The 144,179-nt window shown below is 42.2% G+C and overlaps 1 protein-coding gene across 1 annotated transcript; it reads left to right on the top strand.

Annotated features, from left to right (window-relative positions):
- Positions 1-37,771: 37,771 nt before the first annotated feature.
- On the top strand, positions 37,772-119,107 carry LOC135052577 (vomeronasal type-2 receptor 26-like). The gene is made up of 7 exons (XM_063957440.1): positions 37,772-37,997; positions 60,173-60,314; positions 85,834-86,125; positions 96,182-96,970; positions 98,505-98,720; positions 102,045-102,168; positions 118,203-119,107. Exons 1-7 carry the CDS (start codon positions 37,772-37,774, stop codon positions 119,105-119,107), a joined length of 2,694 nt encoding a protein of 897 aa, XP_063813510.1.
- The last annotated feature ends 25,072 nt before the right edge of the window (positions 119,108-144,179 follow it).

The following is a 144,179-nucleotide window of genomic DNA, read 5'->3' as shown; positions in this document are numbered from 1 at the left end:
TCATTCATGATGTGTTATTGGACAGTTCTTATGCAAGCAACGTCCAGCCTTGAAGATGACATCATAGGGATTAGGCATGCTGTCTTCCAGGAAGTTCTTTGTTCACTTTAGAATTGTGGCTTCATATTTCTACATTTAATCATAACTAATCGTTGCAATGTGCTACAATCTACCCATTGCTATCAAATTAACACACTCATTCCCATGATAATTTTGACACCAAGCATGACATGTTTAACTTGTTCCGTTACAATAATACACATATATGAGATGGTATTACTCTCCTATATAAATACGTTATAATGTCTGGTGCTTGACATGTTTAATTTATGGGTTGTATGAAATATGTGTTGAATATATCTTTCTGGCTTGTCTGTGTGAATGCGTTTGCTACCATATATCGCTGTGCAAGCTGCGTGTATGCGCACGCACAGGGACCCATCTGTTTGGAGTTTGTATTTGCTGTATATGTAATATTTTTGACTTCGACATTTCTCTACTAAAAAAATTAGATTATACACATGTAGAGGGCACAGTGTTTGAGTAGTACTAGTTAAGTGTCCAGAGGAATCAGACACCCATGTAATCAAGGAATAGTCAGAAAGCAAAGTCAGAATCAAGCTGGAAAAGAACATGGAGTAGCATTGAGCAGTTTCAGAGGCGGAACTACCGGCAGTGCAGGCAGTGCACTGCACTGGGGCCCGCCTCTGTCCAGGGGCCCAAGCATGTAATGAGTCAAACTGACTCATTACATGCCGCTGTGCGCTGCAGGCAACCGCTGCCCGCAGCGCACAGCCGCCCGGAGATAGGAGCTGAGCAGCGGTACAGACGGGGGAAGGAGGAGGGAGCCGGAGGACGGAGCCGCAGCAGCGCTTTGTTACTGGTGGAGGCGCTGCTGCTGCTGCTCCTCTGCTTCCCTATAGGCTGTCTTCCGAGAACAGCCTATAGGGAAGCAGAGGGGCAGCAGCAGCAGCGCCTCCACCAGTAACAAAGCGCTGCTGCGGCTCCGTCCTCCGGCTCCCTCCTCCTCATTCTCTACTGCCCGGGAATCGTCGTCTGACGCAGCTGCACCGAGGAGCCTGAGGGTAAGTATAATTCTTCTTTCTTTCTTTCTTTCTTTCTTTCTTTCTTTCTTTCTTTCTTTCTTTCTTTCTTTCTTTCTTTCTTTCTTTCTTTCTTTTTCTTTCCTTCTTTCTTTCTTGTGCCTGCCTGCCGCAATGTGTAAAAAGGGGGGACTACCTGCCGCACTGTGTAAAAAGGGGGGACTGCCTGCCGCAATGTGTAAAAAGGGGGGACTGCCTGCCGCAATGTGTAAAAAGGGGGGACTACCTGCCGCAATGTGTAAAAAGGGGGGACTGCCTGCCGCAATGTGTAAAAAGGGGGGACTGCCTGCCGCACTGTGTAAAAAGGGGGGACTGCCTGCCGCAATGTGTAAAAAGGGGGGACTGCCTGCCACTATGTGTAAAAAGGGGAATCTGCCTGCCGTAATGTGTAAAAATGGGGACGCTGTCTGCCGTAATGTGTAACAAGGGCACGCTGTCTGCCGTAATGTGTAAAAAGGGCACGCTGTCTGCCGTAATGTGTAACAAGGGCACGCGGTCTGCCGTTATGTGTAAAAAGGGGTAATCTGCCCGACGCTATGTGTAAAAATGGGGAATCTGCCTGCCGTAATGTGTAAAAAAGGGGGGCTGCCTGACGCTATGTGTAAAAATGGGGAATCTGCCTGCTGCTATGTGTAAAAAGGAGGAATCTGCCTGCCGTAATGTGTAAAAATGGGGACGCTGTCTGCCGTAATGTGTAACAAGGGCACGCTGTCTGCTGTAATGTGTAACAAGGGCACGCTGTCTACCGTAATGTGTAAAAAGGGCACGCTGTCTGCCGTAATGTGTAACAAGGGCACGCGGTCTGCCGTTATGTGTAAAAAGGGCACGCTGTCTGCCGTTATGTGTAAAAAGGGCACGCTGTCTGCTGTAATGTGTAAAAAGAGGAATCTGTTCGCTGTAAGGTGTAAAAGGGTCTCTACCTGGTGTAGTGGTGCTACTGTGCGGCGTAATTTGAATAATGGAGACTACTGTGTTGGTATTATTTTGTGGCCACACCCCTTCCCCACGAAGCCACGCCACTATGTATTTTTGCGCGCGCCTACGGCGCGCACTGCCCCCGGGGTGGACTTGGATGGGGGGGGGGCCCAAAGCATTTTGTCGCACCTGGGCCCACCGCTTGCTTGTTCCGCCACTGAGCAGTTTGTATTAGTAACACTGGAGCACAGGTAAAACAGCCTGACATTCTGGCAGTACTCTATTAGCAAAGTGGGGAATGATAGTGCCAAATTCAAATCTAAGTGCCACAACACATGACTGCACACATAAATCCAGTAGGGGTTTTAGTTGGCATCCCGATGATAGGATGCCAATGGTTAGAAGACTGTTATCGGAATCCCGACACCACTGAAAATCCTGATGCCGGAATTTCAGCAGTCATAATCCCAAATGTACAGTAAGTATGCCAGGGAAGGTTACAGTTAGGCTGTGGGGACAGTTGTGTTAATTTTAATCACTAGGGGGAGAATGTGGAGAGTTAGGCTATGTGAGGGGAGAGTTAGGTTTAGGCTGTGAGATGGGAGGGTTAGGACTGGGCTACGAGGGTGATGGCTGTGGTTGGGGGAAAAGTGAGGGGTAATGTTAGCATACTAACTAAAAAGTGTTGGGATTCTGATATTTGGGATGCCCTTATCAGGCTTCTGACCATCTGCATCCAAACTGCCAGGAACCTTTACTTGACTCTCTGTTAGAGAGCTGTGTACCCACTCCAGCCCAGAGCATGCTGCTAATACAGACACAAGGGTGTGGTCACCAACTTCTCCGGGCACAATATGTAAACCCCGATTTCTGGCACTATTTTGTATGGTGTATTTATGCAAATGCAGCTTATGCAGACCATCAAGAAAGCATATATAAAACTAATATAAGGCAGATACAAGTACTCAGGAATGATGACTTGAAGTAAACCAGATGCAAATGCTGGTGATGTAGAGGCATAGGCATCCATGATGGGGACTACTTTCTCTATGTATGAATATATGGTGTGGGATCTAAACGTGGACCCTCAGTTGGGTAACGGCTAGGTGAGCTCTTATGTGTGTCAGGACACCTGGTCTGAGCTTAGTACCAGCTAGTGAGAATGAACATAGGATAAACATAGGATAACTCTGTGGTTTCAAGATTTTCTGATTTACTTGTAAAGTGGTTCCATATTTGTAGCACATTGCATGGGTGAGTTCCTCTTACAGCTTCTTACTAAAGAGTTCCTCTTACTGTTTCTTGCCAAAATGTTCCTCTTAGAGTTTCATGGTAAAGCTGCTAGGCTACTTGTAAGTTTCTGCTACTGAATAAGCTTAAGCTAGTAACAAAATGGTGACTGAAGAACAACATGGCTGCTGACTATAAAATCACATTTCTCATCTTTTTATTAATTACATAGCCTATTACCTTTTATCTGCCTGAGATCACAGTCTTGCGTTGTATCAAAAGGTGCTCATACATACTGTATACAAACTGCTGCGTATTATATACATATGGGGACCCTCAGCTCTTAATAGTCCACCCATTCCCTGTTGAAACACAAGTCTGTACTCTCCAAACTAATTATCGTACTAATTAATGTTCAGGTAAACAAGAATTGCTTTGCAATTCTTGCACATTCTTTGTTCACCAGGATTCAGTTCTTCACTGCAAATGGAAAATATGTCTGGCTCAAGCTGTGGGTACATAGGCCCTCATTCCGAGTTGTTCGCTCGCTAGCTACTTTTAGCAGCATTGCACACGCTAGGCCGCCGCCCTCTGGGAGTGTATCTTAGCATAGCAGAATTGCGTACGAAAGATTAGCAAAACTGATACTAAATAATTCTTTGCAGTTTCTGAGTAGCTCCAGAACTACTCACAAATTGCGATCAGCTCAGTCCGTTTAGTTCCTGGTTTTATGTAACAAACACACCCTGCGTTCGGCCAGCCACTCCTCCGTTTCCCCAGCCACTCCTGCATTTTTTCCTGACACGCCTGCGTTTTTTTGCAAACGCCGGGAAAACGCTGAGTTGCCACCCAGAAATGCCCCTTTCCTGTCAATCACACACCGATCATCAGGGCGACTGAAAAGCGCTGCTGAAGCCACAGCAAAACTGCTAAGTTTTTAGTAAAATAACTAAGCGCATGCACTCTGCGTACCATGCGCATGCGCAGTTAGCAACAAATCGCAGCATAGCGGAAATCTGCAACGAGCGATCAACTCGGAATGACCCCCATAGTCTGGTAGTAGGTGGGGTTATTGCCAAGCTGATCATATGTTCCAGCAATCGTAATAGTGGTTGGGCCTAAGCAACCTTTTTACCAACCATATTAACACATTTACAACTTTGTAAGTTATTATTAAAATAACTAATCCTTTTGCTATAATCAATATGATGTTCTGTGACAAATGTTTATTTAAGATTTTTTATTTCATTCATACAGTATGTTGTGTTATCACTTAATCTTGGTTGACTGTCTCATTAGTGAAATAAGTGCAACATTGGACACCTGAGTAGACAAAAAGGGTTAGTCAATACACTCCTGACAGCATTTAAGAGGTCTAAGATTACTCTATGTTGCATGATTTCTTTTCACTGCATTTTTAATTCATGTCCCACATATCTAAAGGTGTCATCATATATGCCAGTAATATTGTCTAACAGACACTTCCTATCATTGAAGGCTGTACCTGCTATCCCCAAAGTAATTACATTGCTAGTGGCTGCTCCCACCATTGTCCCAAAATCAGTACCAAATAGTTGTTTTGTAGGAGGAGCCAGTATATACACTTTCTATTATTATTTTGTGTTTACGGGGTTGGTATGGATGTGTCAGGAATCAGCATTCAGTAGTATCTCACTTACCAGTGCGCTGGTGTGCAGGTCTCCAGAGGTCATGGCACCAGCTTGTTACTGCATGAATACCCTGTCCATGGAGCATAGTACCCATTGTCACTGTGTACCCCTGAAGTCCATCCGGCGTGTGCACGTGGTGTGCCCGCCATCTGTACAGCATGAGCACCACCATGACACTTGCGGTCAGCTGACCTGTAACACCCAATCCTGTGCTGTGTCTGCACACATGATTCAAGCATCCAATGCCTGCTGACCAGGGGATATAAATCCAGAACATCGGCTCAGTCTCATCGCCTTGAACAATGCATCACATCCAGTGCACAGCGTCTGCTGGCTCCAATCTCCTGTCTCTGGTGATTTCCTAACTCCAATTTCTCAGTGGAACTACAGCCACTAGCCATCCTGCTCTACTACAACTCCTTCCACAGTCTGCTACCAATTCTACATGCAGTAAAAGACTCTCTCCAGGTGCTGCCTTACCATTCTCACCTGTGTGTTGTTAATCTGCATTCAGTATTGTGCTGTTGCATCCAGCACTTAAAACAACCAGCTTGTATTTACCAACTGTCTCCTGCAATAGCCTTGCTTGGCTTTGTGGACTCGTGCATATCTACTGACTGTGTGAATCTAGTTTCCAAACCATTTACCGGAGTTTCTCATTGCCTGTATTTACTGACATCGAATGCATTACTTGCCTACTGCATATTGTTCCTGTTTAACATCAGCTTCCAAGCTGACCATCGGTGTTCACCATCAGCTTCCAGGCCGATTATTGCTGTTTGCTAATCACACTGGTTTCCATACCAGCCCATTACCTGTGACTCTTATAATACCTCTGTCAGTTTCCTTGCAAAATACCATCTGTATTGCCATTTGCTCCAGTTGCTGTTCATACCTCTGTGTGATAAATATAACCTCATTGCGCATATGTACATGAAATTACTGCAGCCTCCTTGTTTCCTCCACTGCACCACCAGTGACCCACTAGTGCCCCCTCCGGGAACAGACACAGATACAAACCTGACAGGATGATTTGAGGAAACAAGCGCTTTAAGTCCATCATGGGAATATACATCGGTATCAGTGGTTATCTGTGCTTAAGTGCAGTTACTAAATGAGCCAAAGGGTAACCATTTATAGGCCTGGGATCCTTACATTATATATACATTAGGCAGGCGGAAATTAAATGGTTCCCATAGTTAGTTTAATCATAACTTGGGAGGCTCTGTGCTGTAAAGATGGGTGACAGTGGTTGATTTGCCTGTACTTGCAATATTGGGCAGTGATATTTAGTTTCTGACAATATTCAATACACATCCTGGTTTTATTTCCTTGCCTCTTGATATTAAAGGCGCTTAATCTAGTGGTGTTGTAGGGAATAAAGAAAGTTGCCTTGGCATGCTTATCCTCCACTTTTCCAGCATCAAAGGCCATCGAGGTATAATTAAATTTTTGTACAATATTGGATTATAGATTATAGTCCACCTGGACCTTAAAACATACCTCTGGGTAGTGATGGAGAAGAGCTATTTCCACAAAGTGTGGTGAACCCAGCATGGATTACTTACTATAGTTTGGATTATTATATTATGTAACTGCATTAACAAATTTTCTGCATTTTTATGTCTTATTACGCACTTGACATTACACTCCTCAGTATTACTTTTACCATGTTTACAAAATAAAATGCTGCTCTCCCCTCAATCCGATACACTTACTATGCAGTTCCCTATTACTAATCAAAGAGGTGTGGTTTAGGGGCATCCATCGTAATTTTGAAATGTCTACACGATTTGTATTGTTATTTGCGCATGGGTCTTCATTGTCTGGAGACCACCCTACTGAAGCATGTATTGCAAATATGATTTCTGCAGCAGTAAATGCTGAGACCAAAGTTACTACCCATAGGTATCTATCAGGTCTGGGTCCTGTAAGAGAAAACATTATGTGAATAGCAGTTAGGTTTCAGAAGCTGACTCACCTTTTCTAAAACAATTGCAGTGTGAAGCGTGGATCCATGTGTCACGTTCTTCCAATTTTGCAGAGGTGGGTTTTGTCAGCAGGACCTGGTATGGACCTTTCAAATCTGGGTTCAAGAGCTTTCATAAAATGTATTTTCATGGTTGTAGATGATGAGTACAGTACCTGGATCAAGATTGGGATTTGCAATGGAAGAAAACACTTGAACATGTATTTTAGTAAGTTGCTTTTGTAAAATGGACACATAAGTTTTTTCATTTTTTATTAACAGGTAATAGTAAAAAGGTCAACAGTACATGCCCAAGACACTAGAACACAGTGCTACAAAAGTAAAAAATAAAGAAAAATACACAGTCACAAAGATCACAATGATTACAAGAATTTGCATAGCATTTCAGAATGGGGCGCCTGAAGTAAGTATTTTCAGGTTATACCACTTGGTGGACTGAAAGCATTTCCTCAAAGCCTCCTTAACTGTTATTGATAAAGTGTGTTCATAAGCAAGCCGTATATCAAATAAAACTGTGTAAATTTGTCTTTATGAAGTGTTGTATAAGTCCCGTCCATAGAGAATAAACATTGGATTTGTGGAAGTAACAAAGTGATAGGTATAGGGTTTGAGGTTATCCATTGTGATAGTATTGTCTTTTTTGTGGCTCCAGCCAATTTGTTAAGCAATATTCTATTACTTTTGGATAATGAGCAATACGGTGGTTTGGGATATATGCCCCAGAATGCCCAGGCCATATCAATTGTGAATCTTAGATGTAAAGTGTTATTAATACTGTATATGATTAGAGTGAGATCCATAATTTCTGCTCCTTCGTGTAATATCACAAACAATGAATTATGTCTGCATCAGGAGTTCCACATTTATAGCAGTTTGAAAAAGGGGCATCATTAATAAGGAATTTCAATTTAGATGTGAGATAGGATCTATGCAATATTTTTTGGTGCATTTCTGTGTAAGAGACAGATAAAAGTTATTTGTCTAGTTTATCAGTACCTTCTAGTAAACTCTCCATCATCAAGGTGGATAAGTCAATTTTACAATGTAAGAGGCATAATAGACCCAGTAACAGGTTGAGTATTGGACGGGAATGGTCATGAATCAAAGAGGTGGGGAAAGGACTCCCCGAATTACGCCTGATCTGAGTGAGTCAAAGAGGAGAGAACTGATTGAATATAGCTACATGCTTGCAAAAAGGGAAACAGGGGGATTACCAATGATGGATATTTTTCTATCTCTTGAGAGTGTGTGAGAAGGGTCAATGTGTTTGGTTGTAAGAAGTGGTGAACATACCATAATCCACCATCATACCATGTATGGAATATCGGGGATGTCATGTGAGGTGGAAAGGATTGGTTACCCCTTAAGGAAAGAAAAATGGAAACAAATTTTGAAACCTTTAATTTTAAGCATATCGCTCTCCAAGCCATACAGGTGGATGCAGAGAGGATATTGTCCTTAGCATCTTCAGGCAGGGAATGTGGTGGTGTGTGTACTTAGGAAACTAAAACCCAGTGCAGTAGAGAAGATTGTTCCAACCATCTATCAGCATTAGTGTGTAGACCACCAATCCAGTCTATGGCAATTTTGTAGTTTGGTGTTAGAGCATATGATTGGAGGCACAGTATGTTCAGACCTCCCAGAGACCGGGGTTGCTGTCATTTAAATGAGACTCTTGGATGTTTACCAGCTCAAATACACATTTTTTAAGCCTTATTGAGTTGTGCCAATGCACTTTTAGGTAGTAACACAGGGAGCATTTGCAATATATAGATAAACTGAGGGAAACAGATTATCTTGTATAGTTGACACTGACGTGTAGATTAATGGAAGGAGAGATCATTTGTTAAAGTCAGCATATGTTCTAGTGAGGAGGGGGATAATTGGAAGTGTACAATTTAGAAGGATGGTTGTGGTTTCTAATACCCAGTTATGTAAGGCAATCACCAGTGGCCCAGCGAAACAGGAGTGACGTACCCCAATCAGATTTAGCAGAGGGGAAGAAGGCCAAGGCTTCCGTTTTGTAGTAACTAATTTTGAACCCTGATACCAATTCCAATGAATCTAGTATGGAGTGTAGGTGAGGAAAAGTGGCAATACAGAGGACATTAACATACTCCGGCAGACCCGATAGTTGCCAAGTGACATCATCTTCCAACTTCCACGCTTCCCCGCTCCCCTGGATGCAGTGGTGCTGAGGTGCTACAACATCTGAAGATGTGGACAGGCATTTACCACACTCAGGCTGAGGAATCCCGCAGCAACTGGAAGGTAGGAACAGCTAGGTTTACAACCTCCGGAGAAGCTCATATGTCATACCACCAAATTGGTCCAAAAAAGCGCTGTAAACACATTGTTGTTTTCTTTTATAACTAATCTTTTTATAGGTGCCATGGCCACAATAGCACTAATTTTTTCTTACCATATATATTGATATAACCTGAGGTGCTTTCTCATATACATAAGTGCATAATACTTATATACAAATTTAGGTGAGGGAGTGCTGTCAGGGGATTACTTAAATATATCAGGATGTTGTCAGCAAATGAAGAGAATTACATTTTTGGATTAGATGATTTAATACCCCGCCATCTATATTCTGCAATAAAATTCCAGAATAGAATGTCTAGAGCCAGGTTAAACGAGAGTGGACAACCTTGGTGCGTGCCCCAAAATAGGTGAAAGGTACGTATGTTATTGGCATTAACTGTCAAAAATACAATTGGGTCTTGATATAAGGTGTGGAAAATATGTAAAAACTCAGGGACAAATTCTTGATGTTTGAGAATTCTGGTTAAGTGCACCCAAGAGACCATGTCAAATCCCTTATCGGCATCACTGCTAACAATTATGTTTTAAAGATACAGGATGCTATGTGATTTAATCATAGCTGATAATAGAGTAGGAACATTATGTACCGAATACCGGTGTTGAAGAAAGCCAGTTAGAGCCAGTCGCAACAATTTAGGTAAAATTAGTTGGAGATGGGAAGCCATAATTTTGATTAAAATTTTGAAGTCTTGGTTAAGGAGAGAGATTGGCCAATATGAGGAGAACAAGATGGGTCCTTGTTTGGTTTAGCTAAAACAATCGCTCGTGCAGTGTAAAAGTCAGGGGGGCAGAGTTACCTGTCAAAATAGAAATAAATCATTTAGAGCTATGTGGCTGCACTTGTTGAAATAGGATTTTTAGTAGGCAACAGGTAAGCAATAAGGCCCTGGAATTTTACCTTTAGGTAAAGATTTAATAGCCGGTTCAATTTCCCTTTCAGAGATAAGGGAAATGAGAGTTTTGCTATCTTTCAAAGTAAGGGGTGTAAGGCCTGCTTTGGAGAAAAAGTCCAGTCGCTGTGTTGGGTAGTCAAGAGGGGCACAATATACAGTAATTCCTCAAAGACTTTTAGAAATATAGCATTCATTTAATTCTGGGCATTCACTACATGACCCTGGTCAGTTTTAATGAAGGGGATGTACTAAGATGTGGAAGAAAATTTTGTCAAATTTGCCAGTAGCTTCCTGCCCCATCTAAAATATTTGTTAGATTGAAACAATAAATGCAATTTGGCGTGTTCCGTGCAAAATGTATCATACACCCATTTAGCATCTTTGTATATCAATCTATTGACTTTGCAGAGGTCTATTAGTAGATTACAATAGGCTGTCATAATGGTGTGAGGGGCATGTGATAGGCATTCTTGACACTGTTTCCTTTTGCTAACTGTGTAGTATAAACTGTGGCCCCAGAGGACCTGTGTAGAGGCCTCCCAAAAGAGTTTGATGTCCTCTGTATGTAAAATGTTATCCTGTCTGTAGTTATAAAAATATTGTAACAGGTGCTGCTTAAGGTCCTCTGAAGAGACTATGGAAAATGCCAATTATAGGAGCATTGGTATGGGGTCATTAAGGTGAGTTGTAGGGTGATAGGGGCATGATCAGAGATCAAAATGTCAGCAATGATGCATTTCTCAACTCTATGGAGCAAGGAACCTGCAACCAGTAATCTAGACATGAGAAGGAATTGTGAGGGTGGAAGAAAAATGAGTAATCCCTGTCCACAGAATGTAAAAATCTCCAGGAGTATAATAGCTGTAAAGAGTCAATGAATAATGAAAGAGTAGTCATGGCCCTATGGCTTGGGTTAATGTGTCTGGGGTCATTAGAAACATCCAACGAAGGATCAAGCGCAACATTTAAATCTAAACCCACTATCAAAGAGCCCTCCATCCACCCATATAGGTCAACAAAAATGTATTAAAAAGAGCATTCTGGCCATTGGGACCATATATACAGGCCAGAGTAAACAATTCACTTTCAACAGCAACTTTTAAAAATAAAAATCTTCCTTCAGGGTCTATCCATTCATCCTTAATGTCATAATGTAAAGATTTATTAAATAACAACATGACCCCATGAGATTTAGTGGAAAAGGAGGCACATTTGAAGTCACCAACCCAGGTGTCACGTAAAGTATTAAAGTCATGCAACCTCCAGTGGGTTTCTTGTAAAAACACTACTGTATGTCAGGATAAAACTTTTTTAAATGTTGCAGAACCAACTTCCATTTACTGTAATTGGAGTATTCAACCACTCCATATTCCAAGAGACTAGCTTGAAAGCAGCTTTTGTACTGGTGGCAACATTATTATCACTCAGTGTTCCCATCACTAACCAATGCCCAGTCTATAGAAAACATGTATGGCAAATCTGTAAAACAAATGTCCAACTCTCATCCCAGTGAGCAGGAGGTGGTCAGAAATAGAAAATACCTTCATCAGACCTAGAAAAGTCAAAGTAAAATAAATCTGTGTCTCGGTGCATGAAAAAATCCTAGAAATATATAACATATTTAACCTGTCTAAAGTTTAAAACAATTTGTAAACCCAGGCTGATAGTCCATAGAACCATCGTAATGTAAAAAAACACAATGAAAGCTTAGAAAAAAATCAATTTTTGAGCCAGAAGAAGAGGGCGTGAGCTAACATGTCCCACTCTATTGGACACCCAAAATGGGTGATATAGATCTAAATATATTAACAGCAGCATCAAAAATAAGAAAAAAATATTGTATAAAGTGTAGTTAGCATTAAGACAACAAATAAAGATGTGTAGTAAGGAGATTCTCATCCATCCGTATGAAGCTCAGTCATTATCCTCCACTTGGGAATGAGGGGAGACTGCGAGTAAAGCGCTGATAAAGCTCCATGTGGCTTCTGGTGTGTCAAAGTAGTACGGCTTGCTGGCATGGATAATTCTCACATTAGCAGGATACAAAATAGCAAAGCATATGTCCCTGGAGAAGAGTTCCATACACACTGGAGAGAACTCCCGCCACTTTGATTAGACCTGGAAATAGAATTCCTGAAAGAGAAGTCATTTGGAGCCTTCATTGCATAGATCATTTGATTTCCTATATGCCTCCAAGATTGTTACTTTATCTACATTATTTACCAATTTAAAGATGACTGGCCTGTGGCAATGTTGTGAGGACTGTTTCTCAGGGCCAATACGATGAGCCCTCTCCAACAAATAAGAGGAGGGCAAGGAAGTTTCTGGGAGACATTTAGAAATGAGGGACAGAAGATCTTTCGGAAGTATGGATTCCGGGAGCCCAATAAGCAAAGTTTTTTTTATTCTGCTGCTCTTCTCTAAATCTTCCATTTTGTCCACCAGGGCTGCCAGGGTTGAGCTTTGAGAAGTTAACTGAGAGGTAGCCTCATGGAGCTCATATTGCAACGTGGACATATGGTATTCCACTTCAGTGAGGCATTTGGTATGTCGTGACAACTGTGCTGCAGCAGTAGGCCTCAGTCATCTTGGCCAATTTTGCATCCAAGAGAGTTTATATTATGTTTGAAATTGCTTTAGTTCTTTGCACAGATAAAGGGCTATATTTGTCAAAAAGGGAGTCCACGAAATCACTGCCTTTAGGTGAGGTAGGGGACAATGAGTTGTCAGAGTGCACCACTTTATCCTTATATCCAGCTTTAAGTTTGGGCTGGGTACCAATAAGATTCCTGGAGATCTTTGCCACATTTTTTCTCCATGAACATATGTAAAGTATGCGTCATCAAATATAATAAATAACAATGATAACAATAAACCATAAAAGTCACTCAGCCCAGATGTGGAAAGGAAAAACTAACAATGTAGAAGCTGCTGAAGTTGATTATCTGTATGAAAAGTAGAGAGAGGGGAACAGGGAGTAGCTATTTTTGGGAGCAGTTGACAATGTTTGGGAGCAGTTGACAATGGTAAAGAGCAGAAGGGTGAATGGTGTGAGCTTCCAGATGGAAAGCAGGGTAGGCAGGCAAACACTTGACCGGATGGCCGGCAGAAGCCTGCACAGACCCATAGATTTGGGGGCAGCCATAGTTCCTTCTGGTCAGCACCAAAAAAACTACTTGTGTCCAGCAATATGCCCGAGTTGTGGTGTAGTGATCCTGGTCTGGCACAGGTGGTAATCATTTTTTTCCCTTTATAGTCTTTAGCTGAATCACAATGCAAAGGAGTGGAAAGATACAAGGGAGCAGTGGATCCTAAGTGATAAGATGGCAGCCACAGACCAGAGAGTCACCCTGAGAGACAGAGCAGTGATATCGGTGGTGAGCCCAGGGACCCACCAATGCAGTTAAAGCTGCCACAGATAGCATTCAGCATGCTGTAAGTGCAGGGTGGAGTATGGAAGTACGAGACTGTAGGGTGCGCCATACAATGAATCCCACAATACGGAGCTGGATTATAGTGCAGGTAGGGGTCCGCGGAATCGGTCCATGCAGGGGACATTTGCAGAATCTTATCCCAGGTGGTCTAGGGTGGCAGAGGCGCAGGGTCAGGCAGTGAAAAGAGGGAATACCTAAGAAGTGGCCACTCTCTGAGGTCCACCTACTGGAATTATGGACACATAGTATAACATATCCCCATGTGAATGCTGTAGCTGCTGTGCAAAATAACAACCTAGTCTGTGTGCAGCACCAAAAAGTTTTTCATAAGATGTTAAAACTGGTGTTTTTCTGGGTGTGTTCCTGACTGAGTGTAATGCCATTGGGAGACATGCAACCCATGTCAGCCTTGTCTCTGCCATAAGTTTTTGCAACTTAAGTTTGAGGGAACTGTTAAGGCGTTACATGCAACTTTGGGGTCTGTATGGGATATTCAGGGCAGATATTGGGGGTTATTGAAGATTCTTAGCAAATCAAAATGTTAGCAATAGGGAAAACCATGTTGCACTGCAGGTGGGGCAGATGTAACATGTGCAGAGAGATGTAGATTTGGGTGGGCTATATTGCTTCTGGTCATGGTAAATACTGGCAGCTTCATTTGTACACTGCAATTTAAATTTCAATTTGAACACACCTCCCCCATATCTAAATCTCTCTGCACATGTTACATCTTCCCCATCTGCAGTGCAACATGGTTTTGCCCAATTGCTAACTTTTTTGGTTTGCTAACAAACCTGAATAAGGCCTATTATTAATAAATCCTTCATTAAATTCTGAAACACCTGTCCGGTAAAATGTGTCCCTCTGTCACTTTCTATTGCTTCTATAACCCCATATCTACAAATATTTTATGTCATTATTTTCTATGCCACTGTTTTTGCATCTGCTTTTCTTCGATCTGGCCAGTTGCAAAAGAGTTCCATACAAATGAGGATGTACTAAAAGCCCGTGCTTTTGGGAATTTGGATAAAGTCTATTTGTGTCCTCTGAAATGGACACTGAGGGGTATATTTACTAAAAATCGTATTATTCCCGATTTGGTGGGAGATTAAACATGAATGACATCGAATGTGTGAATTGGCAACTTTTTTAATTTATTACGCCTCATTTACTATGCTGTCGTCTTTTGATTATTTCCATTTTTCGATGTCAAAGTCATTCATGGTTTTCCAAGGTAGAATGCGGCCGATTTTGTGGATTTGCAGCCGTGTTGTAAGTTTTTTTTTCGACTGCGTCATTTTTCGATTACGGCAGTGTTTTCCCGTTCCCGGATGCGTATTTTTCTAAGTTTCGTTTTTGTCACTCGTCCGTGATTGGTTTGCTTCGTGATGGAGGAGTGTCTGTGCTCATTACTATAAAACTGCCCCAAACCGTCCGCACCTCGTGGGTTTAGCTAGTGGAAAGGTGAGAGGAAGTTGTGTTTTTGGAGGATTTGAGGAGGTTCTTTGCGATTGTTGAGTGCTGTACTGTGTGTGTAAGTAGTCTTGTCATACTTGTTGTGTAGTTATTTAAAAGTCTGTCTAGATTTTTGTCTTTGTTTTTTTTTAACGTCTATTGTCATTGTTTGTGAGTGTGTGTGTGTGTGTGTTTGGTGTGTGGTGTGTAGTGGTAGTGGAGGAGTGTGTTTAGTGTTTTTTTTCTCAGTGTTATTTGTTGTATGTCCTGAATATGTCCCAGTCAGAGGTGAGTGTGGTGGAGGAGGTAAGTGAGAGGGAGGAGGTGAGTGAGAGGGAGGAGGTGAGTGAGGTGGAAGAGGTGAGTGTGGTGGAGGGGGAGGCTGCTGCTGCAGCCTCGAGTGATAGTGACAGTGATGGTGCTGTGGCTCCGCAGCCACGCACCACTACAAAGACGGCCCGCAATGTCAAATTCAGCTATGCAGAGAATATGGCATTGGTGCGGGAGCTGATGAGGCATCATCGTCAGCTGTTTGGCCATGATGCTGCCAAGGTTTCTTTATGCAGGAAGAGTGTTCTGTGGGGGAAGGTCGTTGCGGCAGTTGATAGTGAGGGTGTGGTGAGGAGGACCGAGGACATGTGTCGTAAGCGATTCTATGACATCAAGCGCCTTGTCAAGGCTAGATGTCTAAGGAGGCTAAATCAGCCTGCAAAACAGGGGGTGGACACCACTTCCGAGCATCATATCGGGATTGGGAGGAGCCTGTGCGTATTCTTATTCCGACAGAAGTGGTTGGTACGACTCATGTCCGTGATTCGGATCGCCCAAGGCAGGATGGTAAGTTTTACATTTTTATTTATTTATAATTAAAACATCTGTGCTTTGTCCTTAGTTGTCTGAAATGTCTTCTAGCTAATTGTGATTGTAAGTTGGTTAATTCTTCTAATGTGTTGGTGATGTAGTTTTAATCACAAATAGTTATGTTTTTCTCCTTTGTATTGTCAATTTAGCAGGTGACCTTGGGTTTTTTCTTTTTCTTTTTTGTTAAAGTAAATTGTTGTGAGTGTCTTTAAATGAAGTGTGAGTCATGTGTTTTGCGTAAGGTTTTTATTTTTTTATTTTTAATGGACTTATGGTTATTGTGTGTTGTTCTGGGTTGTCCTTTGTGTGGTTGATGTGATTTTTCATGCATATTTTAATTTGATGCTTACAATTTTGCGCATATATTTGGTGGTAGTGTTTGGTTGTTAGCAGCAAACAAATGTTAAATACAGAACAATATTCTGGTTGTGTTAAGCTACCACGGTTGTGTTTTTAGTAGTATAATATTGTGATTTCTGCACCTTTGGATATGGATTGGTTGGTGTAATTGTTTCATAATTTAAGCTTACACACCTTATGAAGTCAGGCAGAAAAGCATAAGCAAAGTTTTGTTTACTTCTCATCAGGTTCTTCATATGTTTTCATCACAAGAAGGTTTTTGCATAAACATATAAACATAATATAATGTTCATAAGGACAATCTTCATATTTCTACAGAACGAAAGAGACGCAGCACAGCCAGGCCACAACCCACACTGCCAAGAGATGCAGATGCTGGCGAAGCAGGTAACAATTTAGTGTATTCACATATTCTGAAAACACATAGAAAAGCAGAATGTTAATGTTTATCTTATCACATAGGACCTTCTTCATCAAACACCCCTCCACTAAGATGACCATCACAGGGCTCGGATAGTCTCCATAAGATGGGTACCAAGAGACGCCGGCTTGAGGCGGAATCTCCAGCCGCATCCTCACCACCACAATGGCGCATCTCTACAGTGTCGTCCCAGCCACCACAAGCCATTTTGGCCAGTCCACAAAGCGAGGAACCACAATCCCCTCAGCTGTCTGGTGAGTAAACATAACAATTAATTGTAAAAACTTTAAAAAACAGTGGGGTAGATGTATTAACATGGAGAAGGCATAAGGAAGTGATAAACCAGTGATATGTGCAAGGTGATAAAGGCAAGAGCCAAACAGATCCTAAATGTAATTTACATATTGGAGCTGATTGGCTGGTGCCTTTATCACCTTGCACATATCACTGGTTTATCACTTCCTTATGCCTTCTCCAGGTTAATACATCTGCCCCACTGTTTGTGCACAGCCAACAAAAATGTGTAACAAAAAAACACTCATCCTTGTAATAATCACCAACAGCAAGCACATGGGGGTAACGTTAGTTAGCTTTTTTTTTCAGATGTGATGTTGCCCATAGCAACCCATTTTTGTTTTTTGTTTTTTTTTGCTAGAAACAGCTACATAAATGTTAAGTCTAATCCAATTGTTTTGCATCCCCAACATCACCAGTTCTAAACATAGGCCACCTTAAGACATTTTCAACCAAATTATTAAATTACATTTATTTGCACTATATTGATTCAAGTTTTGGCCAGACCACTGACTGCCTTGAACAATGTATGAGTGTATTGCTGAACACATTTATTGTATTGTGTGTGTTTTACAAAAGTAAGCTTCATACACAATATGTAAATGTAGTTATTTGTATTTGTTAGAGTTCTTCGTGTTAGCACATTAATTATGGCTCAGAGTCCAACAATTTCCTGAAACATTTTTGAACTGAGTAGGGAATGTTAGAAGCCACATATTTCTACAAAAAGGTGAGCTAAATTGTTAAGTTTATTTTACAATCTATTTATCATTTCCAACATGAATATTAAGAAGTAATGCATGTTGACATAAAGCTATAAAAAGACCAATGCTAAATATTGACTAAATAGTGGCTGTCTTCAACCCCATTCAGAACCACCCATCATGACCGAGGATACCCAGCAGGAAACTGACTTGCAGGATTCGTACACACTACACCTGCAAGCGATTGATCCAAACCAGCCAACCACTCCGCAGGACATAACCCAACCACCCCAAACATCCCACAGCCCCCAATTGAGCCCAACACCACCCCAGCCACAAATGAGCCCAGAGTTTTGGTCCAGTTGGGCCACACAACAGGTGCAACACTATGCCTGTCTGAACACCCACAGCCAATACCTTGCCAGTCTGCCCCATCATCTGCCTAGACTCAGTCAGAACTCAGGCAGTCTGATAGTTCAAGTTGGCAGAGTTGCAAATTCAATGGAGCAGATGAGGACAGACAACAGCCAAATGCACGCAAAAAAAAGAATCATGGATGACCAACAGCGGCAGCGACAAGCCCTCATACAAATTATATAACACAACCAATTAATAAACGAAAACCTCTCCCGAATCATTGCCAACAACACTGCCGCAACTACACAACTCACAGCAAGCCTCAACAACCTAAACCAAAGCCTAAATGCGTTGGCATCCCACCAACATAGCTTAAGCTCAGGAACAACCACACCAAGCCAGACCTCAGTTACCTCCCCAGTTAGACGATCCAGCAGAACCAGGACCAATGAACCATCCCAATCCTCTGCACCCAGAAAACAAAAAAACAAAGAAATAATCAAGGCTGCAGCAACAACTACAGTATGTTAATTGAAAAATACAAATTTTCTATTTGATTCACACAAAATGCCTGTGTTTAAGGTAATAAATTAATCATACGCAATATGTGTAATGTTTCATTTGCTAATGAGTGACAGTGTAAGTTATACATTTTATTGCCTAACTGTAAACAACATGAGAAATAACAAACAATAACGCAACACAAACATAATTTAGACCGATTTAGACCTATAAAACATTTGATAATAGGGGTTAAGCAAGGTTATTTATGAATAAATACTACTTACCGTTAAAATAACGCAGAATCACTTCTTGCCTTACCTGCCTCCCTACATCTGTACTCACACTGTTGCCAGATGTTTCTAACTCACCTTCTTGCTGACTGTTTTCTTCATCAACAACATGTGGCAGATGTTGCCGCAAACACATGTTATGAAGAAAACAGCAGCAGAACACAATCCTAGTCACATTTGAGGGACTATACAACAAAAGCCCTGCAGATTTATCCAGACACCTAAACCTAGATTTCAGCACCCCAAAACATCTTTCTATCACATTCTGCGTGGACTTATGTGCATTTTTATAATTGTGTTCAGCAGGAGAATCAGGTAGGGACAATGGAGTAAGCAGCCAAGAGTAGCAGCCATAACCACCATCACCTGAGAGACAGATATATGCAACATTAGGACATGTGGTTTATGGAAAAAAAAAATGACGAGGTTGAAGTTACCACACATACACACAACACACTTGAAACAAACCCAGCAGCCAGCTATCAGGCATTTGTCTGGCATCAAACTTATCAAAGAGGGATGACTGACTGAGGATGAAGGAGTCATGGCAGCTGCCAGGGTTACCCGCAACAACACTCATAATTTTTAGATTTACATCACAAACCACCTGGACATTAGTGGATTGGCCCAGATGTCTATTGGTATAAATATATTGCCTGCCCCTAGGTGGTCTCAGCTCAACGTGTGTGCAATCTATGGCACCCAGCACATTGGGCATGCCAGCAAGCTCATAGAAAGCTACCCTGACTGCATGCCACTGCGATCCTGGGTAGGGAAGCAGATAGAGGCATCTATGTGGGGATCCAAGACATACAAAACCTGAGTGGACATTACAAAATATAAGGTGAGTGTCATGAACTATTATAAATACTATACTGTGTTATATTACATAACAGAAGCACCACTTAGACATAGACGTGTATGTATGTTTTAACTCACATGAATTAAATATTTTGAAATGGTGGGCTGGGAGATACCAATTACATCGCCTGTCACAGCCTGGAAGCTGCCAGTAGCCATAAAGTGCAACACAGCCAGGAGTTTGTGCAGGCCTGAGACAGAGCGAGAGCGTGCTGTCTCAGGGTCTAGGTCCAGTTTGACAAGGTCATACACACGGAAAATGTTGTTTCTATTTAGCCGGAACATCTGTATAACCTGGTCATCGGCCAATGCGTTCAAGTTTAAATGCCCCCTAAAAAAATGAGGCTTGCGCCGCCTCCGCGGCACCTTTACAACCTGCTGACCATGTTCAGTTTCCTGGCCCTGGTTTATTGTAGCCTCATGGAGCAGTCTCAGGTATCCCCCAGCAAACAAGAAATCATTACTACACCAGCAGCAGCCATTTCAGAGTGAGAGATTAGAAAAATGTGCTTGGGTCCTTTTAAAGGTCAAACAATTCAGGTGTGATTAATGTAGAATTGGAAACACATGTAAACACGCTTCTCAAAAGCAGGTCTATATTTTTTCCGCATTTTTTTACGAATTGTATTTTTTCACGCCCGCAAATGCATTTTCACGGTAGAGATTTCAAATCCGAATGCATAGTAAATGACCGAGTTCTATACCTAAACAGCCATTTTTGACCGATGGTGTATTCATTCGTATTTTAACTACACAGCCGTAAAAAAAATACGAATGCCCTCATCACTGACGAGATTTGCGTTTAGTAAATTCCCAAGATGACACTTTGAACAAAAAACACCAAATCGGTCAAAATCGGTAGCTTTGTAAATATACCCCTGAGTGTGAGGAATTCTTTTCTGTGGGGTGGGGACAGACTTACCAGAGTTGTTTAATGCACAGAATAAGCACATGGTTACAAATTCTTGTGAAGTTTGTGCATACCCTGGAGCTATCCAGTATCTGTTGGTAATAGCTGCCATGGTATCTTCCTTGATGCACTTTCCCATGCACAAAAATGGCCATAATAGAGTAAAGTGCTTTTGGTAGACACAAACATTGACCTTCACACCAATCTCCATTAATTTCTTTAGCTCCTGATTTCTGCCACGCCATTCTTTCAGCATCTTAGGCGTGGGCCTGGAGCTTTTAGAGTATGTTTTGGTCAAACTTGGGGCTACGATCTACCACATAATTGTATTAGAGTGGAATATCCACCCATGTCCACCCAAACTCCTGGCACAAATAAAAGGAATATATAGCCAAGTCAGATAAACATCAGCTGCATATAATTAAAGTTTTTGCAAAACCCCAGAAATTAACAACACGAACAGAAATGAATTACTGCGCTTCATAAACTGACAATATATGTATTAAATATATATTACATAACTGTATTTGGCTTCACTCAATAAATAAATGGGAAACTTGCTTGAAATTTTTTTAAATTTTTACTATATTATATAGTAAATATAAAATAACAATATAGTACATTTTTTTTCAAGCAAGTTTCCATATTGTTTATTGAGTGAAGCCAAAAACAGTTATATAATATATATTTAATACATATATCGTCAGTATATCAAGTCTAGTAATTCATTTCTACCACATAAGTGGGCACACCTTGGGGCAGCATCATGTGCAGCATGGACTACCAATCTATTGCCATTTGCTTCAGGTATAGACCCTCATTCCGAGTTGTTCGCTCACTAGCTGCTTTAAGCAGCAGTGTAAACACTATGCCGCCGCCCTCTGGGAGTGTATCCTAGCTTAGCAGAAGTGCAAACGAAAGGATCGCAGTGCTGCTACAAACAAAAGATTGTGCAGTTTCTGAGTAGCTCGAGACCTACTCCTAGCTAGAGATCACTTCAGACTATTTAGTTCCTGTTTTGACGACACAAACACGCCCTGCGTTCAGCCAGCCACTCCCCCGTTTCCCCAGCCACTCCTGCGTTTTTATTTGGCACGCTTGCATTTTTTCACACACTCCCAGAAAACGGTCAGTTACCTCCCAGAAACACCTACTTCCTGTCAATAACTCTGCGGTCAGCAGTGCGACAGAAAAGCATCGCTTGACCTTGTGTGAAACTGCAATGGCTTTTGTGAAAGTACAACCCGCGTGCGCAGTGCGCCCCATACGCATGCGCAGAATTGCAGTTTTTTTACCTGATCGCTGCGCTGCGAACGAAAGCAGCTAGCAATCAACTCGGAATGAGGGCCATAGTCTCTTGTGTGTGTGTGCCTTTATCTACAACACTGCAAGCCTGGATGGGAGTTTGAATGCAGTAAATAGTGCTCTAATGTGGTTTACATGTTTAACAGGTTTTCCTGATGACCCCATACAGGCCCTGCTTTATAATATGGGGCCGTAATCATGGGCAATTCCATAGGTATATCTGGTATCAGTGTAAATGTAAACCCTTTTTCCATCCGCATAAATGCAGGCTAACGTTAAAGCTTTCAGTTTTGCATCTTGTGCTGACATGTGGCTGGGAATTGGCTGCTGTATGATTACTACTGTGCGTGGGGGGTAACAGCACATCCTGTGTAGGGAACTCCATTTCGATATTATCTGGAGCCATCTACAAAGAGTGTAAGGTTTGCGTCTGGTAGTGGGGAATCAGAAATGTCAGATAAAGAAAGTTATTCCTGTCTCATCAGTTCAATACAATCATGTTCATGTGATTCTGGAAAAAAAAAAGTGTGTGTATTTTGATCTTCCTGTGATACTTCTGTGATACTTCTGAATCAGGCATAGAATTATCCTCTGCTCCCATCTTTTTATTCCTGCAGGAGCAATGACTCAGGATTCAACATTGTCCATCTTTTGAGTGTAATGTTGCTTAGTGTGAGAAGGGCTACTTCATACTTAGTAAGTCTAGCAGCAGACAAATGCTTTGTTTGAGCCTGGTTGAAGATTTCTGTGACACTGTGTGGTACCATTAGAGTTAATGGATGGCAAGTACAATATCACATGGTTTTTGTTTGCCTTCATGTGTCTGAGTAAGAATGTCTTGAGCATGTGAATGTGACTCATGACAAAACAATGTAAATGGCTTACTATAATCATATAGTGCTAATGGGGATTTAAGATTTCATTTTTTTTAGGATCTAGAACATATTAGTCTGTTCTTGTGCAAGTATTAATGGTCCTTGTTGTACTGTCCCTTTAAGGGCTTCATACAATATATGTAACTTTCTAGTTACACAAGGTATCCACTTTCTGCAAAATGATAGGAGTCCCAAAAATGCTCTGAGTTCTTTAAATGTGTTGGGAACACTTGCTGGTTGTATAAAATGTTTTCTATCCTCAGTGAGGTGTTTAGCTTTGGGGGGAGATGCAGTGCCCTAAAAATTCAACCTTTGGCTGCACAATCTTGTTGTTTTTCCTTTGATATATTGCAATTTTTGTCACACAAAAAGCGAAGCAAAGAGATTGTATATTCCAAACACTTTGTCTCTGTATCTGTGCAAAGTTGGATATAATCTACATATTATATTATTACTCTGACTGGGTTGTTAGGCATCCAGTCTTTTAACACAAGTGCCAGTATTCACCCAGGCTACTAGCTCCTCCCTCGGCCAATCTTGTCCAAGTATATTTTACCTCTTGGTGTGTAAATGCCAATAATTGCCGGCTTTCTTTAATTATAGGAACAGAGAAAAATGCATTTGCAATATCTATTACGGTGAACCAGCAAGAAGTCGGTGGTATGCCATTTAGCAGTGTGTGTGGATTTGGTACTATGGGGGCACTTGTATTATTTTGTTTATTTCCCTTACATCATGCACCATTCTAAATTAAGGGGATTCAACTAGAGATGAGCGGGTTCGGTTTCTCTGAATCCGAACCCGCCAGAACTTCATGTTTTTTTTCACGGGTCCGAGCGACTCGGATCTTCCCGCCTTGCTCGGTTAACCCGAGCGCGCCCGAACGTCATCATGACGCTGTCGGATTTTCGCGAGGCTCGGATTCTATCGCGAGACTCGGATTCTATATAAGGAGCCGCGCGTCGCCGCCATTTTCACACGTGCATTGAGATTGATAGGGAGAGGACGTGGCTGGCGTCCTCTCCGTTTAGAATAGATTAGAGAGACACTTGATTTACTAATTTTGGGGAGCATTAGGAGTACTCAGTACAGTGCAGAGTTTTGCTGATAGTGACCACCAGTTTTATTTATAATCCGTTCTCTGCCTGAAAAAAGCGATACACAGCACACAGTGACTCAGTCACATACCATATCTGTGTGCACTGCTCAGGCTCAGGCCAGTGTGCTGCATCATCTATTATCTATATATAATATTATATATATCTGTCTGACTGCTCAGCTCACACAGCTTATAATTGTGGGGGAGACTGGGGAGCACTACTGCAGTGCCAGTTATAGGTTATAGCAGGAGCCAGGAGTATATAATATATTATATAGTGAGTGACCACCAGACACACAGTGCAGTTTATTTAATATATCCGTTCTCTGCCTGAAAAAAGCGATACACACAGTGACTCAGTCAGTCACATACCATATCTGTGTGCACTGCTCAGGCTCAGGCCAGTGTGCTGCATCATCTATATATATTATATATCTGTCTGACTGCTCAGCTCACACAGCTTATAATTGTGGGGGAGACTGGGGAGCACTACTGCAGTGCCAGTTATAGGTTATAGCAGGAGCCAGGAGTACATAATATTATATTAAAATTAAACAGTGCACACTTTTGCTGCAGGAGTGCCACTGCCAGTGTGACTAGTGACCAGTGACCTGACCACCAGTATATATAATGTTAGTAGTATACTATCTCTTTATCAACCAGTCTATATTAGCAGCAGACACAGTACAGTGCGGTAGTTCACGGCTGTGGCTACCTCTGTGTCGGCACTCGGCAGCCCGTCCATAATTGTATATACCACCTAACCGTGGTTTTTTTTTCTTTCTTTATACATACATACTAGTTACGAGTATACTATCTCTTTATCAACCAGTCTATATTAGCAGCAGACACAGTACAGTGCGGTAGTTCACGGCTGTGGCTACCTCTGTGTCGGCACTCGGCAGCCCGTCCATAATTGTATATACCACCTAACCGTGGTTTTTTTTTCTTTCTTTATACATACATACTAGTTACGAGTATACTATCTCTTTATCAACCAGTCTATATATTAGCAGCAGACACAGTACAGTGCGGTAGTTCACGGCTGTGGCTACCTCTGTGTCGGCACTCGGCAGCCCGTCCATAATTGTATATACCACCTAACCGTGGTTTTTTTTTCTTTCTTTATACATACATACTAGTTACGAGTATACTATCTCTTTATCAACCAGTCTATATATTAGCAGCAGACACAGTACAGTGCGGTAGTTCACGGCTGTGGCTACCTCTGTGTCGGCACTCGGCAGCCCGTCCATAATTGTATATACCACCTAACCGTGGTTTTTTTTTCTTTCTTTATACATACATACTAGTTACGAGTATACTATCTCTTTATCAACCAGTCTATATATTAGCAGCAGACACAGTACAGTGCGGTAGTTCACGGCTGTGGCTACCTCTGTGTCGGCACTCGGCAGCCCGTCCATAATTGTATACTAGTATCCAATCCATCCATCTCCATTGTTTACCTGAGGTGCCTTTTAGTTGTGCCTATTAAAATATGGAGAACAAAAATGTTGAGGTTCCAAAATTAGGGAAAGATCAAGATCCACTTCCACCTCGTGCTGAAGCTGCTGCCACTAGTCATGGCCGAGACGATGAAATGCCAGCAACGTCGTCTGCCAAGGCCGATGCCCAATGTCATAGTACAGAGCATGTCAAATCCAAAACACCAAATATCAGTAAAAAAAGGACTCCAAAACCTAAAATAAAATTGTCGGAGGAGAAGCGTAAACTTGCCAATATGCCATTTACCACACGGAGTGGCAAGGAACGGCTGAGGCCCTGGCCTATGTTCATGGCTAGTGGTTCAGCTTCACATGAGGATGGAAGCACTCAGCCTCTCGCTAGAAAAATGAAAAGACTCAAGCTGGCAAAAGCAGCACAGCAAAGAACTGTGCATTCTTCGAAATCCCAAATCCACAAGGAGAGTCCAATTGTGTCGGTTGCGATGCCTGACCTTCCCATCACTGGACGTGAAGAGCATGCGCCTTCCACCATTTGCACGCCCCCTGCAAGTGCTGGAAGGAGCACCCGCAGTCCAGTTCCTGATAGTCAGATTGAAGATGTCAGTGTTGAAGTACACCAGGATGAGAAGGATATGGGTGTTGCTGGCGCTGGGGAGGAAATTGACCAGGAGGATTCTGATGGTGAGGTGGTTTGTTTAAGTCAGGCACCCGGGGAGACACCTGTTGTCCGTGGGAGGAATATGGCCGTTGACATGCCAGGTGAAAATACCAAAAAAATCAGCTCTTCGGTGTGGAGGTATTTCACCAGAAATGCGGACAACAGGTGTCAAGCCGTGTGTTCCCTTTGTCAAGCTGTAATAAGTAGGGGTAAGGACGTTAACCACCTCGGAACATCCTCCCTTATACGTCACCTGCAGCGCATTCATAATAAGTCAGTGACAAGTTCAAAAACTTTGGGTGACAGCGGAAGCAGTCCACTGACCAGTAAATCCCTTCCTCTTGTAACCAAGCTCACGCAAACCACCCCACCAACTCCCTCAGTGTCAATTTCCTCCTTCCCCAGGAATGCCAATAGTCCTGCAGGCCATGTCACTGGCAATTCTGACGAGTCCTCTCCTGCCTGGGATTCCTCCGATGCATCCTTGCGTGTAACGCCTACTGCTGCTGGCGCTGCTGTTGTTGCCGCTGGGAGTCGATGGTCATCCCAGAGGGGAAGTCGTAAGCCCACTTGTACTACTTCCAGTAAGCAATTGACTGTTCAACAGTCCTTTGCGAGGAAGATGAAATATCACAGCAGTCATCCTACTGCAAAGCGGATAACTGAGTCCTTGGCAACTATGTTGGTGTTAGACGTGCGTCCGGTATCCGCCGTTAGTTCACAGGGAACTAGACAATTTATTGAGGCAGTGTGCCCCCGTTACCAAATACCATCTAGGTTCCACTTCTCTAGGCAGGCGATACCGAGAATGTACACGGACGTCAGAAAAAGACTCACCAGTGTCCTAAAAAATGCAGTTGTACCCAATGTCCACTTAACCACGGACATGTGGACAAGTGGAGCAGGGCAGGGTCAGGACTATATGACTGTGACAGCCCACTGGGTAGATGTATGGACTCCCGCCGCAAGAACAGCAGCGGCGGCACCAGTAGCAGCATCTCGCAAACGCCAACTCTTTCCTAGGCAGGCTACGCTTTGTATCACCGCTTTCCAGAATACGCACACAGCTGAAAACCTCTTACGGCAACTGAGGAAGATCATCGCGGAATGGCTTACCCCAATTGGACTCTCCTGTGGATTTGTGGCATCGGACAACGCCAGCAATATTGTGTGTGCATTAAATATGGGCAAATTCCAGCACGTCCCATGTTTTGCACATACCTTGAATTTGGTGGTGCAGAATTTTTTAAAAAACGACAGGGGCGTGCAAGAGATGCTGTCGGTGGCCAGAAAAATTGCGGGACACTTTCGGGTGTGTTTTGGATTTGGGTGTTTTTTTTTCAAAAACCCCTCAAAAACAGCTTAAATCATAGAATTTGGGGAAAATTTTGATCCCATAGTATTATTAACCTCAATAACCATAATTTCCACTAATTTCCAGTCTATTCTGAACACCTCACACCTCACAATATTATTTTTAGTCCTAAAATGTGCACCGAGGTCGCTGGATGACTAAGCTAAGCGACCCAAGTAGCCAGCACAAACACCTGGACTGCAGTGTCAGACAGGATGGCACTTAAAAAAATAGTCCCCAAACAGCACATGATGCAAAGAAAAGAGAAAAAGAGGTGCACCAAGGTCGCTGGATGGCTAAGCTAAGCGACACAAACACCTCAATTTCACAGGAACTATTTGTTCTAATCAATGGTATTATTGCTCCAAATCACTGGAAGAAAATGACAAAGTCACAGGAATTATTCATTCTAATCAATGGTATTATTGGTCATAATCACTGGAAGAAAATGACAAAATCACTGGAATTAAATGGCAGTAATGTTGGGAATTATATCAAATGGCAGTACCACTGGACATATACGGAAATGTCAGACAGGATGGCACTTAAAAAAATAGCCCCAAACAGCACATGATGCAAAGAAAAGAGGAAAAAAGTTGCACTGTGGTCACTGGACGGCTAAGCTAAGCGACACAAACACCTCAATATCACAGGAATTATTTGTTCTAATCAATGGTATTATTGGTCCAAATCACTGGAATAAAATGACAAAATCACTGGAATTATTCGTTCTCATCAATAGTATTATTGGTCCAAATCACTGGAAGAAAATGACAAAATCACTGAAATTATTTGGCAAGATCACTGTAATTAATAATTATAAATCACTGATATTAATTGATAAAATCTCACTATCACCTGCCTAGTGAAGTGGAATCTAGATGGGATTTTGTACCGGGGACACAATAACTTCACCAATTGTCTAAATCCCAATGCACTAGTGGCGGAAAACGGGCGCACGTCTAACAGCGCACTGATTATACTGAGAACTGATCATACTGATTACTGATGATACTACGGAGAACTGACACTGAGCAGCGAGAACAGCACTGGATTATTGTACTGTAGTACACTGGTCCCCACAATGCAGCAAAGATATTGAGCACTGATCCAGGGAATAGAACTTAGTCTGACACGGAGCTGCAAAATACATCAATGGACAACTGTACTGTACTACTATATACTAGTGGTCAACACAATGTTGCACTGTACTACTATATACTGGTCACAACAATGCAGCACCGATATGGATACTAGAAATGACACAGAGCAGCAAGAAACAGCAATAGCCTACTGTACTCTATTACTATATACACTGGTGGTCACCAAAATGCTGAACTGTACTACTATATACTGGTCACAACAAAGCAGTATAGATATGGATACTAGAAGTGACACAGAACTGCAAGATACAGCAATGGCCTACTGTACTGTACTACTATATACTGGTGGTCACCACAATTCTGTGCTGTACTACTATATACTGGTCACAACAATGCAGCACAGATATGGATACTAGAAGTGACACAGAGTTGCAAGATACAACAATGGCCTACTGTACTGTACTACTATATACTAGTGGTCACCACAATGCTGCACTGTACCACTATATACTGGTCACAACAATGCATCACAGATATGGATACTAGAAGTGACACAGAGCTGCAAGATACAGCAATGCCCTACAGTACTGTACTACTATATACTGGTGGTCACCACAATGCTGCACTGTACTACTGTATACTGGTCACAACAATGCAGCACAGATATGGATACTAGAAGTGACACAGAGCTGCAAGATACAGCAATGGCCTACTGTACTGTACTATTATATACTGGTGGTCACCATAATGCTGCACTGTACTACTATATACTGGTCACAACAATGCAGCACATATATGGATACTAGAAGTGACACAGAGCAGCAAGGAACAGCAATGGCCTACTGTGCTGTGCTACTATATACTGGTGGTCACCACACTGCTGCACTGTACTACTATATACTGGTCACAACAATGCAGCACAGATATGGATACTAGAAGTGACACAGAGCATAGAGATACAGCAATGGCCTACTGTATTGAACTACTATATACTGGTGGTCATCACAATTCTGCACTGTACCACTATATACTGGTCACAACAATGCAGCACCGATATGGATACTAGAAATGACACAGAGCAGCAAGAAACAGCAATAGCCTACTGTACTGTATTACTATATATACTGGTGGTCACCAAAATGCTGAACTGTGCTACTATATACTGGTCACAACAAAGCAGTATAGATATGGATACTAGAAGTGACACAGAGCTGCAAGATATAGCAATGGCCTACTGTACTGTACTACTATATACTGGTGGTCACCACAATTATGTGCTGTACTACTATATACTGGTCACAACAATGCAGCACAGATATGGATACTAGAAGTAACACAGAGTTGCAAGATACAACAATGGCCTACTGTACTGTACTACTATATACTGGTGGTCACCACAATGCTGCACTGTACTACTATATACTGGTCACAACAATGCATCACAGATATGGATACTAGAATTGACACAGAGCTGCAAGATACATCAAAGGCCTACTGTACTGTACTACTATATACTGGTGGTCACCATAATGCTGCACTGTACTACTATATACTGGTCACAACAATGCATCACAGATATGGATACTAGAAGTGACACAGAGCTGCAAGATACATCAAAGGCCTACTGTACTGTACTACTATATACTGGTGGTCACCATAATGCTGCACTGTACTACTATATACTGGTCACTTCAATGCAGCATATATATGGATACTAGAAGTGACACAGATCAGCAAGAAACAGTAAAGGTCTACTGTACTGTACTACAATATACTGGTGGTCACCACAATGCGGCACTGTACTACTATATACTGGTCACAAAATTGCAGCACATATATGGATACTAGAAGTGACACAGAGCTGCAAGATACAGCAATGGCCTACTGTACTGTACTACTATATAATGGTGGTCACCACAATGCTGCACTGTACTACTATATACTGGTCACAACAATGCAGCACTGATCAGGATACTAGAAGTGACACAGAGCAGCAAGAAAAAGCAATGGCCTACTGTACTGTACTACTATATACTGGTGGTCACCACAATGCTGCACTGTACCACTATATACTGGTCACAACAATGCAGCACAGACATGGATACTAGAAGTGACACAGAGCTGCAAGAAACAGCAATGGCCTACTGTACTGTACTACTATATACTGGTGGTCACCACAATACAGCACTGTACTACTATCTACTGGTCACAAGAATGCAGCAGATATTGAGCACTGATCAGGATACTAGAACTGAGTCTGACACGAAGCTGCAAGATACAGCAATGGCCTACTGTACTATACTACTATAATATACTGGTGGTCACAACAATGCAGCACACTGAGCACAGATATTGAGCTTTTCAGGCAGAGAATGTAGCCACGTCCTCTCCGCTCAATCTACAATGCATGAGTAAAAATGGCGGTGACGAGCGGTTCTGTATATGGAATACGCATCTTGCGAGAATCCGACAGCGGGATGATGACGTTTGGCCTTGTTTGTGTTAACCGAGCAAGGCGGGAAGTTTCGAGGCTGCCTCGGAACTGTGTAAAACATGTGAAGTTCGGTGGGGTTTGGATCTCGACGAACTGAACCCGCTCATCTCTAATATATACCCTGTTTCATACATGTTTGTGATCTTGTGGCTCATTTTAACATCTGCGGAAGCTGCCATTATATTTTTAGGGCAAGCACCAAGGTTCCCTCTGGTTTCCTGGGGTTTGTACTTGGGAGGCATTTGCTGCACAAGACAAATACTGTAGGTTGTATAGCCTTTTCCTTATTCCGTCTGTCAATGTTGTTATCTTAAATAGATCTAAGAATTGTGAGAATGACTTCAGGGGCCAAAGTTGCATATTCTGGGTGACTGACCTTAAGGGTCTTGAGTAACTTTGGCTGTAGACACCAAGGAAAGCATTTTTAAGTATACTGTATGTGTGTCCCAAGGATCATCTAAACCAAATCCAAAACCAATTGTCTTTGTTTGCATTGACTGTAATATTCTGGGACACACTGATTTCTTCCTTGTATTATGTCTTCTGGTGGCATGTCTCACAATATGCTTTTACATTTAGTCATCTATTGCTGATGCTAGGTGGTCCATCTACTGATGGAAGCCCACTGGATTTTTGGACAGTGGGGCTACATCTTGATACATAGGGTACCAGGGCTTTTGCCAAGACACCTGTCTATCTGGTACTGCAGGGTTGTTTATACCATCAGCTGCTCTTCCAGGAGTCATTTGTGGGAATACTGGATAATGCCAGGTAGAGGAGTGATTACAAAGGCTTGTGGTACTGATGCAATGGCTACATGATAGGAGGGTGGTTGACTGAGGTATTGTCTATTATCCCTATTTAAGCTTCATTTATAACATATTGTCACTTGCCACAGTTTAACAGTGGGACAATTACACATCCAAGTGTGCTTTTTGTTGTATGACATCCAATTTTTCTTAATTTCTGTATATCCCTTTGTATCAATTATGTGACCAGTAAAGGAAGTTGTGCTACAACAAGGTCTACATGACTCTGACCAAGGTGTCTTACAGACTAATCACAAATGATCCATGGATAAATTGCAAAATCTACAATATGGATTTGAACACCTCCAGCAGCATCCATTATTGTCAATTACTGAACAATTTAAATTACAATCATCCCAGATGATTCCCCAATGCATTGAATCTATCTGCTCTTAGAAATCTTGTGTCTCCTTTTCTAAGATTACCTGTTCTGCCACTTTGAGCCAATTGGACAACTTTCCCTTTAGCTTTTGACTTTTTATATATATGACTTATGAAATTGTTGTAACTTAATTGGGTCCAATATGGCATTTTTTGTCTATGCCAACGTTTTTAAATAGAACTGGCAGACCTTTCATGCCCCTCAGGACCTAAAACTGGTCGCATAATGTCCATAAGACTTTGGATTACTTTAAGTCTTTAACTCTCAGAATTACCCATACTCATTTTCCATTAGATTTAACCAAAACCCTTCTTTTACTTGTTATAAAGTAACTCATCCCTATTTAGGGGACTCTATCTAAAATATCAAGTTTTTTATATTTCTGTGGAGACCAGATGTTCAGGTATATTCTATCTTCCGTACCTTAGGAAACGGTACAACTGTGTTCATAAATATTTTGGCTCTGTGTCAACCAGAAAACAAAGCAAAACAACCCACCTTTATAATGCAGTGAGATTTGGGTAATATACTGAACAAGGGGTCTTTGTGTATGATGCTCAAATAAGAATTGGTATCTAAGACAAAGCGGCTGTTTGGAAAAAATTAATACACTTTTACAGTCCTTACATCTAAAATGATTTATGTTTATAGACATGTTACAGTATGTTGAAAATAACATCAAGAGCCTCAGACACATAGATATCCATACTTGCTACTTCAGACAGATAATGGAGGGCATAAGACAGTGCCATAACTTGGTATGTGCGCTGTGTGCCTTGCACACAGCACAGTGTGAGCTGGGGCGCATCCAGCCACCAACAAAATGTAATGTATATACATCTCAGCCGCCTTTCTCCCCAAAGCCGTTGTTAAATCAGCAGCATGGAAAACACCCCCCGGGACACTGGAGGCGGAGGGAGAGGCAGCGGGCACAGGACAGCGCTGCCTGCAGTAGAGAAGAGCAGGCAGCGCTGAAGATGGAGAATGCCACGCTGCCCCTGTTAGTCACCACAGGTCGGATCTTCACCAATCCAAGCTGCAGCTCTCCCGGATCTCTGCGGCACTGGCAGGCAAACTCGTAGCCACCAGCGCCGCATAGAAGACAGGACGGGGCAGCTGAGTGCAGCAGGAGGCGGAGGAAGTGGCCCTCCTGCTGCGCTTATAGATGTTGCTCCCGTCCCTGCTGTAGCTCCGCCCATGTGCAATGCGCCGGCTCTTGTCCCTGCTGCTGCCGGGCTCCCACCTGGGGTGCTCACTCCTTGTTCCTGCCACCGCCACCGGGCTCCCACATCGTGGGGTGCACACTGCACCCAGTTCCTGCCACCGCTAGAGCAATGCAGTGCACCTAGTGGTCTGGTAGGCTTTAATATGAATTCAAAATCATCATACTGTCAAAGTCAGAAAAATATCCCTATACACGCTGCCATATTTGCACCTCACACTGGTCCGCGCTGCGCATGCGTGCGCTTTCCCGTGATAGCGCATACCCGTTGTTGCGTGCACCCGCTCGCACTCGGTATGCGTATTTACGGTAAAGAGTATGTAGTCGTAGCGTGCGACCCAATCGTTACATATTTTCACAATTAATGTAGTTTATAGATCATGGTCCCTTTGATAGATTCTGAAAGTTTGGTTAATATAGAATGTCCCTGAACGGAGGAATCCCTCTTTGCATTGTACGAAGGGTCTAACAGGAGTCATACGGCAGTGTTTGGTACCCATCGGAAGAGTATTTAAATAGCAATATTCCGGTGTTGGTTTGGAGCGGATCAATCGCTCGTGCGAATAGTTATGAACATAAGAAGTTTATGTTCATTTACTATTATTTGTTCTTACTTAATCATGCGGCGGGAAACCTAGTTTCCCACCCACCTGAACAGTTGGAAACAGTCACAGCCCACCTGTATGAAACAACCTATGACCTTTTGTTATAATGCGAAGCCGAATTCCTGTGTCCAATGGACGATAAGATTGTAGGGACCATTAGCTTGCATTGTGTGTGGAGCATAAAAGACGGGCCTGTGGCATCCAGCTTACACTTCTCTTCAAACGGTTCTCATTGCTGATAATCGGGAAGCTGGATGTCCAGAGGCGCTTGCGATCGTTTCCCCTTGTGCGTAAGTTTTCTCCGTAATCATATTGTCTTACTGTGAGCCGTCTTCTCTCTCTCTCTTCTCTCTCTCTCTCTCTTTTCTCTCTCTCTCTCTCGTATATTCCTTTAAGTATATTGTATTGTATTATATTTCCTGTGCAGTTATCTGGTTAGTTGGTTTATGTTATACTGTAGTGTATGCTTTGTACTGTGATTCTTTTTGCAAGTAATAGTCATAATACATATAATAGGTTTCGGACCCTAAGCCAGGTATCTGTGTATTCTTTATAGTGTTAAGTATTCTCTGAGCGTCGGTGACGCTCAAGCAGCTTTGTAGGTAATCAGGTTACACAAGGTTGCACTTACACATTGTCTCCACACTAAGGTTTACTGTGTATTTCATTGCTGAAGGTATAGATATAAAGGTTTAACGTTGTGAGCGTCTGCATCGCTGGTGATCTCCTCGTGGTCCCGAGCGTCCGCTACGCTATAGCTAATCATTACGTTAGTCGGCAGCCAATAGCGTGCCTGCCTGTGATCACTAAGCCGTAAGCGAACGTGACGCTTGAGCGTCTCGACTACGGCTGAGCGATCGCTACGCAACTTGCGTACCCTTACGGTACTTCTTACGTAGATAGCGTACAGTGTTCTTAGACCTCTTAAAGGATATTATATAAGATAAAAATTCAGCTTTATCAATTGGGGGCCGTCCAGTCCTTCACATATCTGCACTAGGTAGAATCAGCAGACATTATCCCTCAGCAAAGGGCGGGAGGTTGTCTCGTAGTGCTGACGGGATAAGCGTCTGCTTCGCTTAGATAAAGAGTGCTGAAGGAATCCGGGAACCGGAGGTAAGAACAAAACGCTAGTGTCTTTTTAAACTGTCTATTTTTCTTCTGTCTTGCGTATACACGCACGCATACATATATATCTGCATTTCTTTTTCATTTTTCGTATATCACTATCCTGTCTGCCAGTTTTATAGTTGATAAAAGTGCTAAAAGAGATTTGCTGTTATTTCATAGTTTAAGAATAGAGGTAACATAGTTAAAGTGTAGACAAACACACAGTTTTGCCTGGGAGATAGGGCGAAGTCAGTGTGGTGTGTGGTAGATGATCAGGGATCATCTACGTTGATAAAAGTATAAATTGTGTTACGGTGGATCGTTTGCTTTGCGTACACGTGTCCCTAACAAAAGACTTGTGTACGCAATCCAAAGGCAGACGCACGCAGCGTACATTACGCAACGGAGCGTCCGGTTACGCCCACGTAGCTCAAGTCACGATAAAGTTGATTTTTAACGCAACGCGATAAGTAACGCAAAGCGGTAAATAGCGCAACAGGCGATAAATAACGCAAGTCTATTTTTGGTGTCCGAAATTTAATTAACAGATCCTGCTCCTAATTGGTAACACAGCTGGGCTAAAGGAAAAATTTCTGCGCAGAAATAGAAATAGAAATAGAAGCAAAAGTGTACATGTGATGAGTGAGTGTTTTTTTTTTACATTTATACAATTTGGAGGTTGAACCAAAAGAAATCACCGAGTACTCGTGAGGAACATACGTGTAAGTGACATGCACGGTGGCTAGGGAGGCATCCTTGGTTAAACACAACATTTGAGCATTAGAGTATAGCGGACTAGTATAGAAGGTCAGACCAGGAGGTCGTATAGAAACAAGACCAGGAGGTCGTATAGAAACAAGACCAGGAGGTCGTATAGAAACAAGACCAGGAGGTCATAGTAGACCAACAGGTCCAGGTACAGTAAACAAGGAAGTCCGCTATACAGTCCACAGGCACAACACCAAAAAGGGTTGGTGCAACACCCATATAGGCCATACAAGCTCGCTGAAGGAATTCGCAGCCGCAATTTTCGATTCCATTGGTCTTTCCGTACATAAGTTTAGTTGTTTGTGTACTGAACGACTGGACCGCACGTAATTGTGTACAGTAGTTAGTAATCTGACCTAGTACCATTAGAGTAAAGGGGTCACAAACGCTATTTGTACATTCTGACGTGATTTGTGTAATTTTTTATTTTTGAGAAGGGAAGTTCGCTGGTCACTCAGGAATTATCCAACAACCCCACCTTTACTGGAAAGAGTAAGTGTTCTTCGGATAACCCTCGCATGTTCCAGTAAAACAAAGGTTTTTATAGGTGCCCTGTGTCGAGTACGCCAGCACCATATCGGTGTGATCAGGTCGTATTGGTCGGCGTGGGCGAGCGAGTGAGGTGCTCGGTAAACTTCACCGCCTACCTATCGTGAATAATTTGGTTTTCTGTAAGGGTTCGCTGAAGACCCTGATATAGAGATCAGAGGTAGAGCAAGCGGACGCCTGCAGGTTATGGGGGCCAGTTGTTCAGGAAGGGGGCGATCAACCTCGGTTCGGGTTGACCCTGTAAACCGTCCAGTAGGATCGGCCAGGTATGTAATGTGTGAGAAATATGGAAGTCACACAGAGGTTTTATGTGATGAATGGGAAAGAATGACTGTACATGATGGGGAGAAGTTCCCAAATATAGGCAGCTTTAGCCCAAAAGTGTTACAAAATTTAAGGAGGAGGATATGTCTCATAAAACCAGCAAAGAGACGAAGCAAACATTATGATTATTTTCAGTTATGGCAGCAGGAAGGTGAATTACAAAGAGATTTAATTGACTTATCTGACTCTTATCTTGAGAAGAGAGACATGGCGATGGAGGGGATTGTGGTTGCGGAGAAAAGCACAAGGGTGAACAATAAAAACGCTCTTAGCAACTGTAGTATAGATAATAAGAATAAGTGTAATAAATGTAACAATGATTATTGTAATACTGTTGAATGTACAACTATTAACCTATGCAAGTTGCACCCCATGTCAAACTTCCCTCAGGAATACCAACAAGAAAGGGAGTCCAGAACGATGTCGGCACCCCTTCCAACAACCATCACACAAGACATCCAGGTGGACGCGACCAAATTGGTAAAGGCAATAATCAAACCCCCTAACGGAGGGTCAGGTGAGGTCGTGTCCACAGGTACGTACAATGTTTCATATCACGCACCTACAGATGTACCACATATTGTAAGACCAACACAAGATGATGTAGCTGAGTTTGATCCGGTCAGGGTGATTGCAGTCCCCAATGGGAAGACTGACGATCAGAGAATCATTCCCGTCAAGGACAGTACAATGCGCTGTCTCTGGTCCCGGACCGAATTGAGATCAATTATGTCTGAATTTCCTGATCCTAGGAAAAATCTAGCAGCATGTCAGAGATTTGTTAAAGAACTAGGAAACTCCACAGAACCCACCAACAAAGATTGGCGGACAGTGCTGAGGGTATGTTTGCCCTCCAGTGTTGACCCTGCGAAATTTATTGCTGATTGTAAATTAGACACGGAGGCACCTTGTACGGAGGAACACAATCAGGAATGTATTAAGCAGATCAACCAACAGTTAGAAGTATATTTTCCAACCATTGGCGAGTGGAACATAATCTTCTCCATAAGACAAAGGGAAGGGGAAAGTATTTCTCATTATTTCAATCGAACACTGCAAATAATGGCTAGAAACACTGGGATCACAGACATCAAGACAAATGCACAATATAAAGGAATAGTGGGTAAAGCATTAATAAATGGTTTAAATGATGAATTAAGAATAAGGGTACAGACCACCAACCCAGACTGGAAAGATATCTCGGTGGCCGCATTAAGAGAGGCCATCATTAATCATGAGCAGAACATCAGCAAGCACGGGGAAGCAAAGGAGCCTCAGGTCCCTGTGGGTAAGTCAAAGGTGACTAGGTGTTATAACTGCCAGGAGGAAGGTCATTATGCAAGAGATTGCAGGCCTAGAAGCACACACAAGGTATATGCACCCCCTAGACAACAACATAACCATAATACCCAAAGAAGCAGGGAGATACAGGGAAAGCGGTTGAGGGTGATGAGCATCCAAGCGTTTGAAGAGGCATCAAATCAGCCAAGACCCCAGTTCACTGACACTTGGAGAAAGCCAAGGGTTTGTTACCATTGTAGAAGAGAAGGGTATTACGCCAGCAACTGTAATAACTCACATAAAGTTAGACCCCCTAGACCAAGAAATGAGCAAAATTACAACACACACCATTATAATCAAGGATCATATAGTGAGGATTTTGAGCCACACCCATGGTAAGTAGTCAAGAAAGGTGATCATTAAGACTGGAGGTAAGCCTGAGGTAACGGTTAATAAAATGGGAGGCCATTCACTGAAGACACAGGAATGACCAGGTGAAACGTTGTAAATGTATTTGTGAAAAATGTTTTTTTTTCTCTCTCTCTATCCCCATCTCTGACGATTATTGGTAAGAATTCACACATTGCATATCCACTTGGTCCTTGCAGAAGTCTACCAAACCCCAGCATGACCTATACGCCACAATGTATTTCTGGCCAGATACAGACAGTGGAGTAATGCAGGTGCTGGTGGGGAGGGACTGCTCAAGGAGACCATTAGACACGTAGATATGACAGCCTAATAAGTCTGACAATGTTTTTCTAATGCTGACAATGTTTTCTTAATGTTGACAATGTTTAAAAATGCTTTGTTTCTCTTCTCTTATTGATGGTTATTGTCGAATTATGTAATGTATATATGCACATGAATTGTTCTCTGTCTCTTTTGTTTTTTTATTTTCTCTCTCTTCTCACTCATGTTTTCATGGTTTGAAGATGGTATGGCACCCCTCAGTTGGACCAATGGTAATGCCAGATTTTTGCTCCTTACAGAAAGATCGCTGCTTAGGAAGGAATATTGCATCACCAGAATGTTCATTTTGAAGACTGAGAGACAGCACCTTCGAGAGGACAGCAGAACAAGAAGAACAACAAGACGAGAGAACTTATTATCGTAACAAGTTCTCTCCCCCTCAAACTGATTTTCTTATACCCCCCTTTACAAATTTCTTCTTTTCTCCTCCTGTAAGATGGACTTGCCCCAAGAGACTGTGATATGGATCTTCCTGTCGACCCTGATGTTGACCAGAGCAGTCTGTTTCGGTGAGAGTACCAGTGAGGTCGAGGAAGGATCCAGAAAGGTTCTAATGACTGAGACGGAGGTGTAAATTTCCCATAGCAACCCAATCACCAAGCAAAGGCAAGTACCGGGCACGATCTAACAACCATGTTATTTGTAAACATTTTGAAGGATTGTTAGTTTAAGAAGAAAGACCGTATCTGTAGGCTCTGTAACAATAATGCCAATCCAGTTTTAATAACCATATGGACCAGCATCCATTGAGTGACTATCACTCCTTAGTGGGTAGCGTGTTAAATAAAACAGATTGTTGGGTATGCTCTCAAGTACCTCAGGGTCATAGCAAATCAGGGCTAGTACCATTTCCTTTAACGATAGGGGAGGTACTTGAGTTAGATGGTGGGAGACCGGTGGACCGGAGGTTTAATATCTCCAGCCCTCCTAGTTTGAAGCTCCACCAATACCACGTGGATAGGTCCCTATTATGTTTTAACATCTCCAATCCCAGAAAGCCGGGAAATTGGGAAGTGTCATGGAGTGACCACACCATGACCTTTTCACACAGAGCAGATAGAATGCCTACAGATACAGAGCTTGTACGCCACATAGCCAGTAGAGGAAAATCTTTCAGGTATAGATATACCTTAGGAAATAGGATTACTAGAGTTGGAGAAGTATCACCAGGATACTGTGCACATATCGTACAACCTGATACATGTATTAAGCAGATGGAAGAATTAGGGTTAGGAGATTTCACCTGGAAGGTGTGTAATATGGTAATGTCCTTCTCCGTCCCATATGTTCTCCCCGATGATGCATATTTCATATGCGGGAGAAAGGCGTACAAGTGGCTTGCCCCAAACTCTGAAGGATTGTGTTATATTGGAAAAGTATTGCCTGAAGTGATGACTGTAACACATGACAAAATGAAAGACATACACCGTGGTGCCCAAGCTCCTTATACTCACACTCATTACGAGCACCTTGTTAAAAGACAACTGTCAGAAAGGTTAGAGCATCCGGCCTCTGATCTGATCCATGAATCCACCGGGATTCAGGTTCTGGTGGCGTTAGATTTCACTCGCACCGCTCGAGGAGTGATGAATTATAGATACATTTCCGCACTCGCCAATTTGTTAGATAATATCACTGAAATGTATGATGACACGTTTAGATACACTGGAAGAGAACTTCAAGCCTATAAAACAGAACTGGTACAGCATAGAATGGTTCTTAATTACCTCACAGCAGTGACAGGCGGATATTGTGTTACATTGGCAACACAGTACGGCGTGAAGTGTTGCACGTATATCACGAATAGCACCGAGGATCCGGTAGAGGTCATAGACCAAAAGATGGACGATATTCTCCAATTAAAGTGGGAATTTCGCCGAAAACACAATCTCACTCTTGCTGCTGTGGGTAATGAGCTGACTGGTTGGGTGTCATGGTTGAACCCGCGAAATTGGTTCTCTGGTTTAGGAGACTGGGCTCAAGGAGTCATAATGGATGTTGGGAAGTTTCTCCTATGTATCTTAGGTGTCGTTATATCGATTGGATTGATATTTAGATGCGGGCAGGCTTTAATGAGGTGCAAACAAAGTACCAGAGTGATGAGTTTGAGGAGTGAGGAAACTGTAATTAACCTGGATTTGATTTACGACCCAACGATAGAAACAATGAGGTGATGAAAATGCGATTATACGGTCCGTTTCTTTCACCTGTTTTTCTGCTTTTCTCCAAGATAAAAAGACCCCCTTGGACGAGGAAGTTGACGAGACGCTATACAGACAACGGATTGACCAAAGAAGAAGTTTTGACCACTTGAGAAACGGACATTTGATGAACTTTGCCATGGATCCCCAGTTTCCCTAGAATTCTTAAACTTACGCTAGCCCAACATTTTTTGTAAATCTGATGGCATTGACAAAGCTTATTGCTCACGCCTAATGAGCAAAACAGCGCAAAGAAGACGACTTTCAACTGATACCGAACAAAACTTCGACCGACAGATGTACATTAACCTGACATAGAATACCACTGCATTTTCCATAAGTGTTTATATCTTCATCTCTACAACCCTCAGGTAATGACACACATAGTCGATAGGAAATACAGGCACAGATATCAGCAACCACATACCTCCCCTATTCATGTATCATCAACTAAAATGTGCTTCCCCATTTTGTTACAACTGAAAGCCGAAATGAGCTCGGTAGAGTTTGACAGCCCATCCACAGACCCTTAATACGGGATGAGAAGGAATTCAAATGTATACTTCGCAATACCTCGAAGCTTGATTTACAACACGTACGGCACGATGATACATGACCCCCCAAACATGGACTCATACACACATGCTTCTGCTATCTCACTAGGTCATACCCTCCTCACACCTACTCCTCTCTCCTCCCCTACCCAACCATGGAAATGAATTAACCCCTGACATATATTTTTCTCCTTTTGAAATGTTTTAGAAGGTGGCAGTTATTATTGACTGCCAAAGGGTGGACTGTCAAAGTCAGAAAAATATCCCTATACACGCTGCCATATTTGCACCTCACACTGGTCCGCGCTGCGCATGCGTGTGCTTTCCCGTGATAGCGCATACCCGTTGTTGCGTGCACCCGCTCGCACTCGGTATGCGTATTTACGGTAAAGAGTATGTAGTCGTAGCGTGCGACCCAATCGTTACATATTTTCACAATTAATGTAGTTTATAGATCATGGTCCCTTTGATATATTCTGAAAGTTTGGTTAATATAGAATGTCCCTGAACGGAGGAATCCCTCTTTGCATTGTACGAAGGGTCTAACAGGAGTCATACGGCAGTGTTTGGTACCCATCGGAAGAGTATTTAAATAGCAATATTCCGGTGTTGGTTTGGAGCGGATCAATCGCTCGTGCGAATAGTTATGAACATAAGAAGTTTATGTTCATTTACTATTATTTGTTCTTACTTAATCATGCGGCGGGAAACCTAGTTTCCCACCCACCTGAACAGTTGGAAACAGTCACAGCCCACCTGTATGAAACAACCTATGACCTTTTGTTATAATGCGAAGCCGAATTCCTGTGTCCAATGGACGATAAGATTGTAGGGACCATTAGATTGCATTGTGTGTGGAGCATAAAAGACGGGCCTGTGGCATCCAGCTTACACTTCTCTTCAAACGGTTCTCATTGCTGATAATCGGGAAGCTGGATGTCCAGAGGCGCTTGCGATCGTTTCCCCTTGTGCGTAAGTTTTCTCCGTAATCATATTGTCTTACTGTGAGCCGTCTTCTCTCTCTCTCTTCTCTCTCTCTCTTTTCTCTCTCTCTCTCTCTCTCTCGTATATTCCTTTAAGTATATTGTATTGTATTATATTTCCTGTGCAGTTATCTGGTTAGTTGGTTTATGTTATACTGTAGTGTATGCTTTGTACTGTGATTCTTTTTGCAAGTAATAGTCATAATACATATAATAGGTTTCGGACCCTAAGCCAGGTATCTGTGTATTCTTTATAGTGTTAAGTATTCTCTGAGCGTCGGTGACGCTCAAGCAGCTTTGTAGGTAATCAGGTTACACAAGGTTGCACTTACACATTGTCTCCACACTAAGGTTTACTGTGTATTTCATTGCTGAAGGTATAGATATAAAGGTTTAACGTTGTGAGCGTCTGCATCGCTGGTGATCTCCTCGTGGTCCCGAGCGTCCGCTACGCTATAGCTAATCATTACGTTAGTCGGCAGCCAATAGCGTGCCTGCCTGTGATCACTAAGCTGTAAGCGAACGTGACGCTTGAGCGTCTCGACTACGGCTGAGCGATCGCTACGCAACTTGCGTACCCTTACGGTACTTCTTACGTAGATAGCGTACAGTGTTCTTAGACCTCTTAAAGGATATTATATAAGATAAAAATTCAGCTTTATCAATACGTATGTCTATGTTCCTCGCCCACCCTGCACAGCCCACTCTCACCCTGTACACCCCCTCTACCCCTGTACACCCCACTCTCACCATGCACAACCCACTCTCACCCTGCACAACCCACTCTCACCCTGCACAACCCCTTCTTACCGAGTGTCCTCTCTCACCCTGTACACCCACCTCTCACCCTGTAAATCCCCCTCTCACCCTGCATCCTCTCTCACCCTGTATGAATCCCTCTAACCTTGCATCCTCTATCACCCTGTGCTCCCCCCTCTCACCCTGCGTCCCCTCCCACCCTGCGTCCTCTCTCACCCTGTACACCCCCTTCTCACCCTGTACACCCCCCTCTCACCCTACACATACCCTTCTCACCCTGCGTCCTCTCCCACACTGCACTCTCCCTCTCACCTGGTGCCCCTCTCCCACCCTGCAACCCTCTCCCACGCAGTGTCCCAATCCCCAATATGATCCTCTTCCACCCAGCATCCCTCCCTTCTTCTGTCCCTCTCCCTATTATGTCCTCCTCCCACCCAATGCCCCCACCCCCCTCCGTCTTTCTTCCACCATGTGTACTCCCTCTCATCCAGTGACTCTTAAGGACATGCCCCTTTTTCAGCGCACGTGCCTTTGACGTGCGCAACAGTACACACCAGAGTGGAACCTGTACCCCTTTAAATTTCCATACCCTCACTTCAAAATTCCCACTCCGATCACTATATATATATACAGGTACAGTATCTCTTATCCAAAATGCTTGGGACCAGAGGTATTTTGGATATCGGATTTTTTCGTATTTTGGAATAATTGCATACCATAATGAGATATCATGGTGATGGGACCTAAATCTAAGCACAGAATGCATTTATGTTTCATATACACATTATACACACAACCTGAAGGTCATTTTAGCCAATATTTTTTATAATTTTGTGCATTAAACAAAGTGTGTCTGCATTCACGCAATTCATTTATGTTTCATATACACCTTATACACACAGCCTGAAGGTCATTTAATACAATATTTTTAATAACTTTGTGTATTAAACAAAGTTTGTGTACATTGAGCCATCAAAAAACAAAGGTTTCACTATTTCGCTCTCACTCAAAAAAGTCCGTATTTCGGAATATTCCGTATTTCGGAATATTTGGATATGGGATACTCAACCTGTATATATATATCTAATTCATCTGCCTGCCTCTTAGTCTGAAGTGCGCCGGGCCCCCTATAGCCTTAATCCGGCTCTGGGCAGTGGGCACAGGATATCGCTGTCTGCAGTAGAGGAGAGCAGGCAGTGCTGACGATGGAGAGTACACTGCTGCGATGCAGAGAGAATGGGGAGACAGGAAACAAGGAAGAGGCAGCAGGACAGCTCTGGAGACTGGTGAGTTAAGTGAGCGCAATATAATGTGTAAAAAAAGGGGATGCTGTCTGCCATAATGTGTAAAATATGGGACGCTGTCTGCCGTAATGTGTAAAAAGGGAACTGTCTACCGTAATGTGTAAAAAGTAGGGATGTGCACCTGAAATTTTTCGGGTTTTGTGTTTTGGTTTTGGGTTCGGTTCCGTGGTCGTGTTTTGGGTTCGACCGCGTTTTGGCAAAACCTCACCGAATTTTTTTTGTCGGATTCGGGTGTGTTTTGGATTCGGGTGTTTTTTCCAAAAAACCATAAAAAACAGCTTAAATCATAGAATTTGGGGGTCATTTTGATCCCATAGTATTAATAACCTCAATAACCATAATTTCCACTCATTTTCAGTCTATTCTGAACACCTCACAATATTATTGTTAGTCCTAAAATTTGCACCGAGATCGCTGGATGGCTAAGCTAAGCGACCCAAGTGGCCGACACAAACACCTGGCCCATCTAGGAGTGGCACTGCAGTGTCAGGTAGGATGGCCCTTCCAAAAACTACTCCCCAAACAGCACATGACGCAAAGAAAAAAAGAGGCGCAATGAGGTAGCTGTGTGAGTAAGCTAAGCGACCCTAGTGGCCGACACAAACACCAGGCCCATCTGGGAGTGGCACTGCAGTGTCACGCAGGATGGCCCTTCCAAAAACTACTCCCCAAACAGCACATGACGCAAAGAAAAAAAGAGGCGCAATGAGGTAGCTGTGTGAGTAAGCTAAGCGACCCTAGTGGCCGACACAAACACCTGGCCCATCTAGGAGTGGCACTGCAGTGTCAGGCAGGATGGCCCTTCCAAAAACTACTCCCCAAACAGCACATGACGCAAAGAAAAAAAGAGGCGCAATGAGGTAGCTGTGTGAGTAAGCTAAGTGACCCTAGTGGCCGACACAAACACCTGGCCCATCTAGGAGTGGCACTGCAGTGTCAGGCAGGATGGCCCTTCCAAAACTACTCCCCAAACAGCACATGACGCAAAGAAAAAAAGAGGCGCAATGAGGTAGCTGTGTGAGTAAGCTAAGCGACCCTAGTGGCCGACACAAACACCTGGCCCATCTAGGAGTGGCACTGCAGTGTCAGGCAGGATGGCCCTTCCAAAAAATACTCCCCAAACAGCACATGACGCAAAGAAAAATGAAAGAAAAAAGAGGTGCAAGATGGAATTGTCCTTGGGCCCTCCCACCCACCCTTATGTTGTATAAACAGGACATGCACACTTTAACCAACCCATCTTTTCAGCGACAGGGTCTGCCACACGACTGTGACTGAAATGACATGTTGGTTTGGGCCCCCCCCAAAAAAGAAGCAATCAATCTCTACTTGCACAAACTGGCTCTACAGAGGCAAGATGTCCACCTCATCATCATCGTCCGATTCATCACCCCTTTCACTGTGTACATCCCCCTCCTCACAGATTATTAATTCGTCCCCACTGGAATCCACCATCTCAGATCCCCGTGTACTTTCTGGAGGCAATTGCTGCTGGTGAATGTCTCCATGGAGTAATTGATTATAATTCATTTTAATGAACATCATCTTCTCCACATTTTCTGGAAGTAACCTCGTACGCCGATTGCTGACAAGGTGAGCGGCGGCACTAAACACTCTTTCGGAGTACACACTGGAGAGAGGGCAACTTAAGTAGAATAAAGCCAGTTTGTGCAAGGGCCTCCAAATTGCCTATTTTCCCTGCCAGTATACGTACGGACTGTCTGACGTGCCTACTTGGATGCGGTCACTCATATAATCCTCCACCATTCTTTCAATGGTGAGAGAATCATATGCAGTGACAGTAGACGACATGTCAGTAATCGTTGGCAGGTCCTTCAGTCCGGACCAGATGTCAGCATCAGCAGTCGCTCCAGACTGCCCTGCATCACCGCCAGCGGGTGGGCTCGGAATTCGTAGCCTTTTCCTCGCACCCCCAGTTGCGGGAGAATGTGAAGGAGGAGATGTTGACAGGTCGCGTTCCGCTTGACTTGACAATTTTCTCACCAGCAGTTCTTTGAACCCCTGCAGACTTGTGTCTGCCGGAAAGAGAGATCCAACGTAGGTTTTAAATCTAGGATCGAGCACGGTGGCCAAAATGTAGTGCTCTAATTTCAACAGATTGACCGCACGTGAATCCTTGTTAAGCGAATGAAGGGCTCCATCCACAAGTCCCACATGCCTAGCGGAATCGCTCTGTTTTAGCTCCTCCTTCAATGCCTCCAGCTTCTTCTGCAAAAGCCTGATGAGGGGAATGACCTGACTCAGGCTGGCAGTGTCTGAACTGACTTCACGTGTGGCAAGTTCAAAGGGCAGCAGAACCTTGCACAACGTTGAAATCATTCTCCACTGCGCTTGAGACAGGTGCATTCCACCTCCTTTGCCTATATCGTGGGCAGATGTATAGGCTTGAATGGTCTTTTGCTGCTCCTCCATCCTCTGAAGCATATAGAGGGTTGAATTCCACCTCGTTACCACCTCTTGCTTCAGATGATGGCAGGGCAGGTTCAGGTTTTTTTGGTGGTGCTCCAGTCTTCTGTACGCGGTGCCTGCACGCCAAAAGTGGCCCGCAATTCTTCTGGCCACCGACAGCATCTCTTGCACGCCCCTGTCGTTTTTTAAATAATTCTGCACCACCAAATTCAAGGTATGTGCAAAACATGGGACGTGCTGGAATTTGCCCAGATGTAATGCGCGCACAATATTGCTGGCGTTGTCCGATGTCACAAATCCCCAGGAGAGTTCAATTGGGGTAAGCCATTCTGCGATGATCTTCCTCAGTTGTCGTAAGAGGTTTTCAGCTGTTTGCGTATACTGGAAAGCGGTGATACAAAGCGTAGCCTGCCTAGGAACGAGTTGGCGTTTGCGAGATCCTGCTACTGGTGCCGCCGCTGCTGTTCTTGCAGCGGGAGGCAATACATCTACCCAGTGGGCTGTCACAGTCATGTAGTCCTGAGTCTGCCCTGCTCCACTTGTCCACATGTCCGTGGTTAAGTGGACATTGGGTACAACTGCATTTTTTAGGACACTGGTGAGTCTTTTTCTGACGTCCGTGTACATTCTCGGTATCGCCTGCCTAGAGAAGTGGAACCTAAATGGTATTTGGTAACGGGGGCACACTGCCTCAATAAATTGTCTAGTTACCTGTGAACTAACGGCGGATACCGGACGCTTGTCTAACACCAACATAGTTGTCAAGGCCTCAGTTATCCGCTTTGCAGCAGGATGACTGCTGTGATATTTCATCTTCCTCGCAAAGGACTGTTGGACAGTCAATTGCTTACTGGAAGTAGTACAAGTGGTCTTCCGACTTCCCCTCTGGGATGACGATCGACTCCCAGCAGCAACAACAGCAGCGCCAGCAGCAGTAGGCATTACACTCAAGGATGCATCGGAGGAATCCCAGGCAGGAGAGGACTCGTCAGACTTGCCAGTTACATGGCCTGCAGGACTATTGGCTTTCCTGGGTAAGGAGGAAATTGACACTGAGGGAGTTGGTGGTGTGGTTTGCGCGAGCTTGGTTACAAGAGGAAGGGATTTACTGGTCAGTGGACTGCTTCCGCTGTCGCCCAAAGTTTTTGAACTTGTCACTGACTTATTATGAATGCGCTGCAGGTGACGTATAAGGGAGGATGTTCCGAGGTGGTTAACGACCTTACCCCTACTTATTACAGCTTGACAAAAGCAACACACGGCTTGACACCTGTTGTGCGCATTTCTGTTGAAATACTTCCACACTGAAGAGCTGATTTTTTTGGTATTTTCACCAGGCATGTCAATGGCCATATTCCTCCCACGGACAACAGGTGTCTCCCCGGGTGCCTGACTTAAACAAACCACCTCACCATCAGAATCCTCCTTGTCAATTTCCTCCCCAGCCCAAGCAACACCCATATCCTCATCCTGGTGTACTTCAACACTGACATCTTCAATTTCACTATCAGGAACTGGACTGCGGGTGCTCCTTTCAACACTTGCAGGGGGCGTGCAAATGGTGGAAGGCGCAAGCTCTTCCCGTCCAGTGTTGGGAAGGTCAGGCATCGCAACCGACACAATTGGACTCTCCTTTGGGATTTGGGATTTCGAAGAACGCACAGTTCTTTGCTGTGCTTTTGCCGCAAGTCTTTTCTTTTTTCTAGCGAGAGGATGAGTGCTTCCATCCTCATGTGAAGCTGAACCACTAGCCATGAACATAGGCCAGGGCCTCAGCCGTTCCTTGTCACTCCGTGTTGTAAATGGCATATTGGCAAGTTTACGCTTCTCCTCAGACGCTTTTAATTTTGATTTTGGGTCATTTTTTTACTTATCTTTTGTGTTTTGGATTTTACCTGCTCTATACTATGACATTGGGCATCGGCCTTGGCAGACGACGTTGATGGCATTTCATCGTCTCGGCCATGACTAGTGGCAGCAGCTTCAGCACGAGGTGGAAGTGGATCTTGATCTTTCCCTATTTTTTTAACCTCCACATTTGTGTCCTCCATATTTTGCGCACAACTAAAAGCCACCACAGGTATACAATGTAGATGGATGGATAGTATAGTATTACTTATACTTATGGACGACGAGTGCACTGACGACACAGAGGTAGGTACAGCCGTGGCCTACCGTACTGCTGCTTAGTGCTTATATATATAATATACTGTATAACGGACCTGGTGGACACTGTCAGCAGACTGCTAAACTAGTATGAAGAAAGCAAAAAAAAAAAACACCACAGGTATACAATGTAGATGGATAGTATAGTATTACTTATACTTATGGACGACGAGTGACGACACAGAGGTAGGTACAGCCGTGGCCTACCGTACTGCTGCTTAGTGCTTATATATATGATATACTGTATAACGGACCTGGTGGACAGTGTCAGCAGACTGCTAAACTAGTATGAAGAAAGGAAAAAAAAAACACCACAGGTATACAATGTAGATGGATGGATAATATAGTATTACTTATACTTATGGACGACGAGTGATGACACAGAGGTAGGTACAGCCGTGGCCTACCGTACTGCTGCTTAGTGCTTATATATATGATATACTGTATAACGGACCTGGTGGACAGTGTCAGCAGACTGCTAAACTAGTATGAAGAAAGAAAAAAAAAACACCACAGGTATACACTGTAGATGGATGGATAGTATAGTATTACTTATACTTATGGACGACGAGTGACGACACAGAGGTAGGTACAGCCGTTGCCTACCGTACTGCTGCTTAGTGCTTTTATATATAATATACTGTATAACGGACCTGGTGGACACTGTCAGCAGACTGCTAAACTAGTATGAAGAAAGAAAAAAAAAACACCACAGGTATACAATGTAGATGGATGGATAGTATAGTATTACTTATACTTATGGACGATGAGTGACGACACAGAGGTAGGTACAGCCGTGGCCTACCGTACTGCTGCTTAGTGCTTAATTATATATATAATATACTGTATAACGGACCTGGTGGACACTGTCAGCAGACTGCTAAACAAACTAGCATGAAGAAAGAAAAAAAAAACACCACAGTGTTTTTCAGGCAGACAAACGTATACTGGACTGGTGGTCACTGTCAGCAAAACTGTGCACTGTACTCCTGCTATAACTGCTCCCCAGTCCCCACAATTAGGCAGTGTGAGCAGTGCACTCAGCACAGATATATCATGCAGCAGTGCAGCACACTGAGTGAGCACAGATATGGTGGAGCGTTTTTTTTCAGGCAGAGAAACAACGGATTAAACTCAAAACCCTGCACTGTACTCCCTAACAGCTGCTCCCCGTCCCCAATCCTCCCCACAATTAAAACTAAGTCACTCAGTTTTTTTTTTCTAATACAACGGAGAGGACGCCAGCCACGTCCTCTCCCTATCAATCTCAATGCACGTGTGAAAATGGCGGCGACGCGCGGCTCCTTATATAGAATCCGAGTCTGGCGAGAATCCGACAGCGGCATGATGACGTTCGGGCGCGCTCGGGTTAACCGAGCAAGGCGGGAGGATCCGAGTCGCTCGGACCCGTGTAAAAAAAAGGTGAAGTTCGGGTGGGCACGGATTCCGAGGAACCGAACCCGCTCATCACTAGTAAAAAGGGGCACGCTGTCTGCCGTAGTGTGTAAAAAAGGGGACGCTGTCTTCCGTAATGTGTAAAAAGGGGACGCTGTCTACCGTAATGTTTAAAAAGGGGACGCTGTCTGCCGTAATGTGTAAAAAGGGGACGCTGTCTACCATAATGTTTAAAAAGGGGACGCTGTCTGCTGTAATGTGTAAAAAGGGGGGTGCTGTCTGCTGTAATGTGTAAAAGGGGGACGCTGTCTGCCGTAATGTATAAAAGGGATCTACCTGGTGTAGTAGTGCTACTGTGCAGCGTAATATGATAATGGAGACTACTGTGCACCGTAGTATGAATTGGTATTATTTTGTGGCCACACCCCTTCCCCATGAAGCCAAGCCCCTATATATATTTTTTGCCAATGCCGTTTCTTGCACACAGCGTTAAAATGCATACTTACGGCACTGGCATAAGACAATGGAGTCTAGTGAGTAGCAAACCTTATCACCACAGTTAAAGTCAGAGTCCTGGATTTCAGCCTCTCACATTGGGGTAAATTTACTAAGATTCGTAATTTCCGAAAAAAGGTCAAAGTTCAATCACGAATGACATCGACAGTGTAAAACTGCAACTTTTTGAATTGATTACGATGGATTTACTAAGCTGTCGTATTCGGGTTTTTCTTTTCTTCCGATGACGATGTCATTCGTTTTTTTTTACCTATTTTTACGGCAGTGATTAGCAAAACACTGCCGTTTTTTTTTACAATCAATCTCGGCCGGATCTGTGTGATCCGTGCTGGGGTTCTTATTTTTTTTTTATTTAATTAAACAATGTAAAATAAAAATAAAAAATGCGTGGGGTCCCCCCTCCTAAGCATAACCAGCCTCGGGCTCTTTGAGCCGATCCTGGTTGCAAAAATATGGGGAAAAAAATGACAGGGGTTCCCCCATATTTAAGCAACCAGCATCGGGCTCTGCGCCTGGTCCTGGTCCCAAAAATACGGGGGACAAAAAGAGTAGGGGTCCCCCGTATTTTTAAAACCAGCACCGGGCTCCACTAGCTGGACAGATAATGCCACAGCCGGGGGTCACTTTTATATAGTGCCCTGCGGCCGTGGCATCAAAAATCCAACTAGTCACCCCTGGCCGGGGTACCCTGGGGGAGTGGGGACCCCTTCAATCAAGGGGTCCCCCCCCCCAGCCACCCAAGGGCCAGGGGTGAAGCCCGAGGCTGTCCCCCCCCATCCAATGGGCTGCGGATGGGAGGGCTGATAGCCTTTGTTGTAAAATAAAAGATATTGTTTTTAGTAGCAGTACTACAAGTCCCAGCAAGCCTCCCCCGCATGCTGGTACTTGGAGAACCACAAGTACCAGCATGCGGCGGAAAAACGGGCCCGCTGGTACCTGTAGTACTACTACTAAAAAAATACCCAAAAAAAGACAAGACACACACACCGTGAAAGTATAATTTTATTACTTACATACACACATACATACATACTTACCTATGGCCCCACGCAGGTCGGTCCTCTTGTCCAGTAGAATCCAAGGGTACCTGTTGAATAAATTATACTCACGAGATCCAGGGATCCAGGCTCCTCGGCAAATCCAGGGTTAATCCACGTACTTGTTAAAAATAAAAAAACGGTATCCCGACCACGAACTGAAAGGGGACCCATGTTTGCACATGGGTCACCTTCCCACGAATGCCAGAAAGCCACTTTGACTTCTGTCTAAGTGGGTTTCTTCAGCCAATCAGGGAGTACCACGTTGTAGCACTCTCCTGATCAGCTGTGTGCTCTTGTCCTCACTGACAGGCAGCACACGGCAGTGTTACAATGTAGCGCCTATGCGCTACATTGTAACCAATGATGGGAACTTTCTGCCCTGCGGTTGACCTAAAGTGACGTCACCGCTGAGCTGAAAGTTCCCATCATTGGTTACAATGTAGCGCATAGGCGCTACATTGTAACACTGCCGTGTGCTGCCTGTCAGTGAGGACAGGACCACACAGCTGATCAGGAGAGTGCTACAACGTGGCGCTCCCTGATTGGCTGAAGAAACCCACTTAGCCAGAAGGCAAAGTGGGTGTCTTGCATTCGGGGAAAGGTGACCCATGTGCAAACATGGGTCCCCTTTCAGTTCGTGGTCGGGACACCGTTTTTTTATTTTTGGCAAGTACGTGGATTAACCCTGGATTTGCCGAGGAGCCTGGACCCCTGGATCTCGTGAGTATAATTTATTCAACAGGTACCCTTGGATTCTACTGGACAAGAGGACCGACCTGCGTGGGGCCATAGGTAAGTATGTATGTATGTGTGTATGTAAGTAATAAAATTATACTTTCACGGTGTGTGTGTCTTGTCTTTTTTTGGGTATTTTTTTAGTGGTAGTACTACAGGTACCAGCGGGCCCGTTTTTCCGCTGCATGCTGGTACTTGTGGTTCTCCAAGTACCAGCATGCGGGGGAGGCTTGCTGGGACTTGTAGTACTGCTAGTAAAAACAATATCTTTTATTTTACAACAAAGGCTATCAGCCCTCCCATCCGCAGCCCATTGGATGGGGGGGGGACAGCCTCGGGCTTCACCCCTGGCCCTTGGGTGGCTGGGGGGGGGACCCCTTGATTGAAGGGGTCCCCACTCCCCCAGGGTACCCCGGCCAGGGGTGACTAGTTGGATTTTTGATGCCACGGCCGCAGGGCGCTGTATAAAAGTGACCCCCGGCTGTGGCATTATCTGTCCAGCTAGTGGAGCCCGGTGCTGGTTTTAAAAATACGGGGGACCCCTACTCTTTTTGTCCCCCGTATTTTTGGGACCAGGACCAGGCGCAGAGCCCGATGCTGGTTGCTTAAATATGGGGGAACCCCTGTCATTTTTTTCCCCATATTTCTGCAACCAGGATCGGCTCAAAGAGCCCGAGGCTGGTTATGCGTAGGAGGGGGGACCCCACGCAATTTTTTTTAGCAAAAATAAGCACTTTCACACCCCTTCCCACTGATATACATGCACGGATCTCATGGATCCCTGCATGCATCTCAAATCACGGATAAAAAAAGCAGGTCTGTTTTTTTTTAGGACTTTTTTACGAGTTGTAATTTTTCACGGCAGTGTTTTGTGTTTTTTTGCTTTGCACTTCTTAGTAAATGACCGAGATTCATACTTAAACAGCCGCGTTTTGACCGATGGTGTATTCATTCGTAATTTTTTACCTGAACTAGCAAAAAATTACGAATGCCCTCATCACTGCCGTGATTAGTGTTTAGTAAATGACCGAGATTTACCGAGATGACACTTTGATGAAAAAACGGCATCTCGGTCAAAATCGGGAGCTTAGTAAATATACCCCACTGTGTTTATCCTTGGCTTAGAGTAGTATATCTCAGTGGAACCTCCTGGAACTGTGGGATCCAACCTTGGACACTCAGTGGGTCATCGGGCTAGGTGACCTCTTATGTGTGTCAGAACCCCTGGTCTGAGTTCAGAACCAGCTGAAGAGAATAAACACAGGAGAACTTTGTGATTTCAAGATTATCTGATTTACTTGTAAAATAGTTCCATATTTTATAGCACATTGCATGGGTTAATTCCTTTCACAGTTTCTTACTAAAGAGTTCCTCTTAAAATTTCTTGCTAAAGCTGGTTGGTTACCTATAAGATTCTGTTACTGAATAAGCTTAAGTTAGTAGCAAGATGGCTACTGAAGAACAACATGGCCGCTGACTATAAAATTAAATTTCTCAATGGTATTTTACAATGCAATTTATGTTTCAGTGACATGCGATAACTTCTATCAATGCAAATGTCAATTGCCTAAATAATAGAGCAGGCCAGGAGTAGTGCATAAATGTAAGAAATAACAATGTCTCAAAAAACAAACATTGCCACAATGTGCACCGATAAGAACATGAAATTAAATATAGTTGTTAGACCCCTGACATGTACTATCGGTGAGATTGGCATCTGTAGGGTAGTCAACATTGGTTATTTCACGGAATCACTGGTGCAGGGAGATAAGTGAGGAACTCAAATATTCTCCAAAACACGTTTGTAGACACTTGTGATCCCATCCAGGAAATCTGCTAGAACAATTAACTATTTTCATCTGAACTCCATTCCAGAAGGTATGCCTAGAAATGTTATTTGTTGCCTGGCCAGTGGTTTCTGAATTCAGATAATGGTTTGGATGTTCTTAGGGAAAATGCAGCCAACTTATTTTGCTCACATTTTTCATACTACACAGTATGTACTAAGCCCTGGCACTGGGTTTTGGTTTTGGCACCAGCAAAAGCTGTCATTACCCTAAAAAATCCTATGGGCTTCTTTCAATATCCTTCTTGAAAGAGATCCAATCAGATCCCTTCCAGCATCCCACGTGACCACAGCAGAACTCTGCACATGTGAAGAGGTAATCCTGGGGCCAAAACATGTAAGTAAAGTGGATCCTCTGCGGGATTGTGACACCTGTTCTTACCATCAATCACTGCAGCCTGTAATTGGCTGCAACACTCAGGGAGGCCTTCTGTTGCTTTTTTGAGGGTGATTTGATAAGTGTAGTACATTTCTATGAGATGGCACTACAGTCCCTTTGGTGATGTGATGCCTGCAAAGTTCTACTCTTTTAACCCCCCCAGGCTGAAATACAGCCAGAAGTGAAGCATTGTTCACTTTTGGTTGTGGTTTGAAGTGAGCCGTTTAGTAGTTGCCACAAGTATGATCAAAAACAAATTCTGTGATAAAACACTTTTATTTAAATAAGCCGACATTAGTGCATATCAGAGCAGAGTTAGACAAAGTTCATGATGACTTTACTCCTGTGTTGATGACTGTCTATTTCTGGATAGACAAGTTTAAATGTGGTCAAACCTGCAATTAAGACTTAGCATGCTCCGGACACCCAGTTGAGATCACCAAGTTAGATACAGTGGCAAAAATCCATGGTATCATTATGGAAGATCACTGAGTGTAGGTGCGTGAGTTTGCTGAGGTCATACATCTCAGCAGAACAATTGCACAACATTCTGCATTAAAAGTTGCACATATAAAGCTGTGTACACAAAGAGAGCCACGTTTGCTAATTCTTGATAAAAAAAAATGCACACAAAAAGGATGTTTCAATGCAGTGTTTTCTGATGTTTAAGTGCAATCCACAGGATTTTTGTAGTTAAAGTGTGACCCTAAAGTCCTATGCCTGGTGAGACAGCTGGTATATCTATTACACTGTTGCCACTGCAGCTTTTTTTACTCCTATTGTAACATTTTATAAGAACTTCTTTATGTTCCAGAGTTTATTCCATAAGCCCTGTTTAACCTTTAAATGTTATGACTCAGTTAATGATATTACAACTTATTGAAATTTCAACGCTTTAAACAGTATGAGTTGATAATCAACATTGTGTTGTTCTAATTAAAATATTTTTTATTTATTTTGACCTTTCGTGCATGACAGATATTTGGAAAAACTTAGAAGACTGTGAATGAAAGGAAGATTACCTTTTGACAACATATGATATAAAATGTATTTATACCTGTATGGACCATATCAAAGGTTGTGATAATTTAATGAAAATTCTTGAAGAGATCTCATGAATGGAACAAACACAAATAGACATTATTATAAAAGGAGTCACCTTATTTTTATGAGACAATTATATTTGTTGTATATACAAAATAAAGGTACAGCTATGGGTGCAACATTTGTTCCATCATATGCAAATATTTTTCTAGCACAACAGTAAAGAAGAGTTGGACCAATACAAAAGTTTTCCCAAACCTAACATTATGGGCTTGTCACACTGACAACATAATCATAATATGGAAAGATAGCAAAATCTTGTTTAATTTGCAAACACACATATATTAATAAGAACAAAAAGAATCTGGATATTACCCATGGAATAAGAATAGAGTGTCAATTTTGTTGGAACTCACAATATTTGTAGAAAAGTGAAAGACCCAGGAACATAACTCCCAGAGGCAATGGAGACACCTGCCTCCGGGCTCCAAGCCTTAAAGGGCACGTGCAAGTACAGCAGCACCTGTATGACTCACTCTGGGAAGCACCCACCCACTGATTCTGCAGAGTTAACTGGCTCTGTCCCAGGAACCCTGTTAATGCCTGCAATAGGGGATAGAAAGGCTTTTGCCTATACAGTTTAGCCTCCACTGCAGCACACAATGGTCGAAGTGGGCCGGTATGTGTCAGTATGACATACCAGCACTTCTTTCCCCTGAACGCGGATGGGGTTTTTATTAAATAAAAGAGTGTGCAGCTCTTTCATTAAGTACCTAGAAACCCTCCTGTGCCAATTCCCTATCATCCAAATCACGCAGTTACCAAGAAAGCCACCAGCGGAGCTGGCGTGGCACGCAGCCATTTGATGCCCCTGAACAATGGAATTGCCCAGCACTGCAGTCCCGTACCCCTCTCCCTCCAAGCTTTGAGCTGCACACTGCAGTGGGCATCCTGGAGACAGGTTGAAGAAAATGTCCGGCCGTTGAGTGTGCTAGCAAGATTAGCCAGGCTGCTTTTATGTCTACAAAGTGTCTCCTGCTCTGCTCCCCCCTCTCCTCCTGTATTTGGCCCACGCTGCTGCTATGAGCCCTGTAGAGAACTGAAAGACTGTCCAGCTGGCTCAGGTACAGTAACATGCCAGGATACCACACTTTGCTGACACTCGCTGGTCTCATATCAGATTCTCCTGTAACATGTACATTTCTTCCTGTACTTTTTTTTGTTACTGCTCATGTCAGACTCTCTCTGCACTTTTCTCCTCTGTGCAAGCCTTCTGCTTTTTTCCTATCCTCTGTGCCAGACTTCTGCCTTTGGCTCTTTTCCTTTCCTCTGTGCAAGCCTTCTGCTTTTATTCTTTCCTCTGTGCCAGCCTCCTGCTTTTTTCCTCTCCTCTGTGCCAGCCTCCTGCTTTTATCCTCTCCTCTGTGCCAGCCTTCTGCTTTTTTCCTCTCCTCTGTGCAAGCCTTCTGCTTTTATCCTCTCCTCTGTGCCAGCCTTCTGCTTTTTTCCTCTCCTCTGTGCCAGCCTCCTGCTTTTTTCCTCTCCTTTGTGCCAGCCTCCTGCTTTTTTCCTCTCCTCTGTGCAATCCTTCTGCTTTTTTCCTCTCCTCTGTGCCAGCCTTCTGCTTTTTTCCTCTTCTCTGTGCCAGCCTTCTGCCTTCTGCTATTTTCCTCTCCTCTGTGCAAGCCTTCTGCTTTTTTCCTCTTCTCTGTGCCAGCCTTCTGCCTTCTGCTCTTTTCCTTTCCTCTGTGCCAGCCTCCTGCTTTTTTCCTCTCCTCTGTGCCAGCCTCCTGCTTTTATCCTCTCCTCTGTGCCAGCCTTCTGCTTTTATCCTCTCCTCTGTGCCAGCCTTCTGTTTTTTTCCTCTCCTCTGTGCCAGCCTTCTGCTTTTATCCTCTCCTCTGTGCCAGCCTTCTGCTTTTTTCCTCTCCTCTGTGCAAGCCTTCAGCCTTCTGTTTTTTTCCTTTCCTCTGTGCCAGCCTTCTGCTTTTTTCCTCTCCTCTGTGCCAGCCTTCTGCTTTTATCCTCTCCTCTGTGCCAGCATCTCTTCCCTTCCTTTCTCTGTATCAGCCTCTCTGCCCATCTTCTTTCAATTCCAACCTTTCTGCTCATCCTGTCTGTGCTAACCTGTCTTCCCTTCTTCTGTGCCAGCCTTTCTGACCTTCTTCTGTCAATGCCAACCCTTTTGTCAATCCTCTGAGTGCCAGCCTTTCTGCCCATCCTTTCTTCCCTGTCACCATGCCCGTCTTTCTGACCTTCCTCTGTGCCAGCATTTCCACCCATCCTTTGTCTGCGCCAGCATCTCTACCCTGCTGCTGCGCTAGTGTTTCTGCCTATCCTGTCCACAATAGCCTCTCTTCCATTTCTCTCTACTAGCCCCTCTGCCCATCCTCAGTCTGCACAAGCCTTTCTTCCCTTCCTCTACACCAACCTCTCTGCTAATCCTTTCTGTGCCAGCTCTTCTGCTAATCCACTGTTTGATTTAGCCTCTCTTCCATTCCCATCTTCTCTGCACCAGCCTTTCTGCTTGTTATCTCTATGTTCCAGCCTTTCTTCCCTTTCTTGGTTCCAGGCTCTATGCTCATCCTCTATCTGCACCAGCCTTTTCTGCTCATCCTCTGTCGTGACAGCGTATGATAATCCTTATCTGCTCTTCTCAAGCCTATACCAGCTATTTTACTATTTTCTGCACTATCCTCTCTGCCTGTCCCTACTGTGGCAGCCTGTCAATCATTCCCCTGTATGCACCAACCACTGTCGTTGTCCTGTCTGCGCCAGTCTCTCTGCCCTTGTCCTGTCTGTGCCAGCCTCTCTGCCAATGTCCTGTCTGTGCCAGCCTCTTTGCCCTTGTGCTGTCTGCACCAGCTTCTCTGCCCTTGTCCTGTCTGTGCCAGCCACTCTGCCCTCTAACTATGCCACTCACCTACACTTCCCAATTTGGTGTTTTCCCATTTCTTCCCTCTGTGCATTTTTTTCTCCATCTATCTCCTGTTTGTGTACAGTATGTCAGTTCCTTCCTCTCCACCTCTGTGTGCATTTGCTATTTTATTTGTACAACTGTCTTTCCATATTTCTGTCTTTGCCTCCCTGCCATGTATCCATGCATTATGTGTCTGCCATTTTTTTCTCCCCCTTTGTATGTAAACATTTGGGAAACCCCTCTTTAAAGATCCTGCATTTGCCCCTGCCTGCTGCTCGCCTTTGACCACCGCCTGCAACTGACTACTCGTCAGAGAGACCTCACCACCACCACACCAAAGGTCTTCTGCTCAATGCCACCACATGGAAGGCCTCCTTCTCACCATCACCACTGCCGCTGCCCATGGGCTCCTCCACCGCCGACGACTATACCACTCTGCACAGCTGCCGACCACAGTCCCTTCAGCACCTCCGCTGCTCATCTCATTAGGTAATGTTATCCGGCTTCCCTATGTCCCTCTGTCACTCTCCCTGTCCCTATTGTCACTCTACATGTCCCGGATTTCACTCTACCTGTCCCTACTGTCACTCTCCCTGTCCTTGTTGTCACTCTACCTGTCCTTGCTGTAATTCTCTCTGTCCCTGCTGTAACTCTCTCTCTCCCTGAATTGTGTATTGTGCTGTGTGGGGTAATGTGAATTCTGGCTCATACTGTGTCACATATTGTGAATTCTGGCTCATATTGTGTGGCATATTGTGAATTTTGGCTCATACTGTGTGGCATAATGTGAATTTTGGCTCATACTGTGTGACCTATTGTGAATTTTGGCTCATTCTGTGCAGCATATTGTGAATTTTGGCTCATTCCATGTGCCATATAGTGAATTTTGCCTCATTCCATGTGGCGTAATGTGAATTTTGGCTCATTATGTTGGAATATCGGCTCATTCACTGTGGCTTAATGTTAATACTGACTCATTCCATTTGGGATTCTGTGTAAGGGGCACCAGTACTAGATAGTATAAGGAGTACTGCTATTGTGGTGTATAATGTGTATATAAAAGTTTATTGCTGCAAACAGATTTGAAATAGTAGTTATGATTCAAGAGTTACTACACTTTTTTGTTGTAATTACAGGCTGAACTGTTCTCCATAAAGGACAGTCATTTAATGTGTTCAACATGTTGTCCCTCTTGGTCAACACAAATTCAAAGCCACTGGATCCAATCATCATGTACTTGCAGAAGGATTTCCAAAGAAATGCTGGTACATGCCTCTTCAATGTGTTGCTGGAGATGATGTCTGTTTCTTATGTTCTTTGCATACATGAGTTGCTTTAAATGACCCCACAGATAAAAGTCAAGTGGTGTGAGGTCAGGTGATCTGAGTGGCCATTCCACAGAACCACATCAGCCAATCCAATGACCAGTTGTTAAAATCTGCAGCTATGACATGGATACTTCATTCTCCAGACATCAAAATGACCTCAATTATCTCCTCTTTTGTCAAAGCCATCTTCAGTTACCTGCAACGAAGAAAGTCTTGTAACTGTTGAAAAATAACTGTTATTTCAAATCTGTTTGCATCAATAAATTTTTCAGCAATTTCCAATGTTGTTGGCATGTTACACGACCCCCATTCCATTTGAAAAACCTGACTTAGATTCAAGATGGTGCCCATGTTCAGTACATAAACTAAAATATAGCCCACCTCACCCATACCTTACTGGAGTATTCAGTTTTCCCATTTCCTGCTCAGTTTGAGAAACAAAATTGTGTACTGCGACTTTTTAATCACTATATTTATATATATATTCACACACACATATTCAAACACACTCCATATTTGTTTTTCATTTGTGTCATGGGGTGTGGAGGGGGGCACCAAACTCTTACTTGCCTCCGTGCAGCCAGGATAAACTTACACCCTTAAAAAAGACCAAAATGTTCACAAAATCTGTGGACCCGTAACAGTTATCTACATGCATCCAATTACCATTATAGTAGATGGCTTTCAAACATGACAGGTGGCCAGTATACATATTTATATAGAAATTGTTCAAATTACAATGATTTCATAACAAAGTCTCCAAGCTTAACCCAATTCATAAAACATTTGATATAATGGTAAATGGATGGAAGAAGAATGGAGAAATAGAAAAGTGTTATAGGAAGAAAATATCTTCAAATACTAACAAAAATCCACAACAGTCATAATACTTCCATAATTTATTGTGGATTTCTCGGACATACTGTAGTATATTTTACGAATGCATCTTAAGGAGACATTGGCATGTGCTCATGGCATATGATTAATGATGATCGATCCTACCAGGCAAACTGAAACTAATGTATAGACTGAGACAGGTCTAAACTGACCCTGATGAAGTCAGCCTTTGATTGGGTGTAAGTGATGCAATGCATTGGGGGACTCTATTGCTGCACATCCTCTCCTACTACTGCTGATGTTTCTTTTCCTGTTATCATTTGGAACCTTAAGATAAGCTATTTTTTTTTCTTATTGGGCACCTTTTTTACTTGAGTACTTTGTATTCTTTTTATGTGTGATGTATTGATTGAAACATTTTATTATGCTACAATGTGGGGATATCCTGTCTTGTTTACATATGAAGCTAGCATATCAATGAACATTTGAATGTGCTAACAGAGAAGATTTGGGATATAGCCCTCTGCCCAGTGTACATTCAAATGAGTTAGGCACATTTTTACAGGGTTCTTGAGGAAGGATGAACTTTTTATTTTAATCCTTTAATACTTTTTCCAAGTACTATCATAACTACATTAGAATGCTTTAATTTTCTCATTCTTTTTAGAATATACATAGGCTCATCGTGGCTACATATTACTGCAATCACGTCTTGTTAGGCGCAACCACTTGTATATTTGGTGCACTCACGCATCATAGATTAGCACGAATGGAGTTGGCAAATGCTGCAGCTCAGCACTTCTATACACAGACGCACCTAACACTAAGAGTGCTTGTGTACAGTAGGCTAGAGATGAGCGCCGGAAATTTTTCGGGTTTTGTGTTTTGGTTTTGGGTTCGGTTCCGCGGCCGTGTTTTGGGTTCGACCGCGTTTTGGCAAAACCTCACCGAATTTTTTTTGTCGGATTCGGGTGTGTTTTGGATTCGGGTGTTTTTTTAAAAAAACCCTAAAAAACAGCTTAAATCATAGAATTTGGGGGTAATTTTGATCCCAAAGTATTATTAACCTCAAAAAACATAATTTACACTCATTTTCAGCCTATTCTGAACACATCACACCTCACAATATTATTTTTAGTCCTAAAATTTGCACCGAGGTCGCTGTGTGAGTAAGATAAGCGACCCTAGTGGCCGACACAAACACCGGGCCCATCTAGGAGTGGCACTGCAGTGTCACGCAGGATGGCCCTTCCAAAAAACCCTCCCCAAACAGCACATGACGCAAAGAAAAAAAGAGGCGCAATGAGGTAGCTGACTGTGTGAGTAAGATTAGCGACCCTAGTGGCCGACACAAACACCGGGCACATCTAGGAGTGGCACTGCAGTGTCACGCAGGATGTCCCTTCCAAAAAACCCTCCCCAAACAGCACATGACGCAAAGAAAAAAAGAGGCGCAATGAGGTAGCTGTGTGAGTAAGATTAGCGACCCTAGTGGCCGACACAAACACCGGGCCCATCTAGGAGTGGCACTGCAGTGTCACGCAGGATGTCCCTTCCAAAAAACCCTCCCCAATCAGCACATGATGCAAAGAAAAAGAAAAGAAAAAAGAGGTGCAAGATGGAATTATCCTTGGGCCCTCCCACCCACCCTTATGTTGTATAAACAAAACAGGACATGCACACTTTAACCAACCCATCATTTCAGTGACAGGGTCTGCCACACGACTGTGACTGATATGACGGGTTGGTTTGGACCCCCCCCAAAAAAGAAGCAATTAATCTCTCCTTGCACAAACTGGCTCTACAGAGGCAAGATGTCCACCTCATCTTCACCCTCCGATATATCACCGTGTACATCCCCCTCCTCACAGATTATCAATTCGTCCCCACTGGAATCCACCATCTCAGCTCCCTGTGTACTTTGTGGAGGCAATTGCTGCTGGTCAATGTCTCCGCGGAGGAATTGATTATAATTCATTTTAATGAACATCATCTTCTCCACATTTTCTGGATGTAACCTCGTACGCCGATTGCTGACAAGGTGAGCGGCGGCACTAAACACTCTTTCGGAGTACACACTTGTGGGAGGGCAACTTAGGTAGAATAAAGCCAGTTTGTGCAAGGGCCTCCAAATTGCCTCTTTTTCCTGCCAGTATAAGTACGGACTGTGTGACGTGCCTACTTGGATGCGGTCACTCATATAATCCTCCACCATTCTATCAATGTTGAGAGAATCATATGCAGTGACAGTAGACGACATGTCCGTAATCGTTGTCAGGTCCTTCAGTCCGGACCAGATGTCAGCATCAGCAGTCGCTCCAGACTGCCCTGCATCACCGCCAGCGGGTGGGCTCGGAATTCTGAGCCTTTTCCTCGCACCCCCAGTTGCGGGAGAATGTGAAGGAGGAGATGTTGACAGGTCGCGTTCCGCTTGACTTGACAATTTTGTCACCAGCAGGTCTTTCAACCCCAGCAGACCTGTGTCTGCCGGAAAGAGAGATCCAAGGTAGGCTTTAAATCTAGGATCGAGCACGGTGGCCAAAATGTAGTGCTCTGATTTCAACAGATTGACCACCCGTGAATCCTTGTTAAGCGAATTAAGGGCTGCATCCACAAGTCCCACATGCCTAGCGGAATCGCTCCGTGTTAGCTCCTTCTTCAATGCCTCCAGCTTCTTCTGCAAAAGCCTGATGAGGGGAATGACCTGACTCAGGCTGGCAGTGTCTGAACTGACTTCACGTGTGGCAAGTTCAAAGGGCATCAGAACCTTGCACAACGTTGAAATCATTCTCCACTGCACTTGAGACAGGTGCATTCCATCTCCTATATCGTGCTCAATTGTATAGGCTTGAATGGCCTTTTGCTGCTCCTCCAACCTCTGAAGCATATAGAGGGTTGAATTCCACCTCGTTACCACTTCTTGCTTCAGATGATGGCAGGGCAGGTTCAGTAGTTTTTGGTGGTGCTCCAGTCTTCTGTACGTGGTGCCTGTACGCCGAAAGTGTCCCGCAATTTTTCTGGCCACCGACAGCATCTCTTGCACGCCCCTGTCGTTTTTTAAAAAATTCTGCACCACCAAATTCAAGGTATGTGCAAAACATGGGACGTGCTGGAATTTGCCCATATTTAATGCACACACAATATTGCTGGCGTTGTCCGATGCCACAAATCCACAGGAGAGTCCAATTGGGGTAAGCCATTCCGCGATGATCTTCCTCAGTTGCCGTAAGAGGTTTTCAGCTGTGTGCGTATTCTGGAAAGCGGTGATACAAAGCGTAGCCTGCCTAGGAAAGAGTTGGCGTTTGCGAGATGCTGCTACTGGTGCCGCCGCTGCTGTTCTTGCGGCGGGAGTCCATACATCTACCCAGTGGGCTGTCACAGTCATATAGTCCTGACCCTGCCCTGCTCCACTTGTCCACATGTCCGTGGTTAAGTGGACATTGGGTACAACTGCATTTTTTAGGAGACTGGTGAGTCTTTTTCTGACGTCCGTGTACATTCTCGGTATCGCCTGCCTAGAGAAGTGGAACCTAGATGGTATTTGGTAACGGGGGCACACTGCCTCAATAAATTGTCTAGTTCCCTGTGAACTAACGGCGGATACCGGACGCACGTCTAACACCAACATAGTTGTCAAGGACTCAGTTATCCGCTTTGCAGTAGGATGACTGCTGTGATATTTCATCTTCCTCGCAAAGGACTGTTGAACAGTCAATTGCTTACTGGAAGTAGTACAAGTGGGCTTACGACTTCCCCTCTGGGATGACCATCGACTCCCAGCGGCAACAACAGCAGCGCCAGCAGCAGTAGGCGTTACACGCAAGGATGCATCGGAGGAATCCCAGGCAGGAGAGGACTCGTCAGACTTGCCAGTGACATGGCCTGCAGGACTATTGGCATTCCTGGGGAAGGAGGAAATTGACACTGAGGGAGTTGGTGGGGTGGTTTGCGTGAGCTTGGTTACAAGAGGAAGGGATTTACTGGTCAGTGGACTGCTTCCGCTGTCACCCAAAGTTTTTGAACTTGTCACTGACTTATTATGAATGCGCTGCAGGTGACGTATAAGGGAGGATGTTCCCGAGGTGGTTAACGTCCTTACCCCTACTTATTACAGCTTGACAAAGGGAACACACGGCTTGACACCTGTTGTCCGCATTTCTGGTGAAATACCTCCACACCGAAGAGCTGATTTTTTTGGTATTTTCACCTGGCATGTCAACGGCCATATTCCTCCCACGGACAACAGGTGTCTCCCCGGGTGCCTGACTTAAACAAACCACCTCACCATCAGAATCCTCCTGGTCAATTTCCTCCCCAGCGCCAGCAACACCCATATCCTCCTCATCCTGGTGTACTTCAACACTGACATCTTCAATCTGACTATCAGGAACTGGACTGCGGGTGCTCCTTCCAGCACTTGCAGGGGGCATGCAAATAGTGGAAGGCGCATGCTCTTCACGTCCAGTGTTGGGAAGGTCAGGCATCGCAAACGACACAATTGGACTCTCCTTGTGGATTTGGGATTTCAAAGAACGCACAGTTCTTTGCGGTGCTTTTGCCAGCTTGAGTCTTTTCAGTTTTCTAGCGAGAGGCTGAGTGCTTCCATCCTCATGTGAAGCTGAACCACTAGCCATGAACATAGGCCAGGGCCTCAGCCGTTCCTTGCCACTCCGTGTGGTAAATGGCATATTGGCAAGTTTACGCTTCTCCTCCGACAATTTTATTTTAGGTTTTGGAGTCCTTTTTTTTCTGATATTTGGTGTTTTGGATTTGACATGCTCTGTACTATGACATTGGGCATCGGCCTTGGCAGACGACGTTGCTGGCATTTCATCGTCTCGGCCATGACTAGTGGCAGCAGCTTCAGCACGAGGTGGAAGTGGATCTTGATCTTTCCCTAATTTTGGAACCTCAACTTTTTTGTTCTCCATATTTTATAGGCAGAACTAAAAGGCACCTCAGGTAAACAATGGAGATGGATGGATTGGATACTAGTATACAATTATGGACGGACTGCCACGGTTAGGTGGTATAAAAAAACCACGGTTAGGTGGTATATATTATAATAATAATACAATTATGGATGGACGGACTGCCTGCCGACTGCCGACACAGAGGTAGCCACAGCCGTGAACTACCGCACTGTACACTGGTTGATAAAGAGATAGTAGTATACTCGTAACAACTAGTATGACACTATGACGGTATAAAGAATGAAAAAAAAACCACGGTTAGGTGGTATATATTATAATAATAATACAATTATGGATGGACGGACTGCCTGCCGACTGCCGACACAGAGGTAGCCACAGCCGTGAACTACCGCACTGTACACTGGTTGATAAAGAGATAGTAGTATACTCGTAACAATTAGGATGACACTATGACGGTATAAAGAATGAAAAAAAAACCACGGTTAGGTGGTAGGTATATAATAATAAATAATACAATTCTGGTCGGACGGACTGCCTGCCGTGTGCCGACACAGAGGTAGCCACAGCCGTGAACTACCGCACTGTACACTGGTTGATAAAGAGATAGTAGTATACTCGTAACAATTAGGATGACACTATGACGGTATAAAGAATGAAAAAAAAACCACGGTTAGGTGGTAGGTATATAATAATAAATAATACAATTCTGGTCGGACGGACTGCCTGCCGTGTGCCGACACAGAGGTAGCCACAGCCGTGAACTACCGCACTGTACACTGGTTGATAAAGAGATAGTAGTATACTCGTAACAATTAGGATGACACTATGACGGTATAAAGAATGAAAAAAAAACCACGGTTAGGTGGTAGGTATATAATAATAAATAATACAATTCTGGTCGGACGGACTGCCTGCCGTGTGCCGACACAGAGGTAGCCACAGCCGTGAACTACCGCACTGTACACTGGTTGATAAAGAGATAGTAGTATACTCGTAACAATTAGGATGACACTATGACGGTATAAAGAATGAAAAAAAAACCACGGTTAGGTGGTAGGTATATAATAATAAATAATACAATTCTGGTCGGACGGACTGCCTGCCGTGTGCCGACACAGAGGTAGCCACAGCCGTGAACTACCGCACTGTACTGTGTCTGCTGCTAATATAGACTGGTTGATATTTAAAGAGATATTAGTAGTATACAACAATACTATACTGGTGGTCAGGCACTGGTCACCACTCCTGCAGCAAAAGTGTGCACTGTTAATTAATATAATTGTACTCCTGGCTCCTGCTAACAACCTGCAGTGCTCCCCAGTCTCCCCCACAATTAATTATAAGCTTTTAATTTATACATTGATGACTGTGCAGCACACTGGGCTGAGCTGAGTGCACACAGACTGAGTCACACTGTGTGACTGACTGTGCTGTGTATCGTTTTTTTTTTCAGGCAGAGAACGGATATAGCAGAGAGAAGTGAACGGATATATTATATTAAATAAAAGTTAACTAGCAACTGCACTGGTCACTGACTGTGGTAAACTAACTCTGTCTGCGACTCTGCACAATCTCTCTCTCTCTATCTAATCTATCTCTATTCTAATGGAGAGGACGCCAGACACGTCCTCTCCCTATCAATCTCAATGCACGAGTGAAAATGGCGGCGACGCGCGGCTCCTTATATAGAATCCGAGTCTCGCGATAGAATCCGAGCCTCGCGAGAATCCGACAGCGTCATGATGACGTTCGGGCGCGCTCGGGTTAACCGAGCAAGGCGGGAAGATCCGAGTCGCTCGGACCCGTGGAAAAAAAAGTGAAGTTCGTGCGGGTTCGGATTCAAAGAAACCGAACCCGCTCATCTCTACAGTAGGCAGGATGAGTTATATTCTCTCTCTCTCTCTCTCTGTATGTATATATATACAGTATATATATACTGTACAAAGGCAGAGGCACTCTCAGGCTTTTCAATTCAAGTCATACTGGACACAGCGGCCACAGGTTTAAATATCAACGTTTCGATGTTTTAATATCGTCATAAGGATAAACGTACAAGAAACACTAAACACTTAAATAGCCACTTACCCCACCTCATGCAGCCGGGTCATCGTCATGGGCGCCGGGTCCGCTGACGGCACCAGACGGCGTCGCGCACTTCTTGTGCGCCCGGCAGCTCGGACTGTAACCTAGCAACCAATAAACAAAACAGACAAAATGTGTGAACACGCTGGGCATCAGAAACATATAAACCAACTTCAGGGACAAATGTCATGGACTCTTTTGGCAGACAATAAGAGATAAATCAAGGACAAAGCATATTATATACAAAATCATAAATACTGATTACTTTCATGATGAAACAACCAATTGGAAGTCAAAGCTCAATTATGCATAGTCTATACATAACCACACATATATTAACAAATCGTCATTAGGGCCTGCATAATCACAACCCGAGGGCCGTTATAGACAATCATGAAAAGCAATTGAGGGGGAGATGCTCATTAAGGCCTTTAGGGGCCAAGGTGTTCAACCCATGTATCCATCTTGCCTCCCTCTGCAGGAGAGCTTTCCCTCGATCCCCACCTCTTAATCATTTGGGTTGTGCATCAATAATTTTATATCTCAAGGTGGCCAAACTATGGTTCAGCAATTTAAAGTGTCTGGCCACAGGTTGATTTGTGGCATCCTTTCCACCCTCTAAGGCATGTCGTATGGATGACCTGTGGAGCGCCATCTGCTCCTTAAACTGTCTTGTGGTCTTCCCTACATAGAGAAGACCACAAGGACAGCGAATGATGTATACCACAAAGGTGCTACTACATGTCAACACCTGTCGAACTATTGAGATGTTATGTGTAGAAATTGCATGCGGGGGTAAAGGAATAAAGAAGTTATTATTGGGGTTATGCTACAGGCCACCTGGTATTAATGTGTCTGACAAGAAATTGTTACTGAACCAAATTGAAAGAGCAGCAGGAGTAGGAGATATAGTAGTGATGGGACACTTTAACTATCCTGAGATAAACTGGAAAATCAATTAATGTGATACTGCTAGGGCAATATGTTTTTAAACACGCTAAATGATAATTACTTAGTTCAATTAATCGAGGTACCAACTAGGTACAATGCAATCTTAGACCTGGTATTAACTAACAATGGGGAATTGGTATCAAATATTGAAGTAGGAGAGCCCATAGGTAACAGCGACCACAATATGGTCACATTCAATATCAGTTTTCAGAAGCAGTCCTATACTGGGTCAACTAATACTCTAAACTTTAGCAAAGCCAACTTTGACATGATGAAGGAAGCATTAAGGGATATTGAATGGGAAATTCTGTTTCAAGGAAAAAATACTACAGAGAAATGGGATGTATTAAAATCACTGCTAATTAGTAATACTCGTCAATTTATTCCCACCAGCAACAAAAAAGGAATAAAAATCCCAAACCGATGTGGTTTAACAAAAATATAAAGGAATTAATTGACAAAAAAAAATAAGCATTTAAAAAAATACAAATCTGAGGGGGATGCAGAGTCATTTCAACACTATAAGGACTGTAACAAAATGTGTAAAAAATGAATTAGAGCGGCTCAAGTAGAAACTGAAAGACTAGTAGCAAAGGAAAGCAAAGCGAATCCCAATTTTTTTAAGTACATCAACAGTAAGAGACTAAAGAAGGAGAGTATAGGCCCTTTAAAGGACAAGAGGGGAGTCTTAATCAAAAATGATAATGACACAGCAAACAAACTAAACAAGTTTTTTTTAAACAGTATTTACCAGAAAGGTCCAAATGCTGGGTCTAACACAAAATCTCAACAAAAATAATGTCCCACTGCTAAATTCTTATTTGTGTGAGGAGGTAGTCTGTGACCAATTAAAAAAGTTAAAGATTAATAAGTCCCCTGATCCCGATGGAATTCACCCGAGGGTTCTTATGGAGGTGCACGCTGAACTAGCAAGACATTTATTTGTGATCTTCATGAATTCCGTTAAATTGGGTATGGTTCCCAAGGACTGGCATATAGTGGAGGTAGTGCCGATATTTAAAAAGTGGAGCAAAGCTGAACAAGGAAATTATAGACCAGTTAGTCTTACATCTATAGTGGGGAAAGTATTGGAAGGTATTCTAAGGGACAATATTCAAAAGTTCCATGAAGCAAATAAGGTCATTAAAAGGAACCAAAATGGATTTGTGAAGGACAGATCATGTCAGACCAACTTACTTGGCTTTTATGAAACAGTAAGTGCAAACCTGGATCAGGGTAAGGAGGTGGATATAATCTTTTTAGACTTTGCCAAAGCTTTCGACACTGTACCACACATGCGTCTTATCTATAAATTACAAGAAATAGGGCTAGGGAGCACAATATGCACTTGGGTCAGGAATTGGTTAGATAATTGGGAGCAGCGCGTTGTGGTCAATGGATCATTTTCAAATTGGACTAAAGTACTAAGTGGTGTGTCACAAGGGTCTGTACTTGGACCACTTTTGTTCAAAATTTTCATCAATGACCTAACAGTAGGTCTAGAGAGCATGGTGTCAATTTTCGCAGATGATACCAAATTGTGTAAGGTTATAAATACGGAGGGGGATGCTGAGTCTCTTCAGAATGACTTAACTAAACTGGAAACATGGGCAGCAAAATGGAGAATGAGATTCCTCACAGACAAGTGTAAGGTAATGCACTGTGAGGGCAAGACCAAAAATTACACCTACATACTAAATGGAGTAATATTAGGGGATTATGTACTGGAAAAAGACTTAGGGGTTCACATAGATAACAAATTAAGCAGCAGTACCCAAAGTATAATTGCAGCAAAGAAGGCTAATAAGATATTAGCATGCATAAAATGGGGAATTGATGCTAGGGACGAGAGTATTATACTCCCATTATATAAATCACTAGTGAGGCCACATCTTGAATACTGTGTGCAATTTTGTGCACCATATTACAAAAAGAAAACGTTCAGAGGCGGGCCACCAAACTAATCAAGGGCATGGAGATGCTGGAATATGAGGAAAGGCTTGCAAGGCTAGGCCTGTTTACATTGGAAAAAAGGAGACTAAGAGGGGATATGATCAACATATACAAATATATAAGGGGTCAATACACAGAGCTTGGGAGGGACCTGTGTTCTATAAGTTCAGCACAGAGGACACGTGGTCACTCGCTTAGGTTAGAGGAGAGGAGTTTCCGCACATTGAGGCAAAAAGGTTTTTTCACAGAAAGGACAATACGTGTTTGGAATTCCCTGCCTGAGAGAGTAGTGCCAGCAATGTGTGTGGCCTGAGATACGGGAGGCGGCGGTTAGCGGCCGCAGCGGGACATACATCCGGCGGCCCCACACTGACGGACACCGCCAGAGGTGTGTGTAGCCTGGGAAACGGGAGGCGGCGGTCAGTGGCTGCATGCTGCTATAGTCTGCGGCTCTAACAAACTGTGCCCCAGGCGGTCCCACACTGACGATGATTACACTGTGTATAACTTGGGAGCTGGGAGCCGCGGCAGATGGGTGCATGCTGAAATGCACGACATCTTTATATTAAGATATACCTATCCACTATTACCATATTAATATTATTGAAAAGCATTTATAATGGATAGTGTATAATGTGTCACAAACATGTAGCCGCCACATCTTTGTATTGTCAACATCTCTACTAACATTAAGAACTTAGCTTGAGTTTCAAATACCAGTTATTGTGTGGGACACAGTTCTATTACCTTGAATGTGAATGTTATTTGGACCCCTGATTATATGTGTGGGTTTGTAGACATAAGCCACAACCAGCAGGTATAAGCTGGGGTACGTGAGAGAAGGACAACATATTATCTCTGTTTCTATCATTACATGATACAACGCACTATAGCAATATATTACCGCCATACCTTTCTAGCTGGAGAGATTTAAGATCAAGGTGTGACTGTGGATACACACCCTAAGTACATATGTGTCACATTCTTCCAACTGACATAAATATTTAGACAAAGTGTGGATGTGGGAATATAAGCCATGATCAGGGGGCACAAGCTGCCTAATAGCACAGTGTTTGTTGTTATATAGGGTTTATTTCAAACCGGCAAGACTCCTGAACAATTGACAGAGAACATATTTTGTCCTTAGAATACATGTGACATGAACTAAGATCAAGAATATAACCATGCAAAAACAGCATGTTTCTATAATCTAATTAGTTTAGTAGTGTCACATGTTTATGACCATTATTAGTATCACCACAACTGGCACGATATTATATCCGTAATATAACTTATTGGTCAGGTGATCTCAAGCAAAGGTTGACAATACAGTAGAAGATAATCATATGAGGAATTCCTTATTTATTTATTTATTTATTTAATAGGGACTACAAAGGACAACTCTGTGAGATAGGTATTTTGGATAATGTAGGACAAATTACATGTACCAGATAGGACATGATATTGTCTGATTATTACACTTGGAAATAGTGGTGTGCACACTACCAAGAATGAGAGAGATTGTCAATTAAGAATGACAACCCAGCCCTAAACAGCTCTCACAGAGGTACATTTAAAGGATACCATTGTTTCTATTAAGGATATTAAGGAAAAGATTATTGCAACAAATATGGATACATTCTAAACACTTGAGAGAGTGAAGAATGATACGGCAGCAGTGACTGAATTTTTAGTTTCATTTCACATTTGTTTATTATTTTTGCACTTGTTCTCACATGCACAATATTTTCGCAGATGTTTTAAGATAACAAATAAAAGTTATATTTTAATATTAGTGGTCAAATATCACTGCTGATATTTGACTTTTAGAACATTGTCACATAGTCCGAGTGTGCCCATAATAGGGAATACTTCCTTCTTCTGGTCTTTATATGTATACTTTTAATCTTTCTCATGCTTTGGTGTCCAGACTGCCGCTGATGTACTGATGGGATTTCCTCCCCTTGGTGAAAGTATACCCATATGTGCTGAGTGATTGTAAAGAAACCATTTGAGGTACGGCACAAGAGGTTGAAAAGTAAGTGCCAGTCTAAAGGGAAAAGTTCGGATACTTCCACAGACGGGAACAAATTGACAATCTCTGGCTAACATTGATACTGCCACAGGACTCCTTCATTTTTAGAAGATTTGACACTTATTATATACTTTATATGGTTAAATTGAGCGCTGGGAGCTCTACCTTCTTTTTTAGTGTGAATGTATTGATTGGTGCAGGTGGACACCATTAGGTAGAGACCGGCTGCTAATCAATCAGGTGCTGTGAAAGGGTATTCTTTTTTTGCTATGACTCAAAATCAGCTGGAAAAAAAGACATTCTGTCTGCCCCTGCCTTGGGACCACCAAATTTTGAAAAAGCATTCAATCTGTTTTGTTATGAAGTTTAAGGACATGCATACAGAGTTTTCACTTAGACGCATGGAGATAAACAAAGGCCTCTTGGGTATAACTCTTTGAACCTAGATCCTGTGATCAGAGCAGCTCCCACATATGTAAAATCTGTTAGAGCAGCAGTCTTGTTACTAGAAAAATCTCCTGACATAGTCTTAGGATCTCTTTAACCACCCAAGTATCACAAGCAGTATCAGAAACAATTAATCACACTCAAACTAAACACTTAGCTGCCAGACTTACCAAATATTGTTGCGCTACTCACACAATCAAATTTCACTATTAAAAGATGTAGTTTTCAACCCAGCTACATTGCTGCAGAAAGGCTACAAAAGAGGGTAGGGTAGAAGCAGAATCCTTTCCTAGTGGCACTTGTGGTGATGAGGAGTGTCAAGAAAGGGAAATAGAAAGTACCACAACTTTTCACCTTTTGACCATGATTGTATTGAACTAATGAACTTTGAAACATCCAATTTTTCCCCAATTTCTGACACACCCCTCCCCAATGCAGACTTACATCTATTTGTGGACTGTTCCCAATACTATATAAATGGTGAAACACAAACAGGATATGCAGTTACCACTGAAACAGCGATTCTGATAACAGAACCATTGCCTCCAGCTAGTTAAGGTCAGGAAGCAGAGTTTGGTGCATTAGCAGCAGCAGGCATATGTGCTGAGGGACAAACAGTAAGTATTTACAGAGATTCTAGATATGTATTTGGAATTGCACATGATTATGGGCCTATATGGAAAACTAGAGATTTTGTGGGCTGCGCATGCAAGCCAATTAAGCAAGCAGATTGTATAAGATCACTGTTAATGCCTTTCAATTATCTAAAAATTTAGCTGTAATTGAGATCAAAGCACACACTAGAGACAATACTCCAGAAGTAAAAGAGAATTCCTTCGTAGACCAAGATGGCAAGCAGGCCACAGCAAATCCCCTACCTTATTATTTGATACTGGTGGCAATAACACCAGAGATATTGGACCTGGTCTGCCTTAAAAGTTGCAGGCTCAGGTTCCCCAGGCTCCACAGACAGAAGTAGACATTTGGAAAATACTAGGTGCATGACCTCATGATGATAGATGGATGATTGAGTACCGTCTTTGTCTACCACATGCACTGTTCCCAGTCTTAGCCCAGGTACTTCTTATAAATACTCACCAGTCATGAGATGCAATGGTGAGTGTGCTAAATCAACATTGGATAGCACCAGGCTTCAGTCAGGCAGAAAAGGCCTATGTAGTAGGATGTGTAATCTGTGCCCTGCACGATCCAGGAAAAGTAGTTAAGGTGCCAGTAAAGAGTACCCCACAGACATTTTATCCATTTCAGAGATTACAAATTGATTTTATCCAGTTACCTAAATGTTCTGGCTATGAGTATGTCTTGGTGTGTACAGACATATTTTTTAAATTGGCCAGAGGTGTGGCCTTGCAGGGCAGCAAGCACAAAGACAGCTGCTAAAAAAGCTACTACAGGAAGTACAAGAAGTCATAAAAAGTAACGCAGGAGTCTTAGGATGTATATAGGCCCTCATGTTGTTCGCTCTGTCATTTTCTTCGCATCGCAGCGATTTTCCGCTAATTGAGCATGCGCAATGTTCGCACTGCGACTGCGCCAAGTAAATTTGCTATGGAGATTGGTATTTTACTCAAGGCATTTCGAGGTTTTTTCTTCGTTCTGGAGATCGGAGTGTGATTGACAGGAAGTGGGTGTTTCTGGGCGGAAACTGGCCGTTTTATGGGAGTGTTTGAAAAAACGCTACCGTTTCTGGGAAAAACGCGGGAGTGGCTGGAGAAACGGAGGAGTGTCTGGGCGAACGCTGGGTGTGTTTGTGACGTCAAACCAGGAACGATAAGCACTGAACTGATCGCACTGGAAGAATAAGTCTCGAGCTACTCAGAAACTGCACAGAGAAGTTTTTTCGCAATATTGCGAATATTTCGTTCGCAATTTTGATAAGCTAAGATTCACTCTCAGTAGGCGGCGACTTAGCATGTGCAAAGCTGCTAAAAGCAGCTTGCAAGCGAACAACTCGGAATGACCACCATTATGTATGTTAAAATGTAAGTTACAAATATTAATGGCAGAAACAAATAAGTCATGGTTAGACTGTTTAGCCATAGCCTTATTTTTAGTAAAAAGCACAAATTGACACCTTATGAAATATGGTTTGATACCCTGCTATGACAGGATGTTACTTCCCACAATAGTTACAAGATGAGTTTGGTGATTTGATACAATGTGTTACTGCCAGGGCGGTGTCTTTATACTTGCAGACAACTGGAATTTCTCACATAAATGATCCATGCTGAATTAGACCCTACATTCACTTTTTTCTATTCCTCTGGAATTGCACCTGTATCTAGACACTGGTTGAATAATTATATTACTGATGCTACCAGCACATATTTAGAGCTTGGATGTATCCGACATGGTTCCATTGATTTATCCACTTTCCGTTTTGAGAGTTCTGTTACTACCGGCTCCTCTGCAAATGTACTTTTATATATAGTGTACTTATATTTATGAATGTCCTTTCCCTCTGCGGTTGCCTTGTCTTTTTTGTTTGACATATTTTACTTGTGTATGCTGACAAGTCTAACATGCGGTTGGAATATCGCCTGTGCTCTCAGGGATTTACATTATGCTACATGTGCTGAGAGCTGACTAATGTATCCCTTTATGTGAGAGACTTTGTTTATTTTTCTGTGGCAATGCATGTCGTGTAATAGTTACCAGACTGTTCAAGCAGGATGACACAAGGGTTAAACTGTGGACACTAGTATAAACTCAGATGTTCTAAAATATAATTGGCAAAGATATACCTGAAATAGGCTTTTGATACAAGAGAACGTGTGAACTGACAATCTCCATTCTGATCACAGAGATATTGACTCAAGTACCAATATAATGTGACACCTGAACATGACATACAATGCTCTGTGACGTATTGAGTGGGATAATATCTGGCTAGGAGTTGTCATGTTATTTTTTGCTGTCACTTCTGTTTGCTGTTACCTGTGTTACCTTTAAACTACTATTACACACAAAGTATGCAGATAAGTGTTTAATAAATTGATACAGGGTAAACCACTTAATGTTGATCTAAGCTGCGATGAAAAAATAAGGGAATATACTTCCAGTGATTTACTCATTTTTTAGAGTATGACAAAAAACAGGATAAACATAGTTTTATGAGATAAAAAATACAATTTACGTTTTATGTATATTTACATACACAAGAGTGCCCCCCAAAAAGAGTATTATCTCTCTACCTTAGACAAATGGGCCATTGTCTTCTCAGCTTCTACCTTTGCACAAATTATCCTCTTTCCATCTGGCAACATACATTATACATTATACATTATTTTGAGACTTCTTGTATTTCCTAAAGGCAATCTTTTTTGCTTTAAAGTAGTTGATTCCTCTTTTGTAAACCACATTGTCTTCCTTTTCCTAGTTGTTTTCCTAAATATCTTGATACTAGGTTACAGTACTGTAGCTGCTCATGAATGAGTAAGGGCAATTTAGGAGGGATCAAATAGATCCCTCTTCAATAAATATGTGATAAAGTCTAAAGCTGGCCTTTGCTGCTGGGCTCAAGCTTTGGAATAATATTTTGACATTTTAGAAGCCAGGCCACTGCAGATATTGGAGGGATCTGTAGAAATCATCCATTCTTACATCCTGGGGATACTCATTTTATGTGGCTATCCCCCAAAATGTTTGATTTTGGTAGATTTCCTGACTTAGTGATGGTTGGTAATGATTCTGTGATTGCAGCCATTGTGTCAGCACCAGTTGCAGAAATATGCAAATACTTATCTCAGCCTTCACTTGTACTCCGTGATATGGAGTGCACTAGTGCTTAGACGCCCACTTTGAGTCTCAATTGTCTGTATCATTGTAATGGAAATTATAAACAATCCAACATCAATGCAACATTGGTTGTACCAACAACATTTGCGGTAACCTAAGTCTACTGTAGTTACTCACCACAAATCCAAGTAAACATGGCCTCTGAAGCAGTGGATCTATGAAAGTGAATGCAGCAGTGTCCCCAGACACACCAGCGACACACCTAGAACCCACCCAGTCTTCACCTTGAAGAGTCCAGGAATCACAAACTCCTTCTGAACTCTTAGTGATGGTTAACACAATTGTGAACACCATCAGACACTTGGGCTTTTGCGTGCACAGTACCAATTTCTAAGCCTTTTCATGTGTGCACAGAAGAAAAAAATCATTCAACTGCAATGATAGTCCTTCCCTAAATCAGGCCCAAAATGGATAGGTTGTAAAGTGGTAGAACAAAAAAGCAGATACTTCTATAAATCTTGGCTCAAATTAATCAAACTATGCTAGTGCAGGGATGGAATTGGTCAGGTGTTTCCTTGGGAAAGGTGACAATATTTCACATACATGGATTCAGCATCACTAATGGACCTGTTACACATTAGGAAATGCTAGTATCTGCATGTTTTTAATAGGTCCCATTCATTGAACATATTCAGAGTTTGCTTGGTGGAATCAATGTTATCTTTAGGTGGCATTGGTTCCTGGTGTCCCACTGCTTCTTATGGGAAGTATGCCTAGGGTTGTGAAGAGGCATCTGAGCAGAATCCCCCTGCCGCCATCACACTGAGACCTCAGGTAAAGGATGCACAGTCAGCCATCACCACCATGATAAGGAAAACTGATACTTCTGTAGCAGTGTTAGGGATCACAGATATTCAGACTACCTTTCCCTCACTAGAGTGTTACTTAAATACTGGAATAAATTGTTCTGGCATTTAAGTATCCACCGTTGCAACTGAAGTTGGATACTTACATAATAGAGATGTATGTCCCCTGATGATGAATAGGCCCTAATGCTTGTAAATCTAATGTAGTCCTTAGTGTAGAAAATAAATTATTGTTTAGTGATAATAACTACTGTAGAGGGAAGAGTAAGAATTGAGGCTAAGCAAGTTCTTGAACTTAAGGGGTTAGTAGCCTGCAAGAAGTGAGAAAAGAAATACTCTGCTTGTTTGGGAATAGCCAGACCTTCCTGTTACGAGTGATAGATAGTGATATATTCTGGGACACTATGAGTTACACCAATGATGATCTGCTCTGTGGTGGCTGCAATAGTGTGCAATTGCAGAGAACATGGCCAGTGCTAAGATAAAAGACTTCTGTAGCTCTCGCAATCTGATCAAGGCTTTTCTGCTTGGGTGAGACTAAGATGTGTGATTTCCAGATCAGGACAGGAGTGTGTAGCAATTGTGGAGAAATATTTTGCATAAAGGTGGAGAGATGTTGATTACTTATAGAGATGAGCTTGCTGTAGTTGTACAGATGCTTAGTACAATGAGGACCAGGTAGTGGAGGACAGCTTGCAGATGATCAGCAGGTGGTCAGAGAGAGGGAAAGGCATTATAAAGAAATCATAAATTTGGTAAAGTCTGAAAAAAATTAGATCAAGGCAATGGCCATCACCGTATACTGTCATTCCACTGAGAGAGGGCAAAAGGTTAGACAGACTGTTGTGCTTCTGAAAGAGGTTAAGTTCTATATCATACTGAAATAACACAGAAATAGACCTACCCTCCACCGAGAACGCTCAGGCAGCTCACTGTCACCTCCCAATAGTTTTTTCAAAATGTATTTTCCTCTCACCATCTATTTTGTAGGCCATAAACCGCTCTTGCTCATTTTTTACATAAAATAAATGTTACACTGTATATGTCCATAGTTATTTTATCGCTGCCCATTGTGGTTTATGTCTATTGTGTGAGCACCTTATTATTTATTTGTCCTATTGAGCCATCCTTGCATTGAATAATTGTATTACACCAAAGAAATTGACCATATTATTCACACTTTGACTATAGTCTTAACTTTTTTCTATTAAATATCTATTTCTCATCCTGCACAGAAAACAGATTTTAATTATCACAATCAGATATAGATTTTATTTTGAAGTTGAAGCTGCAATTATTACAGGTGTTTGTTCCTCTGCAGCTGTAGCTCGGAGTCTATATCAGTCCCAGATAGTGTATATAAGCTGCTGGTGGCTGTATACCTCCCCTGTACTGAGGATCTGCAGAGCTGCCAGTGACACTACACAATGAGAAGATTTGGTTTGTATGATGGATTTATCTCTCATGTTCTCTGCCTATTATATGTGGCTGGTACTACAGGTGACATGTATAACGCAGGACTCAGCCAGTCAGTGTCACCTTGCTGCACATAAATCTGTGTTTGAGTATAAATATTACCAAGAGGGAGACATCATTATCGGAGGATTAATATCTGCTCATTCCACAATATTTTCAATAAAAAAAGTTAAAAACAAATTTAAGATATTCACTTTTTGTGCACAGTAAGTATTTCTTCATATTCTGAATTGTTACGTGTATGGTATTGTTATGTGCATATATATTATATTGTGTGTTTAGAATACAGACATGTGTTTTGTTTCCTATGGAAAATGTGTTAAAATACATTTAGGAAATAGAGAAAAAACAGCCAAACAATGAAATCTAGCGCTATCCTCCTATGTGACTAGCTGACCACAATATCACAATACTACACACAGTGTAACTTGTCTGCAGATAACAATGTGGGGAATCCCAGCACTCTACATAAAGTACAGGAAATACTGGAAGGTGCATTATACCACACACAGTGTAACTTGTCTGCAGATAGCAATGTGGGGAAAACCAGCACTCTACATAAAGTACAGGAAATACAGGAAGGTGCATTATACTACACACAGTGTAACTTGTCTGCAGATACCAATGTGGGGAATAACAGCACTCTACATAAAGTACAGGAAATACAGGAAGGTGCATTATACTACACACAGTGTAACTTGTCTGCAGATACCAATGTGGGGAATACCAGCACTCTACATAAAGTACAGGAAATACAGGAAGGTGCATTATACTACACACAGTGTAACTTGTCTGCAGATACCAATGTGGGGAATACCAGCACTCTACATAAAGTACAGGAAATACTGGAAGGTGCATTATACTACACACAGTGTAACTTGTCTGCAGATACCAATGTGGGGAATAACAGCACTCTACATAAAGTACAGGAAATACAGGAAGGTGCATTATACTACACACAGTGTAACTTGTCTGCAGATACCAATGTGGGGAATACCAGCACTCTACATAAAGTACAGGAAATACTGGAAGGTGCATTATACTACACACAGTGTAACTTGTCTGCAGATAGCAATGTGGGGAATACCAGCACTCTACATAAAGTACAGGAAATACAGGAAGGTGCATTATACTACACACAGTGTAACTTGTCTGCAGATAGCAATGTGGGGAATCCCAGCACTCTACATAAAGTACAGGAAATACAGGAAGGTGCATTATACTACACACAGTGTAACTTGTCTGCAGATAGCAATGTGGGGAATACCAGCACTCTACATAAAGTACAGGAAATACAGGAAGGTGCATTATACTACACACAGTGTAACTTGTCTGCAGATACCAATGTGGGGAATCCCAGCAATCTACATAAAGTACAGGAAATACAGGAAGGTGCATTATACTACACACAGTGTAACTTGTCTGCAGATAGCAATGTGGGGAATCCCAGCACTCTACATAAAGTACAGGAAATACAGGAAGGTGCATTATACTACACACAGTGTAACTTGTCTGCAGATAGCAATGTGGGGAATACCAGCACTCTACATAAAGTACAGGAAATACAGGAAGGTGCATTATACTACACACAGTGTAACTTGTCTGCAGATACCAATGTGGGGAATCCCAGCAATCTACATAAAGTACAGGAAATACAGGAAGGTGCATTATACTACACACAGTGTAACTTGTCTGCAGATAGCAATGTGGGGAATACCAGCACTCTACATAAAGTACAGGAAATACAGGAAGGTGCATTATACTACACACAGTGTAACTTGTCTGCAGATAGCAATGTGGGGAATACCAGTACTCTACATAAAGTACAGGAAATACAGGAAGGTGCATTATACTACACACAGTGTAACTTGTCTGCAGATACCAATGTGAGGAATACCAGCACTCTACATAAAGTACAGGAAATACAGGAAGGTGCATTATACTACACACAGTGTAACTTGTCTGCAGATACCAATGTGGGGAATCCCAGCACTCTACATAAAGTACAGCAAATACAGGAAGGTGCATTATACTACACACAGTGTAACTTGTCTGCAGATACCAATGTGGGGAATACCAGCACTCTACATAAAGTACAGGAAATACAGGAAGGTGCATTATACTACACACAGTGTAACTTGTCTGCAGATACCAATGTGGGGAAAACCAGCACTCTACATAAAGTACAGGAAATACAGGAAGGTGCATTATACTACACACAGTGTAACTTGTCTGCAGATAGCAATGTGGGGAATAACAGCACTCTACATAAAGTACAGGAAATACAGGAAGGTGCATTATTCTACACACAGTGTAACTTGTCTGCAGATACCAATGTGGGGAATAACAGCACTCTACATAAAGTACAGGAAATACAGGAAGGTGCATTATACTACACACAGTGTAACTTGTCTGCAGATACCAATGTGGGGAATACCAGCACTCTACATAAAGTACAGGAAATACAGGAAGGTGCATTATACTACACACAGTGTAACTTGTCTGCAGATAGCAATGTGGGGAATACCAGCACTCTACATAAAGTACAGCAAATACAGGAAGGTGCATTATACTACACACAGTGTAACTTGTCTGCAGATACCAATGTGGGGAATCCCAGCACTCTACATAAAGTACAGGAAATACAGGAAGGTGCATTATACTACACACAGTGTAACTTGTCTGCAGATACCAATGTGGGGAATAACAGCACTCTACATAGGGGGTAATTCCAAGTTGATCGCAGCAGGAAAATTTTTAGCAGTTGGGCAAAACCATGTGCACTGCAGGGGGGGGCCGATTTAACATGTGCAGAGAGAGTTAGATTTGGGTGTGGTGTGTTCAATCTGCAATCTAATTTGCAGTGTACAAATAAAGCAGCCAGTATTTACCCTGCACAGAAACAAAATAACCCACCCAAATCTAACTCTCTCTGCACATGTTATATCTGCCTCCCATGCAGTGTACATGGTTTTGGCCAACTGCTAAAAAATTTCCAGTATAATATTGTTATTACAGAGAAGAGAACCAACAGCTGGTATTAGAATTTAGCAGAACCCATCTCAAATATTATGTTTTTTATTGTTCTCCAATCACCCAATAAATGATCCCAGAAAGGCTCAGATTCTGCGGAATATAACTATTAGCAACTTTCCCTCTGGACAGTATTATTAGAGGTTAGTCTGAGTGACAGCAGAACAGAGAGATCCCGTAGTTATCCCCTAGTGGTCAGACAATGTATCTGTATTGCAGGCTAGCGGGCAGCTAATATTGTATAATCACAGAAAGCCATAGAGATTGGAGACAATGTATTAGTATATGTAGCCAACAGCGATCACAGAGTATCTTTCATTTACACTGTGTCCATAAAAACAATGTAGGGAGAGTGTGTCACTTAGTATAAGATATGCAGTCACCCAATCAGGAGCCTATCTATAGAGGTGGTCTGTGTGCAGGGTCCGTCTGGGCCCCCTCCTCTCTAGCTAGCAGCGCAGTAGCTCTGGGCAGCAGCGTCACTAGAGGACCAATGAAGAAAGGGGTTATCACAGGAAGGACCATAAGGATTTGGTGCTCTTCGCCAGAGAAGGTGGTAATGGTGGACTCGGTAAATACATTTAAAAATGGTTTAGACAAATATGTAACTGAAAATTATATCAAAGGATATAGCATTTAAAATAATTATATTTTAGGAAGAGCACTAATTATAGTTGTTAATTAGTATTAAAACATCACTTCAGTTGGGACATTATAGTAAGCTTTAGCTAAATACAGAATAGGGTAAGCATTATATTACAGGTTGGGACATTATAGAAAGCTTTAGCTGTATACAGAATATGGTAAGCATTATAATACAGGTTGGGACATTATAGAAAGCTTTAGCTGTATACAGAATATGGTAAGCATTATAATACAGGTTGGGACATTATAGTAAGCGTTAGCTGTATACAGAATATGGTAAGCATTATAATACAGGTTGGGACATTATAGTAAGCTTTAGCTGTATACAGAATATGGTAAGCATTATAATACAGGTTGGGACATTATAGTAAGCTTTAGCTGTATACAGAATATGGTAAGCATTATAATACAGGTTGGGACATTATAGTAAGCTTTAGCTATATACAGAATATGGTAAGCATTATAATACAGGTTGGGACATTATAGTAAGCTTTAGCTATATACAGAATATGGTAAGCATTACAATACAGGTTGGGACATTATAGTAAGCTTTAGCTGTATACAGAATATGGTAAGCATTATAATACAGGTTGGGACATTATAGTAAGCTTTAGCTGTATACAGAATATGGTAAGCATTATAATACAGGTTGGGACATTATAGTAAGCTTTAGCTATATACAGAATATGGTAAGCATTATAATACAGGTTGGGACATTATAGTAAGCTTTAGCTATATACAGAATATGGTAAGCATTATAATACAGGTTGGGACATTATAGTAAGCTTTAGCTATATACAGAATATGGTAAGCATTATAATACAGGTTGGGACATTATAGTAAGCTTTAGCTATATACAGAATATGGTAAGCATTATAATACAGGTTGGGACATTATAGTAAGCTTTAGCTGTATACAGAATATGGTAAGCATTATAATACAGGTTGGGACATTATAGTAAGCTTTAGCTATATACAGAATATGGTAAGCATTATAATACAGGTTGAACTCGATGGGCAATTTGACTTTTTTCAACCTCATCAACTATGAGCCTGATTCAGATCTGATCGCAGCGGCAAATATTTTAGCAAATGGGCAAAACCATGTGCAGTGCAGGTGGGGCAGATGTAACATGTGCAGAGAGAGTTAGATTTGGGTGGGTTATATTGTTTCTGTGCAGGATAAATACTGCTGCTTTATATGTACCCTGCAATTTAAATTTCAGTTTGAACACACCCCACCCAAATCTAACTCTCTCTGCACATGTTACATCTGCCCCACTTGCAGTGCACATGGTTTTGCCCATCTGCTAACACATTTTCAGCTGCAATCAGATCTGACTAAGGCCCTTTATTACTATGTGCTGTATGTTACTAGGTTACTTTATCGCTGTCTAAGAGTCTAGTGCGCATGCAATTTATTTATTACCATCACTAAAAACACAAAGAATTTGACAATGTATTCTCTATCTACAAGGCATACTAGTGCAGTAACAGCAATCACAGTAATACAAACATATTTAGAGAAATACATAATTAAAACACAAATAAGTTAGTACATTCTCACCATTTAGCATATGGAAAGAAACTATCAAACAATCGGCCAGTACTGTACGTGCCGTCATTGCCCTAAACCTCCTCTGGGACAGTCATTTATAAATAAACTATACGAAGGATGACACAGGTCGGATAAAATGTCTCTTACTCTTTTTAAAACTCTTATATAATAGCATTAATGAATGGTTGTCAGCTGCAAATAATGATTCTTCTGGCATCTGGGCCAAGAGATCTCTAACACACCCCACTCACTAGCAGTGCAGTTTCCACACCAGACAATGATGCCATAGGATAAAACACACATTTCCTGGTGATTCCTGCATGGGAGTCTGGTGGGTAAGTACTGAAAAAAATGGGTACGGGGTGTGCCGTGTGGGCTTACTGGGATCCTAGGGGCCCGTATGCACCGCAGACTGTGCACCCATTATACATACACCAATGCTCCCAAGCCATATAATGCACTCAATACCTTTTATGTTTCATCTCCCAAATGAGGCTGCCATCCATCAGTGATGGGTGGTCTCCTAGCACAGAGTCCTGTAACAGTAAGCAGTAGGTGTTCTCACACTGGCAGGGACAACCTGTAGGGCTAGGCTTGCCATAACATACCTATAATCCGGGACACCTATGGGTAACACACGTTCAGTGGCTGATTAATACCAGGTGAAATACATGCGCAGTCAGGTGATCTGTGTATATCATCATAGTGACCATCTTTCTGTTAGGTCACTCACATTCTTTTGGCAGCTGAATATGATGTTTCACCTGATTTCTTTCATTTATCATCCTATGTGGTTCTGACTATTATACAGTTTCTATTTACTGCATACTGTAGTTTCACAACTCAACATAAGAAATAATATAATGAAATTAGATAATTATTTATTAAATGAAGCACATTCTGAACATCTTGCAGAATTTGCCTTGAGGAGTACAGAAACATCCTGGCATTTCTCTTTGCTGTTGATGAAATTAACAATGACCCCGATCTTCTCCCCAATGTGACTCTGGGGTATCACATATATAACACTTGTGGGGATCCAAAGAATACCTTACAATATGTCCTGCAGATAATGTCTGGAGAAACAATGGAGGCTCCTAATTACTCATGTATGGAATACGGGGAAGTAGCTGGATTTGTCGGTGATTCCGGTTTCCATACAAGTCATGCGATGGCGCAGTTACTGAGCCTGTACCAGTACCCACAGGTAAGTGGCCTCCCAGCATTCTCACTATGCCCAGAGATATGCATTGTATGCATGGGACCCTGGAAATAAAACCCTAGCTCACCTTGTACTTATCATAGGGACATTATTAGGATAGTAATTGGAATAGGTAGTCAGGTGGAGCTGTACATTAAATCAAAATAAATACTGCAAATATAACAGATGGACAGCAAGCCAGTAATTATATTTCAAAAGTGGAAAAAATGAGTGCAAATAAAATTTCAAAATGAAAATTGCCATTTAATAATTGTGTCACAGCTATGCAGAGTGGAATTTGGCACTGTACCTGACCATCACATTTCTGAGAATATATTGTCTGAGGGTGGACATGCGAGGACGAGTCATTGCCTCAGTAACACCAGATTGCCTATCTTGCATGCCAGGTCCTGTGGACTAACCCACACTAAACTTCTTTTTTGCTTAAAATATGATGTTATTGGAATGTACTGTAGTAAAAGGACGGTCAAAGAAAGGGATGATCATGATGGCTGCATGCAGTTCCCTTTCACAGCTCTAGATGTCAGTATATTTCTTAACTGCTGCTGAGATTTTACAAACAACAAACATGTAAAGATTGTATATATATATAGAAATCTAATCCAGATACATTATCAAAATATATTTATAAGTAAAACAAGTGATAAAATGATACAGCATATCTCTACTAAATTATATTAACATGGATAATATATTAATATAAGGAAACCAGTACCCTAATTGCAATACTGAGTCCAAACACCATTTTCTGTGCTTTGTGTAAATATGGCTTTATATTTTATTATTTACATAAGATGATGATGATATAGGCACACATGTGTAAACTTGAGATAATTTTCTATATGAAGCAATTACCGCAGAACTCTGTTTATTGTTGGACAGAAGTTCTTTTGTCCTTTTTACATTTTGAAAAAGACTATGCTGTTTTAATAAATTACTTTGTTTTTTTATGATTCACGTCTGGAGCATATTGGAATACAAATAATCCTGGGACATACCACACTTTCTAAGAGTTGTGCAGAGAAACATTGCTATATATTTTAAAATTATATAAGGAAATTACATACCTCACAACATGACCCTCTCCAGGAGGGACACAATGCTCTGCTTCTGGACTTTTCTCTTAATTTATGATTGTCTGCACCTGTGTTGAACAGTTTAATGGATAAGAAAGGTGTTTCAGCACAGGTGATGGCAATCATAAATTATGAGGGAAGTCCAGGAGCAGAGCATTCTGTCCCTCCTGGAGAGGGTCATGTTGGGAGGAATGGAATTACAAATTCCACTAAAGATGCATATAACTGAAATTATAAAAGTGCTGTTTGTTTTCTGGATTTGGATTATGGAATTGTGGAATTGTGCTAGTTTACAGAACAGCTGTTCTGCAGTTCCCAGAATTAACAGCTGCAGTTTAATTAAGTGTTTGAGAAAGAAGATTCCTGGGGTACTCCACTAGTAACATTTCTCCTGTACATGCACTAAATTTACTAAAACTCTGCTTTCTATCCTGCAACCAAGATCTTATCCATTTTACCATTTTAGTTTCCAATCCCAGGCATTCTGTGATGTGGAGACGTGTCAGAAGCCTTACTAAAGTCTAGATAAGCTACATCTACGGTTATGGATCAATAGATCTACAGTAACAAGGTCTACAATCATTAGGTCGACATCTTATGGTCGACCTATGAAAATTTAATACTAGAAAAGGTCAATAGGTACAAAAGCTCGACACATTAGAAGGTCTACATGAAAAATCTTGTTTTTTGGGCACTATTTTTGCTGTCTAAGCACATGGACCCCCAATTAGTGTACCACATCCCCTTGCATGGCTCTTTTGCTCACCATGCATGGGGCAAGTGGCCCTGCTCCACTACTGCTGTGCTCGGCACATGTTACTATTCCCAATTGTAGTCCACTTGGATGTTAAAGTATGAAAAAGATGAAAAAAGTGAATTAATTTAAAAAAATCATGTTGACCATATGTGTGTTGACTTTTGTCAAGTCAACCCTATAAACCTGTCGACTTTTCGTAGCTATCAATAAACACTGTTGGCCCATCATAGGTTGGTCTAATGACCATATCTACCTTTTTTACAATGTTGTCCTAATGCATGTCGACCATTTGGTGTCCATCTATTGACTATGTAACTAAACACTGTGGATCTATTGACCGCATACATTATCTATGTCCCCCTTTATCTATTACTCATCTAGTAAAACAAGTCAATTAGGTTTGTTTGACATGATCGCCTTCCCAGTAAAACCATACTGTGTGTGATCCTTTACATTGCTGGATTTGAGATAATCTACAACTTTCTTTTAGGAGTGTTTCTATCAATGTCCCTACTACTGATGTAAAGGGGGGCATACACTTCACAATTATCTGTCAGATAATCTGTGGTTGGAATGAAAACCTGGTAATGGATGAGAGCAACTGACAATCGATCATTTGCTCCTAAATACTGGAAAATGGACAAAACCTGTCATTTATACAAATTGGTTAAATCACAAACAGGTTTTGTCTATTTTTCAGTGTCTGGTAGAAAATGGTCGATTGTCAGTTGCTTTCATATATTACCAGGTTTTCATTCCAAACACAGATTATCTGCCAGATAAGTGTATAGTGTATGGCCATTTTAAGGCTTAGTGGATGGTAGTTGCTTGCCTCTTCCTTGCTTCCACTTTTGTGCAGTGGTACTACGTTTTTTCTTTTCCAGGCCTCTGTAATTATTACTGTAGCTAGTGACTGGTTTAATAATTCTGTTGGTGGTGCTACCAACACCCTTTTAAACTTTTCGTTTTATGCATGATGATGTGACAGTGTTTGTATAGTATATATGACGATGTTCATACCTTGGCAAAATCTAATCCTGTAAAACTACACCCCAATACCAAATTTGGTGGAGCTAAGTACAAAACTCTGGCCAGGCATAAAGGACAAACAAACAGACACACACTTTCTCACTTATTATATGGATAAAAATATACAAAGTAAATTTAATTAATTTAAAAGGTTGTCACAATTGTGAGCACATAAAACAAAAAAAGCAACAGATAGACAAAGTGGATGTTCTGCATCCAAATATAGCACTTCTAGATACTAAAGTCTCCGATAGAAGTGTTTGCAATCTCAAAGTGAGACACAGATGAAAATATATTCAGCCCAAGTTCACTAACTGAAAGGAAGTTTATAGAACCAGTCCTTGGAAAATGAGTCCATGCAGTTACAGTATGTTAAGCAAGATGTCCTTACAGAATTGGCAGATGTGGATATCTGTAACTGGTGTATGTAAATTCTAAGAGGTCCAAATGTCACTGTTATTTTCTAGTTAGTTGTATTATCCCTCAGCAATCTCAGATGTAAATGTGTAGTGCTCTGTAACATTTCTAGTATTTACACTAGGATCCTAATTGCAGATCACTAACAGCTGTAGTATTTTACTAAAATAATGAATCAAGCCACACTTCAAAATTATTCATAATAATTATTATGTGGAGGCAATTCTATTATTATACATATGTGAATCACAAAGATAATAATTACAAATCTCAGATAAACTGCAATAATAAAGTAACAAGTTTGTCATGTGAGCTCAGTATCTGTTAGGGTAAATATTGGGGACTTGCTTCAGGACCCCCTTGGACAACCCCCTTCCCCTTTGACTAATTAGGCATTTGGACGGTTTCAATTATCTCAATTGTGCCAATAATTACATGTCATTATTGGAATTTAAAAAAATTAATGGGCTCAAATTCTCAAAATATCTCCATTTTTTTCATTATATAATGTTCCCTAAATGTAATTAAAGGAAGTAATTTCTGCAAAAAATAATAGATTTTCAGAATTTGTTTACAATTTTTTTTTACATTTCAAGCCATCATCTCAAATTACCCTCAAAGCACCTTTTTGCATTTTTAGATTAATTTCCTTATAATTAAATTAAACTTGCAGTCTTTTTATGTTTTTTTTTTAACTTATAAAAATGCACAAATCAGCCATTTTACTCTTTAAAAGCTTCCAGTACTTTCTTAATGCCCACTAACAGCCTTCTATATGATTCTGGTAATTAAGTAACTTTTTTAGGGTCCAGAAAGGTCTCCCGACTTTATCATGACCGTCCCCAAGATCGCATTTTGTAGAAAATTTGCACCCCCTTGCCCGGAGGAATTTCTAATTTAGATCTTTCATTTCTCGGGTGTGTGCATTCATGCAAAGTCTGAAAGTTTCAAGAAACATTCACAGTCTTGAATCTATTTGGATTGAGCCCATTGTGTTTGCAGCATGCTGAAACTCATCCACATCTACGGAGTACTTCCCTTTTGTAGTCCAGGCTTTTATGCAAACACTATGGGGGTAATTCCAAGTTGATCGCAGTAGGTTTTTTTTTAGCAGTTGGGCAAAACCATGTGCACTGCAGGGGAGGCCGATTTAACATGTGCAGAGAGAATTAGATTTGGGTGGGGTGTATTCAAACTGAAATCTAAATCGCATGGCAAAAAATAAAGCAGCCAGTATTTACCCTGCACAGAAACAAAATAACCCACCCAAATTAACTCTATCTGCAAATGTTATATCTGCCCCCCCTGCAGTGCACATGGTTTTGCCCAACTGCTAAAAAACTTCCTGCTGCGATCAACTTGGAATTACCCCCTATCTTCCTTTACCTTTGAGGGAATAATAACACAACAGGACAGTAGATATTCAGACAAAAAAAACCTGCGTGTTGTAATGAAATATCAGTCAGTGTATGGCCAAGAAATCTGATGCTGTCAGAAAATTTGTCTGTAGGTCTGACACTTTTTTCTGCCAGTGCATGTCCTGCATTAGGCTTTGTTGTCCATTCTCTTTTATACTATTCTTTTCAGTATAAGGCACCTTAATATTGTTATAAAACTAAGCATCAGTACCCAAAGTAGGATTGCAGCAAAGAATGCTAATAAGATATTAGCATGCATAAAATGGGGAATTGATGCAAGGCACGAGAGTGTTATACTCCCGTTATATAAATCACTAGTGAGGCCACACCTTGAATACTGTGTACAATTCTGGGCACCATACTACAAAAAGGATATCCTGGAGCTAGAAAAGGTTCAGAGGCGGGTGACCAAACTAATTAAGGGCATGGAGATGCTGGAATATGAGGAAAGGCTTGCAAGACTAGGCATGTTTACACTGGAAAAGAGGAGACTAAGAGGGGACATGATCAACATCTACAAATATATAAGGGGACAATACACAGAGCTTGCACGGGACCTGTTTTTGGTTAGATCAGCACAGAGGACTCGTAGACACCCGCTCAGGTTAGAGGAGAGGAGATTCTGCACAATAAGGCGTAAAGGCTTTTTCACGGTAAGGACAATACGTGCTTGGAAATCCCTGCCTGAGGGAGTTGTAATGGCGGACTCAGTCAACACCTCTAAGAATGGGTTAGATAAATTCCTAATGGATAAGGATATTCAGGGTTATGTTCATAGTCACGCACTATAGTTACTATAAAAAGAGGGATAAAAACGCAACAGCAGACATCAGCATCAGCCAAAATTTTAGCCCCAAATAATCCTGCATAGGAGACTACAAATAGGTTGAACTCGATGGACAATTGTCTTTTTTTCAACCTTAGAAACTATGGGGTATATTCAATTAGCGTCGGAACCATCCCGACATGCATTTGTCGGAATGGATCCGACAACTCCTATTCAAATCTCATCTCAATTCGACTTTTTCAAGTTGAATTGAGATGAGGGACCCAGAGGAGGAGGGGATGGGGAGCCGTGGGGAGACCAGCGGGGACCGCCGTGGGCAGACGGAGGAGATTAGCGATACAGTAGCGCTGCAGGAGGATGTCACACAGCCACTCAACCTCACGGCAGTGTCCACCCAGCTCCAGCAAGCATGACCTCACTTGTTGGAGCTGGGTGGAAGCTACCGTGAGCTGCGCGGCTGTGTGACATCCTGCTGCAGCGCTGTGCGGTAGCGCTGATCTCCCCTATATGCCCGCGGCTGTCCCCCATCTCCCTGCGGCTCTCCCCCTCTCCTCCTCTGGGTCTCACATCTCAGTCCAACATTTTTTTATGTCAGATTGAGATGGTCGAAAAGGGGGCCAAATCCTGTCAATTTTGGCCCCATTTTTGACACAAGCACATGGATTGGCAGCTATTCTGCCGATCCACGTGCTTTTCAACAAGTCAAATTAAAAAAAAATTGGGTTGTATTGAGTAGGTCGAATCACGATTCGACCTTAAAATGTCGAAAACTGCCATCTACAGACGGTAGCTTTCAACTTCAATTAAATATATCTCTATGTTACTATGTTACTATGTTATTTTAGAGATGCTTTATGTTTGTTTTTATGCACCCTGTTCCTATTTTCTTGTTCTAATAATAAATTTACACTTACTGTATCCTCACATTTTCTAGCATTTAACAATACTGCTCAGTTTATTCTTAGAACATAGTCTGCAGACACAACTTTCTTTCTCTAGGTTACTGTATGTTTAGTAAAATTATATAAATGAATGGTGTAAGAAACAGAGCATCTTTCTATCACTGAGTGTTAAATGCTTGTTTACATTTAGTTCCATCTCATGCTAGGTAGAATTTTTCCATTGTTTGTCCTCTATCTAAATTTCTGCTGTAATGTTTTATATTTTTTGCCTTTTGTTATTTGTTGAACTACAGATGTAGCCACACTCATCTAGCACGTCTACATCGCAGGCGGGCACTCATGGCATGGCTTGGTGATCCGGCGCCTAGCCCCGCCAGCATAGAGACATGCTCCCATTTATGTAAATTTGGCACGTGCATGTCTATGATGCACATATGACCTAGATGGGCTTCTTGTCACCACGCAGATGTAGGCACGATGAGCATGGTTACATCTCTGCATGAGTCCTCAGATATACTGTAATATCCATTGTCCTTATTCTCAGATACGCATGTGGATTATTTACTGGTTGGATATTTTGTGTTGATGCATATGTTTCAATAAAAAGCAGAAAAAAAATAAAAATCCAGGGAATGCATTTAAACATTAGAAGAATTGATATACGGCTCTAAAGTCCGATAAATAGTCCCATTGTTTCCTATAAACAGTGGTGCTTGAATGATTGTGAACTCTTCTGAATTTTCTAAAGTCCTAAAAGTAGATAAAGAGAACCAAATAAAACAAATGAGATACAAATGTAGACACTGGTAAATTTTTATTGAGGGGAAAAAAATTATCCAATATCACATATCTGTGAGTGGAAAAAGTATGTGAACCTTTGCTTTCAGTATCTGGTATGTCATCGTAATCCTATTTTAAAGATCATTCAAATATTGATGGTTCTACTATCAAATAGTTAAAACATTATTAAGTATTCTATTATATATCTAAGATGTCTAAGATATCCTCAGTATTTTATTTGGAAACTATAGCATTATGTACAGTAGTCACTTATTTATACATTTCCAAGAGGTATATTGTAGTCCTGTTGTTCACTAGGCTCCAGATTAGCTATCTTCAAGAGAGAACATTAAATTTGAGCTTTAACCAGATGAGAATGTTTGGGAACCTGTCTTGTCTGAGCTGGGTAAGTACTTATAACATACTGTAATACAAATACAGTGATCAGAGAATTCCTTTTATAAAAAGGGGTGTTGGATTCTGCCGCCAAACATGATGTCACATTTGTTACACATGGTCAGGGGGATATTAAGAGAAGAGGAGGCCTGTGTGCAGGTTCTGTCTTGTGCCCCCAGCGCTGTCCCAGAGTCTAGTGAGCATGTGCAGGTCTACAGGAAAATGGCATGGCGGCCATTTTCCAAGAGATTTTCTTACTGCACATGCTTGAAATGTTGGGAAAATGGCTGTCGCTCCATTTTCCTAGTGATTACTGTGGTGCTGCTGCTGACATAGTACTCTGGAGGATAGATATTGACAAACAAGGGTGCAGGGTGTGCGGTGTGTGCCCCAATGACCCCAGGGGCCTGTGGCTGCAACACACACACTGAACCCATTATAAGTACACTACTGCACATGGTCCTGTGACTCAGAGACGGAGTGATGCATGTGTCCCTATAGGAGCTGTGGCAGCCTGTCACCAAGAGCAGAGCCACAGTAGTAGCAGCTAGGGAATAAGAGATACCAATGGTCCCTGCAGCAGCAGGAGAGGCAGATGCTGGCCGGTACTCTCTTGTGAACAGAGCACCACAACCCCACTGGGCCAGGGCCAGAAGGACAATAACGTAAGAAGCAGGATCCAGTGAGCTGTGACTGCAGGTTAGCCCAGATACTGTACATAAGGTTTCCATCTGTTTAGTTTCTGTTAGGTGGATTATACTGGGGTATTGGTGTGCACTGTGTTTGCTTTTATGTCTCATTTTATCATAATCATTGTGTTATCATTTTGCATTTAACTTCTCACATTGTCTATGTCAAAAACCTACCAAAGGATCTGTGATCTTGGTCAGTAAAGCAACAATCTCCATCATGCGTCACAGCAAGTTCTGGGGAATAACTTTACCGGATTAGACTCTATAGTAGGATGTACATTAGAGTAAACAGATATCTGTTGCAGGTTCCAAATGCGTTAGCTGCAATGTATCAGTTTATCCAGCTCTGTGTTAGGCGCCGGGGTCCGCTCGTCGGTGCGGCCCGGCGCCTAGCAACCAGGGACGCCGTGCGCGTACAGCCGCCGGCTCCCTGGCAATGCTAGACGCCGGGCGCACGGAGCCGCTCTGACATTAGCAACGGGGACGCCACGTTCGGCCGCGTTCCCCGTTGCTGGGTCTGTTCTAATTACATTGTGGTGTGCTGGCCGTGCAGCATGCAAGCTGCACGGCATTACCTGAGATTACCTTGTCTGGGTCCTGATTGGAGGGTTCCTGAATAAAGGCACTCTCAGGACTTCTTACAGACGCCGGTGATAGCTTCCTGTTTGCCTGTGTCAGCTACAGAGAGTTTCCGGTCCTGCTCAATCCGGTTGTTCCTGTCCTCAGTGATCCTGTACTCGGAAGTTTGTCATCTTTTCCTGGAGTCTGACCGAGCACCTTTAACATCCTGTGGTGTTCGTGAGTCGCGGCGCAGCCGTGTGTTGCGGCTTGTCCGCTTACTGTTTATGATTTAGTTTATTGGTGTTCTGGAGCTTTTGCGGAGGATTCCGCTCCCACAGATCCACTCTGGTATCCAGCGGTGCTGGATAGGAGTAACGGATCAGTGGATCCTTGGTTGTCCTTTTCCCTGGCGGCTAGTCCGCACATACCTTTGGTTTAAGTTAGTTAGCTTGTAACCCCTGGCCTGGTTGCTTAGTCAGAGGGCCCCTTGTTATCGCCCTGTCTCGGATTTCCCTTTGTCTCCCATTAAGACCTGCGGGGGCATCGGGGTTGGGCAGACATAATCCGCCCTTCGAACGCGGCTGCCATGGGCTCAAGCAACCATAGTCTCGCAGGGGATTTCTGATAACACGGGCGAGACAACGGAGTTAGGGCGCCAGGGGTTACTAGGCTCTCCTGCTCCCACAACCAGCATATCTTCCCAGTACTCAGACCTCTGCCATAAGATCTCCTCTGGTCTGGAGTACGGGAATCATAACACTCTGCAATGTGAAGCGTTCTGGAGCTTGTACTTCTGTAGATGGCATTAGCCATTGTAGACCATAAGCTACATATTGCAGGTTTTACTGAGAGAGGGATCTCCATGGTAATAGCCACTCATGAAAGCATGATCTGATGACCGGGAATGTAGAGTAGGAAACTGGGGCCACGCAGTAATGGAGACGCTGTCCCTGGGTGTATTTCTAAATACATCCCTGCAGTATAGAGATTCTTATTGTTGTGATAGCTGTGAGAAGAAATTCTAATTATCCGGTCTGGGATCTAATAATTTATAAATGGGTCCCTTAAACTGCCCCATGATTACCTCCTCTTGGTGGTAAGTAGTAATTCTGTAAATCACTACGTGTGAACTCTATTAAACATTTTCCACTCATCACATTTACTTTTGCAATTTATAAAATCTGAAATACATTTACAATATTTTCCAGTATATTATGTTTCCCCAGATAAATTATGGAACCACCGACCCTGTGCTAAATGAGAGACAGTTATATCCAAACTTTTACCGGATTGTCCCAGATGATCGGGTTCGTTATACAGCTATTGTTAGGTGTCTGCTACATTACGGATGGAATTGGGTTGGAGTGATTACACCAGGTGATGGTAGCGGGGACATGGAATTACAGGTGCTGAGTACAATGATGGCAAAACATGGGATCTGCATTGAGTTCCTCATCAAACTAACTAATGATGACAACATTAACAGAAGGAAAATGACTGAGATTGAGAAGCAAACTGCTAGAGTTATAATAATTTGTGGCCTATTCTCTATGAATTTCGGAAAGTTCTTTGACGCATCAGAAAATTTAAATGAAAATATCACTCTTATCCTGCATGAATCAGGGACTGATATTATATATATGGAACGTGCCATCATTAAACCAGTAAATTGTAGTTTAATTTTCATATTGTCCCCTAAAAAGATGTCCCTCATTAATGAGAATATTAACAACATTGTACCATCTACTCATCCAAATGATCCACTATTGGAAGATATCTGGCTCTGGATTTTCCGTTGTCTTTCCTCAAATACAATAAAAAATGATTATTATCAATTTGTATATCATTTTTCTGCAGTGAACTGTTCAGGTAAAAGACTTATTTTACCATCATATCATGGTATGAAGAAAACAAAGCCTTACTATTCCTATGTGGCAGTATATGCTCTGGCCCACGCTGTGCAGAAGATGAAACAATGGAAGAGAAGATCTGATATGTCTGCTATAAGACAAATAGTAAGTTGTCTCTACAGTAACAGCATGAAGATGGGATTTTTGGTTGTGACTTATACTTCGTCCATTTGCTCTGGAATTTTGTTTTTTCAATTTCCGTGGACAATAACATACAGATGTGTCCCCCTCTATTGTTGCGTTGCAGCATGTGACTCATAGGATAGCAGGAGTGTCCATATGCCCACACCCACTATCCACTCACTTTCAGTAAGGGCCGGACAGCTGCGGATGAATGCAATTGCAGCACTATGAATCTGCCATCTGCAGCTACAACAAAGTGGGAGACATCTGTATAAAGGCAACAAATAAGTAAAATTACTTGGTATATCAACACATCCTGAGTAGCAGTACATTCCCCATCCCTTTCTCACCCATATTATACATGTACATATACACCTTCACTACTACAACCTTCTCCTAACTGGACTCCCCTGCACCTATCTTGCTCCTCTCCAATTTATATTCAATGCTACTGCTAGACTTATTTATCTCTCCTGCCTTCCCATAGGTATCTGCCTCACCTCTCTGCCAAGCTCTTCACTGGCTTCCCTTACTATACAGCATCCTCTTCAAACGCCTCACTATCATGTACAAGGCCCTTTCCAACTTCACTGTTCCCTACATCTCCAACCTCTTCTCCTAACACACTTCCTCTTGCCCTCTCCTGTCATCCAATGATCACTGCATTTCCTCCCCTCTGGATATCACATCTCAATCTAGAATCCAAGATTTTTCCCATGCAGCCCATACCATTAAAATAATCTCCTTCATTCGATCAGACGATCCCCCAGCATGGTTAGCTATAAGCAAGCGCCGAAAACCCACCAGTTCATAAAAAGCATATTTGTCCACCATGTCACCATCTAGTCTACTATACCCTATTGCACTCTCCAACTCTCCCATTCGTGATTCCTGTCTCTTGCTCACCAATTACACTGTACACCTCATCCTGGTTCTTTCTTCCTCCAAACCCACCTCCTTCATTGTTTTCTTTTCTTCACGTAATCTAGACCTGTTATCTGACCACATTAATAGGCACAAGTTTCAACTTACATTGAATATTACCATAGCACCCCTTGCATCTATGGTTGTGTTGAGATTTGTAGTGTTATTGTATGTGTTACTTGTCTATTGTATTATATTGTATTGTTATATCCAGTACTGTCTTATTGTTTTACCCTCTTGTTTTACAACTTTTAAATCTATTGTTTTACCACTTGTGGTGTCCTAAACTGTAAGTACAGTTTAATAATATGGAGATTACTTTATTGTAGCTTTTAGCTCACTTGGTTCTCTCTATTTACCAATAATGGACATAATATATTACACACCATTCCTGGCCCTAAAGGAAAGACACAATATCTCACAAATTCTGCATTTATAGTTAGAACAACTATTATACTACATGAAATATTATCATTACGTGTTACAGTTTATAGCCCAATGTCTGCTGCAAGCAAAGCAAGTGCATATGTAGTTATCTCCACCAACGTATATGTTATTAATTTATCATCCTCTTTCTTGTTTTCCTATAAAGCGACACTACATGAAAAATCTCCATTACACAGATCCCACTGGAGAAGAGATGATATTTAATGAGAGAGGAGATCTGCCCTCTAAGTGGTCTTTAGCAAACTGGGTTATATACAAGAATGGCCTTTATTATGAGTTTAATGTAAAACACCTGACCACTTTTGAAGATGACCAGGTTTACCATCTGGAACCAGGAAAAATCACATGGAAAAAAGGCACGGTAAGGGAATATCAGGAAGATCACACACTTATTGCTCAGTTCATGTTTGATAGAAGGATTCTGACAAAATAATGATTTGTGTATATTAATATTGGTTGGTACAGTCGGGCCATAGTGGGAATTGAACCCATGACCTCAGTGCTGTGAGACAGTAATGCTAACCACTACTCCATCAGTGCTGCCCATCAGCTACATGTACAAGAGGTGGGCCACTCTCACATAAAGATTATGTCCCTAATGTGGATGGATTCAAGCAAATAAAGCCCCCCAGAGATCTCTGAATATCAATGATACAGAGAGATCCCAACCATCACATGTGTCTGCCCATTAGCTAACAAATTTGCTGATGCGATCAGGTGTGAATTAGGCCCATAGTACAGATTTATAGAAAAGTACTCTCTTTGTTAGGGCAGTAAGCCACCGAAAATGAGGGATACTACTAGTAAAAATGTCACTTTAACTTTTATTTCTCCATTAAAAAACACAGAGTACCTCACGTGTCACACAAAACAACAACAGAAAAACATAGAAAGACATTCTTACCCCTCCGGAATTCCCCAGCAGCGTCCTGCACGCGGGCACAAATCACTTGGAAAATGGCCGCCTTGAACATTTCTGAGTGATATGCGCATGTGCACTGGAGATGGGGGAATAAAGTGTGGGCGCTATGTTTTGGGAGGCCTGCGCATGCGTAGTAGATTCTGGTTTTATGTCAGAGAATTCTTTCTGTCAGAAAGGAGGGGTCCACAACAGAGGTTACACGGGTTCCCTCCTGTCTTATAATGCCCATGATGGACAGCCAATTAGTCAGGTGATCATATTGCTGATTATAATTACTCAATTGACAATTATCTCACCTAACCCACTCCTAAATGGGTTGAGGCTGTGCAGCAATGATCATATGTCTGACCATTAGCAGAGACACAATGTTAGGAAATTTCTTTGTGGGTCAGAAGCTAATAATAACCATATATCTGCCCATAATTAACATGATCTCACATATATTGCTTAGGTCAGATATGTATATACACATCTGTATGTACATACAGCACATACTGTATGTATGACTACTGGAAGGAAGACATTTCTTTGTAAAGGTGTGTACACATGGGGGGTCATTCCGAGTTGTTCGCTCGTTGACGATTTTCGCAACGGAGCGATTAATGCGAAAATGCACATGTGCATGGTACACAGTGCACCTGTGCTAAGTATTTTAGCTCAAAATTTAGTAGATTTACTCACGTCCAAATGAAGAATTTTCATTGTTGAAGTGATCGGAGTGTGATTGACAGGAAGTTGGTGTTTCTGGGCAGAAAAACTGACCGTTTACTGGGAGTGTGCGGAAAAACGCAGGCGTGCCAGATAAAACGCGGGAGTGTCTGGAGAAACGGGGGAGTGGCTGTCCGAACGCAGGGCGTATTTGTGATGTCAAACCAGGAACGAACGGGCTGAGCTGATTGCAGTGTAGGAGTAAGTCTTGAGCTACTCAGAAACTGCTAAGAATTTTCTATTTGCAATTCTACTAATCTTTCGTTCACAATTCTGCTAAGCGAAGATACACTCCCAGAGGGCGGCGGCCTAGCGTGTGCAATGCTGCTAAAAGCAGCTAGCGAGCGAAATACTCGGAATCACCCCCATGGTGAGATTTAGCCTTGTGATCACAGGGAAAGTTAATGTAAATCGCATTGTTAGGCATTGATAATGATGCTCACTCCTGCGGGGTCGGATACACTGTGCAGGTAAGTCAATCTTGACTATATAGTGTACTATCTAGTATAAAGTATACTCAAAATTGGCAGTTAGTCAAAATTGAAGCTACATATATCGTAGTCAAAATTGGTGCTTCTGGGTTCTGGAGGAGTTTAAGAGAAATTGCAAAGTCGGAGATAGTCAATATCTCACCATGTGTATGCACCGTAAGTAATAAGATCTCTTATCTATTCCTTAGGTCAGGAATCAGTAACCATACTGTAAAAGAAAAGTATTTTTCAGATACAGTATGTGTAAAGCAGAGAATACCAAAAAATACATTTTAAAAAGATCTGGTTTAAATATCCATCACCTGGTGACAATTGTAGCGTAATCATATAATAAGCAGAAAAATTATTTGTGGGTACACACTGACAGACTCAGACTTGTTCTACAATGAACATATGGCAAGGTTTTATAACAAGTGATGCATAGGTAAAATATTGCATCAGGTCAGACAAGTGGTGGCTCTCTTGTAGAATTATGAGCCCGGACAACACCTCTTCTCTCAGACTGGAGGAGAGATAAACACATCAATATTTTATATAGCCAGAGCCACTGATGCATAAGGTAAATGAGCATTTATCAGATAGACGGTATATCAGAGACAATCAGAGGACTGAGATCGTCCTGTAGTTGAATAGAAATCATTGTAATCAGAATGTTTCTGAATTTAGAATAGAGGGCCCGATTCAGATCTGATTGCTGCTGTACGTTTTCACACAGCAGGCGATTATTGATGTACTGCGCATGTGTATGTACCACAATGCGCATGAACGTCACCAAACAGCGAAAGGATAGTGCAAAAATTTTGGTCACATGGGCGTACGCAAGTTGATTGACAGAAAGAGGCCATTTGTGGGCGGTAACTAACTGTTTACAGGCTGTGTAAAGATAAACGCAGGCGTACCCAAGCGTTTTCTAGGAGAGTGTGTGACGTCAGCTCCGGCCCCGATCAGCCTGTTCTCATCGCACTGCAGGAGTAAGTCCTGGGATGCGCACACACTGCACACACTGCACACACTGGAGAAACCATTTGATGGTGTGTGAGTTGTGAACGGATTTGCAGCTGTCCGCTGAATGAGGGGAATTTTCGCACAGCATACACACGTAATCGCACACTTGCACGGGGTGAATTTACACTCCCTCTGGGCTGTGACTATTGATTGCAGGACAGCAAAATTAGCAGCACAGTGTTCAGGTCTGAATTACCCCCAGAGTGTCTCATTGATGACTTCTTCATGTTCTGTGCAGTGATGGCATGTGAGCAGATCCTTTGTTCCAAATTGGGCACCGTGAAGTAAGGATAGTGACATCTGCTTTAAGGTAGACCTTCATCTTATAACAACCTGCATAAAATCAGCCACCCAAGGCACAAACATACTTATTATGAGGTCACATTAACTAAACAATAGGTTTCATTGCATGCAAAGTTGACAGATGTGTGAAACCAGGCTCAATAATGCCGTATACATTAGATAGTTAGTACAAAACTCTGTGACAATTATACAGTATGTACTAAGTTATTTATATCTCTAATTTCATTAATGATTCACTTATTTCTCCATGTATCAGATCCCCAAATCTCGGTGCAATGACAAATGTTCCCCTGGATACAGAAAAGCCTCTAAAGGAGGATTTCATGTCTGCTGCTATGACTGCGTTCCATGCTCTGAGGGAGAAATGTCCAATGTTACAGGTAGGGATGTATGAGAGTAATTGAGTATACAATTGCTATGGTAAATACACTCAGGAGAGAGTACAGTATGGTAAATGCACTCAGGAGTGAGTAGAGTATGCTAAATGCACTCAGGTGACAGAGTATGGTAAATGCACTCAGGAGACAGTAGAGTATGGTAAATGCACTCAGGAGACAGCAGAGTATGATAAATGCACTCAGGAGACAGTAGAGTATGGTAAATGCACTCAGGAGACAGTAGAGTATTGTACATGCACTCAGGAGACAGTAGAGTATGGTAAATGCACTCAGGAGACAGTAGAGTATGGTAAATGCACTCAGGAGACAGTAGAGTATTGTACATGCACTCAGGAGACAATAGAATATGGTAAATGCACTCAGGAGATAGTAGAGTGTGGTAAATGCACTCAGGAGACAGGAGAGTATGGTAAATGCACTCAGGAGACAGTAGAGTATGGTAAATGCACTCAGGAGACAGTAGAGTATTGTACATGCACTCAGGAGACAAAAGAGTATGGTAAATGCACTCAGGAGACAGTAGAATATGGTAAATGCACTCAGGAGACAGTAGAGTATTGTACATGCACTCAGGAGACAAAAGAGTATGGTAAATGCACTCAGGAGACAGTAGAATATGGTAAATGCACTCAGGAGACAGGAGAGTATGGTAAATGCACTCAGGAGACAGTAGCGTATGGTAAATGCACTCAGGATACAGTAGAGTATGGTAAATGCATTCAGGAGACAGTAGAGTATGGTAAATGCACGCAGGAGACAGTAGAGTATGGTAAATGCACTCAGGAGACAGTAGAGTATTGTAAATGCACTCAGAAGATAGTAGATTATGGTAAATGCACTCAGGAGACAGTAGCGTATGGTAAATGCACTCAGGATACAGTAGAGTATGGTAAATGCATTCAGGAGACAGTAGAGTATGGTAAATGCACTCAGGAGACAGTAGAGTATGGTAAATGCACTCAGGAGATAGTAGAGTATGGTAAATGCTCTCAGGAGATAGTATAGTATGGTAAATGTACTCAGGAGACAGTAAAGTATGGTAAATGTACTCAGGAGACAGTAGAGTATGGTAAATGCACTCAGGATACAGTAGAGTATGGTAAATGCACTCAGGATATAGAAGAGTGTGGTAAATGCACTCAGGAGACAGTAGCGTATGGTAAATGCACTCAGGATACAGTAGAGTATGGTAAATGCATTCAGGAGACAGTAGAGTATGGTAAATGCACTCAGGAGACAGTAGAGTATGGTAAATGGACCCAGGAGACAGTAGAGTATGGTAAATGCACTCAGGAGATAGTAGAGTATGGTAAATGTACTCAGGAGACAGTAGAGTATGGTAAATGCACTCAGGAGACAGTAGAGTATGGTAAATGCATTTTTTTACAAACCAATCATTTCAGCAACAGGCTCTGCCACATGACTGTAGCTGAAATAATTGGTTTGTTTGGGCCAACACAAAAAAGAAGCAATTAATCCCCCCACAAAAAATGAAGCAATTCATCTCTCCTTGCACAAACTGGCTCTACAGAGCAAGATGTCGTCCTCATCCTCATCCTCTGATTCCTCACACCTTTCACTGTGTACATCCTCCTCCTCACAGAGTATTAATTCATTCCCACTGGAATCCACTATCACAGGTCCCTGTGTACTTTCTGTTAGCAATTGCTGGTAAAGGTCTTCCCAGAGGAATCTATAATTCTTTTTGATGAACATCATCTTCTCGGCATTTTGTGGAAGTAACCTCCTACGCCGATCGCTGACAAGGTTACCGGCTGCACTAAACACTCTTTCAGAGTACACACTGGAGGGGGGGCAACAGAGGTAAACTAAAGTCAGTTTGTGCAAGGGCCTCCAAATTGCCTCTTTTTCCTGCCAGTATACATACGGACTGTCTGACATGCCTACATAGATGATGTCACCCACATAATCCTTCACCATTCTTTAAATGGTGACAGCATCTTATGCAGTGACAGTAGACATGTCAGTAATTGTTGGCAGGTCCTTCAGTCCGGACCAGATGTCAACACTTGCTCCTGACTGCCCTGCATCACCACCGTCAGAAATTTTATCCTTTTCCTCGCAGCCCCAGTTGCGGGAGAAAATGAACGAGGAGCTCAGTGGCGCACATGGGGGGTGATGGTTCTGAGTACCCAGAAATCCCTCCTGATGGATCAGATTTTTTTTCCAGAGATGGAGACAGCTGTGTCTTCATCTCAAAATAAACTGCGATCGCATCTGCAATCGCGACAGCAAGCTTTGACCCTCAGAACAGAATGTCATGGACCGGAGAGGTGGGGAGTTGCTGCACATGCTCATTCCACAGTTGCTCCTTTGTCTGCACAATCTGAAATGCAGGGGCCTCCAGGTAAATATGTTTTTATGTGTGTGTATGTACAGTATGTGTGTGTTATACTATGTATGAGTTTGCAATGTGTATTATGTGTGTGGTGTATTATGTATGTGTGCGCAATGTGTGTGCTGAGCTATGTGTGTGTGGTGTGCTATTTATGTGTATGTACAGTATGTGTGTGTGGTATGCTATGTATGCTTTTGCAATGTGTATTATATGTGTAGGGTACTATGTGTAGTATGATATGTATGTGTGTTTGGTGTCCTATGGATACAGTATGTGTGTGGATAATATGTTTGTGATATGTTATGTATACTCATGTGTATGCATGCTTGCAATATGTGTGTGTGTGTGTGTGTGTGTGTGTAATGTGCCATATAATGTATATGTGTGTGTGTTCCATGTATGTGTATGTATGCAATGTGTGTGGTGTGTTACAGTATGTATGTATGTATGTATGTATGTGTGGTGTGCTATGTACACAGTATGTATGTGTGTGCGGTGTGCTACAGTATGCACGTGTATGCAATGTGAATGTGTGTGTGTGTGGTGTGGTTGCTATGTACAAAAATGTACTGCTCTGATTTCAACAGATTGACCACCCTTGAATACTGGCAAAGCGAATGAAGGGCTCCATCCACAAGTCCCACATACTTAGCGGAATCGCTCTGTCTTAGCTCCTCCTTCAATTTCTCCAGCTGCTTCTGCAAAAGGACACACAGAGAGTGCAAACAGACTAAATGGATTAAAATATTTATTAATAAAACCAGGACTAATAGGTCCAATAATTGATGAATAAGTATACACACATATGAACCACAAATTAAATCACATAAATATGAAAACAGGACACTCCTTGCTGATTCCACGATATTATCCTAAGAAGCTAGGCACATATAGGATTATATGCTTGAATAGATATTTCTTTAACTTTTAACAAGGCATTGTGTTAAGTCCTATACTTGGAGATCATTAGATAAAGCTGCTTCTTTAGAACTATTGTTGCTCAAAGTTCCTTAAGGAAATCCAGATGACCATTAGGCACATAAATATCAACTAGTTCTTATACCATTAGCTGTGCTGTTAATTTCCAAATTTAGTAGGCAACAGTTAATTCACTCAGTGAGACAGAGAAATTCTCGGCACTGCAGCGGCTCCGTCAACCACTCTCCATATGTTAGTTTAGCGGTAATGATGAATGCTTACCGCTTCCTAGTGAGTATGAGACCGGTGGTGCTGGGCGTCCCCGTGCGCTGGCTGTTTAACGCTGCTCACTCGTGGATGTCGGCCACGGCCCCCATTTGGAAAAGGAGGCCACTTGCAGGTGGCTTGAAATCCAAGATCTCAGTGCGGTGCAATGCAGTTCAGTAACAGATGATATCCGTGGCAGCTACAGGAGTCCCGAAGCCTGAACCCTGACACGTTTCTCAACCAAAAGGCACTGGTTGTTTCTTCAGAGGGAAAAAGCCTGATGAGGGGAATGACCTGACTCAAGCTGGCAGTATCTGAACTGACTTCACATGTGGCAAGTTCGAAGGGTTGGAGAACCTTGCGCAACACGGAAATCATTTTCTGTGCTTGAATCAGGTGCATTCCCCGTCCTTTGCCTATATCGTAGGTGGATGTATATGCTTGAATGGCCTTTTGTTGCTCCTCCATCCTCTGAAGCATATAGAGTGTTGAATTCCACCACGTTACCATCTCTTGCTTCAGGTGATGGCGGGGCAGGTTCAGGAGTGTTTTCTGGTGCACCAGTCTTCGGCATGCGGTGGCTGAATGCCGAAAGTGGCCCGCAATTTTTCAGGCCACCGACAGCATCTCCTGCACGTCCCTGTCGTTTTTCAAAAAAATCTGCACCACCAAATTAATTGTACAGTATACGATTATGGTAATATCCTGCGCTCACCTTCCTTGGGTATCGGTTGTGGCAGCAAGATTGCAAATAAGGCTGAACCCACAACCTTACAATACAATGACAAGAAAAAGGGGTTTTGCAACTGCGCCTGGAAAGTATATGAATTTGCAATGTTTGGTAATGTACCTGTTTTATTAAATAATCAAGATAAGCTACATAATGTTAATGCAAACACAATTATTGACTCTAATAATGAGAAAAATGAGAAAAGAAAAAGAAAAAAGAAAAAGAAGAAAAAAATGAAAGAAGAAAAATAATAATTATAATATTAGTGATCTAGCAGGGATGATGGACAACTATGCTAACAAAACTTACAAAAACAAAAAACTTTGAAAATGTTTTGTATATGCGTGCATACACAAAATATAGTGGAATCAAGTATATCGTCCAAGTGTTGTGCTAGAAAAGAGCGTGGCGTCCCACCTCTTTATTAACACACTTGATGTTTGAGAAATTGTCTGTAACTGTATTCCTCCACACAGTACTGATTTAATATATGCTCCACAGTGAATTGATGTTCCTCTGTGTTAAGTGTGAGTCTATTGCAAGCAGTGATACTGAGCAAATGTCCTTTATGGGATTCTTTAATCCAGCAGCGTTGAGGTGAAAGGGGGTACCCCCGGTGGGTAAACGGGGGGAATCTCAGAGGGATTGGTAATGAATGGCTCCGGACTGGCCGCTGTCTGACCTCCGTCTGGAATAGTGGAAAAACGCCTGTTTATACAGACGCTGTCCACCAGCCTGATCGGAGGGACGCGGTCATGTCTCTGAGGGGGAAAGTAACACCGGCTTGGAGACCCGAAACGGGACTGTCCGCCGTGTACTCCCCCCTTTTACCAGAGCTTTTACCTGTGTCTCCTGTGATCGTGTCCTGGTGTCCGTCTCCACTCTGCTTCACCGTGCGTCCTCCGTCTCCTCGTGCTGAATCTCCTTCCTGGTTGTCAGGACTTGCGGTCACGTGACTCCGAGCTACGTTCTTGTCTCTGTGCGCCTCCGGAGTCACTTGCATGCCAGAAGTGCTGGGCTGTGTGGAGTGGATAATACAGCTGTCAAGTTGAACAGTGAATGTGTTAACCACTGAGTTGATCTGTGTTGCTCCTACGCGTATCGACCCATATGGGTCTTCGTCAGGGAGTCCTTGTACAGTATGTTCAAAACATGGGATGTGCTGGAATTTGCCCAGATGTAATGCATGCACAATATTGGTCTCGTTGTCCGATATCACAAATCCCCAGGAGAGTCTAAGTGTGGTAAGCCATTGTGTGATGATGTCCCTCAGTTTCCATAAGAGATTTTCAGTGGTGTGTCTCTTATGGAAACCGGTGATACACAGTGTAGCATGCCTCGTAATGAGCTGGCATTTGTGAGATGCTGCTACTGGTGGCACTGCTGTTGTTTCTGCGGGAAGAAATACATCTACCCAGTGGGCTGTCAAAGTCATGTAGTCCTTAGTTTGCCCTGCTCCACTTGTCCACATGTCCGTGGTTAAATGGACACTGGGTACAACCACATTTTGTAGGACACTGAGGACACTTTTCTTTAATGTCACTGTATAGTCTGGGAATCGCTTTCCTAGTGAAGCGGACACTAGATGGGATTTGGTACCAGGGACACACTACCTCCATCAATTGTCTAAATCCCACTGCACCAATAAGGGATACCCGGATGCACGTCTAACACCAACATAGCAGTCAAGGCCTCAGTTATCCGCTTTGCAAGAGGATGACTGCTGTCATATATCATCTTTCTCACAAAGGACTGTTGTACAGTCAATTGCTTCATTGAAGTAGTACATGTGGTCTTCCGACTTTCCCTCTGGGATGAAAATAGACTTCCAGCAGCAACAACAGCAGCAGCAGTAGGCATACCACTCAAGGATCCACCGGATGAATCCCGGTTAGGAGAGGACTCATCAGTCATGCCAGTGACAAGGCCTGCAGGACTACTGACGTTCCTGACTGAGGAGGAAATTGACATTGAGGGAGTTGGTGGTGTGGCTTGCAGGAGCTTGGGTACAAGAGGAAGAAGGGATTTAGGTGTCAGTGGACTGCTTACGCTCTCACCCAAAGTTTCTGGACTTGACAATAACTTCTAATAAATGTGCTGCAGGTGATGTATAAGGGAGGATGTTCCTAGGTGGTTAGCGTCCTCTCCCCTACTTATTACGGATTGACAAAGGCAACAAATGGCTTGACACCTGTTGTACGGATTTGTGGAGAAATAATTCCACATTGAAGAGGTGGCTTTTTTGGTATTTTGCCCAGGCATGACAATGGGCTTATTCATCCCATGGACAACTGTCTCCCCCGGTGCCTGATTTTAAAAAAAAAAACCACATCACCATCAAATCCTCCTCGTCAACTTCCTCCTCAGCACCAGCAACACCCATATCCTCATCCTGGTGTACTTCAACAGTGACATCTTCAAGTTGAATATCATAAACTGGACTGTGGGTGCTCCTTCCAGCACTTGCAGAGGGCATGCAAATGGTGGAAGGAGCCACCTCTTCCCGTCCAGTGTTGGGAAGGTCAGGCATCGCAACACCGACACACTTGGACTCAGCTTGTGGATTTGTGATACCATCTTAGAATGCACAATTCTTTGTTGTGCTTTTGCCAGCTTACATCTTTTCATTTTTCTAGTGGAAGGATGAGGGCTTCCATCGTGAAGCTGAACCACTAATCATGAACACAGGCCTGGTCCCTAGCCATTCCTTGCTACTCCGTGTTGTAAATGGCATATTGGAAAGTTTACGTTTTTCCTCAGACCATTTAAATTTATTTTTTGGGCCATTTTACTGAAGTTTGTCTTTTTGGATTTTACATGCCCTCTACTATCACATTGGGCATCGGCCTTGGCAGACGACGCTGATGGCATTTCATCATCTATGTCGTGACTAGTGGCAGCAGCTTCAGCACTAGGAGGAAGTGGTTCTTGATCTTTCCCTATTTTATCCTCCAAATTTTTGTTCTTCATTATTTTTCTGGAGATATATTACAGTATGCAGCACAGGACAGTGCACCCCTACATGACACAGGGCAAACCCTGTAAAACTTATTTGGATTAAATATTAATAACCCCTTTATTTGGAGAAAATAATATACTGCACAGGACAGCACCACTAGAATTATATGGCAGTACCACTGGAATGGACTTATATGGCAGTACCACTGGATAATACGGCAGTACCACTGGACTTTTATGGCAGTACCACTGGACTGGACTTATACGGCAGTAGCATTGGTCTTATATGGCAGTACGACTGGATTTATACTGCAGTATTACTGGACTGGACTTAAACGGCAGTACTACTGGACTTATACGGCAGTATCACTGGACTTATATGGCAGTACCCCTGGACATATATGGCAGTACTTCTGGACTTACACAGCAGTACCACGGGACTTATATGGCAGTACCACTGGACTTATACAGCATTACCACTGGACTGGACTTATATGGCAGTGCCACTGAATCTATATGGCAGTACCACTGGACTTATATGGCAGTTCCCCTGAACTTGTACGGCTGCACTACTGGACTGGACTTATACGGCAGTACCACTGGACTTATATGGCAGTACCACTGGACTTATATGGCAGTACCACTGGACTTATATGGCAGTACCACTGGACTTATGGCAGCACAGGACAACACCACAGGATGTATGGCAGCACAGAACACCACCACTGGGCTTATGGCAGCACAGGACACCACCACTGGACTGATGCAGCACAGGACACCACTCTTTCTCTAGACTGGACTTATACAGCAGCACTGGACTTATGACAGCACAGGACACCACCACTGCACTGATGCAGCACAGGACACCACTCTTTCTCTAGACTGGACTTATACAGCAGCACTGGACTTATGACAGCACAGGACACCACCACTGGACTGATGCAGCACAGGACACCACTCTTTCTCTAGACTGGACTTATACAGCAGCACTGGACTTATGGCAGCACAGGACACCACCACTGGACTTATGGCAGCACAGGACACCACCACTGGACTGATGGCAGCACAGGACACCACTCTTTCTCTAGACTGGACTTATACAGCAGCACTGGACTTATGGCAGCACAGGACACCACCACTGTGACTGGACTGATGCAGCACAAGACACCACCATTGGACTGATGCAGCACAAGACAGCACTGGAATGACACATAAGAGCAGGTCGCCACCCAATGCACCATGCCACTTTCCCACACAGACACTGAGGAGGCACATCCTCTCGCTACACTCTCCAGGACTGGAGTGAAAATGGCGGCAACGCGCAGCTCCTTATATGGATTTCAAAACCCATGAGAATCCGACAGCGGAATGATGACGTTTTGCCTCGTTCTGGTTTCTAAGTCTGGTGGGAAAACCTGATCTGGACTTCGATCCGGGCTCGGGATGTGGTGTTTGGTATGGTTTCGTTCTCAAAGAACCGATCCCGCTCAGCTCTACTCTTTACCACCATCAGTGACGGCATCTACAGCGTCACTTCTGACACACATCCATATTCACCACCACTAACAGTCACCAAATATCCCAATATACATACAGCAAATACATGTTTGTGTTATTAGACATAAGTCTGGGTAATATAATATAGACAGGACAGAACTGTATTCTTGACCTGATTCAAAGATTTTCAGTAAAGGCGCAGCAGCTGTGTCTTTATATGCAGTGACTGTGATAAAATATGCATTGGGGAGAAGGAAACATTTGGGGAGACAGAGAGATCCCACAGATGGCCATAGTAGAGCATATATAACATACATTCATATAATCAAAGCATGCACATACTGTACCTGCCTACTCTCCTGATTATGATGTTATTGCAGGTACAAAATTGGGAGGTCTGCCATGTCTGTTTTTACCTATGGGTTACAGGACTGCAGTCCCCCAGTTAAAATCTGCCACCTTAATCCACTGTCAGTGAAGAGCCAGATACAGTCCATGAGACTGCACAGGCTTCGCTGTAACTGGCAGTGACTTCCTATTGGAAGTCCTACCAGCCAGTCACAGACACACAGTCATTCCCACTGGGAGGTGTTTCCTCCCTCTAAGACTGCCAGACTTGGCTGCAAAAGGCAGAGAGCTGGCTTCCTGTTGGAAGTCCGCTCCCTGCCTCATCAGCCCTAGCCAACGTCTATGGACTGCAGCTGGCGCAGTCCATAGAAGCTGTGGTTTTTCACATGTGAAGTGCCGTTGCTGCTACTGCACATGCGCTGGGTCCTGGCATCTGTGAAATACATAGTGCAGGTTCCGGGACCCAGGCAACAGTGGCATCTAGAAAGTGGTGGAGACCCGGAGAATCGCCTGCGGCAGCCCTTCTCTTTCAGTGAGTTGGAGTCACCACTGGAGCTATGTGTGTAGAGGGGTGTGTGTGTAGAGGAGTGCATGTGGGTGAGAGGCGGCACACATGGGGAGACAGATGGAGGAATATAAAGATGTAAAGCAGAAACTACCTATACTACAAGCTGGGAAGGAGGTAAGTCATCTCTGGGCAGTCTGCTCTCTCCTTTTCTGCTCTGGGTTCTACCTATACTACAAGCTGGGAAGGAGGTAAGTCATCTCTGGGCAGTCTGCACTCTCCTCTTCTGCTCTGGGTTCTACCTATACTACAAGCTGGGAAGGAGGTAAGTCATCTCTGGGCAGTCTGCACTCTCCTCTTCTGCTCTGGGTTCTACCTATACTACAAGCTGGGAAGGAGGTAAGGCATCTCTGGCAGTCTGCACTCTCCTCTTCTGCTCTGGGTTCTACCTATACTACAAGCTGGGAAGGAGGTAAGTCATCTCAGGCAGTCTGCACTCTCCTCTTCTGCTCTGGGTTCATGTCAGTATTGCTGAATGGAGACAGTTGAACCTGGTACATGTAGCAGTAACATGATACATATTAGTCACCATTGGCCTGATTAATGTAATCTCTTGTTATCACCGCTGTATGCAGAGAGGACCAGTAACCAGTGTAACACTGTGATCAGCTAAATGTGCCACTAATACTCACCCAGTCCCAGGCATTGCTGGCTCTCAGTCTTTAGGATAAGTTGCCACATGCTGCCTTCTCTCTGACTAGCAATAGTAAGCAGATACGCTTTGCTTTAACTACAAATGTAGTCATGCTCATCTGGCCTGCAGTTTGCCATATTTGCAGCAATCTGTGATCTATAAGTGTCCCCGTGTCTAGGATGCGCGTGTACATCTAAGGATATGCAACCATAGGAATGCATGGGCAGTGTACTGAGTAGCAGCTTGGCATACTAAGTGCTTTGGCATGGTGCATGTGCCTGTGCAGCCAATCCACAGGCTGGATGAGCATGGTAACATATGTAGCAACAGGAAGTGACAAGCACTGGATGGAGCTTTTCTATGGACTGTACCTGTAGACCTCCCTAATTATACAGCTTACAATATCACAGGTCAATACACACTCACCTGTCATGGTTCTGACATAATTCTCCGATGTTCAAGTAACCTGTCCTGCGACTTACCTCAGCCTCCTGTCCTAACTGGCAGGATATCCTGCAGTATCCCCAGAGTGTCACTCAGCCTTGCTTCAAAATTCTATACAGATATGCCCTTGTTCACTGACTCCAGTATCTGCTGAGCTTACAAGTTTCAAAGCTGCAATACCTTCAGTCTGAGCAAGAGACTGTTACTAATTGCTGAGTCTCTGTGCAGGCTGATTATTCACCTGTGAGTTCTTTTGAGCAGATGATCACAGACCAACTACTAAGTGTCTGTGTGCTTGTCTGCAAAGATCATGCAGGCTCTCCTGCTCTCAGTTCTACAGTACCTGCTGCTGTCCTCACTGCATGCGGTTCTCTCCAGTGTGTGCCCTGTGGAGTTTCAACCATCCCTTGTTATTGGGTGCTGTCACAATTCCTGTGTGGTTATTCTCCAGATACGCCAATCTGAGAATGCTGCCCGTGACACCTTACTGATTACCTCAGCACGTGTGGTAAATCCACATGGTAACTCCCACCAGCAGAAGTACCGGTCGCTGCGCCAGTCAGGCCAAGCGACCATGAGGGACCACGCCCAGGGTGAGCTTCTGCTCCCACCCGCACACAAAATCATTAATACATTTAAAAAAAATGAGCCTCTCGAGGTTTTGGGTGTGGAAACACAAATTCCTGAACTAAAATTAAGATTTTCAATCCAAGTCAAAACTTCAAAGTTTATTGTTACAGAAAAAAAGGTTACAAGAATATAATAGTTTTAATAGTCACACAAGTAATTACAATCTCAAGAAATAAAAATAAGTGAGGAAAACGGGCCAACGCTCAGATCACCTGTAGAATCAAATGCTTGATGAGTGAGATCTCTTTGTATATCCTAGACATTATACACTCCATTCTTTAACTGGATGCCACCTCAATATAATGACAATTTGCAGCAAGAGTTTATCATATTTAACACATACTGCAGCTCATCCATCCTGGGATTCCTTCAACCCTCCCAAAACCAGCATGAGTTGAGTCTCAGCTTTTACTGGGCATCTGGGCTCTTCTAGCAGGGGCTGATGCTCTTATCTCTTATTGCATGTTTGATGCTTAGAGAGCTGGTCAGGTAATGTGCCTGACCTGGGTGTTTCATCTTTATGGCTTTCTTTACAGCTGTATTATGAGGCCTTTGTAAATATTCTGAACCGTTCTTAAAATAAGAAAGGAAGGAAGTTAGCCAGTGTCTCTTTACTAGGCTGCAGGGTGGACCACTGTGGTGTTTATACACAGCTTCATGTCTCATGCACAGGATCTTAGTGCTAATTAGCATCTTGTCTCTGAAGTTCTGTGGCTATAATGAAATACCAGAAGATAAATTAAGTTTCTACCATTCATCATGCAAAGACATTTAACTGGTATAATACATTGGTACATCGAAACATCAATCATAATAATACAAATTTTAATAATGCCCAGTCCGTTATAAGCCTGGGCACTACAGGTGTCACCATGACACTTGCAGTAACCTGATCTCCACCCCGCCCAACTGCAAGCCTCAGTCCGGTCAGATGACTCACTGTCCAATCACTGACCGGCAAGGGGGATAACTGCTGGGAGATCTAGCAAATGACTCAGAACAACACTGCTGTCTCAGCTCCAGACTCCTGAGTTCAGTATCTGTTCCAGAAGCTCTGCTTTGCTCTTCAGTAATACATGTTTTGTTCCAGCACTGTGATTCCAGCAAACTACAAACTCTATCCAATCTGCTAATTAAGTGTGCTGCTGACATCTGTTCCCAAGTCAGTTTCCAGACTGACTCCAGTTCCAGTCCTCACCAGTTCCAGTCCAGTTCAAGTATCAGTAAATTTCCAGATGGACTCAGGATCCAGTTCTCAGGGGTTCCAGTCTGGTCTAAGTGCTAGTCAGTTCCTAAGCTGACTCCAGTTCCAGTTCTCACCAGTTCCAATCCGAATCAAGTATCAGTAAGTTTCCAGATGGACTCCAGATCCAGTCCTCATGAGTTCCAGTATGGTCTAAGTGCTAGTCAGTTCATAACCTGACTCCAGTTCCAGTCCTCACAGATTCCAGTCCGGTTCAAGTAACAGTCAGTTCCTAAATTGACTCAAGTTCCAGTTTCCACCAGTTCCAGTCTGGTTTAAGTCAGATCCTATTGTCTTCTGTTCAAGAAGTCACCTGTTCCAGTTCAGCCAAGACTAACCCAATTCCAGTATTTCCATGAGTACATAATAAAGACTTTCTGATTTATATTTCTTACTGAGGGGTCATTCAGAGATGGTCACAGATTTTGCTATCACTACTCATGTGCTGGCGGCCAACAAGAAAAGAGCACAGAGTTTGGCCACACAGATACACACATAGTCACACATACAGAGTCTCAGTCTCTAACTGACACAAATTCATCCACATAGGATCATACATAAAGTGTCACACAATTTTGTATTTATCTTGTGACAAATAAGAGTAGTTGTATAGGAGTAAATGCAACTCTGGAGCCCTTATTACATCTATTGCAGACCAGTTTCATGTAGCCCCCCCCCCCCATTGCTCAACACTCATCCTCTCCTGCCCTGCTTATCTTCAGTGTAGTTTAGCTTATTATTTGAATATAAACTGCTTTGTAGTCAGAAATCATTAGAACATAAAGCCTTTAAAGGGTCCAGTACAGGATGCAGTTGCCCTATTGCTCCTATGAACATCCCATCTCAATCAAACCATAATACTCCTCAGCAGTGGTGCAAGTACAAAACATTTCTTAGAGGTACTGTGTGCCACAAAAATGTGTGTGGCCAATGAAAATGGGGCATGTCAACATGACACACAGCCCATTTCTCATCACTCTGAGAACATTCTTTTCCATTCGATATGCATCTTACCTACATGGTGGTTTCTAACAAAGGTCAACCTCTGAAGAAATATATACTCACTGGTCAAACACAGTCTTCAGTTGGTATTCACTATTCATGTAAGAAATCACATTGTCCGGAAGATGCCTGCTTGTGTAAGAATATAACCAAAGTCATTGTCATACAACAGAGTTTCAACCAGACTTATGCCACCTGTGTCACCTTCCACTGCCTGCATCTCCCAGCCACACCATTATCTTTCCGCCTGCATCTCCAATATACACCATCATCTATCTCCCCCCTGCATCTCTCAGCCACACCATCATCTCCCCCCGGCATCTCTCAACCACACCATCATCTCCCCACAATATCTCTCAGCCACACCATCATCTCCCTTTATCATCTCTCAGCCAAATCGTCATCTCCCCCAGCATCTCTCAGCCACACCGTCATCACCCCCAACATCTCTCAGCCACACTGTCATTTCATTCATTATCTCTCAGCCATAACATCATCTCACCCAGCATCTCTCAACCACACTGTCATCTCCCCAGCATCTCTCAGCCACACTGTCATCTCCCCCCAGCGTCTCTCAGCCACACCATCATCTTCCCCCTGCTACTCTCAGCCTGCCCCCTTCCAATCTGTCTCTCAGCCTGCCCCCATTAATTCTGTGTCTCTCAGCCTCCCCCCATTCACTCAGCATCTCTCAGCTTGACCCCCTCTTTTACTCTGTCTCCCAACATGAGTCCCTCCTCCTTCACTGTCTTTCAGCCTGCATCCCCCCTCCTTCACTCTGTGTCTCTCTGCCTGCATCTCCCCTCTTTTACTCTGTGTCTCTCAGCATGCATCCCCCCTCTTTCACTCAGTATCTCTCAGCCTGCATCCCCTATCCTTCACTCTGTGTCTCTCAGCCTGCACCCCCCCCTCTTTCACTCTGTGTCTCTCAACCTGCACCCCCCCTCCTTCACTCTGTGACTCTCAGCCTGTGCCTCAGGGTTGGAAATGAAGAGCCAACCCCACACTCCGTATGTGTATATGTCCTATACACAGACAGAGTTATACACTCACTGCACCTTGCTTGTGAGGAGGGGGACCTAACCATTTGCATTAATCACCCCTAGCCCCAGACAGGCATTGTCACTGTTTCCAGTTTGCCTGCCTGCCAGGCCAGCAAGGAGGAGATGTGGCTGCAAACCGAATATAAGGATCAGGGGCAGATCCAGACTGAAATGACAGGGGGACACCATGATTTGCACTTAGTGGGAGAATTGCAGAGAGAGCCTGTGCTGATGAAACTATGGCCAGGTGTGGGGTGGCTTACAAGCTACCAATGGCACATAACACACCACCAATTTATGTGGCAATATACTGTATGGTACATGGATGTTACATGATCAGAAATACTCTACGTTCATAGCAACACACATCACGTAATGCTAACCTCACACACGGCTACTGTAACTACACGCATTATAACTTTATTGTGGCCACACTGTGTATTTATAATTTAGCAATTATTACATATGTTATTAAATATGCCTGCTCAAAACAGCTACACTGCACTGGGAAATAGTATGGGGCTGGTTAGTGTGGGTTGAGTTGCAGAGTGCCTCATACCTCCTTACCTTTTACCTGGAAGTGCATGGGTGGCCTAAGAGAGCAGTGGCCCCTGTGCTGCTGCTGGTACTTTCCTCCTCTGGGTGATTTGCATTACAGGCACATGTTGTAGTGAGGGCTGCCTCTCTGGAACGGGGTGTGACCCAGAGATTGCCCGCTATACCTACATCCAAAGGGCATGTGAGAGGGCAAGGACTGGCCGCTTCTGGCAGCCCATACCCTGGCATGTGTGTGTTCTCCCATATCCCCAGGCTGTTAGTAATGGAGGAAGCGCGGGGCCCCTGGGGCAATGCATCGGCAGGTGATTAAGAACCTCCCTTGGCTCCCTATTCCGCCGCTGGACAGGTTGTAAAATAACACCCTCCCCCCGCTGAATCTGCCACTGAGAAGGATGCACAAAGCCAGCCAGCCCACAGGGTCCTTAGCGTTACAGTTGCAGGAGCGTGATTATGTGACCTTCACGCTCCCAGCAGCCCGAAAATAGAGGAGGAGCCACCGAGCAAGTCCTTGGTGCTCGTTGGCAGAAATGAACAGATCTAGCTGCTAACAGTGGCTATACAGTGACCGGGGGTGTGAGCTGGTGTACCATCAGCCAGATTCTTAGTGGTAAGCCATACCTGAGTGTACCGCCACACTAACACAACTGCTCCTCAGTGAATCAAATACTATAACTGATGAAAATTTTTTGGTAGAAGCACATCAATATTTCCAGTGAATTGGATGTTTTATTTAGAATTTTAAGATGGATATTCTATAATTGTTTTATGTTGAAAAATGTATTGGCCACACAGATAATATGCTATTTTTATTACATTTTAGACAGTGAGACCTGCCATAGATGTTCCAATGAAGAGTGGTCGGATGAGAGAAGAGTGAGATGTGTTCCCAAAAAATATGACTTTCTGACATATGAACAGGACATTGTGGGGAAAATATCTACAGTAACAGCTTTATCTTTCTCTGCTATAACATTGTTTATATTAGGGATTTTTATTTATTACTGGAACACTCCAATTGTGAAAGCCAATAACCGGGCTATGAGCTTCATTCTCCTAGTCTCAATCTTGCTGAGCTTCCTCTGTGTGTTCTTGTTCCTCGGTCAGCCGGTGGATATAACCTGCAGGCTGAGACAGATGTCATTTGGAATACTCTTCTCCACAGCTGTCTCTTCTGTACTGGCCAAGACCATCACTGTCTGCATTGCTTTCAAAGCCACCAAACCCAGTCCCTGGAGGAAGTGGGTCACACTCAAAGTGTCTAATTATGTGGTCATTGTTTGCTCTTCTGTCCAAGTTCTGATCTGTAGTGTCTGGCTGTCTGTTTCTCCTCCCTACCAGGAGCATGACCATCACTCATATAAGGGAATGATCATCATTCAGTGCAATGAGGGGTCAGTGATTGGGTTATACTCTATGTTGGGTTACATGGGGATCTTGGCCACTGTGAGCTTTGTTCTGGCTTTCATGGTGAGGACATTACCAGACAGCTATAATGAGGCCAAGTACATCACCTTCAGCATGCTTGTGTTCTGCAGTGTCTGGATTGCAATGATCCCAGCCTATCTGAGCACCAAAGGGAAATATGCAGTGGCTGTGGAGATATTCGCTATACTGGCCTCATGTGCTGGAGTTCTGGGCTGTATATTTTTCCCAAAGCTCGTTATTCTACTTTTCAGAACTGACTTGAACTCCAGGAAAATGATGCTGGGAAAGACCAAACCATAAGAAATATATATACACTAGCGTGCCAAAGTCTTTGGCCAAGGAAAATAATAATAAATAAAGAAGTAATGTAGTGATGTAATAAAAATATATTATATTTATTCAAAATAATGTTTCACATGATATTGTACCTTAACATTATCAAAATAATTTATAATTTTATAGTATAACATACAGTACATTTCAGATTAAATTGGCTTTCATCAGTGTGTCCTCCTTTGGTATATTTTCCTGCTAAACATAATTTGGTCATTCTAGTCGCCAACTTTTCTAAAGTTTTAAAAGTTACAGTATGCCTTTCCAGGGCTCGGACAAAGTTATGGTTGTTATTATTATTATTATTATTATTATTATTGATTTTAACACTATAAAAAGGAAATTAATATTTAAAAAAGGAAGACATAATATTCAATTAATAAATATATATTATCTAAAAACATTATTGAACAAAAATAATTAACATACATACCAGATTATTAATAACCAGCTCTAAATGCTGTACATAAGCATATCAATAAACTATTGAGACTGCAGTGAAAATGAAATGTTCTTGTGTTTACAAGTAATATGATAAAATAACTACAGTATAATACATTTGAAATAAAGTCCAAAAGTCTTGTTCTAATCATGATAATGATTTTAGGGAGCAACCAAAGTTTATATTCATCAAGAAAAAGTAATATGAGTAAACATAACCTTTGACCAGACTTGTGCATGCTAGCGTGTATAAATATATATATACTATATATATATATATATATATATATACACATACAATATTCAGAGGGTGCACAACTATTAACTCAATGTATTAAAAACCAGCGTGATCCAAAGAACAATGATTTTAATAAAACAATAAATGAAAATCATACAATTGTACAATAATTTATAAGTACATTGTTTGTTTGCACAGAAACATAGTACTTCATAAATATTTTCATAAAACCCAACGCGTTTCTTCCCTTATGGACTTCATCAGGGGTACGGATCGTAGCTGGTGATGTAGATGGAGGAAAATGAGAGAGAACAAAAGAGTAGAAGAAGAGAACATCAATTGGTATCACATAACACATTTCTTTTTAACATTTCAATTAAACATTTTTTTTTAACAGCAATGGAAGAGCACAAATAATCATTCTGTTATTGAGCAAATGGAATCCAAAAGATGAAAAACTACTACAGTTCAGAAGATAACAATCATGTATGAAGAGAATCTCCAACCCTTCAGAAGACATTAGAAATGAGACATTGCGAAAAAATAGATTTTCTCTATGATCATAATGATGATTATAATTCTGTCGATGTGGTTTGTAAGGGTAACTACTTACTATGGATATAATTTAAGATGATCCCCTATGACCATATGAAATTCTCACTCTAGATTAGGATATTGTGAAGTAGACAATTCTGAGAAGAAAAGAAATCTTATTCAATTTGCGATCTAATTTGAACCTAAACAAAATATATAATGAATAGTAAAATTTGTCACTCACATTAGATTTGGAAGACTTCTCTTGTTGAAAATCAGAAGTCTTTTTAGATTAGGTATAGTGAAAGTATCTAAGGGAAATGAATATATCTATATGAAGATCTATTTACTTTGTAATTTGACCATCTTTTATTATATATCATAATACTCACATCTTAATTCTAGGAATGACAATAACAGATTATGAATTGTCTTCCAAGATTAAGGAAATACCGGAAAATATCTAAATAAATTAAATAAAAACTGGATAAGCTGGTATTCCAAATTTAAACTATATCAAAGGTTATAATGACAACTTACTTTTAATAAAACCAAGTCAATTACACCAAACAAAAAGTCCAGAGGGATAGGTAATATCCAACTGAAAAATTAAGTATAGGTTTATATTAATTAAATAGAAATGGAAGAAGTACTTTAGAATTAGGAGTCAATGGTAATTACTTACAATACAGAATTCTGGACCTGTATGGCTACCTCCTCTCCTGAATGTCAAGTGAACTGGAGAGTGAGGATCTAGTCTATTTATACCCATATAGGTGTTACCTCGCTTCCTTTGACCTACTGATTGGTCTATGAGAATTAATGGAATAAATGGATACTGCACTAATAATAATAAAGTCTACCATTCAAATACAGGTTAAAATTAATTCATAAGTAAAGGGAGTCATCAAAGAATAAGTCATATAGTTTATTTCCAAAGGAACGGTTCACTTCCGCCATGCATTCCACCTGCCGCATGGTGGAACGCATGGACTTCTGCCGCAATGTTCCACTGCCTATTATGGTGGTGGGCAAACTGTACTGGGCACTAGATTTATTAAAACACAGAAGGAAGTTATCTTAGAGATATGCGCAAAAAAGAAACAGCTTTAACGTATATAATTCCCCTAAAGGGTGTCACCACACCCAGACAAGACACAATAAAACAATTTTAACTGGAAAAAATACTCGTATAAGCGTTTAAAAGAGGAGAAATGGATTATACATTCCTTTTATATCCACAATGATGTTCTTTATTTCTCTCACTTCAGTGTCGAGGTAGCAATTAACTCCACTCAGGTCCCAATGCATGAAAAACAGAAAAAACACAAAATGTGTAGAATTGTTTAAAGTCTATTCTGATATATATAGCCCGCAGAACCCGTGAGAGGAGAAACTCAGAGAATCTGGGGTTCGTACCACGACTCACAATGGAGTATTCTACACCGTGCACGTAACAGGTTCTTTATCCCAAACCTCGTGTGCCCTTCACCAAAGGATCCCGGACCCACACTGGTGTCTTCCAAGATATATTTTAGGTGGTGGTCTCACATAGGGCAATTATCCAACGTGTTTTTGAAAAGATGCGTACCCAACTCACTTGAGAGGGAGGTGGGGACAAGCCTCAAAAGGTATCTTTACTTGAACCCAACTTGCTCCTTCTATTCCTCCCGAAGTGCTTAATCCTCATGAGTATGTGGGAAAGAGAATTTGACATACAATGTGTAGCGTTGTTTTATGACCGTATATCATTCATCCCTCAAAAAATCCCACTCAGAAAATTGGAGGAAGTGTGTGGAGCGTACCCAACTCACAGTGTTTGTTCCCACCACGTGTATAAAACGGTTTCTTTACTGTGGAACCCAGTGTGACATCCACTAAATGTATATGGGAGGTGTGCGTACCCAACTCACTTGTGAACAAGATATTTGCAATCCTAATAAAGGTTTCTTTTATCTTGTTAAAGATGATGCGTACCCTTACTCACACATGTGAATGGAGATATCCCTCTTATCTGGGTTTCTTTTCCTCTGTGGGTTCCACTGTTATGATCCCCAAGTATACAAGATCCGACCATTAACCATATGTAATGTCCCTTTCCAAGGAAACCAATCCACAATGGTTGAAAAAAAGTCTCTTTATAATTTGTTATTATTTTTAAAAAGTATTGGTATACATCCCATAAAAATACACTCAATACAGACGTCCAGATAATAAAAAAAACAGTGTTCCAAACATTAAGATATTTCAAAAATAAAAACGGTTCCCCAAGAAGGAAAGATAAGCCACCATCCGGACAAAGGGGAAGTCCGGACCCCCAAATGTATAGACGGTGATAACAATACCTTCTGGTCCCCGGAATAGATAAAAAGATGTTCCAAAGTCACAGTACCAAGATCTGTCAACGCGTTTCGGCTCTTTATGGAGCCTTTGTCAAGACATATTGGCACTGTGCACACAAATGGTATTTAACTGGTAGGTGACCAATCATATCAAACCAGGAAGTGACCTTCTAATTGATTTTCACCCCTTCAGATTTAATAATAACCCCACTATTGGCTCATCATATTATTGTACAATAGCCAATGAACATGTCCCACATATAAATCTCTTAAAAAACATACAGTTGAAAGAGTTATTCCAGAGAGTTCCCCGTTGACCCGGAAGTAAAAACATATAAAGACTTCCGGTATCGCCAATATAATGGTTCAAACCACTTTAACATATAACTTTTCATATGGAGTCACCCCCATATACAAGCCATGATTCAAGTGTTTGGATGATTAGTTTTTTAAATGTTAAAAGGCTCCGGATGGTGTGGAACGATTAGTGCGTTCCATCCCCGTCCGAGTGCGGGTCATAGCGTACTTCCTGTGACTCGCGTCACTTCCGGCTATACCGGAAGTGCGCGTCCGTATTTGCCGGCACCCAGGATACCCGCTGCGGAGAGAATGTGAAGGAACCAGGACATCCTGTCCTTATCTTCTATACAAAAAGGGGAAAGGAAGTTTCAATAATGTGAAACTCCACCCAGCTCCACATTATTGACATCTAGAGCAGTCCAATCACTTGAATCCATGTACTACATCTATTACGCCAGTGAAAAACATTATTTCTCTCAAAAAATTAAACCTAACATACACAAAATGATATAATTTCACATTTTTTCCACAACACATTGGACATTGATAATGAAACAGGTGCCCATAATACGGTCCATGAAGTCTCTCCCATATTTTAAGTCCATTTCCAGGATCATAAGATTCAGATGATTCATAATGGATTTTAATACAAAGTCATACCTGAAAATAAACTGAAAAACTGTACATCAGAATGACATTTGAACATCAACACCCACATCACCATCTATTTTACAGAAACCACTTGAGCTCAAAATCCTTATTGAGCCCGTGAGGATGGAGGGTTTGATACTGATGGATGTATTTCATTTCAGTTTTGGCTAACATTATAGCCACATTCCCCCCTCTTATATTACTCTTAACCTGCCGAATGCCCATGAAACTTTCTAGATGATTCAAAGAGCAATCGTGACATGTAATTCAAAAAAACGTCATTTACACCATCCAGTGCTCATGCAACAAATTTTATATTGGAAGGACTTCAAGGCCTCTGAAAGTTCGTTTAGGGGAGCACTTGAGAAATATTAAAAAAGGCCTTGAGACACACGCCCTGTCATTACATTTTAAGGAAGTTCACGATTGCTCTTTGAATCATCTAGAAAGTTTAATGGGCATTCGGCAGGTTAAGAGTAATATAAGAGGGGGGAATGTGGCTATAATGTTAGCCAAAGCTGAAATGAAATACATCCATCATTATCAAACCCTCCATCCTCACGGGCTCAATAAGGATTTCGAGCTCAAGTGGTTTCTGTAAAATAGATGGTGATGCGGGTGTTGATGTTCAAATGTCATTCTGATGTACATTTTTTCAGTTTATTTTCAGGTATGACTTTGTATTAAAATCCATTATGAATCATCTGAATCTTATGATCCTGGAAATGGACTTAAAATATGGGAGAGACTTCATGGACCGTATTATGGACACCTGTTTCATTATCAATGTCCAATGTGTTGTGGAAAAAATGTGAAATTATATGATTTTGTGTATGTTAGGTTTAATTTTTTGAGAGAAATAATGTTTTTCACTGGCGTAATAGATGTAGTACATGGATTCAAGTGATTGGACTGCTCTAGATGTCAATAATGTGGAGCTGGGTGGAGTTTCACATTATTGACACTTCCTTTCCCCTTTTTGTATAGAAGATAAGGACAGGATGTCCTGGTTCCTTCACATTCTCTCCGCAGCGGGTATCCTGGGCGCCGGCAAATACGGACGCGCACTTCCGGTATAGCCGGAAGTGATGCGAGTTACAGGAAGTACGCTATGACCCGCACTCGGACGGGGATGGAACGCACTAATCGTTCCACACCATCCGGAGCCTTTTAACATTTAAAAAACTAATCATCCAAACACTTGAATCATGGCTTGTATATGGGGGTGACTCCATATGAAAAGTTATATGTTAAAGCGGTTTGAACCATTATATTGGCGATACCGGAAGTCTTTATATGTTTTTACTTCCGGGTCAACGGGGAACTCTCTGGAATAACTCTTTCAACTGTATGTTTTTTAAGAGATTTATATGTGGGACATGTTCATTGGCTATTGTACAATAATATGATGAGCCAATAGTGGGGTTATTATTAAATCTGAAGGGGTGAAAACCAATTAGAAGGTCACTTCCTGGTTTGATATGATTGGTCACCTACCAGTTAAATACCATTTGTGTGCACAGTGCCAATATGTCTTGACAAAGGCTCCATAAAGAGCCAAAACGCGTTGACAGATCTTGGTACTGTGACTTTGGAACATCTTTTTATCTATTCCGGGGACCAGAAGGTATTGTTATCACCGTCTATACATTTGGGGGTCCGGACTTCCCCTTTGTCCGGATGGTGGCTTATCTTTCCTTCTTCGGGAACCGTTTTTATTTTTGAAATATCTTAATGTTTGGAACACTGTTTTGTTTATTATCTGGACGTCTGTATTGAGTGTATTTTTATGGGATGTGTACCAATACTTTTTAAAAATAATAACAAATTATAAAGAGACTTTTTTTCAACCATTGTGGATTGGTTTCCTTGGAAAGGGACATTACATATGGTTAATGGTCGGATCTTGCATACTTGGGGATCATAACAGTGGAACCCACAGAGGAAAAGAAACCCAGATAAGAGGGATATCTCCATTCACATGTGTGAGTAAGGGTACGCATCATCTTTAACAAGATAAAAGAAACCTTTATTAGGATTGCAAATATCTTGTTCACAAGTGAGTTGGGTACGCACACCTCCCATATACATTTAGTGGATGTCACACTGGGTTCCACAGTAAAGAAACCGTTTTATACACATGGTGGGAACAAACACTGTGAGTTGGGTACGCTCCACACACTTCCTCCAATTTTCTGAGTGGGATTTTTTGAGGGATGAATGATATACGGTCATAAAACAACGCTACACATTGTATGTCAAATTCTCTTTCCCACATACTCATGAGGATTAAGCACTTCGGGAGGAATAGAAGGAGCAAGTTGGGTTCAAGTAAAGATACCTTTTGAGGCTTGTCCCCACCTCCCTCTCAAGTGAGTTGGGTACGCATCTTTTCAAAAACACGTTGGATAATTGCCCTATGTGAGACCACCACCTAAAATATATCTTGGAAGATACCAGTGTGGGTCCGGGATCCTTTGGTGAAGGGCACACGAGGTTTGGGATAAAGAACCTGTTACGTGCACGGTGTAGAATACTCCATTGTGAGTCGTGGTATGAACCCCAGATTCTCTGAGTTTCTCCTCTCACGGGTTCTGCGGGCTATATATATCAGAATAGACTTTAAACAATTCTACACATTTTGTGTTTTTTCTGTTTTTCATGCATTGGGACCTGAGTGGAGTTAATTGCTACCTCGATACTGAAGTGAGAGAAATAAAGAACATCATTGTGGATATAAAAGGAATGTATAATCCATTTCTCCTCTTTTAAAAGCTTATACGAGTATTTTTTCCCGTTAAAATTTTTTACTAGATTTATTAAGCCCAGAGAGGTAAAACTCTGATCCAGGATATCTAGGTGTCCCGACTGGCGAAAAACCTCTCCTCCCGTGACGCATACCCATGCGTTCCATCCATATTAGAGATGGAATGCAATGCGTCACTTCCGCGACGCGGACCCGTGCATTCCATCCATTCCAGAGATGGAATGCAACGCGTCACTTCCTGGCTTCTCTGTGCGTTCCACCGGTACGAATGGTGGAGCGCACCAGGCATGTTTGAGTGATACCAATGCACTCAGAGATAGGCTTCACTACAAATAATGTGTGTCGCAGTGAACCCCACTTTCTGTAGGGAAACGGTGTGGTTCTTTAGACCACATAAAATTTGTATTTAAACAGAAGGGTTAATCCCACATTAGAGAGGTAAATAACAGTTTAATATATGAACCTACTAATGACCAAGAGTAGAACAATGTTTTCTCAATGTCTTTACAAATACTAGATTATTAACAGTTTAAAATATAACACACATAGATCCTATATGCACAGAATGAAAGTTGTGAATTAACATATATTGGGTATCCAAGGATTCCCATATACCAAGAATTGTTCAGCACTTAAAGCAGTATTAAGGTGACACACATATCACATTATCACAGGATGTTATTATAAATGATATACTTAAGGAAGTAAAACTTCTCTTAGCAACCTAGGAAGGAGACTGTATCAATACTTTCATTGCGACCAATCGGATATAAAGTATTCAATGTGTAAATCCAATATGACTCTCGTTTCGCTAATAATAAATCTCTGTCTCCTCCTCTTTTATCAGGTTTAATATGTTCTAATACTGTGAAAGTTAATCCAGTCACATCTGCTTTATGTACTTCCGCAAAATGCCTAGGTAAACCATGTGACATCATTTTATTTTTTATATTCCTTAAATGTTCTTGAACTCTAATTTTCAGCTTGCGTTTAGTCTTACCCACATAAGAAAGACCGCATGGGCAATTTATTTTATAGATGACATATTCTGTGGTACAGGTGACCCGATCTTTTAATACATGAAATCTACCATTATCCAATTTCAGTTTGACAGTGGCCCTTTGCATATATTTGCTACAGATACACTGAGTGCAAGGAAAACATCCCCATTTGTTGCCCAGAAAAAGATCGTTTGATGGATTTGAGAGCTTCTCTATTTTAAGGCTGCTTGGTGCTATTAGGCTTTTTAAGTTCCAAGCTTTTTTATAGACTAACCGGGGTTTATCAGGCAATGTGGGGCCTAAAATAGGATCTTTCTGTAGTATGCTCCAACGCTTTGTCATTATTTACTTTATTTTATTAGCATCTTTACTATACTGGGTAACAAATGGTCTGGCTTGATTCGTGCTACAAGAAATAGTAGAAGATTTTTCTCTTATCAGTTCTATCCTTGATCTTTTCGAGGCTTTCAGCCTAGCTTCATTCAAGAAGCTGGCATCATAACCTCTTTCTATAAATCTATTGTACAAAATGATAGATTGTTCCCAATAGCTGTTGATGTCGCTACAATTTTTTCTAATCCTAACAAATTGGGAGTAGGGTACTCCACTTTTCCAAACTGGATGATGTCAGCTATCATTTGGGATGTAACTGTTCGCATCTACAGATTTAAAATAGTTCTTCGTGGTCACTCCTCCTAAACTGCACCCATTTAATTCCAAATCCAGATACTCTATAGTGGTGGGATCGGTCTAAAAAGTGAACTTAAGGTTGTATTCGTTCGTATTTAGATGAACCATAAAGTTTCAATACTTTTCAGATCCCCCTGCCATATAAATAGCAGATCATCAATATATCTTTTATATAGTTTTATATTCACCTTTTCAAATTCAGTATCATACACAAATTTATTTTCCCACTCTCCCATCAGCAGGTTGGCATATGATGTGGCAACCTTAGTCCCCATCGCAGTGCCCTGTTTCTGTAGGAGGTAGGTACCATTGAATTCGAAAAAGTTATATTCTAGGATGAACCTAATACAGTCAATAATGAATGTGACCTCTAACTGTGTGTTCTTCGGGTCACTTTCAAGGACATGCCTAACTGCTTCTATTCCCCTATCATGGGGGATAGAGCAATAGAGGGCTTGTACGTCCACCATTAGCCATCTGTTATTAGTGGACCAATCATAGTTATCAACGAGTCTCAGAAGGCTAGTAGAGTCTTTAAGGTGGGATTTATTTGACAAAACATAGGGCTGTAACTTTAAATCGATATAGTGTGAGACGTTAGACGTTAAAGAATTTATTCCTGCAATAATTGAACGTCCCGGTGGGAGTTCTCGATTTCTGAGTACTTTAGGTATTTGGTAGAATATAGGCATAATGGGAATCTTCTTATAAAGATAATCAAACTCTTCTTTGCAAATTAAGCTTATTGTTTATAGGACTATTCAGGAGTTTATACAATGAATCCTGGAACTCTACAGTAGGATCTTTAGCAAGTTTAATATAGGTTGATTCATCATCCAATATGTTATATGATTCCATCAAGTATAATGATCTATCTTGAAGGACTACCGCACCCCCCTTGTCAGCGGATTTGATTATTATATTTGGGTCCTTCACTAATTTCTTGATGGCATTCTTTTCTAACGGATTAATATTGTTATTATATTTACTATCAAAGTTTTTATTTTCCTAAAGTCATCTCTAATGGACTCGTAAAATATATCAATGTGACTCCCACGGTACTCTACAGGTTAGAACTTAGAATGGAGAGAGACAAGAGGCTTTTCTTTAGGCTCGTACGATAATTTAGGAGCAGGATTTTTTAGGAAGTGTCTCTTTACTGTTAGATTTCTTACGTATCTATTTAGATCTATAAAAAGATTAAACTTGTCTATACCCTCATTTGGTGCAAATTTCAGACCCTTAGTTAGTACCGACTTCTCGGCTGTAGAAAGTTCTTTCGCTGATAGGTTAATAATTCCTGTTTTGGATGTGGCAGATGAGCTTTTATTTTCTTGGGGGTATGTTCTACTACCTCTAGTGCCTCTTCCTCTTCTTCTTCCTCTCGATAACCTCTTTTTATACCTTGTGGTATACCGCTCTTTGCTGTCTTTACTTGTTTCTGTTTCATTCGAGAGTATGTAATTGTTCGCTCCCCCAAAAATGCTGGTTTTGTTCAGACATATGGGGTAAGTATCCCCGTTCAGTCCTTTAAGGGGAGAGGGATCTTAAATGATCAAATTTATTATAGTGTGATGGTATATTTTCCGGTATTTCCTTAATCTTGGAAGACAATTCATATTCCGTTATTGTCATTCCTAGAAATGAGATGTGAGTATTATGATATATAATAATAGTAATGGTCAAATTACAAAGTAAATAGATCTTCATATAGATATATTAATTTCCCTTAGATACTTTCACTATACCTAATCTAAAAAGACTTCTGATTTTCAACAAGAGAAGTCTTCTAAATCTAATGTGAGTGACAAATGTTACTATTCATTATATATTTTGTTTAGGTTCAAATTAGATCGTAAATTGAATAAGATTTCATTTCTTTTCAGAATTGTCTACTACACAATATCCTAATGTACAGTGAGAATTTCATATGGTTGTAGGGGATCGTCTTAAATTATATCCATAGTAAGTAGTTACCGTTACAAACCACATCGACAGAATTATAATCATCATTATGATCATAGAGAATATCTCTTTTTTCTCAATGTCTCATTTCTAATGTCTTGTGAAGGGTTGGAGATTCTCTTCATAAATGATTGTTATCTTATGAACTGTAGTAGTTTTTCATCTTTTGGATTCCATTTGCTCAATAACAGAATGATTATTTGTGCTGTTAAAAAAAAATTGTTTAATTGAAATGTTAAAAAGAAATGTGTTATGTGATACCAATTGATGTTCTCTTCTTCTGCTATTTTGTTCTCTCTCACTTTCCTCCATCTACATCACCAGCTACGATCCGTACCCCTGATGAAGTCCATAACGGACGAAACGCATTGGGGTTTATGAAAATATTTATGAAATACTATGTTTCTGTACAAACAATTGTAGAAAAAAAAGAGAAAAGATACTACTTCACCAGCGCCTGCCCCGTATATAACGGGGTAATCCACCTCTTACTCTCCGACAAGCTCTCCTGATGAGGAGTGTTCGTATCAATGGGTTTACCGGAAAATAGAGGAAAAGGCAAAGAATAGTGTGATAACGTAAAAACAAGCACTTTAATTAACACATCATTCTAAAAACATGTAGATTCCAATATGGAAGAAATAACTGGTCAATGACACAGCATGTGTCAACAGTGGACAGAAACATTCACATTAAAAAAATCCACCCTCAAGAGAGGAACGGAAGCAATGGCTGATTACCGGTTCCTGGTGAACTGATATGCATCAGTTCTAAAGCGCATATAGATCTCGGTAGTCTCTCCCAGCTGCAGCAGGGGAATCTCCCGGTCTCAGTATTCTCCAGGCGCCAGTTCAGTCCATAGACATCAGTATCAGCATGTGGGGGAAAAGGCAAAGTACCCACGCGTTCCGACCCGCCCCGGGTCTTTCTCAAGGTCTGCTGCCAAAAGTAGAATGCCTCACTGGCTCCAAAAGTCCTGCTTATATCCTCACCCTCCGGATTTCATTGGTCCCAGCACAGCTGATCCCTATACAATCAATTACCTATGTGTCCATGATCACTGTGTGCTAAGACCAGTTCCGTCTCTGTGTATCACGCTGCCATAGCAACTCCAATCGGCAAGTTCTTACACTGGTCATGTGACCATGGTCACGTGTTCGTCCCTTCCCGTCATCACGCACCAGCGTATGTCGTCTGCTCCTGTGGCGTCCGGCCGTTGCCATCACAACCTGAGTCCCATTCAGCCGGATGTAGACGTACATTGTGCAGAGTGACTCGTTCTCAGAGGCCGATCACGTGACCGTCACAATCATCACTGTTCCGCCCCTCCTAACATTTATTGTTGTCATGGAAACCCTCTTAAGGTCATAGGAGAGTTATACTATGTATTTTCCACATATATATCAATTGGTGGAGATCGATTCGATGTTATATCGTATCTAATAAAAGAATAAAGGAATTACTAACATATAAGAAACTGTGACGAGGTGATAATAAATATAGCACATACCAATAAACAAACCCTCCACCATGTATAGAGTAGGGAGATGGGTGTTTTTACAGGTAAGTAAGAGAGCAGGGTACAGCGTTCAAAAAAGGGGGGGACCTTTATCAGACTAATGGTGACTTAGAAATGGTCCTAATTTTGTGGTTAGGAGAACCACAAACCTTAAATGCAGTTGTATATGTACAAGTAGTACGTTACAAATTACAGATGGACATTGCCCAAAATCCACCAGAAGTAAGGGGTGTGATGGAAAATAGGGCACTGCCCCTTTGTAGATATATTTACGGGGTGGAGAGATAAGAATAATCCCTACATGGGTCGATGTTACAATAAGGAGGGGGGGGGGGAGGGACTAAAGGAACCATTTTATTTCAAATTCCAAATTCAGTCCTCCTGGCTGAAGGGTACCCAGTTCATAGATCATCTTCATCTCAGCTTTAGCTAGTTGTTGTGCTGAGTCCCGCCTTCGCCAGTGTCCCTTCACCCATTTTAGGCCTATGAATCTTTTTATTGCTTTAGTAGAGCAGTCATGATGTTTCCTGAAGTGATCTGAGAGAGCGTGTGTCTCTAGACCTCTTTTGATGTTTCTTATGTGCTCCCCCCATCGCACTTTTAGCTGTCTAGAGGTCCTCCCAATGTAGAAAAGATTACAATCGCACTCTATCGCATAAATGGCATTTTTTGTGTTGCAAGTAATGAAGTCTCTGATCTCAGATCTCTTCCCATTAATGGAGACTTCACTTGTTTTGCTTTGATCTTTTACTTCCCTACATGCAACACAATTCATACACCGGTGGAATCCTTTTGTTTTGATTCCTAGTCGTGTAGTTGGTGGTAATGCACTACGAACAAGGCTATTACCCAAATTGGGTGCTTTCCTATACACACATTTGACTCTCTGTGGAAGCTGTGATCCCAAAACCGGGTCCTTCTGTAGGATCCCCCAATGTTTCTTAAGAATTTTTTCAATGGTTTTTGATTGGTCACTGAAGGTGGTTACAAAGGCCCACTGGTAGTCCCCCTGATTCTCGTTCGGTTGTGGTTCCACATTTTTACTCAAAAGGAGGTTCCTCTCAATCTCATGGACCTCCTTCGTGGCTTCTACAACCTTCTCCCTTTTGTATCCACAGGATATGAACTTGGTTTGCATTTCCTTGGCTTGTTCAGAGAACACTTCCCTGGTTGAACAGTTTCTCCTAACCCTCTTCAATTGACCCACCGGTATCGTTTGTAACCAGGTGGGGTGGTGACAACTGCTCGCATTAATGTAACTGCATGAATCCGTGGGTTTCACATAGTTTTTGGTGTGAATGTGATTCCCTTCTGTATAAATAGTTAGATCTAAAAAATTTATACTTGTCTTACTCTTAGTAAAGGTAAGTTCGATATTCAACGTGTTCTGGTTCAGGTGCATACAGAACTCATGCAGGGATGTCTCATCTCCCTGCCAGACAAAAAGGACATCATCTATGTATCGGGACCATGACACCAAGCTCGCCCCAAGCTGATGACCACTCCAGACATGTTCTGCCTCCCAACATCCCATAAAGATGTTGGCATAGCTCGGGGCGAACTTGGTGCCCATGGCGGTCCCGACTTTTTGTAAATAGAAATCGTCCTTAAAGGCAAAGTAATTGTTTTGGAGTGTAAACATCACACCCTCTATGATGAATTCTTGTAGCCCTTCATTTAGTGTACTTTCCTGCAAATACTTCCGTATTGCTTTTATACCATCTTTATGGTCTATGATGGTGTACAGAGACCGTACGTCGGCCGTCACCAAGATATATTCCTCCTTCCATTCGAACCCCTCCAAAAGTCTCAACACATCCGAGGTGTCCTTTAGATGTGATTTGTTTGAGAGGACCAAGGGTTGGAGGTAGTAGTCAATAAATTCTGACAAACCTGCTGTCACAGAATCAATCCCGGATACTATAGGTCTCCCCGGGGGGTTGTTAAGGTCTTTATGAACCTTGGGGAGCACATATAGCACTGGGATTACAGGTTCTTGGTTAATCAGGAATTTCTGTTCCTTTTCGCTGATGACTTCCCTCATCCTATATTTATCTATGAGAGTTTTCATTTTCTCCATAATCGTGTTTGTGGGATCACAACGTAGTTTATGATAGGTGGTCCTATCGTCCAGCTGACGCATTACCTCCGCCTCGTATTTGTCCCTGTCCATTAGGACCACCCCCCCACCTTTGTCGGTGGGTTTAATTATTATATCTGAGAGATCTCTCAGATTTTTTAGAGCTTGTCTTTCCATATATGTGAGGTTCGATTTTTTGTTTTTTATCTCAATTTTATTCAAATCATCATGTACTAAGGAGGAGAAAGTTTCCAAGAAATTGCCCTTCATATATGAAGGGTAGAAAATTGACTTGGGTTTAAATGGGGTTGACTCTGCCTGTTCTGTTGGTTCAGGTGCGCCTGTCTCCTTACTTAGGAAGAATTTTTTAACAGTCAACTTCCTAATATACCTTTGCAAGTCAACAAAAGTGGAGAATTTGTTTATTGTATTGGAAGGGGCGAATTTCAGGCCCTTTTCCAGTACAGCAATCTCTCCCTTTGTGAGGAGGTGGGAGCTCAGGTTAAAAATTTTCACTTTACCTTTCTCCAATGATTCCTCCTTTTCTATTGCAACCTTTTGCCTTCTATTTTTTGCTCTTTTTTTCCGCTTGTACATTTTCCTCCGTAAGTAGTCTTTATTACTTCTTTTGGGGCCACCTCCCCTTTTGCCCCGTTTTTTATTGGCCGTTATCTGTACCAATTTCTGTCCCTGCCCCTCTCTAAAAAAGGAGACCGGACCTGGTTTCCCTCATTTTGTAGGGTATGGAATCTATTCCGTATACCTAGTTCTTGTTCATGGGTCTCTTGTGTAGAGTTCCCTTTACCATTCACCTTTCTTTGTTTCCATTGTGAATATGGTTCCCTCCTATATGGTGCAGAATTGAAATTATCCGTTCTCCTAATACCATGGTAATGTGTTGTATTTAAATCTCTATCTGTGTATGACGGTGTCCTTTCTCTATATCTCCATTGTGGTATTTTGTTCTTTTTAGCAACACCTTCCCCATTTATCCCGTACTCTAATGGAATGGGTTTCTTTTTAGCTGGTTGTTTTTTCTTTAATATGGAGTTATGTGTAGTCATTACCTTATTTGGATCTGGTTCCCTGTTTTCTTTATTTTCCATTTCATTTGACTGGATTTTGTCTCTATTAAATTTCTTTATTTTACGATCCACTATGATTTTTTCATTTTTTCCCATGTTGATTTCTATCCTTTTTTCCAAATCTTTATATTCCTTTGTGTCTATAAAGGGTAGAGTCAATTCTCTAAAGGTTTTGATCTCTTCTTCTAGTTTGCCCATTTCTTCTCTTCTGTCTTGAATAATAAGAGACATGAGGTTGAATGAACAGTCTCTCAGTATAGTTTCCCATTTACTTTTGAAACTGTCACTCGCAGTGGTGAAGGAGGCAGTTTTAGTGATGAGGAGTCCCTTAGGGATCATCTGGTGGGAGACGTACTTCTCCAGAGTCACCGTCTCCCACCAGACCCTATTTTCCCTTAGCATTACGTTCTCCAGTTTTCTCATAACGCTTTCTAAATCCTCATCCACCACAGGGGTATATTCCCCATCCCCCTTAAAGGCTTTCTCTAGAACAGTTTTCCTATTTTCTCTGTAATTAAACATATTTGCAGCACTACAGGGACTAAACAATGGAAAATACAAGTCACGTTGAGAAGCAGTTTAGAATAGTACCCAACAGTGCGCACAGGCAGCTAGTCAGTGCAGTATCTTAAGAGGGGCTTTCCCAACCCCAAAAAACAAATGTAGAAAAAAAAGAGAAAAGATACTACTTCACCAGCGCCTGCCCCGTATATAACGGGGTAATCCACCTCTTACTCTCCGACAAGCTCTCCTGATGAGGAGTGTTCGTATCAATGGGTTTACCGGAAAATAGAGGAAAAGGCAAAGAATAGTGTGATAACGTAAAAACAAGCACTTTAATTAACACATCATTCTAAAAACATGTAGATTCCAATATGGAAGAAATAACTGGTCAATGACACAGCATGTGTCAACAGTGGACAGAAACATTCACATTAAAAAAATCCACCCTCAAGAGAGGAACGGAAGCAATGGCTGATTACCGGTTCCTGGTGAACTGATATGCATCAGTTCTAAAGCGCATATAGATCTCGGTAGTCTCTCCCAGCTGCAGCAGGGGAATCTCCCGGTCTCAGTATTCTCCAGGCGCCAGTTCAGTCCATAGACATCAGTATCAGCATGTGGGGGAAAAGGCAAAGTACCCACGCGTTCCGACCCGCCCCGGGTCTTTCTCAAGGTCTGCTGCCAAAAGTAGAATGCCTCACTGGCTCCAAAAGTCCTGCTTATATCCTCACCCTCCGGATTTCATTGGTCCCAGCACAGCTGATCCCTATACAATCAATTACCTATGTGTCCATGATCACTGTGTGCTAAGACCAGTTCCGTCTCTGTGTATCACGCTGCCATAGCAACTCCAATCGGCAAGTTCTTACACTGGTCATGTGACCATGGTCACGTGTTCGTCCCTTCCCGTCATCACGCACCAGCGTATGTCGTCTGCTCCTGTGGCGTCCGGCCGTTGCCATCACAACCTGAGTCCCATTCAGCCGGATGTAGACGTACATTGTGCAGAGTGACTCGTTCTCAGAGGCCGATCACGTGACCGTCACAATCGTCACTGTTCCGCCCCTCCTAACATTTATTGTTGTCATGGAAACCCTCTTAAGGTCATAGGAGAGTTATACTATGTATTTTCCACATATATATCAATTGGTGGAGATCGATTCGATGTTATATCGTATCTAATAAAAGAATAAAGGAATTACTAACATATAAGAAACTGTGACGAGGTGATAATGAATATAGCACATACCAATAAACAAACCCTCCACCATGTATAGAGTAGGGAGATGGGTGTTTTTACAGGTAAGTAAACGAGAATCAGGGGGACTACCAGTGGGCCTTTGTAACCACCTTCAGTGACCAATCAAAAACCATTGAAAAAATTCTTAAGAAACATTGGGGGATCCTACAGAAGGACCCGGTTTTGGGATCACAGCTTCCACAGAGAGTCAAATGTGTGTATAGGAAAGCACCCAATTTGGGTAATAGCCTTGTTCGTAGTGCATTACCACCAACTACACGACTAGGAATCAAAACAAAAGGATTCCACCGGTGTATGAATTGTGTTGCATGTAGGGAAGTAAAAGATCAAAGCAAAACAAGTGAAGTCTCCATTAATGGGAAGAGATCTGAGATCAGAGACTTCATTACTTGCAACACAAAAAATGCCATTTATGCGATAGAGTGCGATTGTAATCTTTTCTACATTGGGAGGACCTCTAGACAGCTAAAAGTGCGATGGGGGGAGCACATAAGAAACATCAAAAGAGGTCTAGAGACACACGCTCTCTCAGATCACTTCAGGAAACATCATGACTGCTCTACTAAAGCAATAAAAAGATTCATAGGCCTAAAATGGGTGAAGGGACACTGGCGAAGGCGGGACTCAGCACAACAACTAGCTAAAGCTGAGATGAAGATGATCTATGAACTGGGTACCCTTCAGCCAGGAGGACTGAATTTGGAATTTGAAATAAAATGGTTCCTTTAGTCCCTCCCCCCCCCCCCCTCCTTCTTGTAACATCGACCAATGTAGGGATTATTCTTATCTCTCCACCCCGTAAATATATCTACAAAGGGGCAGTGCCCTATTTTCCATCACACCCCTTACTTCTGGTGGATTTTGGGCAATGTCCATCTGTAATCTGTAACGTACTACTTGTACATATACAACTGCATTTAAGGTTTGTGGTTCTCCTAACCACAAAATTAGGACCATTTCTAAGTCACCATTAGTCTGATAAAGGTCCCCCCCTTTTATGAACGCTGTACCCTGCTCTCTTACTTACCTGTAAAAACACCCATCTCCCTACTCTATACATGGTGGAGGGTTTGTTTATTGGTATGTGCTATATTTATTATCACCTCGTCACAGTTTCTTATATGTTAGTAATTCCTTTATTCTTTTATTAGATACGATATAACATCGAATCGATCTCCACCAATTGATATATATGTGGAAAATACATAGTATAACTCTCCTATGACCTTAAGAGGGTTTCCATGACAACAATAAATGTTAGGAGGGGCGGAACAGTGACGATTGTGACGGTCACGTGATCGGCCTCTGAGAACGAGTCACTCTGCACAATGTACGTCTACATCCGGCTGAATGGGACTCAGGTTGTGATGGCAACGGCCGGACGCCACAGGAGCAGACGACATACGCTGGTGCGTGATGACGGGAAGGGACGAACACGTGACCATGGTCACATGACCAGTGTAAGAACTTGCCGATTGGAGTTGCTATGGCAGCGTGATACACAGAGACGGAACTGGTCTTAGCACACAGTGATCATGGACACATAGGTAATTGATTGTATAGGGATCAGCTGTGCTGGGACCAATGAAATCCGGAGGGTGAGGATATAAGCAGGACTTTTGGAGCCAGTGAGGCATTCTACTTTTGGCAGCAGACCTTGAGAAAGACCCGGGGCGGGTCGGAACGCGTGGGTACTTTGCCTTTTCCCCCACATGCTGATACTGATGTCTATGGACTGAACTGGCGCCTGGAGAATACTGAGACCGGGAGATTCCCCTGCTGCAGCTGGGAGAGACTACCGAGATCTATATGCGCTTTAGAACTGATGCATATCAGTTCACCAGGAACCGGTAATCAGCCATTGCTTCCGTTCCTCTCTTGAGGGTGGATTTTTTTAATGTGAATGTTTCTGTCCACTGTTGACACATGCTGTGTCATTGACCAGTTATTTCTTCCATATTGGAATCTACATGTTTTTAGAATGATGTGTTAATTAAAGTGCTTGTTTTTACGTTATCACACTATTCTTTGCCTTTTCCTCTATTTTCCGGTAAACCCATTGATACGAACACTCCTCATCAGGAGAGCTTGTCGGAGAGTAAGAGGTGGATTACCCCGTTATATACGGGGCAGGCGCTGGTGAAGTAGTATCTTTTCTCTTTTTTTTCTACATTTGTTTTTTGGGGTTGGGAAAGCCCCTCTTAAGATACTGCACTGACTAGCTGCCTGTGCGCACTGTTGGGAACTATTCTAAACTGCTTCTCAACGTGACTTGTATTTTCCATTGTTTAGTCCCTGTAGTGCTGCAAATATGTTTAATTACAGAGAAAATAGGAAAACTGTTCTAGAGAAAGCCTTTAAGGGGGATGGGGAATATACCCCTGTGGTGGATGAGGATTTAGAAAGCGTTATGAGAAAACTGGAGAACGTAATGCTAAGGGAAAATAGGGTCTGGTGGGAGACGGTGACTCTGGAGAAGTACGTCTCCCACCAGATGATCCCTAAGGGACTCCTCATCACTAAAACTGCCTCCTTCACCACTGCGAGTGACAGTTTCAAAAGTAAATGGGAAACTATACTGAGAGACTGTTCATTCAACCTCATGTCTCTTATTATTCAAGACAGAAGAGAAGAAATGGGCAAACTAGAAGAAGAGATCAAAACCTTTAGAGAATTGACTCTACCCTTTATAGACACAAAGGAATATAAAGATTTGGAAAAAAGGATAGAAATCAACATGGGAAAAAATGAAAAAATCATAGTGGATCGTAAAATAAAGAAATTTAATAGAGACAAAATCCAGTCAAATGAAATGGAAAATAAAGAAAACAGGGAACCAGATCCAAATAAGGTAATGACTACACATAACTCCATATTAAAGAAAAAACAACCAGCTAAAAAGAAACCCATTCCATTAGAGTACGGGATAAATGGGGAAGGTGTTGCTAAAAAGAACAAAATACCACAATGGAGATATAGAGAAAGGACACCGTCATACACAGATAGAGATTTAAATACAACACATTACCATGGTATTAGGAGAACGGATAATTTCAATTCTGCACCATATAGGAGGGAACCATATTCACAATGGAAACAAAGAAAGGTGAATGGTAAAGGGAACTCTACACAAGAGACCCATGAACAAGAACTAGGTATACGGAATAGATTCCATACCCTACAAAATGAGGGAAACCAGGTCCGGTCTCCTTTTTTAGAGAGGGGCAGGGACAGAAATTGGTACAGATAACGGCCAATAAAAAACGGGGCAAAAGGGGAGGTGGCCCCAAAAGAAGTAATAAAGACTACTTACGGAGGAAAATGTACAAGCGGAAAAAAAGAGCAAAAAATAGAAGGCAAAAGGTTGCAATAGAAAAGGAGGAATCATTGGAGAAAGGTAAAGTGAAAATTTTTAACCTGAGCTCCCACCTCCTCACAAAGGGAGAGATTGCTGTACTGGAAAAGGGCCTGAAATTCGCCCCTTCCAATACAATAAACAAATTCTCCACTTTTGTTGACTTGCAAAGGTATATTAGGAAGTTGACTGTTAAAAAATTCTTCCTAAGTAAGGAGACAGGCGCACCTGAACCAACAGAACAGGCAGAGTCAACCCCATTTAAACCCAAGTCAATTTTCTACCCTTCATATATGAAGGGCAATTTCTTGGAAACTTTCTCCTCCTTAGTACATGATGATTTGAATAAAATTGAGATAAAAAACAAAAAATCGAACCTCACATATATGGAAAGACAAGCTCTAAAAAATCTGAGAGATCTCTCAGATATAATAATTAAACCCACCGACAAAGGTGGGGGGGTGGTCCTAATGGACAGGGACAAATACGAGGCGGAGGTAATGCGTCAGCTGGACGATAGGACCACCTATCATAAACTACGTTGTGATCCCACAAACACGATTATGGAGAAAATGAAAACTCTCATAGATAAATATAGGATGAGGGAAGTCATCAGCGAAAAGGAACAGAAATTCCTGATTAACCAAGAACCTGTAATCCCAGTGCTATATGTGCTCCCCAAGGTTCATAAAGACCTTAACAACCCCCCGGGGAGACCTATAGTATCCGGGATTGATTCTGTGACAGCAGGTTTGTCAGAATTTATTGACTACTACCTCCAACCCTTGGTCCTCTCAAACAAATCACATCTAAAGGACACCTCGGATGTGTTGAGACTTTTGGAGGGGTTCGAATGGAAGGAGGAATATATCTTGGTGACGGCCGACGTACGGTCTCTGTACACCATCATAGACCATAAAGATGGTATAAAAGCAATACGGAAGTATTTGCAGGAAAGTACACTAAATGAAGGGCTACAAGAATTCATCATAGAGGGTGTGATGTTTACACTCCAAAACAATTACTTTGCCTTTAAGGACAATTTCTATTTACAAAAAGTCGGGACCGCCATGGGCACCAAGTTCGCCCCGAGCTATGCCAACATCTTTATGGGATGTTGGGAGGCAGAACATGTCTGGAGTGGTCATCAGCTTGGGGCGAGCTTGGTGTCATGGTCCCGATACATAGATGATGTCCTTTTTGTCTGGCAGGGAGATGAGACATCCCTGCATGAGTTCTGTATGCACCTGAACCAGAACACGTTGAATATCGAACTTACCTTTACTAAGAGTAAGACAAGTATAAATTTTTTAGATCTAACTATTTATACAGAAGGGAATCACATTCACACCAAAAACTATGTGAAACCCACGGATTCATGCAGTTACATTAATGCGAGCAGTTGTCACCACCCCACCTGGTTACAAACGATACCGGTGGGTCAATTGAAGAGGGTTAGGAGAAACTGTTCAACCAGGGAAGTGTTCTCTGAACAAGCCAAGGAAATGCAAACCAAGTTCATATCCTGTGGATACAAAAGGGAGAAGGTTGTAGAAGCCACGAAGGAGGTCCATGAGATTGAGAGGAACCTCCTTTTGAGTAAAAATGTGGAACCACAACCGAACGAGAATCAGGGGGACTACCAGTGGGCCTTTGTAACCACCTTCAGTGACCAATCAAAAACCATTGAAAAAATTCTTAAGAAACATTGGGGGATCCTACAGAAGGACCCGGTTTTGGGATCACAGCTTCCACAGAGAGTCAAATGTGTGTATAGGAAAGCACCCAATTTGGGTAATAGCCTTGTTCGTAGTGCATTACCACCAACTACACGACTAGGAATCAAAACAAAAGGATTCCACCGGTGTATGAATTGTGTTGCATGTAGGGAAGTAAAAGATCAAAGCAAAACAAGTGAAGTCTCCATTAATGGGAAGAGATCTGAGATCAGAGACTTCATTACTTGCAACACAAAAAATGCCATTTATGCGATAGAGTGCGATTGTAATCTTTTCTACATTGGGAGGACCTCTAGACAGCTAAAAGTGCGATGGGGGGAGCACATAAGAAACATCAAAAGAGGTCTAGAGACACACGCTCTCTCAGATCACTTCAGGAAACATCATGACTGCTCTACTAAAGCAATAAAAAGATTCATAGGCCTAAAATGGGTGAAGGGACACTGGCGAAGGCGGGACTCAGCACAACAACTAGCTAAAGCTGAGATGAAGATGATCTATGAACTGGGTACCCTTCAGCCAGGAGGACTGAATTTGGAATTTGAAATAAAATGGTTCCTTTAGTCCCTCCCCCCCCCCCTCCTTCTTGTAACATCGACCCATGTAGGGATTATTCTTATCTCTCCACCCCGTAAATATATCTACAAAGGGGCAGTGCCCTATTTTCCATCACACCCCTTACTTCTGGTGGATTTTGGGCAATGTCCATCTGTAATTTGTAACGTACTACTTGTACATATACAACTGCATTTAAGGTTTGTGGTTCTCCTAACCACAAAATTAGGACCATTTCTAAGTCACCATTAGTCTGATAAAGGTCCCCCCCTTTTTTGAACGCTGTACCCTGCTCTCTTACTTACCTGTAAAAACACCCATCTCCCTACTCTATACATGGTGGAGGGTTTGTTTATTGGTATGTGCTATATTTATTATCACCTCGTCACAGTTTCTTATATGTTAGTAATTCCTTTATTCTTTTATTAGATACGATATAACATCGAATCGATCTCCACCAATTGATATATATGTGGAAAATACATAGTATAACTCTCCTATGACCTTAAGAGGGTTTCCATGACAACAATAAATGTTAGGAGGGGCGGAACAGTGACGATTGTGACGGTCACGTGATCGGCCTCTGAGAACGAGTCACTCTGCACAATGTACGTCTACATCCGGCTGAATGGGACTCAGGTTGTGATGGCAACGGCCGGACGCCACAGGAGCAGACGACATACGCTGGTGCGTGATGGCGGGAAGGGACGAACACGTGACCATGGTCACATGACCAGTGTAAGAACTTGCCGATTGGAGTTGCTATGGCAGCGTGATACACAGAGACGGAACTGGTCTTAGCACACAGTGATCATGGACACATAGGTAATTGATTGTATAGGGATCAGCTGTGCTGGGACCAATGAAATCCGGAGGGTGAGGATATAAGCAGGACTTTTGGAGCCAGTGAGGCATTCTACTTTTGGCAGCAGACCTTGAGAAAGACCCGGGGCGGGTCGGAACGCGTGGGTACTTTGCCTTTTCCCCCACATGCTGATACTGATGTCTATGGACTGAACTGGCGCCTGGAGAATACTGAGACCGGGAGATTCCCCTGCTGCAGCTGGGAGAGACTACCGAGATCTATATGCGCTTTAGAACTGATGCATATCAGTTCACCAGGAACCGGTAATCAGCCATTGCTTCCGTTCCTCTCTTGAGGGTGGATTTTTTTAATGTGAATGTTTCTGTCCACTGTTGACACATGCTGTGTCATTGACCAGTTATTTCTTCCATATTGGAATCTACATGTTTTTAGAATGATGTGTTAATTAAAGTGCTTGTTTTTACGTTATCACACTATTCTTTGCCTTTTCCTCTATTTTCCGGTAAACCCATTGATACGAACACTCCTCATCAGGAGAGCTTGTCGGAGAGTAAGAGGTGGATTACCCCGTTATATACGGGGCAGGCGCTGGTGAAGTAGTATATTTTCTCTTTTTTTTCTACATTTGTTTTTTGGGGTTGGGAAAGCCCCTCTTAAGATACTGCACTGACTAGCTGCCTGTGCGCACTGTTGGGTACTATTCTAAACTGCTTCTCATCTGTACAAACAATGTACTTTTAAATTATTGTACAATTGTATGATTTTAATGTATTGTTTTATTAAAATCATTGTTCTTTGGATCACGCTGGTTTTTAATACATTGAGTTAATAGTTGTGCGCCCTCTGAATATTGTATCTATAACCTAATGTTTATCTCCTACTAGCAGGGAGATTTTTTCATAAGGTGCTGCCTAATTTGATCACAGTGCTAGATAAGGGTATTGTTGACTTATTCTATTTTATTCTGCTAGTTGCCCCTAACTCGCTGCAGTATATTATGCCTGTATTTATGGATAGACTTAAAAGATCACAGAGAATAAAACAAATGTTTATGGAGGATGAAGAGTTAGTCCTTATGGAGGAAAATGAGGAAGATTACTATGAGCATCTTAATTTAATGGAAAAACTTTCCACTAAGGAGATAAAAGGGTGGTATGATGTTATTACGCTTGAGAAATATATTGAA

Source organism: Pseudophryne corroboree, chromosome 1 (assembly GCF_028390025.1).
Source record: "Pseudophryne corroboree isolate aPseCor3 chromosome 1, aPseCor3.hap2, whole genome shotgun sequence".
Classification (NCBI taxonomy): domain Eukaryota; kingdom Metazoa; phylum Chordata; class Amphibia; order Anura; family Myobatrachidae; genus Pseudophryne; species Pseudophryne corroboree.
This window is presented reverse-complemented; position numbering and strand designations above follow the sequence as displayed.

Bases quoted from the DNA above. Each gene is read 5' to 3' on its own strand.
- LOC135052577 (XM_063957440.1), top strand. From the start codon at position 37,772: ATGGCTAGAAACACTGGGATCACAGACATCAAGACAAATGCACAATAT. The intron at 86,126-96,181 runs GTAAGTGGCCTC...ATGTTTCCCCAG, and splicing joins GCCTGTACCAGTACCCACAG to ATAAATTATGGAACCACCGA. The intron at 102,169-118,202 runs GTAGGGATGTAT...ATTACATTTTAG, and splicing joins AGAAATGTCCAATGTTACAG to ACAGTGAGACCTGCCATAGA.